At 39.3% G+C, this 116670-nt stretch overlaps 2 protein-coding genes across 4 annotated transcripts; one reads left to right on the forward strand and one right to left on the reverse strand.

Moving 5' to 3' along the window:
* Positions 1–33032: 33032 nt before the first annotated feature.
* Positions 33033–54892, forward strand: fam49al (family with sequence similarity 49 member A, like). 3 transcript variants are annotated; one of them, XM_076302383.1, is made up of 12 exons: positions 33036–33250; positions 36503–36583; positions 37599–37678; positions 40554–40675; positions 42663–42768; positions 46886–47022; positions 47385–47462; positions 47708–47824; positions 51326–51405; positions 51710–51836; positions 52482–52552; positions 54468–54892. In XM_076302383.1, the coding sequence occupies exons 3-12, from the start codon at positions 37606–37608 to the stop codon at positions 54529–54531; spliced, it is 975 nt and encodes a 324-aa protein (XP_076158498.1). In that variant the 5' UTR covers positions 33036–33250; positions 36503–36583; positions 37599–37605; the 3' UTR covers positions 54532–54892. The 3 variants fall into 3 exon arrangements, with proteins under 3 accessions (XP_076158499.1, XP_076158498.1, XP_076158497.1); XM_076302384.1 differs by lacking the exon at positions 37599–37678 and having other exon boundaries at positions 33033–33250; XM_076302382.1 differs by lacking the exon at positions 36503–36583.
* Positions 54893–58664: 3772 nt separating this feature from the next.
* Positions 58665–115441, reverse strand: trit1 (tRNA isopentenyltransferase 1). The gene is made up of 11 exons (XM_076302385.1): positions 114725–115441; positions 107278–107418; positions 103268–103366; positions 98331–98482; positions 91427–91569; positions 79398–79509; positions 73938–74050; positions 69440–69517; positions 66961–67070; positions 60749–60866; positions 58665–60568 (listed from the first exon to the last, which is right to left on the reverse strand). Exons 1-11 carry the CDS (start codon positions 114881–114883, stop codon positions 60396–60398), a joined length of 1398 nt encoding a protein of 465 aa, XP_076158500.1. The 5' UTR covers positions 114884–115441; the 3' UTR covers positions 58665–60395.
* Between the last annotated feature and the right edge of the window lie 1229 nt (positions 115442–116670).

A 116670-nucleotide genomic window follows, 5' to 3' on the forward strand; every position in this document is an offset into this window, starting at 1 on the left:
ATGAACTTGGAGTAGGTAAAACAGATGTCAACGGGGTGGTAAAATGATTGCTTAAGAGGCTTCTGAGATTACACTAATATACATTATATACTGTATATCTGCCATGTATCACTGTGGGACAGCTCAGTTGTAAGACAAAAATGAATGCACAATGTAAGAAAATGTGCTGAATGAATGTGCAGAAGGTGCGTTCCCCATGAAATTGTATTTTTGGTTGAGATTGCATGACTCATGGTATCAATTCAGGGCATAACTGTGATTCATGATGTCCCTTTGGTCTGTGAAGCATGCACTGACCCATAAACAGGTTGAATAATCAATACACTATTCCAGAGAGGGCGCAGACCGCTACAGTTCTTTTCAGTGAAATGATCACATGTGTGATGAGTGATGACATCATGGCTGACCTGTTCTGTAGGATGCATGTATCTTCCTCTTTCAAATGCTTTCCAGTTTGAAGCAACTCAGAGTGGACACAGCTGCAGTTCCCTTGCTTGAGCCCTCACTATTGTCAAGTCAGTAAGTTTTTTTATCAAAACATGAGGTCAGTGAGAGTTTGGATACAAACATTATTTTCTGTCCCCTGAAACATTGAAACATATATTGTATATATATCATATATTGCCACCCATGTTATGCCCTTTCATCATATTGGTGATCACTGGTAGTAATGCCATTATGCCACAGCCCGAGTAGTGCCAGGTAGTGACACAGAGACCATGCAGAATCATGGTGACAGACACCTGCAACGTGGCATTCTGGTGGCAATGGCTGTCTCCTGAGCCTTCTGACTGCCAACTTGCAATCAATCCGAATACTAAAACAGATCACAAGTGCATTCCAACACAACATATCTGAAGAACATAAATGCTCCCAAAAACAAATGTGGTGGATATCCCAATCACAGAAAACTGAAATCAAGTTTAAGAAAATACTAATGTCTACTGTTTGCCCTTTCCCCCACTTTCATCCATTTTCTTCCATGAAAATACAATATAGGCCTAACCTATGCTCTCTCACATGTCCTGCACACGTTAACAACATGAACTGAGGACCTATTTGGCTAAAGCTCAAACTTAGACATGGACCTAAGAACCATCATTACTTATCCCTCAATGATGCAAAGACTGGAACACGCCACAACTACCACTCACATGTCAATTTCATGGAGAGGCAATGAAACCAATGGAACAAAATCTTTCCACTGTGTACATGAACAGAGCTCCAAAAGGAGGTTACACATGTGCCCTTTCTCCTCTAGTAAACCACATCGTGATTTCCCGTTACTCATTCCAATATTTTCGTCCATTACCTAATTCAGTCCAAACTGGATTGTATAAAGAATTATTAATACTGTGCGCTGAAGCCTGATGCATACCTATGCAAATCAAATGAGTCTGCTACACCTGCTGTTATGTCAGAAACGGTGAGGTATTCATCAATGCGTAAATAGCAGACCTATGCATGCTATCGGGAAAAAACGAAATTCATCATAGCATTGATCATAGCATTTGATCTTATTTCCAGTAGCCCATTTACTCTGACAACTATTTTTCAGATTTCTGCTGCGCACTCAAATGCGCTAGCGTTATTGCTTTTTGACTTCATTTTACAATAACAAAATCACTTGCAGTCGTAAACAAGTTGTATTTCTTACCAATAGATTGAATTGAACAGTGTTCTTTCCGTAGTCTGCAGAGTCTTTATCCGTTTTCTACTGTCTTGTAATTCTAAAACTAAACGCGCAAGGCACTTCAATGCGAGATACCAATTTATCCTGTACACCGAAAATGAATGGACCGCCGCTTACGTCTCCGTTGCCAACACATTTGCGTAGGAACCGCCTACTTCTTTCACTGATTGGATAATACTTAAGATGACCTCAAATATATTATATATTAAATACGGTGCGCTTAGAATTGGACAGCAAAGGCCATAAGCAACGTCATTCAAAAACGACTCAGTGCTGTAAGTATGCCAATAGGTGCTGTTAAAATACATGTTTGTATAGGCCATAATATGTGTGCTGCCATTGCAATCTTTTTTTTTAATGCTTCTTAATGGTTGTTGACACTGATATACAAGCTCTGACTAAACTGGAATATTTAGAGATAAATTACCTAATAACCTTCTTTGTTCTTATTCCTGTTGTTGATCTTGACTTAACTGCAAGTCTGAGTGTTATGTTGCACAGCATGTTTTCATATCTGTGTTTGGGACACATTAGGCATCTTCATGTTGTCTGAGGTAGTCTACTTAAAAGGGACAGATACTCATACCTTTCTGTTTCTTGTTCAGTTCAGTTTTTGTACTTAACAGGCTAGCATTCTGCTAATGAATGCTGATTGGTCAGTGAAACTCCATCCAGCTTCATTCCATTCAGCATGTCAATAACAACTTGGAGTGAAGAGAGTAGGACATACAGAGAGAAAATCCTGCCCTAGTTGATGCTATATTCTAATAATGTGACCTCAATGCTCAATTAACTCACCATGTCTATCTCCCCTTTCTGTCTAAAATGCCAATGGATCCTTTCCTCACAACTAAGTGAGCCAACAAAAAAAAAAAAAACTAATTAATTACCTAATTATTTATTGTGGCCTGCATATTCACAATGAAGTGACAAAGGGAATGCAGGTTAAAACAAGGTGATTTCCTAGGCAGGAATGGACTTGGGACTACATTATGGCGAAGCACAGTCAAAGCATTGCTACTTGGGCGCAGAGATTGTCCATGCTGTGGCGAGTGACACACACTGTAAAAAAGTCAGGACTGTCCAATTTATCAAACCATATTACATTACAATTACATAAAACAGTCTAGTTTTGAATAAACACAACCTTATTGTGTTCACATGTTCATTCCAATTGAGCAATCCATGTTTCTAATTGAATAACGTAAGGTAAGAAAAAGGAAAAGAGGGTTTGTCACAGATACTAAACCACAAAACATGAAATTAAACACACTCATGTTTGTTTTTCAAGCATCAAAATACCAATGTGCTGTTTGAAGTTGCGCTGCTTGCTGTTAAAGGTAATGCCAGATATAATTTTCATTGGTTTAAATGCTGTTACGCCCAGAACACATCCATGACTGATAAAGAAACATAAGAACAACCCTTTTGCGCCCAGCATTTGATCACAAAATCACGCCATTAAATTAGCAGATGTGGACTGGACACGCATTAAATGTCTTTAAACTTTGCACTTCTGACCAGAAGTTTCAGATCGCCAAGATGGGGCCCTAAAGGTTTATGGGTCTTTGTCATTTATGCTGTTCAGGTGTGTTGTTGTTAAGCATTGCTACTCTACACAAAAGGTGCCATACAAATAAAGGTTGATTGATTGACAGACTGATATACTCTTCAATGTGTTTAATGTAATATGACTAAATGCTATATTTTGGATAATACACACATTGGTGGAGAAATTAGATTCAAATGGCAAACCATTTTAAAATTCCGACCGATACCTTTTTTATCTAGATCGGCTGTCTGGAATTCTTTCATTCTGTGGTTACTGATTGATTACTTCAAGTACAGTACTTCAATCCCTTTGACTATCAGAACATACTGCTCACTAGTAACGTCTGTGATCTATTAAATATGAATTATAATAATTAATGTCAGGAACATGCAAAACATTTGCAAGAATAATAGTGAATAATAGTGATGTTTTTTTCCAAAGTGACTTACAAAATAAACAATACAATTGTTAAAATTGAACAGTAAACAGTTTTACAAAGTTGGTAAAGTCTACATTATTAGGAAAATAGCAATAATAACAATACTGTTAATGCAATATCAACTGTAGTGTAGAGCTGGATCATAGAATTGAAATAGCAGGGAGCAGATTGCAATTGAGACTACTGTACATGCTCAGAGAAGTTAAGTTGGTCATCAATTATGACGCCCAAGTTACATGCCGTTCTAGTCAGTGAAAGTTAGTCAAGCCGGATGTTAATCTGTTGGGGAATAGCTGTTTTAGCTGGAAACACCAAAAGCTCAGAGCCAAAAAGGATTAATCATAGTTATGACCTTTAAATCTGCAGACATCTTATTTCCTTCTTTTTCAGTGAAACAATGTTTAATCTTGTTATAGGAAATGTCTGTCTGTGACCTTCCCTAGAGGGAGCATCATTTGCCATTTGCTTTACAGCAGAAAGGGTTACAATACGGAAGAGCCGGGTCTTAGAACAGGGATTGTAGCAGGCCAAATGATTACTCTTCAATAACAGTTACTGTATGAATATAGGTCTGTAAACACCACAAAATCCAAAAGAACAGAATATTCAATTACCACCACCACCATCCACCCCTCTTAAGAGATTTTCAGTGCACTTCTACATCTGAAATTTGCCGTGGCCCCACTCAGCTGATAAGGCTGATATAAAGGTCTCTGAGAGAAAAAATATCACCTTAAAGAAATACGATGTTTAAAGGAACCGTATGTAAGAAATGTATTTCAATTCATCAAAAAATAGCCCTGATATGTCACTAGACATTAAGAAATCATGTTCATTTCAAATATTTATATCACTGACAACAGTAGTCCGGCCAGGATATTGTCATTTAAAAAGTGAAGTTGCAGCCCTCAACTGATGTTGATGTTGTGTTTTGTCATGTCATGTCGTGTTTTGGCCTGATGCGCCACCCTCCACCTAACTGCTAATCACAAAGTCCGTAGTGTTTCGGCATCCTGGGTTGGCAACCTTGAGTCAGGGGGGAGGGCGAGGGGATACACCGCTCTACAGTCATTTGAAAGTGATTGCAATACCGGTTTTGGCCACAATCTTACATATGGTTACTTTAAGCCTAAACACACCTACCACACAATTATTTGCACATCTAAAGCTAATGAACAAAATGTAAATAATATTTTTTTTTCATTCAGTTCATTCATTCATTCATTCATTCATTCATTCAATTTCTTTAAGGTAATCAGCGTACAGTAGTAATGAACTTTTCAGCAGTAATTCATGAATTCCTGTTTCATTCATGTGAAAGACAACAGAATACACAATTCAAATAAGGGGCAAGTGTATTGACCTTGGTAAGTCAGGAAATTTATATAAAAACAAGTTCCTGCCTGAAAATGCCCATATTTAAAATGTTCACAAACTTGCCTGTTCAGACACAAGATGGCAACCAGAATAAGAGCAAGGTAATGAATGCACTGACTGCACAAACACTCCTTTTTTATACCCTTTTCATACTATTACACAGGTAAAAGTACTTCAGTTCGTCTCTCCTAGCATAGATGTGTAATGTTTGTTGAGCCTAGAAAAAGTTGCTGTGAAGTTACACACAAAAGCTATGCTATATGCTATTAAGGTTGTAATTGCATATTCCCCTCTTACTCAAAACTGCACGTCTTTTGAGTCCCTAATGAAAATGTAGACTGGGTTGTATTATGACAGGGGTAAGTCATGCAGCCTTGTCTGTCAAAAGGTCCCTGCAACCTTAGCACTCGCACATAGGGCCCTTCAGGTTAAAAACCTATTTTGGAGATCAGAAACGGATGGTAAGTTTATAGACATTAAAGGCGTGGCCAGTCCACATTCGCTAATTTAATGCCGTGATTAGTGAACCAAGTTTACAGCTGACATATTTTTGCCTCTATCATTAAGGGAAAGCTAATTTAACAGTCTAAACTACTCCCTCTAGATGTGACATTAAAGGAGAATTCCTGTGTGATATTGACCTAAGGTGTGTTGAAACATGATACCGAGTGTGAACGTAAAGTATGTCTCATAGCCAGGGTAGGAATTTCACGGCGGCCACGACGGCCATGGCCGTCGTAGCCCCTTGCATTGGCCGTGACGCCCCTTTGAAAATCAGAGGTTTACAGGCCACGGTGGCCTTGGTGCCCCCTTCTTTCAATATTCTGCTTTGCGTCCTACTAATAGCGATATATATTTAGCCTATGGCCTGTCAAAACAATCTTAGCATTCACAGCGCAAATTACGTAAGAAAGTGCGTCCAAATTCACCCATTCTTCTCAATTGAACCACTTGCGAAGTAGCCTACTCATCACACAGACATCACAAGTATCACACGAAAGAGCTTTTTCTCAGCTTTTAAACTATGTCAGCCGCTAATTGCTGTGATGAACGGTTCGCGAGAAAAGTAAATAATATCATTCAATTAATCATAAATTCTACTGAAGGTTTTGCGTCCATCTCCCTACCCATTCATCTCGGCGGAATACTTCACGAACCCCTCGTTTAACACATGACAAACCATATATCAGAATAAACAGCAGACCTTACCGAACACAAAGGTGTAAAGCAGTCCCCTGTACAGTTAGCCGTTCCAGAGTAATCCCGTTTTGAATTTGCAGTAAATTTCAACATACATGGATGTCTCCAAATTTGGGCTTTTAGTTTTACACTGTGTTTAAATTGTTCCACATTATTTCATAACGGGCCAAATACAAAATAAATATTACAAATGTCGCCTAGATATCGGTAAATCAGAGGACAGCTGACTAAGAGTTTGTGAAAGTAGCCTTAATGATCACAAAATGCTAAGCATGCATCTAGGCTATTTGACTTTCTTAAAGCTGAGCTGTGCTTAAATTGTTCAATACATGATTTCATAACAGGCCAAATATCAAATAAATGTTAAATATAGCCTATCTGTAAATATTAGATGATCAGATGATTTACAGTTATATGTAATGTGTCATGTTTCATGTTTTTGTAATGTTTCATACAGTGATGCAGGTCTACTGCAGTGAATAGGCTAAATACAACTTTGATCATTTTTATAGCCTACTAACTATTGTATAGTTATTGTTGGCCTTAGTGCCCTGACATGTGGCCTTTGTGCCCTCCACCAAATATGCCCAACTGAAGGCCAAGTGGCCTTGCCCCCAGAATGTTGAAATTCCAAGCCTGCTCATAGCTCATCTCGGCTTGTCCCCTGCACTCAGAAATCTGGCGCTAGTTAGCCGATGCTACCAACAGTTTTTCGATGGGGGTGCCTCGGGCATCGGCCTAGCCATGCAAATAAATCACTGTTTTACACCATTTACAAGGCTCAAAGTAGCTCCATACTTCATTGGTAGACTTCCGAGGGCCTTGACATTTAAAACGAGACATTGAGAACTTTGAAAAAGCACTGGTCGTTTATTTACAAGACGATTTATTAGACAGCACCTTCAGGAAGTTTACCGTTCGCCGCCATCTTGAATTTAGTCACGATAAGTCGAGCGACGAGTACGAATTAACAGGTATGATAAGGGATGAGATTCCAAGTGTAACAGTGTAACATCCACATTCGGGTAAGTGTGTACTGCTCTCATGTTGTTTCTGACATTGCCTGTGACTGTGGCAACAGCTGAGCGATCTTTTTCCAAACTCAAACTTATTAAGGAGCAGCATGGGGCAGGAGAGGCTCAGTGGGTTAGCTATCCTGTCCATTGAAAATACGAGAGCAAGAGCATTAAATATTGGGAACATCGTTAACGATTCAACGAAAGGCTCGTAAGATGGCCTTCTTCTAATGGCCTAATTCACGCATATTGGGGATTGTATGCATATAAATGATTTTATTTGGTTTCTGCACGGTTAAATAAGTTAGGCTACATTAAGTTTTGTTTCTGCGCAGTGCCAGTTTTTAAGCAAGCAACGCTTGCAGTTTCAGAGGAGGGTTGAAGAAGCGCATTGAGTGTTCCCATAATTCCATGCGAGTTGATGTTAATGCAGTAATATTAGATTACCATGGCCTGCAGGCTGTTAATAAAATTGTTTTTAATGTTTTCACATGTAATGCATCCTATGTAGTCGTGTGTTTTTATTTGAAATTGTAATATGTAACTACTAAACTACTTCGGTGCCTCAGGCCTTTTGTATAAACAATTGAAGTCACCCTTAATGTGTATTGCATGTATCAGAGCTAATTCATCCTGGGCCAAAATATGTCGATATGGCCCCGCATAGTGCTCTCGCACCTGGGCCCACCATTGGTTTGTTATGCCACTGACTGGAAGCACAGATCTTTAAATGTTAAAAGTTGCAAATTGGTAAATAAACTTGATAGGTGGATAAACTCTATTTCTGAAATTTCAGAGGTGGGTAAACTGCGTTTACTCGCGTTTAGCCTCCACTACATCCCTGAGCGGCACATTTGAAGGAATCTGATTGCATGTGAGACCGAATGGAACACGGATTCCACTAAACCTTGCTTTACTAAAACCTGTTTGTGACTAGCAGAGTATAGCCTACATGCATCTGCACTCGCCTATTATTTGAGCTCATAGGCAAAAACTAACTTCACCGTGGTCTCATAGTCAATGACAAAACAGTTCTACACAGTTAATTACTTTCACTATTGACTGACAATGGGTTACCATTGAAAACATAGTCTGAAAAAAGAAACACTTACCCCAATAATGTTTGAATGACTGAATAAAAATCCTAAGGATATTTATTCTGCAGAAGAGTTGCTGCTTACTGTACATCTCGATAGCGATTTTTGGATCATGCGCCAGACCACTCCTTTTGTCGCTAATTGCCATACACTTGGGTTTTAATAAAAGTGGAGCGCATGGCGAAAAACTCTTTATCGAGTGTAAGATAAGAATAAGCCTTGCACCACCTTGCGTCAGGGGCACGATAGGGCCCAAGAAGTGGTAGGGTTGTGAATATGGAAATTCAATGTCCTGCCCATAAGGGTTTAACTAGTGGGCACAACAGAGTATAACTAGCTACCCTCCGTAATTCGGGTCCTTTGGGACCTAGAAGACAGTAAAAAGAGAACAATGAACACAAGGAAAAGCAGTTTCCATTTGCAACAGTCTTCCTTGAGAGATAAGTAAATAAAATTAATTAAACATGACTATTGTGTGTGTATGTGTGGTGTCATTCCTTATAAGCAGCTGTAAGTGAAAAAAGGATCACTAACATGAAATGTTTGCAATATAAAATATGAATATTACTAAAATGAAATGTTACATGCAATATTCGGAACTTGCGTGTACACCTGCAAAGTTAGTTAGGAGCTAGGGGAACAAAATTGTCAGGGGTGAATAAATGAGTATGACATTCAATCAGTGTAGTGTGGTACACTCTTGCCGCCACTTGCTAGAGAGAGAACTTTGTACCACAGCCACAATATGACCGCCACATGGTGATGCCATGGATATACTATCCAAAGAAAATAAAGCACGCTTCTCAATTTTTCTCCATCCCCAACTCCTGCAACTCCTTAACCAAAAGTCTGAAATGCTCCCCAGAGCCAGTCTGTGGCATAGGTAGCATAGAGGCAAATGCTAAGGGCTCTTTCCATCCACAGGGGCACCCAAAATGATGGGTTTTTATTGGCTATTTTTTCACACAAAACCAATTAACTATTTTAAAATCTTACAAAAAAGCACAGTAACATGACTATATTATTAGCTGATCGTGAATAAAGATTGTCGCCCCCTCTACTCAAATGTGGAGCTATAGCCAGGGAAGTTAAAGGGGTGGTTCAGGATTTTGGACATAAGACCTCATTTCCAAGTAAGCAAGTGTGATATTTATCAGTGGAGACCGTTTTCAACACATTTCATCCAGTCCTTCTAATTGCCGAGTTCGCAGGTGCTAGGCTAGCGCAAGTCAACGGTATGTGCCACTAAAAACAGTCTTACCCACTCCACAGTACACCCGAGGCAAATAAATTATAACGCCAGACTATCGATGTAAATGTCTGTATTGATACTGTTATTTCTAACGTTATTCTATCCTTGCATTTCAACGATCGCATTACATTTTGAGGGACTAGTTTCTTACCACGACGGAATTATACTTGCTCCGGTTAGTAGTACTGCGCCGAAAAGTAAACAGTAAAGCGCACTCCAATGGGGATACTTAGTAGTAGCCTTGGTAATATCAGTCCGCTGCTGAGATGCAAAATGACTACTACCAACTTCAGGGACCAAAGTATAACTATTGCAACGCGATGCGAGGGTAGTTGTATTTCTTACACTATTCTATCAACACAGACATTTACATCGATTGTCTGGAATTTGCCTCGGGTGTACTTTGGAGTGGGTAAGACTGTCTTTAGTGGCAGGCTAGCACTAGGGTGACCAGATGAGATTGGCTTTTTTTTTTCTCGCGGGGGGGGGGGGGGGGGGGGAGGTGGGGGGTAGGCTTACAGCGAATTTTCAAACCTGTACCAAAACACATTTTTATTCAAACATCAAGTCTGCCTCAAAATACAACAGAGAAATCATTAACTCAAAATGTCATTGTGGGAAAAAAAAAAAACAATGACTGCGTAACAGTGCAAATCAGACCTTTCAGAATAAGGATAATAGCCTAACGCTAATAACAAGCCTTGCCAAAATTATGAGTCATTAAGTAAGAATACAAAATAATTGTTAGATTAAGTAGATTATGTTAAAACGACATGGACATAAGGCTGAACTTCCGACGTATTTTTTTGCACACACGCTGGCTCTGCCTGCTGCGCTGCCTGCACAATGTCCTCGGCTTCGCGAAATCAGTGCATATTCGCGCCTAATTATAGAACGTCAAAAAGAAACAAAGTAGCCGGGCTGCATCCAGACACTTAGCTGCCGTCGGGGGCTGCATGCAGTCGACTCAGACTATACGGACAGTTTTTAATGTTTATCAGAAAATAACTACTCAGTATTCTGATTGAGTATAATTTTCAGGACAATTAGGGCAGGATTCGGGATTCGGGACAACTGCTTGGATATCGGGACTGTCCCGAATTTTTCGGGACGTCTGGTCACCCTAGCTAGCACATACCGTTGACTTGCGCTAGCCTAGCACCTGCGAACTCTGCAATTAGAAGGACTGGATGAAATGTGTTGAAAACGGTCTCCACTGATGAATATCACACTTGCTTACTTGGAAATGAGGTCTTATGTCCAAAATCCTGAACCACCCCTTTAATGTACATGTACCTTCCCACAAACAAAATAATAATTATTATGGAAATTAGTTATTATGTTGCTGTTAATTAGTGAAACACACTCAGCACACAGTGAACACACAGTGAGGTGAAACACACACTAATCGCGGTGCAGTGAGCTGCCTGCTACAACAGCGGCATTCGGGGAGCAGTGAGGGGTTAGGTACTTTGCTCAAGGGCACTTCAGCCGTTCCTACTGGTCGGGGTTCGAAGTCCGAAGCGCTAACCAGTAGGCCACGGCTGCCCCCGTATTATTAAGTTTGCAGGATTGGTGGGATTATGTTTAAAAAGTGCAGCTTGTTATTACGTTGGTGTGAAGTTATTATGTTGGTGGGTGTTGCAGGTGCCCACGGGGACCTGGGTTCTGACCTGGGTCATTTCCCGATCCCACCCATCTCAATCTCTCACTAGCTTCTTGTCACTATCTTCACTGTCCTGAAGCCTGAAGACTGTCCTTTAAAGGACAATAAGCGACTATACAAAGGAATTATTAGAGAACCGTTCCAGCTCCACAGCTCCTTGTTGTGTTTGAAAACAACCCATGGAACAATATGAGGATGTGCAAGACACTATGCTTTAACAATTGAGAGGTAGCCTTACAGCGGCTAGTTGTGTCAATATGAGAATGCTCATTTGTGTATGGCTGTGTCCTGCGTGGACAAGCTGGCTCATCCTCTGTCACTACTTCACATCACCTTTGTGAAACAGACAGAAAACACACATTCTCTTTTCGCCATCTTTTTTATGTCTCTGTTAAGTTTCCACACCTCCTTCTCATGCACCTGTGACACATTCACTCATTACACCCTGTGCCGACTGCCGCAGCACTGACCCAGTTTCCATGGCAACAACATGGGCCCACCAGGGCAGAGGATGGTTCTGTGACGGCCACCCCACAGGCCTGCCTAACTGCCTCACTCATCTCTCTCCCACTGATGTACAGTTCCTCATACAGTTTCTCTTTCAAGCATCATTACTCTTCTTTGGAGAGCTTATCAATACGTTCATATCAATACGGCATGATGTAGCTCTCCTCCGCAGGTGCATGTTTACATATCTGCTTCTTACTAAGATATACGGAAATATGTTCAGAAAACAGACTTGTTCAACTCTGTCAGAAAATATGTTAATGTACACAATGTATCATATTCTGCTATTATAATGGTATGTAGTTTCTGAACACTCTGAAGAGACTCAGTAAACAGCATACATGGGTAGGGTTTCATTTTCATTCATCCATTCATGTGCCAATAACAGGAGGTGTACTTGCTTATCTCTGTGTTTCTGTCTCTCTGTCTATGTGTGTGTGTGCGTGTGCGCATGTGTGGTGTAGGTGGTTTCATGGCCACAGCAGCTGGCTGAGATCAGAAATGATAGAAAGGAGCATGTGTGTGTATATACAAGAGAAAAAGGGGTACCACCAGATTTACATTTCAAAGGTTGGTGAGTCCTGTGCACAGATTACAGAAGCATGGCTTGTTTCAAGGACACTCTGGTGTCCAGCAATACACCGAGTCTCGGTAAGCCTGAGTGTATGTTTGTGGCGTGTGTAGAGATATACTTAATGCTAAACATGGGAACATTGTGTGTCACATTAAAGAATCCACTGGAAATGTGAAGATTGATATATTTATAAGTTGATCATGACTTTGAAGTTCTGTGTGAATTAAAAAAAAACCTCCACACACACCCCCTGCAAAGTATCTCTGCCTGAAGCAAAGAGGCACAAAGCATTGTAGGGCTGGTTGCCGGGGTGATGCTAGGTTACATGCCCACTTCACAGAGTTGACTGGCAGCAGGGACCATCAACATGAGAGGAGCTCACCCACAGTCTCAGCCTCCAAGAGCTCGATAATCCCAAACATTGATTTGCTCACCACAGGAAAGAGAGGAGGGAGTGTGAAAAAAGAACTGAAAAGGGTAAAAAAATACAGATAAAGGAAAGAGGTAGATGAACCGGAGCTGTACTTTCACATTTCAAAACATTGACTCTAATGTATCATGATGTTCATGGAAAAAGTGGGTGAGTTTAGAAAATAGTAGAGCTGACAGAGAAAGGTTGGACAGAAAATGGAAACTAGGGTGACATAAGAGAGGACAGATCCAAGGATAGAAGAGGTGTAATATAGTTTTACTGATAAGGAGCCCATATCGCCATGTCATGACTGATTCCTTCAGTTACACAGTACAGTAGTGTGACAAAATTAGCAGTTTTCCCTGAAGTTGTGTGTGCACATTTGTGTTGATATGCAACACAAACTGTTCCTTTGCTCAATGAAGCCTGTTGAATAAGTACACTGTGCAAAACTCCCATTAATACTATCTACAGATTGGCAGGCATTCCTCCAGACATTCAGACATCACAACAAAAATAGAGAAAAGCAAAGATAATTCTGTGGCACCCACTAACCCTCGTGCCAGTCCCCAGTGCCTAAGATCAATGAAAAGGTTTACAGCAGTAGAGGAACTACCACATGGAACCTCTCTCCAAATGCACAGAATGGCTAGTGGAAACAGTCACAAGCAAGCAAGCAAATGACATAATGCATGACCCCATATAAAGGTCAGCAGATGAAGCACTGTCTAGGAATAGGCTACTAGGCAGGTGGTGCACTCTCAACAGAACAAGATCAGGAGTTTGTAGGATGGGTAACAATGCATCTTATTTACCAAGGGTGTTTATCTCTTACACTGTCCTAACTGCATGGCATGCGAGAGAGTGTCAGCAACAACATCTTAATCACATTGTGTTCAATTGGACTGTCCTAACTGGACATGACGCAAAAGTGCTGTGCAGCCAGTTTGAGCAGAAATTTTGTGGGATGTCCCATTATATTTTCTGTCTGTCACTCGCATTGTTTTGCTTTTTTTAAACAAGAAATATAACACAATATACCAGCATATTTTTTTTTTTTTTTTATAATTCTTTTTATTTATTTATTTTTTAAAACACAACACATCACACAACACAACATACACACCACCCACCCCCCATACCAGCATATTTAATGGATTCAGTATGGACAGAGAGCATTCAATGCTACATGACAGTTGGTCACTCGCATGTTAGGATGGTTAATAGAGCCACAGCATTAAAAATATGTATCTGTACAGTGCAATACAATATATCTGGGTTCAGCCCTGACAAAACTTCAGTAGCAAAACATTTGCATCAACATTTTCCCAAGCCTATTGAAGGCAATGTCAATAATGTTTCATTTTCTTTTCAAGTGTTCATTCTTGTTTCATCTCTAAATCAATTTAGATGGATACACTGCATTTTTAATATGACAGGTTTTGTGTACACATCATTGCTGATAGCCTAGGATATAGCCAATCACCTCTGACACACCAAACGATAGAAAACATACCTGAAAGCATGTTGTGTACCAGTGCACACACCATTTCGACCATTTTGTTGTCCAACCCGGAAAGTTCAGCAAAATGGTGCAAAATGTTTTGAGGTTGAATGTACCCATGGAAGAATGCTAAAGATGTTGGCCAATCAAAGTGAAGCCAATTATGTATATACATTTTAATATTTATAAAACCACAGCCGTCAAATCAGCATGTGTTTTCCCCCCTAAAGGATTCACTTTGTGGACCATGCAATTAACCTGAGGCCTCATGTATAAACATGACGTGTACAAAAATGTTAATGTTGCATTTACCATATATCCCACTCATGGCTGATTGACTCTAGGGTGAAATGAAATGAGTCTAGAGTGGCATAAGTGGCTTTTGTCAGTTGGCGACACTCATAGGCTACGTAGTGTAAGTATTATGGGGCCTTGGTAGAGAAGAATAACACATCAAAGTATGTACAATTGAATAAATAGGCATAGAAAGCATTTTCATTTCATACATGTGAAAATGATCTGTAATACAGAAATGTGACTGAGTGACTTACTATGAGGGGTAAGAAGATTTCTTCTTATACTTGTCGCTTTGGACAAAAGCGTATCCATAACCATAACCATTTAACATTTCCCTATGATATTCCAAATACGCCCACTGTGTTCACGCAAATATAACATAGCTGCTTATGTACATTAGAAGATCCACAGTTTCAACTAGTGAAATTATAGGACGATGGTGGTTCAATCTACCTGTATTGCCTGCAATAAGTTGGTTTAGACATGGAAACCCAACTGAAAACCTATGGTCAGTAATGACCGCAACTGGTGAAAGGTACAAGGTAGTTGTCAGGTATGTGCATATTAATAACACAATATAAATATAATTTACACAATACATTGTCCAAACAGAGCAAATCTCTATTGATGTTAATGGGTTCTATTATAACTATTTGCAGTGGGCCCTATATTACCATAGCAACACAGCAGAAGCCATCGAGTACCACATACTCTTTCTCCTCAGTTCATTTTATTTGGTGTTCTAGACAGTTTCGGTGGCACAGGCAGAGGCATCAGATGGGTAAATGTCTCGACACCTGCCACCTCTCGCGCTCACAGACAATTAAGCACATTAACCCAAGGCACTGATCTACCACAGATGAAGTGATATAATTCTCATAATCTGATATGGGATGCTGCACATCACACTTCATTCACAAATGCAAGCTTTTTTATCTCAAGCAGCTGCGTGGAAGGCTTAAGCCTTCATTTGAGGCAGACACGTTCATTATTAACTGAACAGCAGTCTCTTTTTGCTAGTGTTTCAGTTGATCAAAGATTAACAAGAACATTATAAAATGTAACATTATAAACAACAGCTTGTAACCACAAATAACTTTAAAAGGCTTCCTATCAACAAAGTGGCAGTGAATTGGTACTCTTGTTACAATTCTGTGTCAATAGTCCATTAATAGATTGGTCTTCATTGTAACATTCATTGTACAATAGATGCTGACTTGGTGACTCGGATTTACTTCCCAGTTCCTATTGCAGACTAATTTGATCTAATTGATAATGGTCAGTCATGTTAAGGTTTGGTGACCCGGGGGTGCCTGTGCATAGTAGTGCCCTATTGCCTCTGTGATGACTCAGCACCACACTAGGGTTCACCAGAGCAGGGGAGGCTATCATTCTTTAGACTCTCTCCACTGACCAGCCTCACTAATGCTACAAAGTGGGAATAAACAATACCAAAACAAAATCCACAGAAAACCTGTTTAGTAGAAAAACAATTCTGGACCAATAATACTCAAACAACTAGTACAGAACCCTAACTATAGTTCCAGCTCCATAATTGATCCCTTTCATTAAATCAACAATGTGTGGGATTTTAAATATTTTTTGTAGACAGCCATTTTTCATAACATCCTTAGACACACATCATTCCCACTAGCCACCAAGGCTATTCACAATGTACAACAACTTTTACACCTCAAGAGTAATCGAATAAACCAACACACCAGTTAAATACACCAGTTAGTAAGCTAGTTACATTTGCAGTGCCATCAATGATGTCAGTGTTCGCAGGGCAAATCTGTCCGACATTACTGGCAAAACTCTACTGCCTCTCCACTGTCCTGTCTGAAAAATAGTGACTGCACACACTAGGTGGAGACATACACCATCTCGCTCCAAATGATTCACTAAGAGACCAGAGATGCACAAGTAATACAGAACTGAAACTGGTGTTGGTTTCAGGTGCTGGTGGTGGTGTGAAAAAAGCATGTATTGCATCTGTTGTAACATGATGGGATGATCTTCTGAAAGAGAGTGCTGAAAGTGTGTGTGCCACAAGCATGCCTTGTGAGCTTGTATTGAGTAAATATGGGCATGCACTTACAGTGTGTGTATGTTTGAAGAGATATGTTCAGATGTCCACATGTCTGAATATTCTATGAAAATGCATATGTGTAATATGTCTTCTGTGGGTAAGCAAATTATTTTTTGGCTGTATGTGTGTGTGTGGTGTAGAGCAGACTGGGAGGGTCCCAGCTGGATTGCATCTGTGGGCTTCAGAGCTGTTCTCTTAATTTGCTGAGCTTAGCTTTGTGCATGTAGAGACAGGAACGATTAAATGATGCCTTGGGAGACAGATACAAAGACGCAATGATACAGATAAGAGAAGAAATCTAGTGTTTGTGCCACTTCAGTGCTCTTGCCTTGGTGATAATGACTTCTGTGATTCCGTGACTGATCAGATAGGGAATGACATGAAATTTCTAAATGGTTAATGCAACCCCTCCAATTAAAGCTATTTTGACAAAAAACTGTGGTGGCACCTAGCCCAATAGCCTAGACACAATGGCATTACAGTACAAACTCTGTACAATACAAACAATATAAACAAACAAATACAAATACTTTATACAGACACATATGGATTTTAGTCCATATGTTTCCAGTCATAGCATAGACACACAGGTCACACATTTGGGTAATTACAACATGTAACACTTGGATAAGGTCATGATAAGTAAAAAAAGTATGTGTAACAATCAACTACAAGGTGAGCTTAGCTGGCATGTTTCTGGGCATTTAGCTTGTTCGGCACTTCTCAGGTGGAGTCGTCTACCATTCTAGCTTCACACTCCTGCAACAGTGCTGAGCCACCTGGATTGATACAGATTGTATGAGCCAGTAGTGTTGCAGGAGGAGTTAGTGTTTGGATGTGTGGAATGCAGAGAGAAAGGCAAGGCTGCATCATTTATTCACTTTATTCACATAAATGTCAAGAAGCTTAGCTAAAATGTACTTCCCACTGCTTTTTACCTCATTCACTTTGGTCTTCTGACTCTCTTGTAACCTCTTATTTCATGGTGTTCTCAGGGGACTGCCCCTTCAGAGAGAACCATATTTGTTTCTTTATTTATGTAGAGAATACCTATACTTAGAAGGCCAGGTCTACCTCAATTAACATGTCTTTCATATTATGTATCTCACTCAATCTCTTTTCCTGTATGTCCCCTCTTTCTCTCTTATCTCTCCCTCTGGCTGGTAACCATACACCCTACCTGTCTGTCTGCTCTGGTGCAGCCCCATCTTCTCACCACTCTTGGTGCATTTTGCCCATATAAGGAGAGAGAGAGAGGATGGACTATACCATATTCAATCTAACTGTGGGGGTGACTACAGGAGATAGCAATGATGGTATACAGTAGGAAGGAGGAGAGCGCAATGGTACTGATTCTGAGGGTGAGTAATATCACTGAGTGGTATAAAAAGAATAAAAATAGCATCAGAGTGGGAGAGAGAGAGAGAGAGAGAGAGAGAGAGAGACAGAGAGCAGGCTCCTGAAGAGTCTGAGGAGGGAGAGAAAAAGGAGGGAGAGAAAAGGGGGCACAGAGCAAGACCCAGAGAATCCGTGAGCAAGGGAGACAGGGGAAGCTGACTGCTGCTTGGTGGGCAGCTCTGTGGGATGGCAGTCAAATTTAGCACAGAAGCAGGAATATCACAGCAGGTTATTTTGAGATACTGCCACATAAGACCTGAGATGGTGGAGAGAGAGACCATCAGGAGACCAGGTAAAGGCCATATAGCCTTACATAGCCACATAGCTGCATCCAACTCACTGCAACCATCACAATACAAAGAAAAGTGTGGGGCCATGAAAAAGACCTTGTGTATAGACCAGTCCTTACTGCATAAGACGAGCTAGGAAGCTATATTACAAGTATTATCACCCACCAGCATATTACTGGGAATGCCTTCAGATGCCTGGAAATCATGAACTAAAGTCCCCTTTTTCATTCCAATTGTTAGGCCTTTGTACAATATTTCTTGGCACATATTGGTCAACAGTTACACCTACACTGCTATGATTCAGTCAAATATGATACAGTAGAATTACAGATGTACAAACTCTCAACAGCGATAACATGCACTACGTTACCTGTCCAAACTACAGTCATCCCTGCCAACCCACATAAACACTTAATGTGCTACAAACTCACTCACACAAACACCTTGGGACTTCTCAGCCTCAAGAAGCGCAAGACAGGACAATTGACCCAAAAATACTGTCCCCTTAATGTATAATGCAGTGGCTGAGCCTAAACTGCAGGGAAATAATTTCTGTGTATAAATATTTCAGAGTTCTCTTCCATCAACACTGTGCTTGAGACATATACAGTATCTCTATCTAAGGATCTGCGCAAAGAGTGTGTCACCGTCTTTGCAGACAAATACTCATCCAACATTTACCTCTCTTATAGGTATCACTGCAGGATAGGCAAGCAAACAATTGCCTCCAGGCCGCAATCCAAGAAGTGAGGGTTCACTAATTTTACAAAAGGGACCCCTTCACTGTCGCCACCTTAAACCCATTCCTTATAACTACCTCTATCGTCAATACTCATTCAGTCGCTCTTTGAACTCAAGTCTGTGCTCATAATATTCTGTTTGTCTGTTTGTGTTTTTTACTGTGTATTTATATTTTTCTTTTGTATGGTCTTTTATATTGTGCTAATTATGTGTGCACTTTTACAGAGATGCTCTTTAAATCTCATTGTACTGTGTATAACGACAATAAAGGGTTTATATTATATTATATTATATTATATTATATTATATTATATTATATTATATTATATTCTAATGCAATATATTCTAAGCCTAACCCTACATCTGCTCATGCATGAAAGATAAGGGTAGGCATGCAGGGATCCAGGATTGGGCTTGGGTTTTGCATTCAGCTGAGGGCTCTGTGGCGTGACATATACTTCTCCAACTGTTTTGGATGCCCTCCATCTTTTAGGTCTCTTCTCTGGCTGGAGATATGTATCCAACTGAGATGGGTGTACATAGAACCAAACTAGAAGGCACCAGTGTTAATGTCAATATTGCTTTCCTTGAACCTTTTTTATTGTAAGAACTAGGAGTGGATGTGATATCAGCCAGAACGTTCTCAGTAGTTTCAGTAAAACGAAAAAATAGCATTTATTCATTATCTTTTTCAATGGGTTAGTATGTTTAAGAGGATGATGAAGTGAAGAGTGTCTTAAAAGAGCTGTGTGATCTTGGCCTTGAAATTCTAGCTTTCCAAGTTTTGTTTCTGAATTGTTTGAGGTAGAGGTTCTCAAACTGTTTGGTTCCAAGGGCCCCTTGTGAGGGAGAAAATTTGGTTACAATTTACTTGAAGGTATCTACATAAGAGTGACTCAACATTCATACCAAACCTTTCATGAATGTGGAAGACAGAACGACAACAACTTGTCAAAATAAAAGTCCAACAATCGCAAAGGTAAATTAGCCTACATTCAGCTGACCCGTATTTGTGTAACCTGGATACCATTCATTTAATCTCTCCAGCCTTTGTAAATATTTCATGAATATCTTATATTAAGTCTACATCGAATGTCACTTTACTATTCACACTGCAGGTAAACTAGCCTACATTCAGCTGACCCGTATTTGTGTAACCTAGAACGGTTAGACATTCCCAGTAGTAAAAAATCATAAAACAAGTACATTTTTATAAAACAAAAATTATTTGCTTGACCATGTTCTGTCTATTTGGCACAGGAGTAGCCCATTGATTCAGATGTGATGTGATCAGGTAGGAGGTTTGGAACAAAAACGGCAATGCTGATTGTTGGACTTTTATTTTGACAAGTTGTCGTTCTGTCTTCCACATTCATGAAAGGTTTGGTATGAATGAAAAAGTCATGAATGCTTTATGTGCAGTTTATGACAGCTGCTATGAATGTGTTATGAACTCACCTGTCAAGTAAAGTGTTACCAACATTATAAACAAGTCATAAACATTTATGACATAATGCTTCTGCAGGGTTGGGTCAGATTACTTTGAAATGTAATCCATTACTGACTACAAATTACATGGCAATTTTTGTAATCAGTAAAGTAATCAGTTGGATTACCAAAAATTTTGTACGTAATCTGATTACTTTAGGATTACTTTTAGATTACTTCAATAAATATGCCCATTAAGTAAAAGACACCACCACAGAATTGATGAAAGAATTCTCATTCTATTTTTCTCCGCTCTTCTCCAAACATGCACAACTCAGCTTAACCTTTATAAGGGCACACCTGGACAAAGAATTTAGCTTTCGTTGGATTTTTTTGACCCACTGTCACTCATTTCTGTCAAATGGCATTCTGTTTTTGTCATGACAAGTTAGGGTTAGGGTTAGTGTCATTCCGTTTTTGTCATGACAAGTTAGGGTTAGTGTAAAGGTTGTGACAGTGTCATGTCACTCTTATGTAGATACTTTCTAGTAAAGTGTTACCAAAAAAATTCTGAGGACCCCCTTATAATCGTAACAATTAAGAATATGCCATTTCTATTCTCTGAAATTGTGACCAGGTTCACTATCCGTGTTTTCTGGACGGTGTGTAACTTTTTTGTCAACTTTGGATTTTACATCACTTGACGACGTGGACTGACTCAAACATTTCTCCACATTCATCAGCTAGCTAGCTGGCAAATAAGCCAAACTAAGCAGCAGTAGGAATGATTCTTTGTGACCTGCGTGAAATAATTCAAATAATTATAACTGCTAGATGCTGGGTGTAGATCATGTAAAGCCCAGACTCCAAACCAGGGGCATACAAAAGACGTGATGAAAAAGTCCCCTCTTTCCTGCTCTCATTCTGCAACCACGGGACCTTGAGATGCAGAGTGAACTGGTCTTGTGGATCAGGGTGAGCTATCATCTATCTAGCAACACACAAAGGAAATTCTGTTCCAGTGCTGCAGACCTGTTATGCATGGATCATTTACCCTCACAATAACATGACCACAACCAGCTATAAGCACTGCAAAGTGCTGGGAACCCAGTTTATGTTATGTTGGGAGTCCAGACACCTACTGAAGAGAATGTCACAGTTGTTTATACACACACACACACACACACACACACACACACACACACACACACACACACACACACACACACACACACGCACACACACACACACACACACACACACACACACACACACTCTCACACACACACACACACACACACACACACACAGACACACACTCAAATGACACAGTCACCCACATACTGAAACACTCAAACATGCCCCAGAACACACGCCCACCCCCCACTTTGTGAGCAGACTCTGAAATGTCTGTTGTAACCCAGGGGGAGGGGGCTTTACTGGGTTGCTGGGGGTCTTTGTGTGAGAAGAGAGACAGTGAAAGAGAAAGGGAGGGAGAGGGGGAGAAAAAAAACAGCAAGAGAGAAGGAGAAGGTCTGAAGGAAAGGCAGGGAGAGAGACAGTAAGAGGTTAAAATCAGATTCAGAATAGAGAAGAAAGAACAACCATCCTTTTTCTAATAGATTATTGTTGCTTAGCCGAGACCATCCTGATTACAGAGCAACACTGAATGAGAGAGCAGTGAGAGAAGACGGCCAGTGAGCAAGAGAGGACTCACACTAGCTAGCGGTGTGTGTAGGCAGATCCGTCCACAGGCTGCGAGCTGGAATAAAGGAGGCTGTCAGCAGCGTTTTCTACCCTACAACAGGACTCTTTCCACCAAATCCACCATTTATTCACCCAGTGCTCCATTTACCTGAAGAGAAAAGGGAAGACTGCAGAGATCCTACTGCACAACCAACCGGTAAGAACAACACAGCCTGTGGGTCTGGATGTCATTTATCTGTGTGAATGTGTGTGTCTCTGTCTTACCTCAATCAGTGTTTCCCTATCTGGTCCTTATTTGCACATTCACTGATGATGACTAGACCATCTAAGATTTGATAAATAAAGAGACCAGCATGCTAACACGTTAATGTGTAATAGGAGATTCAGATGCAGATTGTACAGAAATGAGAATGTGTCAAATACTGTGGTTATGGACATAAAGATGATGTAAATGTGCAGTGGTGTCCAATGTCCTCAGTGCAGAAGGTAGAGTATGTAGAGGGTGTGTTTGTGTAGTGCATTGGCTGTGCTAGAGCCGGCAGCTCAGACTGGTATACTACTTAGCTGATAAAGAAGAGCCTGGCTGCATTAAGCTATGATGAGGGAGAGGGGGCATGATGCTGAGGAGGAGAGGAAACATGCAGAGTACAGAAAGGACGGACAGAGGGATGCAGGGGAAGGGGTGTGCTACTTTCGGTCAGCTGGGGCTTGTCCTCTTTCACTGCAGTGGGCGGTAGTGTAGCGATGTAAAATGTAGTCACATAGACACATACATAGATATACATGCTTATGCATGTCTCTGTGTGTGTGTGTGTGTTGCTAGGTAAACCAGAACCCACTGAGACCTATTTACACCTTTTTGCACGAAGATGCTAAATCTACTGCTAAAATGAGTGCCAGAAGGACTGCACAAACACAAAAGATTTCATAACGTCAGTACATCCTGTGAGTGTACTGTGTGTTTATGTGTATGTCTGTCAAAATATTTCACAGGCAGCACCATTTTACTGCTTCAATGACATTTACAGGCACGTCTAGCAAAAAGAAAAATCCATTTAAGGCTAATTAGTGAAAATGACTGTGGTGTATGTGTTTATGTGAGCCTCACTGTACACACGCAGAGCTCAGAACAATAGCCTGGCATTTTTACTCAGAAAGACATTATAGCGGAGGGACTGTAAATGAAAGAGGATAGAGGACAGAATAAGGAAGAGGAGAAGAGCAAAGAGCACATTTGGATAGAGAGAAGAGCAGAGACCAGATGAGAAGACAGGGAGAATAGGAAGGAGAAAGGAGAAGAGCCCTCCTCTCACCTCTAACGTCTGATGGAGAAATTAAAGTGAACAGGATTTGGGTTCTGATAGATAATAATGAGAAAAAATGTGGGCATACCACAAAGCATCCATACTGTATCTCTGTCTGTGAGCACATGTGTGCATGTGCATTTGGAAGAACCAATGATAAAAGGAAAATGCTTTATAGGCATAAAATGGTGTGGTATATCTGGACCAAAAAGTGTGTGTGTGTGTGTGTGTAATCCCAGATTTGTGGTGTAATGGATATATGATAAACATGACAATCATTAAAATATGAGTAGATTACATACAGTACAACTATACCCATATTTTTCAGCGTTTAAAATACACTACCTATCATTTTAATGGAAATTAAATGAATGCATGTTTGCATGAGGATAGATGGGGAGGCTGACCTTTACTGTCCATCTTTATGATCCACTATAGAGATTTGAGATGTTGCATTACAAAGCAAAGCTCTTCATATGTGATGATAATGCACAGCTACATTAGACACAATTATGTTCTAATCCATTTAAAAAGCTTTGAAAACCACAAGAGTATGCTTATAAAAGAAAGAATTTGCAGAAAGGTTTGTATTGGTTTGGCAATCTTTGACATAGGTCTATGAATGTGCTCGCATCTCACCTACACAATCAGATGAGGCAGAAAATGTATTTACTCGTCTGTTGCTAGGACACTCCCTTTGAATATTTTGTAGAAGTCTCCTGATTGGTTGGTGCCGATGATGCAAGTTTCTCACCCCAGATCTTTCCATTTCGTCCATAGAAACATGCTCATCTGTATTCCTCCTTCTCAATGTTTCACTTTTTCCCCATCTCGCTCATACTGTATTCAACCTAAACACAACATACATCAATCTTTCTGTGTCTTTTTTCTGATTCCTTGTCAACATTTTGCCTTGGCAGTGAAATACACGCTCGGTCACACACACATTCATAAAAAGCTGAAGCTGAACTCGCTATTCGCAAAGCTTTGTTGAGCATATCAGCTTGTATGAACGGTCCATAGTCAGTATGTATTTGTCTGGGTCTATGGAGCTGGTCTATGTGCAGTGGTCCATGTGTATTCAGGGTATGCAGCCAAAGTGTGTATGTTGCCAGGGTGTATTATTTATTGTGTGCCTCAAAGCCTCTTTGTTTTGGTCGGTGGGTGTTAAGTGCACTTAGTGTGATAAATATTATGTCTGACTGAGTGGTGGGAACAAATGGGAAGGGTTGATCAAAAGACTACTAGGGTTTATGTAGGGATAGGGGTTGAGGGGAAAGCTGCAGGGCTACCACTGTCCTCCACAGCATGCTATGAAAATTCCTCACCTACTGAAGCACTGTGAAATCTTAAGGATACAAGAGAGTAGCAAACTTGAGTAATATGTCTTCTGGATGTGCTGGAGTGCATGTTTGCATGTGTATTATTCTTTTATATTGTGCTGATAAAAACTAGAAGGCTGAGGATAGATGAATGGAGTTTTTTTGGTTCCACCTCATACTTACGGAATATTAGACTAAACAAAATTGAACAGAATAATAATACTAAGTGCAAACCACAGTTCCACAAACAATGAGGGATCACAGAAGAAAAGAGTCTTGACTGTGACTTCTTAGATGAAAGGCTGACATACAGTAGCAGACGCTCATCAGAGGACAGCAGTGGGTGAGAGAGGACGTAGAGCTGGATCATGGAATTTTCATAGCAAAGTGCAGACCCATTAAGTGTTCTATAGGCTAGAGTGAGAGATCTGATTTTAATTCTGGCTGCTATCCACCTCATTCCTGAAACCTATTCCCATTGCGGTTTTCATCTTCCGTTCATTCTGTTTACAGTTGGGGACAGTCTCACATTGACCTGTTGTATTGTCCCTGTAGGCCTATGTTGCTTTTATGTTGCTTTTATGTCTGTGTTACTCTTGTCTTATTGTACAGTGTCCTTGGGTAACATGAAAGGCACTTTAGATAAAAATGTATTATTATTATTATTATTATTATTATTATTATTTCTTATTAAATGTAATATCATCAGAACCTCCTGACTAACAAAGTTAAATTTTGTCCTAGAGGCCATTTGTAAACTTGACTATCTCCCAGACCATGCATTGGTGCGTTCATGGGCAAGGGAAAAACTTTTTTCCCAGTGAAAACACCATCAGTGGTAATAAGAGGTGGGCAACTGGGGCTAGATTTTGCTAACGGAGTTGCCCAGTTGAGGGCTCGTCATCACTTCTGTCGTCACGTGGTATGTTTGTAGTCCATGTGGCCTTTCATGTTTTATGTGAACTTGGGAATTTGCCATTTTTGTCATTTGAGAGCTGCATATCCTTCTTTCACAAGCGTCTTAGGCCTACACCATATTTTTAAGCAAATACAGTTGTTTATTTAAGTGAGCATATTAGTGAGCGTATATTTTAACCTTTGTTGTGGCATCCATGTTGTTCACACATTCTGACGGCAAAGCACATGAACACAAGCAGTGGGAAAATGAACAGGTGGCATGAACAGACCAATATACTGAGCTAAATCCTTTTGTTCTCTACAGAGGACATTCAGGACTTTTAATTGATAACAAATGTATGGGGGTGGGGTTTTGTGAACTTCCTCTTTCTTTCTTAAAATGTCCTTGTGATGATGGACGCCATTTTCCAAGAAGACAAAGAGGAAGTTCCCAATACCCCACTCCCATACATTTGTTATAAACTAAAAGTCCTCTGTAGAGAACAAAAGCAGTTGGCTCAGTAGTATGCATGGTGTGGGAGATAGTCAAGTTTACAAATGTCCTCTAGAGAGGACAAAATTGAACTGCTGGCAGTCAGGAGGTATTGTTGTGGTAAAATATATGACCTTGATATGGCAAATGATCAAGACTTTTTTAAATAAACCAGAATTTGCCATTACCTTGTTTGATGGATTACCCCTCAGTGATATTTTCCAAAAACTTTCACAAATTCTGCCAGGATATGTAACTTGAGCACAACTATATTTATTATTTTTTAAAGAAAATATGTCCATATTATGGTTAAATACTGACATGATCAGTACAGCCATTCGATTGTGTACAAATGACTTACAGTAATGGTCCTCCTTTGTCACCACATAAAGCCCACCCTAAATCGGATAACTAAAATCATCTGAATGTAGGGCACAGGTTGTAAAATATCAGATTTCTCTTTTAAAGATGCTACAGTATGTAGGTCACATTTGAACATTCAAAAATTATTTTGAAATAGCGTCAGAACATGGAGAAAAAAAGCATTTTGATATTGAAGAATTGAAGAATATTGTCACATCAGTGTGCACTTAGCTTACATGCCCAGCAACATGGTGTACAAGGCAAAGAGAAGGGGCCCCAGCACTGAGCCTTGGGGCACCCATGTGGCAGAGCAGTGAGATGTGGATGTTTTACCTAGCCATGACACATTGGACTAGTTTACATTTGTTTTTAGGATACATCTTGGGTGATCTGATCTGATCGAGACACATAGTGGTTCACACATGTATTGAGTGGACTTCATAAACGTTGCTTACAGTATCACTTGTGTTTTGTTTCTGCTGTTGCTAACGTCACATTCATTAGAACTCCTATTGTCTGGGACACATCATCAAGGAAATAGCATTTACACTACAAAATATATGTGATGAAATGTGTCTCGAACCACCTCGGACACAATGTGTCTTGGCGATTGTTGAAAAACAAATGCAAATAGGGTCATTGAACGATCGCAGGTAGGATAAAAACCAAGAGTGTGCTTGGCTTGTAATGCCCATGTTTGAGAATATGGATTGTACGATGTGTCGGTTGACTGTGTCAAAAGCAGCTCAAGTCATGCAAGATGAGTACCGAGGACCGAGCTGCTGTTCTGGCTGATTTTAAGGCTTCTGTCACAGACAACAGTTTGATTTCTAAGATGGTACGTTTCCACCAGTGAGCTTTTATCTAAAAAGTCACTCTTAAGTCAATCAATATTTTTCCACAATACCTATCCTACAACAATTGAATTACTACATTTTACTTTTTTCTCATGCATTATGAACTGATTAAATGGAAATAAGCTACCTTTCTGGTGTGTTTTGTTCAGTCCTTCATTAAAATATAGTATTGTTCTGGACAAAAGCAACTGCTAAGGAATTTAAGAAATGAACATAAACAATCGCTGACCGCATGAATTTTCATTTGACCATAGAACACAGATCCAGCCAAAGTCCTTACAGCATTTAACAAACTCCACGCAGTTACATTGTGGTTAAATGACATAAAGGGGATTTTACATAATCTGTTGCATCTGATGCTAGCTTTTGGAGACTTGGTGACCACAAGATATACTTCTGTCGCTCTTCAACAGCGATCGATAGAGGATTTTTGCCGTTCTTCTGACCATTTCATCTCATTGATAGCCAATCAATTATAGCTATTCCCTGACTTACAATGATCAATACATTTGCCCCTAATTTCTATTGTGTATTCTATGTTGAAGAATGACTAGGGCAGGGGTGGCAAACCTGTGGCTCTTTGCTTCCTCTTGTGTAGCTCGTGGCTGCTCAACTGATGTTCTCAATTCTCCTTGGACTTGAGTTTTTATCTTTTTAAAATCTATTTCTGATAAATCAAAAATGCATTTCATTATTTGACAATAATTAAAATAATTTTACCGTCATGTGATGGATATGAATCTAGCCCCAAAAGAAACATAAGCAGACACATAGGCTATTTGTCTGCCAGGTTTAATGCTACTGTTGAAATCAGGAAAACGTAACCTGAAGCCAAGCGCAAATAAGGACATTCAAAAGGAGGATTGGTCTTTTTGTAGCATAACCCTATACCAATGTGTCTGTGACCAAAATAACACCGTAAGAAATGTGTTCTACACGTTAGTTTGGTACTTAGTATGCCAGACTTAACTGATGCACAAAGCTAAAAACCTGAACATTTCCCACGAGTTTTCCCAAATACAAGGTACTTTTTTTTAAACGTATGTCAGAGAAGCAGATTCATTTTCTTTTTGATCATTTTCAATTTAGAAAAAATTAAGGAACACTCAAAACAACCCTCAACGGTCACACTAGCATCATATCAGTTATCATATCAGCAATGCTCCAAAGTCATTGAGTGAGGGGAAATTTGTGATGAGTCTCAGATATTTTTGCTATTTTGATATTTTGAATTTTGATATTCCTGAAAATTATCATTTATAGCATTCCCTTTAAATGAATAAGAGAAGAGCTATTTAAACTGTAACCCTATGTCTCATTAAGTGTAGCCTATAAGTCACTGTTGCTGTTGTACTGAGGGCATCTTTTTTTGTTGTGCGGCTTGAGTGGTGGTATGAAATGTTTTTTGGCTCTTCATGATGGACTGGTTAGCCACCCCAGGACTAGGGTATTTGATCTTTATGTAATTTTATTTTTATTCCTCACTGAAACAGGAAGCAATAGATTACTACTTAAAAGTCGATATACAGTCTGATCACCTTAAAGATCTAGTTACATTTTCTTGGGGTGCAAAACATTTCTCGATTAAAGATTTTTCCCCCACAGAATAAATTTAACTCACCTTAGTGTTGGATCTGTTTCAGACTCATCTTAAAATGCATTCAATTTTTTTTTTCTCATCGATCTACATACAATACTCCAACACTCCCCCCAAAAAACAGGTGTTTTGTACATTTATAAAAAATAAAAGACTGATATATCCCATTTACATAAGTATTCAGATCCTTTGTTATTACGCTTGTAATTGAGCTCTGGTGCATTCTACCTCTATCAATGGTCCTTGAGATGCTTCTACAACTTGATTGGAGTCCACCTGTGCCTAAATTAATTCACTGGAAATTATTAGGAGGGGCACACATCTCTTTATATAAAGTCTCACAGTTGGATGGTGTATGTCAGAGTGAAAACCAAGCCACGAGGTCGAGATAATTGTCCATAGACCTGCGAGACATGGTTATATGAAGACACAGATCTGGGGAAGGAAACAATAATATTTCTGCAGCATTGAAAGTCTTCCTAGATCTGGTCACTCAGCCAAACTGAGTCCGGGACAAAGGGCCTTGGTCAGACAGACAGGTAACCAAGGATCCAATTGTCACTATAATGACATCCAGAGTTCCTCTGAGAGGATGAGGGAAGCATAAAGAAGGACAATACTCAGATACATCACAGTGTTGAATATCAAAATTTCACCTTTACCAAATTTCCCCTGCACTCATTAAAACAATGCTTCTGGGACTGCAATTTGGAGTGAGTGTCACATTGACGCCTCAAGGGTAGTCATGTGTAAGCGCCTTTAGGCTACTTTCTGTCAGGTGTATTGGCAGTCTATCTTAATTCATACATAGTCTGTCAATGGTATTAGCCTACACCTAAATGTCTCTCTCTCATCTCTCCCTCTGTCTCTGTCACACACACACATTCTCCTGTGCATGTTATCATGTAAGGTAGACATGGCATAATGACCCATTTTGCCTATTAAAGACCTGCATTAATATGTCACATATTTCACTTCCTAGCAAAATCTTGTCTTAGTATGACAGAATAACTTGTGTTTGGAACTGCTACTTAGGTTGCATACCTTGTTTTTCTGGCTCAGTATGAAACTTCAGTTTCAACCTCGTTTATCAAATCTCTTCACCATTCTCAAAAAAAATCGGAGTATTTTTTCCTCAGTGTCCACAACAAAAACTTTGAGCGTGCAGCATAAAGAGCATGAAGAGGCTGGCAAGACAGGCTTGCTGATTTACCTTTAGTAGCACTAACACGTTAATGTTTTGCTAACCCAACAAAGTTGTGGATTGCTAATCTTAAATAAAATTAATGTTTTTTATCCTTTTAATCATGCATAATGTCAAATTCCTCTGCCCATTTTTTTACCATCTCGCCATTCTGTTTAAAACTTCCCACCCTGGGCACGATGTCAGAGAGCAATGGCCACCGTATGAATAAGGTTAATTGGATACAAACCCATATTAGAGTTTGTATCCAAGACTCCAAAGTAGCCTATTATGGGCCCTTCATTAGTATCAACAACATACTGTACCACAATTTCATATACTGTTCAGGAGAGGTAGAAAGAAATGTTGCCCGGCAGACAACAACACATTTATCTAATGTTATCTTGAAAATTAAAAGTGACCTAGAAACAAAATTCAGTTATGCTGTGAAATCACCTGCAATTTTAAGTAGTCAGAGGAAATGTCATGCACATATGTCAAACTTCATTCATGCCATCCTGCTTTCTCTCATCCCTTTGATAAGGAAAGCAGGTTCCATCATTGGTTCATGCCGAAGTTCTGTGGAGGAAATCCTAGAACAGAGGGTGATGAGGAAGATGTCATAGGATGACGGATGATGAATTATGGCTGGAAATGATTAATGAACAGGTATCTTTCCTCTTGTTTCTTTTCATTCAGGTGGGAGGAGCTGATGCAGTGAGAGGTGAGAGGACACAGGCCCCAGGTTGATGCAGTAAAGTGCACTTAAAAAAAACAAAAAAAAACGTTGAAGAAAAGGTAAGACCTACCTAAAAATAGGTGCACCTCCTATTTCAAGTTATACACTAATTATGGCCCAATCCCATTTCTCCATTCACCTTACCCCTCCGTGTTGCTCATTCATGTTTAGAGGTAGGGGTGTCCAGGTAGAGGGGTATAGTGAAGTGTTAAACAATGTGAATTATGAGGCTTTGCCATTATAGTGGCAAAGAGGCAAAGGAGCAGGGGTAGGGCTAAAAGTGAGAAATGGGAGCAGGCCTAACACTGCATGAGAGAGAGAGAGAGAGAGAGAGAGAGAGAGAGAGAGAGAGAGAGTATGTAGTCCTTTGCTTTGCTACAAAACTGTGTAGTCTCTATGGCCACATGATGCAGGTCAAACATAGTGCATACTGTCAGAGGTGATGCCAGGCTCTAATCTCAGAACAATATCTCTTTGCCGAACTTGAACCACATCACTCTCTCACACACACATAGGCCTACACACAGAAGCTATTCCATGTTCATTCTTACTGTCTGCAAGATTCCCGGTTAGACCAGGGTTTTCTATTGCTTCGCTGTGTTCTTTCTTTGAAAACGAGAATAAATCAATGTCAAGAGGTGAAAATCACTACAGATCGAAACATGTTGAGGCTTTTGTATATTCTTCCGCTGTATTAAAAGGAGAAGTTTCCACTAGCATAAAAGATAAAGTTTATACATTTACGTAACGGTAAATTGGCCTAATCTGTTCTGATTACATAACGTTACTGTCAACCGGGGTATTTCGGAATTTATAAACAAACCTGAAAAAAAGTAGGCTATGAGACTCTGACTGATGATTGCATACAGGAGCAAAGCACTGCACCATGTTGACAGCGGTTTACACAACGTCAGTTTCAGTTTAAAGATTAAAGATGATCTATTCTCAAAAATTGCTTCAATCATCGGAAAAGCAAACTGCTTATTCGTGAAATAAACGTTCCTTTTCTATAAAACTTTGGTCTGGCATATATTTCATGTTGTTCATTTGGTTTGTGTAGAACAGAAAATTGGTTGCTAAGGAAACCTGACGTCACACTTTAGTACCCTATAAGACCAAGCTTTATGGTAAATGACAATTAGCCCATCATTACATGTTTGGCAGTTTGGCCCAAGTGGGTCTGGCAGCAATAAAAATAACTTTGTCCCATTTTATTCAAACACCTTCAGAAATATGATCTCACTTTCTACCATTGATTTCTAAAATCTAAAATCCATCTATGGGGATTGGTTTGATCATTTGTAGTCAATAGTGTGATAACTGGCAAAATCTGTGGAATGTGAAAAAAACTTAACTTAAAATCAGATATAAAATCTTCCATATCAAGGAGTAGATATGACACTTGATGTGTCACTATCATGATAGCATCTCTAGTAGGTGTGCTAAATTTCAGAACTTTTTTACTATGTTGTTTTATAGGCTGTCATAATCTTAATGACAGAAGAATAAAGAAAATGCATAATAATATAAACGTAAGATTAATATATGAAAAGGAAGAAACACAATGGGTTCCTACTCAGCTTGGCTGCTTGGCCCCCAATAAGAAGATGTACAGCCACAATTAGGTTTGGTAAGGTAGGCTCTCTCTATTCGGTCTGTACCCAAGGATGTTAGCAAAAAGATGGAGTACTATGGACACATAAAATATCTTAAATATCATGTTGTCTTGACTAGTCTAAAAACAGAAACTGGTGGGCAAATAGTTCTTAAAATGGAGGATATGGGTATTTTTTAAGGGCATTTTTGAGGAACCAGGAAACAAAAACATGCAATCACATGCATGCATCATCCAAGTACACACACACACACACACACACACACACACACACACACACACACACACACACACACACTCACAACCTTGCTCTCAGATAAAGGAAACTGAACTGAAACTGGTGCCTGTCGAAGCTGGTTTACTGAAAATTAAACCTACACACACACCCATCCCCTATATACACGCAAACACACTCATTCCTAATACACAGCAGCTCCAAACATACCACATCCTTTTTTTTAAAAAAAGCCATGAAAAGAGAAGTGTTAAGTTGTTAAGTACAGAGTCAAAATTAACCTCGGAGTAGTCTAATGCGGCAAAAGATACTAGTTCTTTGGATTCAAACTGTCATAAATGAAAAAGGAATCTGAGAAAATCTGAGACTGAACTAAAGAAAAAGCAGAAAAAAGAAGACAAGGGTAAGAATCAGAGAGAAGGGGAGAGCACCATAGAGATCGGTGTTGGGTACATTTGAGTTTGCTTTTCATTGGGATTGGTCCAGTGAACAGGATAATTAGCTGTGGTGTGTCGAGTTGAGGTGTTTGAAGAAGACAATGATGTTTCAGCAGAACTGATATCAGATGGCTGATATTTGTTGTCAAATCTTAACAAATTTGTTTTGAAAGACATTTTTTGTCATAATGCTTCTGTCATCAAGTGTCATTCGGTTTTTGTCATAACAAGGTTAGGATTAGGATTAGTTTAGGGTTAGGGTTAGGGTTAGGATTTGGGTTAGGGTTAGAGGTTAGTATTGGGGTTAGGGTTCATGTGTCATGACAGTGTCATGTGTTCAAATGTGATTGTGATTAATGAACACAATAGTAATTCTACTTAATGTAGCAGCAGAGACATTTAGCTGTTGTGTATGCAAGAGTTAATGTTAATGTTTTGGTGTCTGTTATATTTAATAGTAGTGTATTGTCTTAAAGATAAACTCCTCTATATGTCTGGATTGTTGGGTTTCACTGCAACTGTGTAGCAGATCTCACTAAGGAGGGAATAACTGCACATACACTACCAGTCAAAAGTTTGGAGACACGTAGACATTTCCTTTCCACTCCATTGTAGACAGAATATCATTTGCATTGTTTTTTTTACTCAGGGCAGCAGTTTCCAATGTTTTCTGTTAGCCTTTTAAATGATTCCCAATACAAATTTCATGTGTTTGCCTGAAATTGCACTGTGCCTACTTACGAGGGCATTGTTCCCACCTCTTTTGGGGCCTACCATCAAATGTTTGACCTCTACAGAAAGCTAAGAACCTGTAGTATTTGTAGGAAACAGTCAGAATAACTGTGTGATGTACTTGCACAGTACCCTGGAAATCCAGAGTTCTCGCGAGAGCACAATGGAATTGTCTCTGCGAGACACTCTGGCAAAGAGCAATGATGCACGTTACTTTTACCCCAACATTCCAGGAAATCAGCTAAACTGATGAAGACAGCGCTGCAACGTTGGAGGACAGTACACATTGGTTGTAGTGTTATCCGATTGCGTCGAAGTCCGAAATAATTCAGAGTAAACATGGTCTAGTGTTATCCAATTGTGTGCAGTGAGATTTTGAAATGCATGCTTGTTGCCGCCCCTTGAGTTGGGCCATTACATTGTTCTTTGCCAGACCCTTAATCTTTCTAGATTATCAGGGTCTGGAGGCTACTGGCACAGAGTTACAGAGGCTAGAATATATTTTTTCTTTCTGCCGGATTACAAGCATATCTGAACTGACCACATTTTAGCCCCCTAGGTCACTTGATATCACTTAGAAACACAACTGAGCCCTAGCACCAGGTCTTGTGAAGCTGTGTGCAAGTCGATCAATATAGAATGAAAATATGAGTGCTTTAGATCATTATTTGCCAAGGTATGCTCATGCATAAAATGCCTGGCAACTCTCCATAGGACTTTTGGTTATCCAAAATGCATACTGACAATCAAATGCTTACTGCACATGAACCCCTTTGTGTAGCAAAGTCCTGGTCTCAAATGAAAGGTAAACTTTGAGGTTTCTTGTGGACTATTTAGATTGTATGTCAGGTGTTCTGATATAAACTACACAAAATATGGAATAATTACCAAAAAGTCTCTCTATTTATGCATTTACTTTGTTGGTTCAATGAGTGTGTATAAGATAGACTATACATCTGCACAACTAATATTGGATAATACAACATGAAGATTCAATTTCTATGGATTTCTGTGAATATTTCAAGACCCAATATACATAGAGGCATTTTGGATCAAATCTAATTGAGACATAGTAAAATTAATCTGAGAATTTAAAGCACTATACAGATTGTACATGAAAAAGTTGTCATTTTTGGATTCCCACTAAAGGTTTCAAATGGTGTATAACATTACTATGCTACACAGCAATATGGTGCATACAATTGATTTAGAATGTTGGGGGGAGGTGGGGGAGGGGGTAATTGTCCCGCCGGTGGGACACTGAGGATTAATGATATCAGATTAGTAAACAGAATGTGCCTTTGCAACATTGGATGACTGGTTGTTGATAATGGGCAATGTTAAGATCAGCCAACAGTCGAGAACCCTTTTGCAATTACTGTATGTAAGCACATAATGTAATCTGAAAACTGCTGCCCTGATTAAAAAAACATTGCAAATGACCTCAGCTGGTATTCTGTCAAAAATGGAGTGGAATGGAAATGTCTAAGTGTCTCCAAACTTTTGACTGGTAGTATATGTGTGAGAAAATCACATTTTGATCCAATGTCTCATTTGAAATTGTGAAGTATTGAGTATATGCTTTCATCTAATGTGGCTCAAATTATTTCTTAAAACAAAGGCCAAAGCTAAAAACAAAGGCTCTAGCTAAGCCAAATTCCAGATATTGCCATGACAGATTTTGCCAGACAGGCACAGGCACTTTAGATGAAAGATGAAAGACAGGCACTAATTCACATACAACCAAGAACTGACAAAACTTCTCTGAGTGACTGACATCTGAAACTGAAATCCAACAGATGAAATGTGGTTGATTTTGCTATAAAGGAACTAGGACCTTGTATCTCCGCTAGTCTTGTGTTTGTTTACCAACCTGACTTCTGCTGCAGTTCTGTAAACTTTATTTCCCTCATTTCCGCTAGGCCTCTGATGGTCTTTTGCAGGGTATAAGCTGCTGCATTGTAGTCCGACATTGTGCTTGGAATAAACCCTGCATTGTAAGCAGTTGTAGGCTACATGCTGTTAAAGCCATTCATACCGCTATGGTTTCTGGTTTGGAAAGATCTTTCTTTTAAGTCAGAATGATAATATCAGATAGTAAGTACGGATGAGTGCATTAGTTAGCATATACTGTACCACTCACTTCACTCACTGAAATCATAAGAGTGAGCCTACTCTCTGATGGTCACCTCTGCAACATGGCTAAATTCAGTTTGCACCCATCACCACATTCAGATGGGCTATCCCTTACAAACGGATAGTTTGTGGCTTTCTCTCTGACCATGCTGTACTGTAGCTTCTTCTGGTTCATTGTATTGTGTGGGTCTTTTCTTCCTGTTAAGATGTATGCTTATAGCCATAGCTTATAGTTTAGCTTCAGACACTCTCTCTCTCTGTCCATCACAAACATACACATACAAACACAGGGACAAAGAGAGAGAGAGAAGTATGCAGTTGTACTGTGTATGTCTTGTCTTCCTGCTCAGGTGTTCTGGCCATGGGGAACCTCATTAAGGTCCTTGGCAAGGATTTAGAGAACTGTCCACATTTTTTCCTGGACTTTGAAAGTAAGTCTTCGCTTGGGGTATGGCATCCTGTACTCTTGTGTGTCTTGTGTGATTGTGGCCGTGATCAGACAGACGGCAGTTTGCGGAGTGTAACACACAAAGTGCACTATGCTGTCTTTTTTTTGTTGACAATGACTGTTGAAAGGCGATAGTATGCATTGACGGAATGAAGATATAATGCAACTTTCTCACTAGATATGTTAGCAAAATTTTACTTTAATTTAATGCCAAAAGTTTTTTTTTAAAAATATTATATTTTCCACTGAGAATGAAAGGAACATCCACCATTTTTAATAAAATCATGAATGGTGTTGGACACTTTTCCACTCAGAAAAGGCACAACAGGCGCAGAAAACACAAGGTGCCCATCGTGCATTAGCAACACGCAAAACTCAATATAAAACAACAGAAAAAAGACGTCTCTCACAGCAAAAACAGTGCGCTGTCTGATCACGGCCCTTAGTGTGTTTGATGCATATTGGGAGAGCTGGTGAGTGGTGAAAAGCTTATGTTAAGGGTGTGTTGTTGGGTGTATTCAGATTGTCTGATAGATGTTGAATGCTTTTGTTTTTTTCTGGGCAATCTCTCCACTTGCCGTGGTTTCTTTACAGTGTCAACCATCTAATTCCCAAATCAAATGAATCATCAAATTGAGATGAGAAAGCATGAGAAGACAGATTTTTTTGTCTGTGGTATGCTATGTAGCAGATTTTGTGAACGTTTTAGAGAGAATCTGGTCTCTGACATGTTCAGTCTGTTTCAGCTGGAGACAAACAGTTGGAGAAGAGACCACTGTTGCTAAACCCATCACCTGAAGGAAACCTGTACTGTTGTTCCCTAACGTTCCTTCACCCAATATACACACACGCACACATATATTCCATCACCAAGTCATGGAGGCTTTTGTATGAAGAAAAGCCTCCACTCTTATCCTTTACACACACATCCTCTTGGTCCCAGATCCAAACCACATTACAATCCCTCACCCAAACCCTCTTCGATCTCTGTGTTCCAGGGGAGTGATGGGAAACCTCATGAAGGTGCTGGCTTGTGCTGAGAATGAGCATGGTCCCATAGTTTACCTTGACTTTGAACGTGAGATATCATCATCTTTGTTTTTGCTGCTTTACTCTCCACATTCTATTATTTGACTCTCATTCCCTCTCACTTCGGCCATGTCTTTATGTGCATCATATTATGTCCTGGTATTCTGCTCTCTAAATATCACATAGTTTAATATAATTGCTCATAGATTAAAATTATATATCTAATCTCAATACTGCTATGACACATAATATGCAAATTCCTCTTAAAAAAATCACCAAGCAGTGAATACATACAATTAGGTGAAAAATCTGACACCTGGGCTACACCAGGTCCGCAATTGAAGCGCTCCGTTCATGTCGCATACAAATAGTTTTAGAAAACTGGTCTAATTTTTTGAATGTACGGGCCGATATCAAGGTCTGGTGTAGCCAGTTCCATTGCAGTGGAAGCTAATGGTTTTAGCAGACGCTCCGTGAACGGAACGCTTCAGTTACGTGCCCATTGTAGCCTCCCTGTAAGAATGCCAGGCCATGTTTTGCTTTTTGCTGTCAAAAGATGAAATGATCAACACATGGGGCTCTAGTTTGAGTGTGAAAACTGCTGGCAGAAACTAAAGACTCATGCATTGCACAGTGTTGCACAAAAAACAAATGTTGAGGACAAATGCAAAGCAATAACTTTAAACTGAATGTAAAACATAAGCTTCAGTAGACTTTTTTATTCATTGCTGGAGTTTAACACAATCTGTCCAGGTGGAATAGGTCATTTAGTTTCAGCCAACAAACAAGGACCCATGGTGTGACATTTTCCATTAATTGTACCATCCTTTTGCGTACCCTCTGTATCAATCCCTGTGTCTATTTTCTATAGTGTGTGCTGTATGTTTTAACCCTTAACTTTAGTTCAACCTTTCTCTTAACAGATTCCTCCTAATGATACTTTTGTCCCACAGCACTTATCTTACCTTACACTTATCCTGTACATACTGTAGACATTTCAGTTTGAATAACTTCAGCAATGCTAAGCAGCCTCAGAGCCTTATAGTTAAGTAGTGAGACCCACGTAAAGCTTTCCAAAATGTTGTTAGTTCTGTAATCCCCCACACACATTGTAGGTCAGTGTGATATCAAAATGATATGGTTTGTTGAAATTCAAGATCAGTCTTTCTAATTGTTCACTGAACATCACATTAAACAAACACAAATCCTAACCCTAACCTCAACCTTAATAGAAATGTTTTAACAGTTTGTTTATAATCTGAGCATCTATAGATAGTCTAGGGATCTAAATGTAACCAAATGTCTTCGATTCATGTCATCTTAATAGCATGTGAGGTTACTAGAAGGAGGCTGGTCACACAGTTAAGGCAGCTTGTGTAAGCACATCAAGTATGTGTGTATCACTGAGAATGTGGCTCACAAATAGCAATTTAATGCACCTCATGATATAGTCTGCTGTATAGGATCAATTGCTTTTCTGAAGTATCTTTAGGTAGGTATGATAGTGAATGAAATCATTGAATGTGTTTTTGGACATATTTGGATTTAAAAACACTAACTATATTCAAACACATATTGTATACTGATGTTTCCTATCCAGTTATTATTTTTATATTTTTTGAATTCTAAACGTCATAAATTGCCATTACAATTAATAATTACTTACAGGACCTACAGGATGGGACCCAAGTTTAATGGATAAAGATCAACAGAACATCCCAAGGGAAAATGTATTGTCTCATTTTTTTTTCTTTCACACGAGAAGTAATTCTCTTATTGAGATCTCACCTGATACTCCTAAGAGACCTTATAGGAGAAATAAGGCGAGAAAAGAAGAAGAACAGAGTATTTTTAGATTTTCAGTTGAACTTGGACTTGGGTGAGATAAGAGGAGGGTTATATCTCAGCTGCGAAATATCCATCTGCTTGTCTCATCCCAAGTTCAATTTAAGTTAGGAGATAATTAGAGGTAATATGTGTATATTGTCAGACCAGAGCATGTTTACACTTCACTTCTAGTGTATGTGAAGTGTACACATACACATACAAATCATTACACACATTCTATTTCATTGACATGTCGCAAAGCTCAATTAAGCAAAAATTGGTTGAGGAAGTAGGCCCAGTAGCGTTTTTGTACATTTAGCAGAACATCAGGGAGGATTAATTTACAGTTTGTCAATGTTTTTTAATATGTTTCATAGAAATCTGTGTGCAGACCCTCCCATGTTCGCATGGAATGTCATTATAGTTTCTTGCGATTGTCCAATCTGTAGTCATACTTTCAAAACTCTAAATACATCTACCGCAACATCCTAGCCTGAAATTTGCTTACAGGCAAACCTGTAAGCAAATTTGAATTTACTCTGCAAATCCATCTGTAAAGGATCCCATTGACGAAATTCCCGTTATACAACATCCAGGGTCATGACCAGCAGTAAAATTAAACTTAAATTGGTGCATTAAACTCGTACCAAACCATGCAGCAAACACATATACAAAATAAAAAACAAAAACACATCTATATCTGTTTAGCACTGTCACTATCAGCGCAGCCATTGGTTGTTTTGAATGCACGTGACTGTGATTGGTTGGATCCTGGCATATGCTGTTCACGTCAAAGATGACAAACGTGATGATGTTCAGCGAACAAAGGCAAGCTACTGATCAGGCATATTAATACAAAAACACACACATTAACCTAAGGAAAATAGGTATGTCCACAAGGGTGATATTTTTGTTTCAGAAGAAAAACTAAATATGTTTGGCGAACTGTCTACTGTGTAGAACATGCTTTGTGTCCAGTTCTGACACGATACTACCGTGTTTGACTGTTCTAACTAACATTGAATGTGACTAAGGTGCCAGTCCTAGTGTACATTTGTTTTTGCCTCTAACCTTAACCTTTGACCCCCCATGCTCAGATGCCCAGCCCACAGAGGCAGAGACAGCAGTGTGGAATCAGGTGAGCGCCATTCTGGAGGAGGCCCATGGCATACTGGCAGAGCTGCAGTCCTACAATGGGGCAGGACAGGAAATACGAGAGGTAAGGGAATTAAGCTTTGATTTTGCTTACTTACAGGTCATAACTGACAGATGTTATCCTATATAATTTATGTCTACAGCTTAACCCTAGATAGGTGACTACATCATCTATTAACCCTAAGTACTGGATGATGTCTGTTCCTCTCACATACAATAAATTAATTCTGCTTTCATTACACCAGGAGAGGTTAGACAGTAAGATTACAGGAGAAGTAAGGTATTATTTAACACATCAAAATTAAGACATATTGAGCCGTTCAACAACTCATCTACTAGAGTCAAATACTAGAGAATTTTGCTGAGTATTTAATTTTGTTAAGTTAATGGAAAGTAGTCTTGAAGCTAGAACAAAAAATGTGTCCCTTCATCAGGATATTGATGATACAGAAATACTGAAATAGTGCAGAAGATATGGGATGTATTAATTGGCATGGCTAATGCAGTATACCTCTGGTGCTCGGGCCCTAATAACACTAGTCCTGACACAGCTTGCAGTTTTTCGCTAGAGGAGGAGGTTGCATGCTAACTTTAGTAGATATCTGGTGTTCCGTATGTAGGCCTTTTTAACATGACATAAACAGTAAATATTTTCACATACCATTGATATTTCTAGTTATATTTCAATCAATCCTCATATGCAAAATAGTTGTATTATTTTATTATTGTATCATTGTACTGTATATCAATATCAATATTAATTAATTTCTTAAAATCTCCTTAATTTCCATAACATCAACAATATATACCGTATATAGACACATGTAGATTTATTCCGGATGCTGCCATCGAGGTCTTTAACTCTCTAGAGGTGATGTGTGGATTGGCTTTTACCCAATTTATTATCTTTCTGGTGCATCTTGGTCATAATACTTTTGATGGGCATCCACTTCTACATAGTATAGACAGATGGGGCAGTAAACAGTATAAGACATACTGTATAGTGTAGTAGTATTAAGAAAGTGGTATGGTTTGCAGTAATGTAAATTAAATAAAAGTATGTGCAATGTATTAACAGTAATATATAAAAAACAGAATAAATATGGATAGAGCCTATTCAGGGCCTACATACATGTACAGTGTAGTAACAGTAACATCAGAGACGGTTCAAGCGGAGCTAGTAATCAAGGATCTTTGGTAACATTATAAGAGTAGTAAAGTGTATGTGCAGTATGAACAGTATAAGAGCAGCAGAATATGCCGATGTATATGTCTATGCTAGCATGCTAGCATTTTGCTAGTAATGTCCAAATATTTAATATTTCAGGATAGATTTAAGCCCTATGCCTAAATGTGGGGCTATTTTTTCCACGGACTACCATGCTCCAAAGTTGCAAACGTGTTCCCATGAAGCGTGATTTAACAGGAATTGAATGCAATATCACAAATGTTTGGTTCAAAATCGTATTGCAACTGACATAGGAACATAGGAAATGAAATCTTACCAATAAATGCACGTTTTGAGAATCCTAGCTGGAAAAGCAGTTATTTTTGGTCACAACAAACCCTGGGAAAATCCTGATGGGACTGTGTTAGTCTGCGTTAGTCTACTCCACATTATAACTGGTTATGTTTGTTTAGACAGTACTTCTTCTACAGATCTCACCAAACTTAGAGTGTGGAAATGACTAAAGGGGGACTAGGACAACTACTGTACACACATATCACAGCTAACAGGTTTTATTTCATGAGGTCTCTTATTTGTGGTTTCCTTTTTCACTGGCCATGTTTCACATGTGTTTATGGTTGGTTATGTGGTTTATTCAGTTATGCATGAGCTGTCTGTATTAGACCAAAGACTGAGAGGGATGGACAGATGAATGTGAGAAGTAAAGAGAAAAGGCTAAAAACTAACTTACGCAGAATCACATCAGCACCACATTTTTATTCCTTTTTTTACCCTCTTTCTACCACTCAGTTCTTTCTTTTGTTCCCCTTTCTTCTCTCTCAAGGATCCTTAACTTTGATCTCTTCATCTCTCTCTGTCTCAGGCCATTCAGAATCCAGGTGACTTACAGCTGCAGGAGAAGGCCTGGAATGCGGTCTGTCCTCTGGTCGCTAAACTGAAACGCTTCTATGAGTTCTCCCTCCGTCTAGGTAAGTAGAAAGCCATATTTCCCCTGCTCTTCAGCGACTTATCAGTGCAGTGTTAATATATCACAAATGACCTTCACAAGAAGTAATGCACACACACATACACACACACACACACACACACACACAGAGAGAGAGAGAGAGAGAGAGAGAGAAGCTGGTATCAGAAGTGATATTTAGTAGCAGATTAGAACAGGTAGTTCTGAGCTAACAAGAGATACCTTGCCTCACTTCCTTACTGCTGATATTTTTGTAGGTGTCACCATGACAACAGTGTCAGCTCTGTAGAAACAGCTATTGAGGCCGTTATCAAGGCCCATCTACAGTGGCCCTGAAGTGCACAACACAACAAATGGGAGACACAACAACAGTAAAACAGTAAAAATGAAACCACAACAATAAAGCAGAAGACACAACAACACTCTAAGTTTTGTTACGCAGCCTGGTCCATGATCACCAACAAGATGCGCATTCATGACAATATGACAATTTCAGTTGCACGGGAGGGTAGGGTTGCCACATCTGATTTGTGAAAATCTGGGACCCCCCCCCCCCCCCCCCCCAAAAAAAAATAAAATAAAATTAAATAAAAATAAAAAAATAAATAAATGTATTAATATATGTATATGCTTCTAATTGTATGCTGTTGAAATTGGCTATATGGTGCATTGTCACTTTAAGGTTGCTCAGTCTAAGCTTTCTCATAAAACCCTTTCACCAGCTCTTGTAAGATACAAGGCTAATCCATAAACTCTAGCCTTGTTTGCTTGTGCCACATTGATAACACAATATGAACAATACTATGCATAATATTAAGTTGTTACAAGCTGTTATAAGTTTCATATATTATCAACAATGACACCTGGAACCTGCCAGTCTATCTCTCTCTCTGGTGCGCACTCAAGATGCGTTTCCCAATTAATTAGAGTAAGTAGCGTTCAAGTTAGATGCTGCTGCATGATCATCCTTGCATGTAACACGAATTTGGTGCATTTTGACATCGTAAACATTCTCAAAGAGAGAAAAGCAGTTTCTGTTGTAGTCAAAGCAGTTGTTCTGTTGCAGTCACCCAACCGTGCTTAGAGAACCTTTAATGAACCTTCTCTGATCAGGCTATGTGAAAGCAGTGTTAAAAAAAATGGATAGTGCATTCATCCAATCAGTGAGAAACTGTGGTAACACTTTCTATGAAGGTTGTATTTATAACGCCCTATGAATGCATTCATAATGTTTTATAAGGTGTCTATAAAGCATTGTAATGCTCATTATTACCATCTATATGTATTCACAAGTTGTCATAACCAACTTCATGAGGCATTATGACAGCTAATTATGAATGATAATAATTTTAATCTAAATAATGAATTATAAATATGTCAAGATCTGCCTACTCACTTGTCAGTTTTATGATGCATCATAACCACTTTGCTTTGCTAAATGTGTATAGTGATGCATAAAGAGTTTTGACTTCTACTGTAGTCCTATATATCTATAGCTATAAGTATATGTAATACATTTATAATAAGTTATACATCTCCCTATAGCACACAATTATAAACAGCTATGGAATATCATAAGTGTTATTTGTCAGTTCTAAGTAAAGTGACAAGAATATGACCCTATTATCCTACAATGAAATGAGAGCCTGGACAGTAAAGACAAAAGGAATGCATTTAGTTCACTTTATATTCATTTAAACCAAAGGTCTATTTTAATCTTTCATAATGTCCCAAGATAGATTTCAGTGGCATTGTGAGTTTTATTCCAATAATAACCACCACCACAAAATATAGGACCATGCAGTGCCACTTTTTTGGCCTGTCTCATTGTGTTTGTGTAATGTGCTCAGAGCATTGATAATCAGTCTGATTATGTGTGTTGGTTTAAATGAAAATAAAGTTAACTAAATGCATTCCTTTTGTCTTTACTGTCCAGGCTCTCATTTCATTGTGACTCATTTTGTTTATAATAACCTTATATCTATTTATAACAACACCTCATTTGCTCTACTTAACATAGTGATTTATAATATTGTGCATATGGGGTTAAGATGCTAGACTCGGTACTTAGTTCATTGCACCACTCAGTGAACTTATATCTGTTAATAATAGGGTCATATTCTTGTCACTTTACTTAGAGCTGACAAATAACACTTATGATATTCCATAGCTGTTTATAATTGTGTGCTGTACGGAGATGTATAAATTATTATAACTTTATTACATATACTTATAGCTATAGATATAAATAGGACTACAGTAGAAATCAAGACTCTTTATGCATCACTATACATTTAGCAAAGCAAAGTAGTTATGATGCATCATAAAACTGACAAGTGAGTAGGCAGATCTTGACATATTTATAATGCATTATTCAGATTAAAATTATAAGCATTCATAATTAGCTGTCATAATGCATCATGAAGTTGGTTATGACGACTTGTGAATACATATAGATGGTAATAATGAGCATTACAATGCTTTATAGACACCTTATAAAACATTATAAATGCATTCATAGGGCGTTATAAATACAACCTTCATAGAAAGTGTTACCGAAACGGTTTCTACAGCAGATAAATTAATGTTGTGTTCTCTATGGTTGGTGTTTCAGTTTTTCATTGTGTTTTTCATTGAGTTTTTCAAATACACTCAACATTAACAGATGGGGTGTCATTCTAAAATGACATCATCAATCTCTAATCACCTGTCTCAGGGGATTTTTTCACAGTAACTTTTCGTCTAAGCTTCCTCCAATGTACGTGACCTTTAAATTAAACATATAACGAGATGCATGCTTTAAGGAAGGCATAAGATGGATTTAAAACATGCTTACAGCTATGTATAGGTTACTTTCTATAAGTGCATCTGACTATGTCTCAGAAACGAAAGTGCAACAGTGTCTTATTTATCAACCAATAATCGAACTATTAAACTAATTATGGAATGCACCACACCGTTTGTTACATTACCTTCTATACGATGAAGGCTATCATCATTTATATGGAGAAATAATAGTGACAGACAGACAGAAACAAAGTAACTTGGAAACGTACAATCAACCCATGCAAAAAAGAAACTAGGCCTAGATTAAAGAAATTAGGGAATGCCTTGTTTAGTTTTTACTAAATGAATGCTATATAGTCTATTAGCAATACATTTTTCATTAACCTGAACATTAGTAATAAAGTGAAAGATCACTGCTCATCTGTCGGTCAGTCGGCAGACCACAGACCAGACAGGCAGAGGGATCTACTGTACTACGTGCAGATTCAAAGTAAAAACCTTTTTTGCACAGACTAGAGTGTGCGGATTTTTCTTATATTTTTTATGAAGATGAATATAAAAATAAGGAAGACATGAGAACTTAGGAGAGGATAGGCAGGGGGCCTTCCAAAGAAGGCAGGGAAAGAAGAGAGAGTGAAAGTGAGCCAAATAACAGGTCCTGGTAAATGTTCTACACATAGGCTAATAATAAAATAATGTGGCCTGTTTAGGTGTGTTGAGAGTTGTTCACCTATACCAAATCTCACTCCAAGCTTAATTAAAAAGTTGGCAGATATACAGAGGAGAGGAGAACAATATGATGCAATAAAGGTTGTGGTAGAAGTAAGGGCAAGAATTTAAAATTAGTTTCACCCCGGATCACAATCACATATCAAATATTTTAGAGTGTTAGGCCATTGCAGTGCTAAAGGTACACTATGTAAGATTTTCACCTTTACGAAGCCAATTTGATGGTAAACGAACTTATAATAGGCAAATTGTTCACCTAGCATAATTACAGTATACAGCAGAGGTGTAGCGACTCGCTACCGAGAAAACCAGCCATGCAACTTCAAGAACGGCCATTGTGAAACATTACCTTGTCAGTAAATATAGCTCTTTGGAGTTTTTGCCTGTTGTTAATCCTTCACCTCCACAACAAAAGCATTGTCATTGTGTACAGGGGGGATAAATCACGAGAAGTTTGCTATTTACAACAGGAGAATAAAATATAAATATATTGCGACTCTAGAGGGAGCTCTACAGTCGCCCAAAATACCTAAACCTGCATAGTGTACCTTTAAAGCAGTGACTTGATAACTGAGGCTGTTTCTTCTGTTTCATGGTTCACACAGAGAATGCGTTACGCAGCCTGTTGGAGGCACTCACAAGTCCACCATATGCCCCTATGCAGCATCTAGAGCGGGAGCAGGCACTGGCAAAGCAGTTCGCCGAGATCCTCCATTTCACTCTCAGCTTTGATGAGCTCAAGGTGAGCAGAAAAAACACACATATAGACTTAGCATGCACACAACAGACAACAGAGCCAGAAGACTACAGGAAAGAGGAGGATAGTATAGAAAATATCAAAATACATACACACACATCCAGTTGAGTGATTTTCAAATTAGTGGATCTTTCTTTCGGCACAAAGAAAGAATCATCTAAAGCTTGAATCAGGTAGTCAAAGATCAGACTGATTAGTAGACAGGACCACTGAATCGCTTTAGCCAAAGTTGGTGAAGATGACATTGTTACGCACATCCTATCAATAAAACTTTCATCTCAAAACTCATAGAGGATAACAGTTTTAGTTGTGAAAAAAAAGTTTACATTTTTAAATGCCTCTTACAGATGACAAATCCTGCCATTCAGAATGACTTCAGCTACTACAGGAGGACCATCAGTAGGAACCGACTAAACAATCAACAGGTGTGCTGAGTAATTGGCATAGAATAACAGAGATCTAATCTGATGGGGACTGCAGAAAACCCTAACCCTGACAGATGTGTCTTTGTGATAAGCATGTTGAGAACAATGATAATATTATGATGACTAGCTCATACAGTTCATACAGCTTTGGTCCTCATTAAGCAGTGCAAGCCTAAGATCTAATGTGTGAATTCTATACTAACATGTGAGTTGATCTTGCAATTATTGTTATAAATGTCTGACAGCTGGAGGCTGAGAATGAGGTGAACAATGAGATGGCCAATCGAATGTCCCTGTTTTATGCTGAAGCTACACCCATGCTGAAGACGCTGAGCAATGCCACAACCAAGTTTGTGTCGGAGGTGAGATTGAGTCTCCTGTTAGACTCAGACATCCTGATACTTGGTGCACTTGGCGCAGAGTCTGCTCCCACGTCTTAATGCTATCATGAAGGATTATGCTCCCCCTCAGTTGCTGTGTTCCTCCAATGAATGTCAGGCAGTACCGTATACACACAGCAATCTAGATTATTCTCATTTACAGTGCACCCGGAAAGTTTTCTACATTTTGTTATGTTTCAGACTCTTACAGCCTACAGAAGGACAACCATCAGTGCAGCACTCCACCAATCAGGCCTTTATGTTAAAGTTGCCAGACGGAAGCCATTTTTTGCCGGGAGTTTGCCAAAAAGCACCTGAACGACTCTCAGACCATGAGAAGCAAACTCCTTGGGTCTGATGAAACGAAGATTGAACTATTTGGCCACAATTCAACGGCATGTGTGGTAGAAACCAGGCACTGAGCTGCATTGATGGTTGTCATTCTGTAAGGGTTCTCCCATGTTATCATTCATAGTGATCATTGGATCCTTGGTTACCTGTCTGACCAAGGCCCTTCGTCCTGGATTACTCAGTTTGGCTGAGAGGCCAGATCTAGGAAGACTGTTGGTTTTTCCAAACTTTTCCATTTGAGAATGTTGGAGGCTACCGTGCTCTGGGCACTTTCAATGCTGCAGAAATTTTTTTGTATCCTTCCCCAGATCTGTGTCTTGACACAATCTTGTCTCGCAGGTCTATGGACAATTCTCTCAACCTCCTGGCTTGGTTTTCACTATGACATAGTGTACACCATCAATTGTGAGACCTTATATAGACAGATGTGTGCCTCTCCTAATAATGTCCAATAAATTCATGTAGGGACAGGCGGACTCCAATCAAGTTCTAGAAGCATCATCTCAAGGACCATTGATATAAGTAGGATGCACCAGAGTGCATTATGCAGTTCACAGCGAGTCTGTTTTCTTAACACCTTGAGTGTCAAAAACGCAATATTGCATTTTTTGGCTTTTTTCTTAAATTACGAAAATAGACACTCTAACACACCTTATGTGTAATTTTGGGAACTCTTATGATGAATAGAACTGAAATAGATGACGATCGAAAACTCATGAAAACGCACAATCTGAACATTTTATCATAACTCAGCTTTTGATGGTTGCCGCTTTGGGTCGAATGTGTGACGCATGCACGTCAGGTCAAAACCAGGCCATTTATTTTTGTGGGTTTATCACTAGGTGGCAGTCTCGCTAGGTATCGCTAGGTCACTTCCCGGAAACTTTACAGGCAACACTTCTCAGGTGCTGAAGGGGAAAATGAAAAAGTTGAAGAAAAAGATATTGCAGCAGGTGCGTTTTCGCCTGACAACGCTGGATGAGTCCACCTTTCTACTGATGATTTATCTTACACAAGTCCTTTGACCCAGAAATGTAAGTGTCAGAAGAGTGACAGGCTCAAACAGCGCATATTTCATAAAAGACTCTATATCTTAGCCTGACGAGCCAGACCCACATCAAGATGTAGGGTCTGGGAACTTTGGCAGTGGTCAATCTGAGGGGCGGGATAAACAGTTGTCTTTCAAATTTCCTCTGCACGCAATAGGATAGCGCTTCAACTCATGAGTCCCATACATTTCCCACCAGTGGAGCTAGTTGGCTAGTTGATCAAACTTTTGCCAATTTTAAAAAAGCTTAACTCGAGTCGCGATTCAATGACCGCTGTTCGCCAGCAGCAGCATCCATCTTCTTTGTTTTCAAGTAGCAGGAAATTCACGTGGAACCGTCGCCGACTCTATACACGATGTGATTGGCCTGATAGAAGTTTCATTTCACAAGCCAACGGAGAGTTGCTAGACTACCCTGGCTGCAAATTACATTTGCTGCTGCTAGGGTGTGTCTAGATTTCTAGGCTAGCTATATCTCCATTTCTAGGAAAAAAACAGGGATTTTGATGAAAACTAGCCACTGTTTAGCTTGGGATTGCTCAGGAACAGAGGCATGTAAAATAAACGGTTTGTACCCACTGAGAGCTTAAAGTCTCACCATTCAAACGAGCCATAGAATGTGTCCATAGCTATAACATAGAATACGCTGTGGCTCTACAAAAATCTTCAACAATGATCTAGATTGCTGGTACTCTGGGCCAAAGCTTCCGAAAACAGCCAGATATCACTGATCCAAAACCGCATATCGACGTCTGTGTACTACACCTTGGCGACATTGCAACTCTTACTACTTTATTACTGCTATATAAATAATGTTGACTTGACTTATACATTCTCGTTCTCAGGATATGAAATACCGGTAATCGTGCAAGTGTAGAACTGATCAGGTAGTGTCGTAAAATGTCGTAAAACACGTAAAGCTTCTGCGCATGCGCAAAATTATGCGCATGCGCAGAACTGATCTGATAGGCGTTACGGATCAGGAACTGATACTGACTCAATTTACTTCTCATACATTCCCGTACTGTCACAATGCATTTCCCTGTTGAATCTTGGTGTCCATGGACTTCAATGGGGCTGCTTTGAACAGTTTTTTTCAGTGCTTCGAAACTAGTCGGTCAATGGGTAAATGCTGCGATTATGTCCCGCCCACGGACACTCAGTGTCTCTGGGGGTGAATGGAGGAGTGGGCTGGCCTGGACTCCGGACTTCTGCGTGATGATTGGAGGGTTTGTCGAAAGACTGCATCTCCTTTTGATTGACAGCGATTTTGTAGTATAAAAAGTCACTGAAGTTATTCAAGCTCAGTGCCAGCGTGGATTTTACACCTGATTCATTTTCTTGAAAAGAAGCGTAAGGCAGAATTTATGTATAAATAAATGGACAATTTGTATGATGTAGGCCAAAAATGAGCTTCCCCTCTTTGAAAGACCAGCAGCCACCACTGGTATAATATGATTATCACTTGGAGGAGACCTGTAGATAACTAACGTTAGCATAGTTAGCTAACAGCCACTAACGTGCTAGCATCGTCACATCAGAAAAGCATGGAGCTGTGAACACAAGTGTAACATTTATTCACCATACATTAATAAAGTCATGGAAACGGAATGTCACTTTGGTACTCTATTGCAAGCATCATAACAAAGGGTATGAATACTTGTGTAAAGGGATATGTCAATCTTTTTTATTTTATTTTTTATAAATTTACAAAACAGTTTAAACACCCTTTTTGTGGATTATTGTAGTATTTTGTGTAGCCAAAATGTGGAAAACTTGAAAGGGTCTGAAAACTTTCCGGGTGCAATGTATTGTTTTCTCAATGATGGAATGAGCTATCAAGTACTACCAGAGCAGGAGTATCCCTGCCTATCTTCAAAAGTAGAAGACCCAAGTCTTCTGAGAGTAACTCCCCTAACACATCTCCTAGACACATCTAACAGACACACCTAACATAGTGGGACGGTGGTAGTGTGTAGTGCCTAATGAGCCGGGCTAGCATACAGCCAGAAAAAAAGTTGTGGGTTAGATTTTAGAGGTTATCAATACAATGGTCACAGTATACTGTGTACTTTTTGTTTCAGAACAAGACACTGCCCATTGAAGACACAACAGATTGCCTGAGCACTATGGCATGTGTGTGTCGTGTCATGTTGGAGACTCCGTGCGTATTTCCACCCACTTTTTCCTTCTCTTTGGTGTATATCCTCGCTATCAAATTGTGGAGCTACAATGCCCCACATGCTGATGAATGTAATCTGTACTGTATATCAGAGCATACAACAACAGGTCTAAAAGCTCATTTTAAAAGAATCCAGCATCCATTCATTGTCTATCACTAATGTACTCCCCCCACCAAGTCTATTCAAAAAGTAATCTGACAGTGTGCTTAGAACAATGCTAGTATCATGTACTAACATGTGTGCTCTACTGTTTGTTATGGATTGTGTATGTGTGTGTGTGTGTAGTGAGTATCGATGCCGCTTTACCAACACAGACACCATGCTCTTCTGCATGCGGGTTATGGTGGGCGTCATCATTCTTTATGACCACGTCCATCCAGTGGGCGCCTTCGCTAAGACCTCCAAGATTGATGTAAGAGATACCTCCTTCTTAAATATATATATATATATATATACATGCAGAGTATCAATGTTGGTTTTCTTGCACATTTGAATATGTGTGTCTTCAAATCAAAACTACAGTATGAAGTACACAAGTAAAGAGTGCAAATGAATCTCCTGTTTTTAGACTCCTTGCTAAAACATTTGCATAATACGGCCTTAAACCCCTGGGTGCTTGTGTTAGTCATTAATATGATCTTGAGACATCTGGGCGGGTTTCCCAAAAACTGTCCTTATGGTACGAGCTTTCTGTACAAGTGATTCTATGAATGTTAAATTTAATTTATTAATTTCTACACACTTGTCCCACTTAAGCATGTAGTGTCAACATGTGCTCCTTGCTTTAATCTAGTACTCACCTGGCTGTGTAGTGTGTATACACTGCTGAAACTAGGTGATAGGATTTTTGTGAAACATTCTAAAACTGTAAGATGATTAAAATAGCTTCTATAAAAACAACATTGGCTTACTATACTTCTGAAGGATATACAACTCTGTTCCCACTGACTTTTGTTACAGGGTTACGTTGTGATGAAGTGTTTAACTTAAGAACAGCAAAAGACATGGCTATCAAAACTGAAATCTCTTTGCAAATGTAAATGAACTTTCTCTGCAGATGAAGGGCTGCATCAAGGTGTTGAAAGAGCAGCCTTCAAATAGTGTAGAGGGCCTGCTTAACGCACTGAGGTAACTTCATGTTTTTATGTATGTGGATAAACTATACTGTATATGGTTTAAATTGTGAAACTGCATTGTATAAGGATTCAAATGCATAAAAAGTGACCCTTTAAGACTGTCTTTGTTATGTAAAGTTGGTCAAGCAACTTTTAGGAAAAGTATGTCAATTTGGATTTGTGCACACTTTTTGCTTTTTCCAAAAGTCATCATTCTCATCCAAGTGGAAGCCAAAATCCTGTCTGCTTAAAGGATTTGTAGTAGTAGCCTATGAATACCAATTTATCTCGACTTCTAAATTTGCGGGCAGAAAATTTGATCTGGAGTCGTTCCATTGAGAAGTTTGTATAAATATGAATAAGTTGCGTTTGGGCCACTCTAATGGTTCGGCTGGACTTTATACAATGATGGACAGATGAGCAACAGCATAGCAGTCATCTATGTCACCTGAGCGCACTTGAGATGATTATGTTCACAACAAAACTGCTACCGTTTGAGAAGTGAGATGATTAGATTCCGCTATCACGTAATTATCACGATTAAGGCATGACATCCTCAAATGTTGTATAGGCAGGGCAAATTCAGGCTGGCTTTCAGGCTAAGCTGAAACACACATTCAGCAAATAGTTATTGTGTGCACATCCCACCTTCTGGCAGGTGCAGGACAAAAGAAAACTTACTCAATTGAAAAAAATATAATGTCTGCAACACTGCTTTTGACTCCCATATATTTAATGCACAACAGGCAACGTTTCGACCCTGCTGCAGGGATGGATTACTGCAAGGGCCTACCGGGCCCAGGCCCAGGGGCCCAAGGGGTCAGGGGGCCCTGAAGCCCAAGCCTTTGCATGGAATCATTGCCTCAATATCAACAAATCAGGATGTAGGATGTGAATCTGATTGAATTTAGTATTGGCCATCCCCAAAATGCACCAGAATACAGGAAATCACATCAAACAAATTAAACATTTTCTGGGGGAGGACCCCCAACCCCCCCCCCCCCCTCCCACATATACGACAATAAGTGGGGGGCCCTTAATACATCTGGGCCCAGGGGCCCGAAAGTTCATAATCCGCCCCTGCTGGGTCATCATCAGGCAAAAGAAAATTGCCAGGCTTGCCATACAGCCTACAGTCAATAGACCTCTGAAGTTCACCTACAGAAAGGACCCAAAGCTGCCATCTTTGCCCTTATAAAGAGATCCAGATATACCTGTATGGGCAAAGATGGTACCCTGATCTCCTTAAATAAGCAAAGAAGGGGGCTTTAGGTTCGTTTTTGTAGGCAGACATCAGAGGTCTATTCAATTGTGAATAATTGGAACATCCATAGGAACTTCCCGTCTTTGCCAAACAGCCCTACTCAGACATAAACAAGAATTAAAGAATTAACTTAATTATGGAAGTCAAAAACTGATAAGCTATAGTTAAGCCAAGAGGTGTGTAATATGCACAAGACAACAATATAGTAACAACAGGTAGGCTTAGAGATTGTGTTATAGCCTACCATCCACAATTTGGCTAGCCTATACTAAAACATGCTGTCATTGTTGAGGTCGTATACCCCTAACTTATCTAATGTGCAGGCTGCTGGTGACAGGGCTAGCTTTCTCCTTCTCTCTCCCTCCCACTCATACCCTAGGCAGTCTCACACACTCAATAAAGACAAACTGTGTTACAGTGAAATTTCTCGATGTAATGTTCTAAAATACAATTAAATAAAAGGGGAGTCTTGTTACATAGGCTATGGTTATTTGACACACTAATGTAGAAAATAGTGGCCCACCCTACTTCACACAACTCAACACAAATAGTGTGGCCTCGCCACTGATGCTGTAAGTGTAATATAATAGAAAAACTTTGGGTATTGACCACAGGTTAAAGGTTTGTGCAGTACAGTTGCTTAACCATGTGATTCTCCCAACAGGTATACAACACGACATTTAAATGATGACAGCACCTCAAAACAAATCCGAGCTCTGCTCCAATGAGAGAGGATGAAGACAGCTGGGTGTTAGGAAGAGAGAAAAATTGAGACGACATATGAAGGAAGAAGAAAAAGATAGAAATGCTGGAATATGCTACTTGTGGGTGACCCAACCTCTGAAAACTGTTTGTTTACAAGCGTGAAAACATAAAACCCATCTCAATATCAATAACCTGGAAAAAAGTAAAAAGTATATATATTGTCAAGCGTTCATCATCATGCCTCTCATTTTGTATAACAAACAAGGAGAAAAAAGAATGTAAAAAATACTAATGTCCAAAAGCAGACACAAAGTGATCCAGAAGAAAATAAATAGAATTATCTAACTATATGCCTCTGGTTAGGAGTAAAGGTTTTGAAATCAATTTCCATCTCACTGCAAGAATTCTTGAAAGTAAGACATGATGAGTTGAGTTCAGATCATCTTGCCCTTTAGATTTCATCTCCTGATACAAACACTTCCTCCATGTTACGGATGACCTTGTGACCTCTGGGATCTGCAGAGTTCGGTTATGGTTTTCTAAAGCATACCAGCTTGTCATGCTAGATCTTAGACAAAGAAAAGCATAATCATCTTTAATGAAGTTAAATTTGTGTTGCTGTTTTATTGCTGTAACCTTCTCAAAAGAGCACATTACAGAATTAGTGAAGACTTTGTATTAGAGATTCTCATAAGTCCTGAACGGCAGTCTATCCCCTACAAAAATAATAAATAAAACAAAAATGGTAAATCTAGCAGCAGCTAGGTGTATTTTAAATCAAAAGGTTAAACTAGTCTGACACATTATATAATTTAAAGTCATTACTATGTGAACACCTGCCTATGGCTGATGCATATCCTGAGTCTCATGGCTGAGTCTGCAGCACCTCCACCTGGCTTCATCACTGTGTGCTGCTGAGGTTGAGTCAACTTTCTTTCCGTCAACCTATGCAGTTGCACACATAAACACAAATGTCTGTGAAAACCATGAACTATATGGGGGGAAAAACACTTCACCAACATCTACATCTGTCAGCTTTAGCCATAGAACTGTGAATGGAAAGAATGGAAGGAGTCATCTACTGAAGAGGATATGCTCATCACTCTCTCTCTTTCACACACACACACACACACACACACACACACACACACACACACACACACACACACACACACACACACACATATACAGTGGGGAGAATAAGTATTTGAACCCATGCTAAAGTTGACTAAAAAGAGGAATATAAAATAATCTGTTAGAAATTGATCTTAATGCCTTAATTAATTAAAAAAAAAGATTAAAAATCCAACCCGAACACCAATTTTAGTGAATGAAGAATGTATCGTAAATAAATAAATGTTCTTCCTTAAAATACAGGGGTAATAAGTATTCAACCCCTAAATTCCCATAGAGGCAGGCAGATTTTTCATTTTTAAAGGCCACTTATTTAGTCTATTAGCTGGTTTGTGCTTATAGTGCTGCAGAGATATCAACCTGAATTAGCATGCTAAATTACTAGCCACAGCCCGCCAGGTGTTATAATACGAGTTTCGGCCATGGGAGGCGGTATGCGGGCAACATAACTGCCAGCCAAACTGCAATACACGAATAACTCGCACGGCTTGTGGATGTACTTGAACCAGAGTATACACCTGTCGGGCTGTGGCTAGTAATTTAGCATGCTAATTCAGGTTGATATCTCTGCAGCACTATACCTTGTCATTTTTTTAATGACATCATCGCCCTTATTTCTTCTCATTCTTTTGATGCGTGTAGCTCAATTTTCTTTGGATATTTTTACCTTAATTCTTACACATGGCACCTTTAAAAATAAAAAATCTGCCTGCCTCTATGGGAATTTAACATAGGGGTCAAATACTTATTACCCCTGTATTTTAAGGAAGAACATGTATTTATTTATTTACGATACATTCTTCATTCACTAAAATTGGTGTTCTTAAAGGTTGGATTTGTACTCATTTTTTTAATTTAGGCATTAAGATCAATTTCTAACAGATTATTTTATATTCCTCTTTTTAGTCAACTTTAGCATGGGTTCAAATACTTATTCTCCCCACTGTATATATATATACGCACCCATACACATGCAGAAGGTTGTGTAACATTTTGGTGTAAATAAGGGAGAGCTCTGAGAAATCAGGCAACTAAGGAATTTCCATCAGGCAAATAAGAGGTCTGCTAAAGAAAAAAACAAATGTGCTTATGATTAACTAGAGATATGTCCTTTAGTATGAAGCAATTTTTACATGACATTTGACATGTGAGTATTTGAAATAAGAGATTATGTGATTTTCAAAATGAGAGTTTGAGAGTTTGACACAGTACTGTACTTTGGATGGCTGTAGTCCTTAGTCCCACTTCATTTGATCATATATTTTCTATACAGGGATATGTTAAGAGGCATATTCTGTATACATCTCTAGATGGCATGCTGCAAAAGGTCTGATAAGATGTGTAAATTAATTTGTTAATTAAAGTGTTTTTAATTCATTTTTTATTTGTTCTGTGAAATTAATTGGGTATGTGTTGGGTATGTGACTCTCAGAACCATGTATCTGGATTGCGCCAGCAGACATGCCATAGTCCTGGGTTCCAGATTCAGATTTTCAACTCGTGTTCTGTCAAACACAGATGAGGTGTGTGTGAGTGTGTGTGTGTGTGTGTGTGTGTGTGTGTGGGGTTGGGGGGGTGCTGCTGCTGCCCATTTGCTTGTTATTTTGTACATTTTGTGCAACAATAAACTTATTGTCATTTATTACATTCAATTTGGAGTTATTACATTGAAAATAAATTGCTGTTTTGTAATTGTAATTGTGAGGATTGCATGGATAATATCAGAACAGTAGCCAATTGTAAGTGGAACTTTCAGTTCACTGATAACCTCTAGCATCACCATCACTACAGTCATCAGCAATAAGTGTTTTGGTCCCAAACAAAAATTGTTATCATTTAAAAACAGACCCCATGTTGTTTCCCTACAGGTACAGTCATGAACTTCTACTCTTTTTCCACTGAATTACATGAGGCCAGTGAAGGTGACATATTGTGGTTCTTTAGAAAATCAACATCCCATTCATAGCTAAAATGTCTCTTTCTTCTCTAGCGTGGCGGTCAACATTACACAATATCAAGGGCAGTTTAGTCAGAGTTAGTCATATAGATTTAGTCAGAGTTTTTTTCTTCCAGATTATTTTTCTTTCTTCAGTAATTTTGTGTCAACAATTCCCGGGACACTGAAAGAGGCTGCAGGAAACTTGTTGGGTATGTAACGCCACAAGGATGACACGGCACCGTTGATTTTCATTTTGATCCGTCGCCCACCCGCCACACCAGAGCTCCCAAAAGAAGGGTAGGGCAGACACAGTTTTCTGTGAATACCTCTAGAACCGTAGGGCCTAGGATGACCAAAGTTTTTTTATATGTTGGTCTAAAGGGGCCATCTCAACCCATTCCATAACCACTCATTTGGGGTATAGCGCCACCTAGTTAAAAATGAAAAAGCAAAAATGAGGCATTGTAATCGCAGGTACCTTTGGCTGACATGTTCAAAACGGCACGAAATTTGAAGTGTATGATCATTATGACACCATCTGAACGCATGCCAAGTTTTGTGGAATACCGTTTGCAGGGGTCCATACAATAAATCCATTTGTGTACATTTAGTGACTGTACACCAATCGGTCTGTAGCCGGTAGAGGATGATTAAAATGCACTTACTACATTTCTACAAGCACCCACACACGCACGCACGCACTAACGCACACACATGCACACACTAGGGATGTAACGGTTAACGGTAAACCACAATAAAATTCTCGACGATAACAATTACTGTTTAGATTTGTAATTATCTTAATTACCGCGGTGGATTACCACAGTGTGAAAAACATGTGTGGAATACTTTTCAGTATCATCCGAGTCCTCCAAAGTAGTCGCAAAGGCGCAGCATGCAATGTGGGATTGTTATGTGTTTGAAGGTGCAATTGTTTTTCAGGTGCAATTGCTACGCATATTTCATATTTCATCCTAGCTTGATTTGTGGATCTGCAGTGGATTTCCACAGGCCTACTCTCACAGGAATGGTTCTCTGTTGAATCTACCAAATGTGTAAGATAAGTGGCATAAAACCTTTGTCAAGTCAAGTCAAGTTTATTTATATAGCACATTTCATACACAACAGAGGTCATTCAATGTGCTTTACATAAACAAAAGCAAACAGTAATAACAACTAAAAGCATAAAAGGACAATAGTGAAAGAATAATTTTAAAAGGTAAAGATCATAGGTGCCAATAATTGTGAGCAATGTGTTTTTGTTCAAAATATTTATTTCTTCCTTTTCCTTTTTCTCAAAATAAATCCCTTCAAGGTTGGATTTTTTTCATTGTGAGATGACAATAAATCACCAACAGATTTATTTGTATACCGGTTTTTAGTCAACTTTAGCAGAGGTGCCAATAATTCTGGAGGGTACTGTATCTATGTATGTGTGTGTATGTATGTGTGTGTGTGTGTGTGTGTGTGTGTGTGTGTGTGTGTGTGTATGTATGTATGTATGTATAAGAAAGAAAGGAAGAAAGATAGATAGATACATACATACATGCATACATACATACATACACCCCCCCATAACTTTGTAGCAGAAAACACAAGTGCATTTGCAGGTGTCCTCGCTTTTATCCCTTTGTCCTCATATCACTTTTAGACAAAAGTGTAGTCGTCTTTTATTTTTATGGAGAGAAAGAGTATCAATGAGAACCTGATAAGCAGTATTGGTCTCGCTAACATCCTAACAATACCCATCCCTACACACAGGTACACCCACACACACCCACACGTACATCCCCCGTCCCCCCACACAGACCTCATTTACTTTATTGGCTGGGAGGGCTTACCAGTGCCGCATTTGGGATGAGCCATTTTGGTCGTGTCTGTTTTGTGGCCGTCATACTACACATAATGACTTCACAAGAAGTGCATAGAGCATAACCAACACTGCTGTCATGTTCTTTAACTACCTCTCCAAATACTTCCTATACTCTGCTTTTATTAAAGTTGTCTTTTTATTGTATCCCATCTTCAGCTTTTCTACCGTCTCAATCTCCATTCTCCTATCACACAGGTCACCTATGTGGCAATCTCATGCTGCTTATTTAGCCAATGATTTTTTTTTGATATTTGAGTTAAATATTAATGTTAGCCTTCTCATGATATTTTATACATTTTTAGATATATTTCATTTATTTTAACTGACCTGCTCGCAAATGACCCGAATATCATTACAAATATTTTTTCTCTGAATCGTAACTGCGGGTGACTGCAGGCACCCTGCTTAACTCGGATCAACTTGTACATCACTGACTAGCACTGTGGTACTGTGCAAGAGTAAAACATGTGCCACCTTGGGGAATACCACTAGCTATACATCGATGTCGATATATCCTGCGTCATGTTGTGTAATGTTAAATAGGCTTGGCTGTTGATTGGCCTCTGTGGAATACCCTTCTTCTACAAAACAAGGATTTTAACACCCCTTCTGTGCATATATGAAATTACCAAAAGAAATTGAGTATAATTGTGTAAACACATTATATTATTAATCCTTTATTACTTTTAAAATAATAACAATAATAATTTGAGGTAGTAGTTGACAAGAGCAAGGTCTGCACAAAGAGCTAGATCTTTATTGGCTACAGAATTTACAACCTCATTTAAGAGATGCTGATAGTTCTATTCTTCAATTCTCTCGTCTCAAAAATGTCATGACACAAACGTGTATTGCAACACTCTGCACACCACAGCCACACAGACAATGTAGATTATCATCATCTGTGGTCCACATTGTAGCTGCTCGCTTCCACTTGCCTGCTATGGTGTGTCTTCCTCGGACGTGGCTCTTTCAGGGCCAGGGATTGGCCTTGCTTGAGTAAAAACCTCTGTTGATGACTGGTGAGCATGCTGGTGCAACTGCTGATCTGAGGTGGCTTCTGATCTCCGTTTCTTCCTGACATGATGCTGGTGGGTTTTAGACTTCAAATGAGCTAGAGAGGTAAAAAAAAAGAATATTCTGAATGGACAACCACATATTCCTCAGTATTCCCTGGAAAGGAGCACTCAAGACTAATCTGTAAAACATCATGCCATATAACTCTATACATCAATCTGATAGTTTCTGTTTCTGATAATATTCATGTGTGTGTGTGTGTGTGTAATAGGCCTACCACTCCACTCCAGGTCTCCAATGATGATCTTTTTACACAGCTCACACGTGTGGTGGCTCCTCTTGTTCTTCTGTCCTGACCCCTCAAGCCTCAGTGGTTCAATCAAAGGCTTCTCACCCTGTAACAAAGAACAAATGCCAGAAAGAATATTGAAGTCATTAAAGTAATTTTAAAAACAGCTAAATTAACTCCTCTAGCTCTGGCTCCCTGTTACAAAAGTGTGAGAAATGGCAGTATAATTATTTAATTTGAATGACAAAAAAATGAGCTTTGGACAGATAAGTATTGATATTAGATGGTCTTACAACTGATTGAGGGAAATTGGGCCCAAGGCCGTAATCATAATATACATTTTGGCAGACATAACCCCCCCACACACACCCCCCATCCCCCAAAATAAAGACATAAATCGTCAGGCTACAATAGTATAACTCACTGTTGTGCAAAACAGTGACTTGTTACAAACTGGAAAATGGTACTGTATGCTAAGTGGTTAAATATAAAAAGGAGTGCTGAGGTGAGATGATCTCAGTTAAGTAAAGGAACTTGATTACAGATGGTTCTTGGTCTAAGATGCCATGACACGTTCACAACTTTTTCTATCACTGTAAGCCCAGAGACTGACAGGAAGTGAGTGGGAGAGAAAGATAGGGTGGGACCATAGACAGTAAAAGAAATGGACGAACAGACTCCGTTGTTTTCAATGGAAGGACACTGACACAAATTGAACATTTTTTCAGTTGGCTTCCCATCGTACTGCGCAGACTCACACTTGAGAGTATTGGATTCAGAACTTATTATTATTTTTCATGACTTATGAAGAAATCAGTTAAATCATATATCTAATCATGTACCTGCTTATTTGGATCTGACTAACTTTAATGAAACAAGTGTATAATCATTTATATTTTATATAGTGACATTATTACAGTGCATGAAAATGCACTGTACTGTTCTTCCTAGGCAACTTATTGTTATTATTCCGCTTACCACTTTTTCCGTACGCTATTTCTCTTGAACAGTTTAACTTAGAAACTTCATTCAAACTTTGTAACGTAGGTATTCAAACGGACAAAGCTGCTATGTCTTTTCAACTTTGAAACTTTTATACTTTTTAAACTATTAAAGAAAAACTTTTTAAAAATCCCCATAGACTTTGCCGATTGTGACATCATAATACGGCCGTTAAGCAATTAGAATCCTATGGCAGGTGTTCAGGCCACCTGCAGCCTCAGGCTTTAAGCATACAATCTGGGTCAATTGACCGATCCCAAGCCCCGCCCTCTTTTACTATGTCACAATGAGACTTCGGAGGACCTCGGTCAACCTCGGTCAATTTTGAATTTTCTAGTGTCCGTTCTGTATGACAATACGCCAGTTATGCGAATGCTATAATGCTTCTTTTGCGAGTAGCCTAAGTAACTAAATAACTAAAGAGCTCAAAAAGGTTCAAAGATAAGCCTGGGATACTTGTAGAAGTGACATCCGATATCCTGACCGTGTGAAACGTTAACACACATAGGCCTAACTTTGCATAACATTGGATAGGCTGCTACTTTTCAGTAAAGAAATCTGAGTGTGTACGAAAATGTTCCCTTTATTTGTGTTCATAACTACACACAAAAACACACTGATGAAACGACAACATAAGCCTACGCAAAAAAATATACCTACCTTGCAGGAACTGAACTCGCACGATTGGAAGACGCGCAAAAGGCTACACCTTCAATCACGTATCGCCTTACACACATCAAGAACATACTTTCAGCTTTGCTACATTGCCATGTTTAACTTGGGATAGAAGACTGTTGACAGAAATAGGCTAATGATCATTTTTTCAACAAACGCAATAATAGTCGCCTACTGCGATGCATTATTGATTGCTGAACGAGAGATAGACAATGTCTTCTAAAGATCGAATCATGTGCTGATTCAAAACTATGCCTTGCTATAGGCTATGCAGTCTCGAAATCGCCAATATTAGACCTAGCCTACTACATTGCCCACGTTTAAATTAATTATAGCATAATGATGAAGTCTAGTGCAAGACAAACCACGTCTGCAAACTGCAGATAGCCTAGGTAGGACATAGATGTCATGCGTGGTATGGGTTTGAACTCGGAGTGGGTTCTTTTTTTAAATACACTTGTATCATGTTTATTTGAACTCTTCCTTCTAAAGCAGCCATTCAAAATAATAAGTAGACTCTCGGCCTACCGAAGAGAAGCTATCTCTCCACCTCCCCAACATGAGCTGCTTAACAGGCTAGTCACTCTCCCAAGTTGCGTGAACTTGGATCTGCAACACTTGGTCCCGTCTTACTAATCCTCGAAATATGGTTAGATTTTGTTATGGACACGTCAACACCATATGTTCGCAAAGACCTGTTTATTGAATCAGAGTCACATCTGCAGCAAATAAGATATACCTGCTCCGAATAACGTGCTAATTGTTTATCCAGTTAACATGCACCCCATTAAGATCCACGACACCGGATTTTTTTTGTCCTCAATTTGTGGTGTTCCACCTCGTTGATGACAGCGGACATTGTGAATGTGTCCTTCTGCATACTGAAGGCCTTTCTGACCTCTGTTTTTTGAATATATCAATATTACTTGACGCCCAGAAATCCAGCATACACTGTTGCACTAGGCTAAATGGGGGTGCTGCGTCCCCATGTTGAACACGCGTTCTCGCACACTTTTTCTGCAAACTTGTCCGACTTAGCAACAGTAACTATGGGACTGACAATGGGAGGAGGGGCTTGGGATCGGTCAATTAAGACTACACATCCTATTCAACTGTTTCCTCTGCCCAAAACTGTTTCAAAATAAAAGTCCTCACTACAATAATCCACTGTAAAACAATGTAACCCATTAAACTACTGAACTTTTTACATTCAACTTTTAAACAGTCTACTTTTAAACTATCATTAAACTATCTATTTATTAAACTAGCTGTCTATCAACAACTTTTAAACTATCTACATTCAACTTTTAAACTTTTAACTATACATTCACTAGCTGTCTATCAACAACTTTTAACTTGTCATCAACTATGTCAACACTTTATCAACTATGACTCCTACCCACTGTAGCTAGTTAGCATGTTAGCATTGTTAGCATTTTTAACAAAACTGCTAAAAATGATTAGCTAGGTTAGCTAAGTAACATGGTTAACATAGTTAGCATGCTAGTTAGCATTTTTAGCAAAACTGCAAAAATTATTAGCTAAGTTAGCTAAGTAACATGGTTAGCATAGTTAGCATGCTAACATGCTAGTTAACATTTTTAGCAAAACTGCTAAAAATGATTAGCTAGGTTAGCTAAATAACATGGTTAGCATGCTAGTTAACATTTTTAACAAAACTACTAAAAATGATTAGCTAAGTTAGCTAAGTAACATGGTTAATGGCTGTGTATAGGTAGATATTTGACGATAACTGAAAGTTGGAATGGCTCTAATGTTTGCTGGCAGTTATGCTAAGATTTTTAATTCTGCTAACCATGTTACTTAGCTGATGTTTTATAGCAGTGCTAGCAATGCTAACATGCTAACCATGCTACTTAGTTAACTTAACTAACATTTTCTAGCAGTTTTACTAAACATGTTAACTATGTTAGCAATGCTAACTATGTTAACCATGTGACTTAGCTAACCAAGCTTATCATTTTAGTAGTTATGCTAACTATGCTAATTAGCATGCTAACAATGTTAGCATGCTAACTATGTTAACCATGTTACTTAGCTAACTTAGCTAATTATGTTTAGCAGTTATGTTAACTATGCTAACTAGCATGCTAGCTTGCTAACTATGTTAAACTATTTGAATATCAACATTCATTCAACTTTCTGTCTGTCAACAACTTTTAAACTATTTACCTTCAACTTTTAAACGGTCTACTTTTAAACTATCATTAAACTATCTATTAAACTAGCTGTCTATCAACAACTTTTAAACTATCTACTGTCTATCAACAACTTTTAAACTATCTACATTCAGCTTTTAAACAGTCTACTTTTAAACTATCAACTTTTATTAAGCTATGCAACCACCATGTCTATCCTAGCATCACCGTAGTAACCATCTCTGTATTATCTGTTTTAACTATACATGATATTTTACATCACAACTTTAGCATTTTCATGCACTGGTAATTCCTTGGAATTGCATTTCTAGTTTGATTAAATGTTCCAGCCATAAAGGCTGAAAAAGGGGGACTGAGAGAAAGTGGAATAGAACATTATGTCCAATAATCCAATATATGGTTTAATGTTCTGCATTATGTCCAATATTCCAATATGTGGTTTAATGTTCTGCATTTCTCATTAGTGGGTCACTTTGATACTAAAAGTATGATTCTATGTAATGACTGTATGATATCTGTACTGTCCCTGTGTATATCTCTGTGTGACTGTGTTTAGAGATAAGCAGGAATATTATGACTTTGTAGTGTTTCACTGTTCTGCATGGCTGCGTCAGTAGCTATTTGCTCCGGATTGCCAGGCTGCCACTAATCAGAGTCTGATTCAGTGTAGTCCACGTGAGATGGGATGTCCCATCTCCCGTCAGCCTGGAAGGATACTTAAACTCTAACTATTTCCTTGTCTAGTTAGAGCAGCTGATGGATCTTTAGGTGAAGTCATGCTGTCTCTCCCTTGATGCGCATCATTGTAAATAAACTCTGTTCCTGATTTTTCATACTATTGGTCTGACTGGGTCTCTATTAAATCTATGGTATCAAAATCACCATCACACTTAACTTTGTGGCGTTAGCCATCAAACTGAATCTTGTAACTCGTCTGATAGATGGTTCATACAGAAATTCTTATAATGCTTCCTTCGCCTTCACTCATCAAAATTAAACATTTATTTATGTATTATTATTATTATTATTATTATTATTAATAATATCTTTCTCACAAGTTATATCAAGTCGAATTCATGTTGAAACGACCAGACATGATCATCGTCAAACACAGTCAATGGTAAAACAAAACAAAAAAGTTATAGCCAATCTTCTTTTTACTTTTCCAACCTACTGTCAATCCATCAAAAACCTCTGAAATGATTAATGTTAGTGCCGTTTTTCATTAGGTTTACTTGCTTCTATGTAATGCTTCAACTTAACATACAATGGTCTTGTAGGCTACAAAGCTTTGTTCAACAGTTTTCTGTGCTGGCCGGACTTTCTTATCCAAACAATACGGTTATCTCCCTACGGTGCGACGGGCATAACTACGTCAAAGTTAGCTTCCCTACAACCGGACATGCTAAATGTTCTTCTCACGGGAACCCAATGTTACGTACGAGGTAGTTGAGCCTGTTTTGTCTTCTATTGTTTATGTAGATAATACAGAAGCTACAATGTCGGCATAGGATATATGTTATGAAGTTATGGATTGTTTCAAAAACAATCCTAAATGAATGGGCTTCTATGGGGGGTTAGCGAAGAGATTTGCCCTCTAGCCTCCATTGGCATTTCTACTTCCGGGAATTCGCCTGCCCCCTTGGGTGGGACTGGGAAATGACCCGGGTCAGACTCGAGCCCAGGTCCACGTGGGCACTTGGACCCAAATGTGGTATGGGCGATGTAGCCAGTTGTGCTACAGTGGCGCAACATCAATACATCTGGAGACACATACCACAGCACCTCTAGGAGCACTACAGCGGAATCCCCACATGGTTGGTGGTGAATTAGGTGTGAGAGGCCGAGAGCACACTCAAAGCCACATCAGAACCCGTCACATCGCATAGAACCTGGCAAGGGTATTATCAGATGCTCATTGTCGCCAGGCAAACTTAAAGAGTGGAGGCGGAGCATCCCTGCTCAAATAGGTGGTGTAGAAACGTAAGCACTAATTTAGTTACAATTGCCAATGTGAATGAAATCTATAAACTGCCTTGCTTTTTTAATGATAGATACAAAGACCAAAACGATTTTTTGTCAGCATTTTCCTTCTGTTGGGTTTGACAGAGATCAAGAGACTATTTGTAATATTCCTCCATGTCCTGTGCTGATCCATGCTGTCTTTTACAGTGTGCGGGGACACTTTAGAAAAGTTACCATAGTCTCAATTTTACATTTTGGATGGCTATTGGATTTGTATGTTTTTGGAACTGAATGATGCTAAACACTAGATATAAAAAAAAACAAAAAAAAAAAACGTTTATCCTGGAGTTGAAACATTTACTGTACACACAGACATACCTTCTGAAGGTTCTCTAGGATACACAGAGCAGGGTTGAGGACTGTGTCCTCCCATTGTGACAAATTAGTCACATCGAGACCATAAACTGGAGGCACATTAGAACCAGGCCCTGTAGAGCAGAAGATCAATAACATGGTCAATAACAGCTGTGGACACAGAGCATGTTTTAATTATTTCCAGTTGAAAAATTTCAAGAGTAACAAAAAGCACAATAAGAGGCAAAGAGGCAATATTGCGCATCCTACCATGCACCCATGTTGAGTATGTCCAGCAAAACTGGACAACTTTTTTAAAAGTTCTGTTTCCTTAAAAAAGGGTCAATGTCAATCTTAAAAAAAAAAAAAATCATTTGCTGAATCATAGGAATTAGGAGAGACCGTGAAATAGCATTTACTGAATTTAACATGCTTTATTTGTTATGATTGATCCTCAACAGTTCAACTACCCGTTAAAAACAGCAATGGTATCGTATGGTTCACCTCCGATTTCCAAGGGGTTTACCTTTGTAAGTGCAAAGAACATGTATAGAAAATGACTGTTTGTGCAGTCAGTGCATTAACTTGATTACCAAACTCTTCTGTGTAACTCATAAGAAATCATAATAGTCCTCAATGGTACAGCAGTCAACAAAATAGCTGTAGCCTAGGCCTATGCGTGGCTCCTTTAAGTGAACCTGACATCAGTGAATTGGAAGTGAGTGGCCAGCAACAGTGTATGAATCGTTTCATATCTTTGGAGTAAAGCAGAGAATGTCTAATAAGGGGAGAACTTCCACTCTCGGAAAACTTCCGGTTTCTGAACTGGTTGCAGTACCTTCTGTGGTTCCATATGAGGGCACTCACAGGCGAGTCCAGAATGAATAGAGGTCTATGGAGCTGTACCCCTCAAAATCCACTTTTCTCAGGATATAATTTTTTTTCAAGTAATTTGAATATTGTATTCGAAAGGGGAGGCAAAGAAAATACACTTGGTTGAGTATTATATTTTTTAAAGTCACTTAATTGTTCTAAAAAGCCTTTCAAATGTGTCAATGACGTCATTCATTAGCACAATGCTAGCGTGTTCTGGGCAACAACGACCCAACCTGTAAGAAAACATAAGGACTTGACTCCTGGATTATTTCACTTTTAATTGATAATTCATGTCCATTTTGCGAAAAATAAAATAAAATCTGAGGGTTTCAGTCGTTAAATAGGTGAAAACAATACATTTAGCCATGTAGCTCCATAGGACCCCATGTATTTTGGACTCGCCCGCGATCGGCATCTAGGTAAACTCAGGTGAACTGCAGTTAAATTCGGTATGTATGGGATTAATAGAGAGTGAGGAGGCTCTCCGTAGACGGACTCTGAGTAAAGGCTCAACGCAGATAAACGGCTAAACTAGGCTGGGAAAAAGCTATTGCGACCAAATCAGAGTTCGTGAGGGAAACTTATGTTTATTTTCAACTGCGCGTAACTTAATAAAGCTGCAACTCCTCGGACTGTATCGTCTGTTCGTCTACTCTGCACAACCTGCGGCAGCAGAAATGAAAGGGGTTAGCCCCGAAGGTTTTAATAACCTAACTTATAATGATGACCCGTCTGGAACTGAAGCAGGCTGGTTAGCATTTCTCGGTAATAATACAAAACCCAAGCAAACGAAATGCAAATATAATACTAAAATACAACTTAGAACTACTCGTCCCACCGAAGAGTGTTTATTTGTTTCCCCAACTAGCGCGGTAAAGTGCAAACACACCCGAATACATCTCCGAGTACACACCAGCACAAGACGGCTCTAGGTAGGCTGAGGTCTGCTATGCTCTGCTTAGGATAAACAGAGGATCATTCACGAGAGGATTTTGGGCTGCACAGGTTCAACGCAGATACACAGATCTTTTTAGAATGGTGAAATACAACCAATCTCGAGTACTAGGTCAGTGTAGCCAGACGGGCCTTACATACGCCTACTTGGAAAATTAGGGCTTTAAAAAAATATCGGGCCAAATTATCTGCCGGAATTCTGTCATCGGAACGATAATAATATTTTGCATTTTTTCACTTATCGGCCAATAATATATCGGCCGCCGATATATCGTGCATCCCTAGTTTCTGAATTTCAGTCATAATTTTCCTGGTGGATTTTAGTGCCCCACTCCGCCCCTGATATACAGTACAACACTCCTGGAGCACCAACAGACACTTCTTGCCAAATGGACAAATACACATTTCATCTATCCATCAAAGATATCTAGACACACCATATTTTCTGCACTTCACCCCACTCTTTACAGTACAACCCCTTGATCATCTGCCATGACCAGAGAAGAGGACAAAATTACCAGTACATGAAATTCACCAGGAAATAGTAAGACACAAGGAAATATTGAATTTAGTACTTTTCTACAGTACACTAGAATCATGGTTGGGGAATGAGAAAGATCAGTGATCAACTGTGAGGGGTTAGGATAAAAAATAAAAAACTGTGGTCACTCACTCTTGAGGAAGCGGTTTCGAACCCATTTATTCTGTTTCCGAACATAACGCCGAGTCACCATCTTCAAAGCCTCAACACCTATGGATCATAAAAAAAGGGTAAATAGTGTCCATCTGTGAGTGAATGACAAAAATCAAAGAGAAATCTTCAGATACATGAAAAAAATACCAAGAGCAGATAGTGAAGAACAAAGGAGAAAGATGCATACTAAGAGGCCAGTTCAGTTAGTTGTACAAAACGCCTGAAGCTAAGATTTTCCTAAAAGTCTGAGGTAACATACTGTAACGATTTGATGGCAACACACACAGTTGTCCAATCAAAAGGTTTATTAGCTGAGAACGAGAGCAGGGACACAGACCCAGAACACAATACACACGGAGCAGGTCAAGTACACACACACGCTACACATACGGGGTGGACGCAGCCCCCCACAGAAAGAGAATCACACACGAGGGAGAACTAAAGGGGAAACATGTTACAATAAAGACGCTAACATTACACTCAAAACTAAGGAGAAATACAGACATAAACCCCAAATGTTCGCTCCCGCATCCCAGCATGCCCTGCGTGGGAGAACGCTACGCAAAGTCTTGTGCGCCGATGTTACAATACGTTTGCAACGTTACCATTGAATGAGGACATGTGCATCAAAATTAACCATAGAAAGTTGCTAGGTCAGTATTCGCCTATAGAGGGCCACTCTACTGTACTCTATTCTACTGTCATAAATGATCAATGGAGAAATAAATAAAATATAAAAAAGTAAAAACAGTCTAAGCAGTGCAACCAGAAAGTCATCCGAACTCAACGGCGCCATGGACACTTATTCGTTTCCTTATGCTATGCTTGAAATGCCGATCCTGTTTGAGTTACTGAGGTTTCATACTGGGTTCAATTGTTAAACCTCACACCATGTTGCATCAAGACGAATCGAGTCTACCTGCGACGAGTCCACCGAGCAAGGACACAAGCAAGGCACCTCTCAGATAAGTTTCACTCTTGTCTCACCTTGTCTTGTTAGCTGACAATCCTTCTAATAATGTGCCTTCAACATATCCCTGTACCTGGTCAGGTTAATAAGCGAACTGGTGTTGAAAGGCAACAATCAGTTCAGCAGGCTTGTCCTACTTTTTCTGTAGGGTTGTGGAATTGCCAATCTGCAGTGAATAAAGCGGACTTCATTCCTGCTCTGGCCTCACAGTTATCGCTTCAATTGCTTGCGCTTACAGAGACGTGGATTAGGCCAGAGAATACTGCCACACCTGCAGCGTTGTCGACCAATTATGCTTTTTCGCATACCAGTCGTTCGTCTGGTAGGAGGCGGGACAGGCTTTCTCGTCTCTGATGATTGGAGGTTTACACAGTTGCTGCCTGCTCAGGGCCACAACTCGTTTGAATATCATGCCATCATGATAACTGAGCCATACAAATTATACTTGGTGGTTATTTATCGCCCTCCAGGACAACTTGGGAACTTTGTGAATGAGTTGGACATTCTACTGTCTGCTATTCCAATGGATGCATGCCCATTATTAATCCTTGGCAATTTTAATATTCATTTGGATAACTTGTCTTCAATTGACTTCCTGTCCTTACTCTCCTCATTTAATATCACACGTGTCCACAGTCCTCCTACTCACAAGGCTGGTAAAGATCTTGATTCAATTCTGGTACGTAACTGTAATACAGACAACGTTTTGGTTAATCCATTACATGTATCGGATCATCACTTTATCAGATTCTCTGTGTGTCTCTTGGATAACCCAGCAGCTCCTCCTCCGACAATTTCGTTCCGGCGTAATCTCAGAAGCCTCTCAAGCGACCATTTTGCAACATTAGTAACATCTGCTTTACCTACTCCTAGCTCATTCTTGGCACTTGAGGTTAATGACGCTACAGAGACTCTCTGCTCTACACTGGCATCTTGTCTGAATGCAGCATGTCCTCTTTCCTCAAGACCTACTCGTTCTAAACCTCGTCATCCATGGCTGACGAACAGTATAGTCTCAGTACAAAAGGAACTTAGAGCTGCTGAGAGGAAATGGCGTAAATCCAGAGATGGAAATGATCTTAGTAACTACCAGTCTTTGCTGTCATCCTTTTCATCCACTGTTACACTTGCAAAAAAGGCATTCTATCAAAGCAAGATTGAGAGCGCCACTGACAGTAGAAAACTTTTTTCTACTTTCAAATCTCTTCTCAATCCTCCACCACCCCCATCAACTACTTCACTGTCAGCAGATGACTTTGCAACATTTTTCACTGAAAAAGTTGCTAAAATAAGTGCTCAGTTTGATGCTCCTATAAGGAGGGCTTTGCCTTGTGTTAGTATGACCGCATCATTGGACTCTTTCTCTCCTCTTGATGAGGAAGCAGTCTCTCAATTGCTTCAGCGAAGTCGTCCAACAACATGCCCATTAGATCCTGTCCCATCCACTCTTCTACAGTCTATCTCACCCGCTGTTCTACCAGCAATCACACATGTATTTAATGCTTCACTCAGTTCTGGAATAGTTCCTTATTCTTTTAAACAGGCTAGGGTTACACCTCTGCTAAAGAAAAGTACACTTAATCCAACTGAGGTGAAGAACTACAGGCCTGTCTCCCTTCTTCCTTTCTTGTCAAAGGTTTTGGAGAAAGTGGTCTTCAAGCAAGTTTGTGACTTTATTCATCAGAATAATCTACTAGACCCTATGCAGTCTGGTTTCAAGAGTGGTCATTCTACTGAAACTGCTCTTCTGTCTGTGACTGAAGCATTGAGAGTAGCTAAGTCCTCTGCTCAGTCATCAGTATTAATTCTACTAGATTTATCTGCAGCCTTTGATACTGTTAACCATGACATTCTCCTATCTATACTATCTGAACTGGGAATTTCTGGAAAAGCTCTTGATTGGTTTGAATCTTACCTTAAAGGGCGTTCTTATAACGTGTCTTGGCAGGGACAGGTATCTAAGTCCCATGACCTCACCACAGGTGTGCCTCAGGGATCAGTATTAGGACCCTTGCTTTTCTCTATTTACACCACTTCCTTAGGTGATACCATTCGCTCCCATGGATTTGACTATCACTGTTATGCAGACGACACTCAACTTTACCTGTCTTTCCCACCTGATGACTCTAGTGTTTCCCACCTGATTTCTGCATGCCTTTAGGATATTTCACCCTGGATGAAAGATCGGCACCTTCAGCTTAATCTCTCAAAAACAGAGTTTTTGGTGTTTCCAGCTAAAACAGCTATTCCCCAACAGATTAACATCCAGCGTGACTCAATTTCACTGACCCCAACTAGATCGGCACGAAACTTGGGCGTTGTAATTGATGACCGACTTAACTTTTCTGAGCATATAGCTTCTATTGCAAAATCATGTCGGTTTATGCTTTACAACATTAGGAAGATCAGACCTTATCTGACACAAGATTCCACACAACTTCTTGTTCAGACCATGGTCATCTCTAAGCTGGACTATTGTAATTCACTATTAGCTGGCTTACCCGCTTGTGTAACAAGATCATTACAGCTGATTCAGAATGCTGGAGCACGCCTGGTCTTCAATCAGCCAAAGAGGACACATGTAACTCCTCTCCTAGTTACTCTCCATTGGCTCCCTATAGTAGCCAGAATTAAATTGAAATCTCTCACTTTGGCCTATAGGACACTAACTGGATCTGCTCCTAGTTATTTTAATTCAATAATCAAGCCTTACATCCCCAACTGCCCACTGCGGTCTTCTGGTGAGCGTCTGTTGTGTCGACCAGTCATGAAAACTGGGTCTAATTCCAGACTCTTTTCTTCAGTGGTTCCATGTTGGTGGAATGAATTGCCCAGTGCTCTCCGTTCCTGTGGTAGTTTTGGGTCGTTTAAGAGGGGTCTAAAGACATTCCTATTCAACATATACTTAGTTGTTTAAGCGCTTATGTGTTATGGTTTGTATAATGTTGTTTTATTTCAATTGGGCTGTTAATTAATTTGACATTATTGTTTATTATTGATATTCTCCTTAATGTAGTCTTAGCATGTCATTGTTTTTATATTATTGATTGAATGGACATTATTGTTTTATTATTCCCTTCCTCTTTTTTTTCCATTGCTTTTTATTAGGCTATTGATTGAATTGATATTATTGTGTATTGTAACTATTCTCCTCATTATATTTGACCTACATTCTAATCTATTCCCTGTTTAATTTGAAATATTATTATGTTGTTTGTATTTATGTGTCGCTTTGGACAAAGGCGTCTGCTAAATCCATAACCATAACCATAACCATAACCATCTTGCATCATAACGTTATGTCTTTGTTAATGTGTGCTCTAAAGCCCTGTGGCATTTAGTTTCATCTGATTGTATATATTTTGTTTTGTTTTTTTATCATACAAATCCTGTTGGGAGTGAGGAAACAATTTACCTTTGTGGTACCTTTTGCTGCTTCATGACGCATAATACAAATGTAAAAAAGTGTAAAGGAAAAGTAGCATCCATCTGATCAAAGTAACACACCTTTCGTCTTCAGTCTATTGAGCTCCTCCTGGCTGGTCTCCCTGTCTGCTGTGAGATATTCATGGAACTCCTTAAAACCAATGGACTGGAAGATACCATGCTGGTAGTCCTGACTGACATATTAATAATGTATTTAAATGCAAAGGAAACATGTTAGGACAGAAAGTAGATGTGCACTTCTTAGGAAAAAAATAAAACATTAAAAATATACAAAGCAAAATATTTGAAAATATGTCAATTACTTTCCATTGTGGAGCATCGTGTGTCTGCATCATGTCAGAAACACAACAAAATGTAAACTTGAAAGGGTCTGAAAACATTCCATATGTACTGAATTTGTATGTGTTAGGCTGGCAATCATCAACAAGTAGCCTTCAATCGTTTGCCCATTATTGTGATTTTTGACCATTGGGTTGTATTTAGTATTGTGGTTCAAAACACATCTCTACCAAAATCATAAATATGCATTTCAAAAATAATATTCGGCAAGAACATTGGTGTGTCAGATGACATGAATGACACTAAAAAGTATGTGAACTGTTTGCACCTGAAAAATCAGGCATGAGTCTGATGCAGTTATAAAGGTCAATTCAAAGTCCAGGCGACAAGTGCCCCTTGACAAAATATGACGTCAAAGTGACACAATGTCACAGAGCTTGTCACATACACATACATTGTACTCTTTTTGGATATAATCTCAAAGTTCTACTGGGGTTTCAGTTCTATTTTGTGCTGTCGAGGTCATGGTGTGGGTGTCCCTTTAATTTTGTGGTGACATTAATATTCCACTTGTAATAGAAACTATGTTCTACAATGTGTTGCTGCCGCTGGACTATGATTATTCCTGGACTATAAACTGGCCTTCAAGTTGCCAAAATGGCTTAGAACCACTTGTCTGAAATTTGGGCAGGTGTACTGTACAGTAAAAGTCTCATAAAATTAATTCCTTTGAGGTGAAGGCACACTATATGAGTGAATAAAGGAAATGTGTGGGGATCAAGTGGAAGACACTGGTTGATTTCTCATGGAATGACCCTTTTATAGTTTAAAGATACTGAACGTTGGTTACGTATGTAGCCGTGGTTCTACGACCAGATGGCGCAGTTTAGACTGTGTGAAACTCCTTGCGCGTAGCCGAGGACCAGTGTTAGGAAGTAACGAAATACATATATTCTGGATTACGTATTTAAAATACAAAATATGACTAACAGTAAATACAGTTACAATTTAAGTGGGTGGTATTCAGAATACAGTTAAGGAACTCTCATTCCGGCCTAATAATCAAGGAATGTTGCGAACGTACCATGCAGCACAATGACATCACGCAGCACCCGAAAATAGTGCCCGTAGGCTATAATTTCCAGCAACAAGTTTGAGCTGCAGCAGATTATTACGCTGGAATGAGAGTATAGTTCCATGTCAAATCAGCCTAAAAAATCACCACGTTTCATTTTCTGTTAGTCTTATTACAGTTTCTAACTTGAGAAGAGACAAGTTTTAAATAGGAAAATTACCGGAAATCTTAGTCACTTTTATGCGTGATGCTAGCGGGCAAGATGCTAATGGTCTAATCCGATTCACTGATCTATGCTAGGCTGGAGCTAAAAGTGACATCACCAGACTTTTAACTCAAGGGGAGGAGGAAAATGAGCGTAATTCCCCAAATGGTGGAATATCCCTTTAAAGCAAGACACTACAAGTGAATAGGGTAAATTTGTAAAATAATAGATATCACCATTCCTCAGTTGGTTACTTACTGAAAAAAATGTATTGCAAGTTTTTGAAATGTGTATGTTTAAATTATGCAAATTGGGCATTATCTCATTAAATATATGCGTTTTGCATATAATGTGGCAAGAAAAAGTATGTGAACCCATGCTAAAGTTGACTAAAAAGAGGAATAAAAAATTATCCTTTGGAAATTGATCTTAATGCCTTAATTCAAATAAATAGGAAAAATCCAACCTTTAAGGACACCAATTTTCTTTGTGAATGAATAATGTATCGTAAACAAATAAATAAAATAAAAATACAGGAGGCATAAGTATAGGAAACCCTATGTTAAATTCCCAAATAGACAGGCAGATTTTTATTTTTAAAAGCCAGTTATTTCATGGATCCAGGATATTACGCATCCTGATAAAGTTCTCTTGGCCTTTGGAATTAAAATAGGCCCTCATCATCACATACCCTTCACCATATCTAGAGATGCCATGGTTTTATTTCAGTTAGCCTATTAGCTGGTTTGATTTGCATTGAGCTCAAGATCAATTTCCAAAAGATGATTTTTTATTCCTCTTTTTAGTCAACTTTAGCATGGGTTCACATACTTTTTTTTGCCATTCTATTTTCGGTAGATAGATCTGAACATATGATAAAGCCAGGTGCAAAACTCTTTTTCCATTCTGTTTACACACAAGATGAGAAAAAAACAGGGATGGGAGGGATTACAGGATATCTACTTTTTTAAAATATACTGTCCATGATCTTAAAAAAAAATAAACACCATACAGTATTTTACAGGCCAGGAATGATTTATTAACAGTTCCCCCTGTAAATATCTTCAGAATACTGGTAAATGTATAACTGGAAAGTTTGGTGTACATAGGTGCTACATAGGCTAAGATGTTAATACTGGAGAATGGCAGAAACGTTAAAATGCTAACTTTTGGTGAATTTAGGAGAAATATACAGGTGCGAGTAAACAAAATGTAATGAAATAAACACCTAAACTTTGTTGTTGTAGTAGTGCAGGGGTCGGCAAATAGTGGCCCGCGGGCCAATTTTGGCCCGCCATCTATTCTATCTGGCCCGCGAGATGACGTTAATTTGCTGTTGAATGAATTTTTTTTTTAACCCCATGTTTTTAAAAAGAAAAAAAGGCCTACAGCAATCCCATCAATTTCAAAACATTTATTGAGGTATAGATGATAGTCCTACTAAAGTGACAAAACAGGTGGAACATCCTTGCAGTTATCCATGACGCACAGGTCGGAACGGTATTGGCACGCGAGTGCGCGTAATCTTGTGCAAAAAAACAACAACAGTGTCCTGTCTCCCTCTTCCAGTGGGCAAGGTCAAAAATAGCCTATGTTTCGTTAAATTAATAGGCTTGGCATTAAGAAATGCAGGCAGGCTCAACACATACCTCTGCTTCCATTCTTCTTTGTAGGTCCTGCATTCTGAATCAATTTTTCTTTTCAAGGCTTTTGACAACGACATTTTGCATCGATAACTAGCATATAGCAATGTTCAGCTAATCATTTACACGTCATCCAAAAGAATAATATTTGTAGCCTACACATTAGTTACGGCAAGTTGCTAGGCAAGTCGCCTGTTTCATGAGAGACGACAGGAGATGCAGCAGGCGGCATAAAAACAGCGCACATAAGCAAATAAACGTTTTTAATGGAATTAAATTAAATGCATTTTAAAAGTTAGATGATGTTTATTTTAATATAATATAATAATTAATAATTTAAATAGTAGGCCTATAACCCCCCCCCCCCCCCCCCCCCCCCCCATTACAAAAGCTATGGCCCGCGATGCCATTGTCTGAAAAAAAATTGGCCCGGGTCCAAACGTAATTGCCGACCCCTGTAGTAGTGTAAAAGAATACATGCTAAGGTAGCAAACTAGCACCTAATCTCAAAATTGGTCACCTGCTGTCTCACCTTCATAAAAAACCTCTCTGGGAATGTGCTGAGTAATGAGCACACAGCACTGTTGATATAGGAAAATAATCTATGTAATATAATCGCATGTATAATAATGCAATCTCAATCAGCTGTTTAGATCTGTCTATAATAATGCGGGAGCGTCTAACGCTATTGAGTTCTCTGGTGCCGGGGACTCAGCACCTGTCCTGTGAAAACGCACTGGTTCACTATAAACTGCTGGGGGGAGGGCACAGTTATAGCATAGTATGGTGTAGGTGCACTGGGGGCTGGGCGCTAGCAACTTCACCTAGTGGTGGTAGTGCTTGACCGGTGTGGTGGGTCTAAAGCACTCAAGGGAACTTCCCAGATGTAACTCCTTCGGGAAAGCGGCAAAAAAAACGTTATTATGCTGTGCTGCACTGGGGGCTGGGCGCTAGCACGAGCAGTATGTAGTGTAGTGTCAGACAATGTGATGATGCTGGGGTGTGGGCAACACACGTTGTTGAGGAATGCTAGTTCACCTAACGCCAGACCAGTGTGGTGGGTCTGTGCTCGAAGATACTGACCCGTAAACTAGAAATTCCGTAATACAATAGGAATGATTTAGTGTTGAAGCGAGAGTAATCCGTGGAAGCCAGCTGTTAGCAAGTTAGCTGTTCTGCAACCACAGTGGTAGAAGTGATGCGTTCTTAGCAAGGACGAGAAAGCGAAAAGCAAGGATTGACGTGAACACTCCCGTCACAAGGTGACAACTTGGGTATAAGTTCTTGGCAAGAGATGGGGGTACGCACAAGGGATTTCGCACAGGGGCATCTAAACTGTGCCATCTGGCGGTCTGGAGACAAGAAAGTAAAAAGATACTTTCTGTGAGATGTCTACATCAGTGTTTCTCAAAGTTTTTCTTTCTAGGGATCCACTTTTTAAAAATGAACATGCATAGTGACCCAGTTTACCACAGGCATATTGTGAATGAAGACTGAATCTGTGCATAAATTAATGTTGCTAATTATTCTCATGGTTGTGTGGCCGTAGCAAACAATCCATAGGTGTTAGTGGACCTTTCGAAATGTAGGCTAGCCTTTCATAACAACAGCTACAGTCTATGGCCAAGTTGGTGGCATTAACCAACTTGCTATTACTAAGTATAAGTATAAATACTCTTTTGATCCCGTGAGGGAAATTTGGTCTCTGCATTTATCCCAATCCGTGAATTAGTGAAACGCACACAGCACACAGTGTACATACAGTGAGGTGAAGCACTCACTAATCCCGGCGCAGTGAGCTGCCTGCATCAACAGCGGCGCTCGGGGAGCAGTGAGGGGTTAGGTGCCTTGCTCAAGGGCACTTCAGCCGTGCCTACTGGTCGGGGTTCGAACCGGTTACAGGTCCGAAGTGCTAACCAGTAGGCCACGGCTGCCCCAGTTACCTAGAATCACGGCTGCCCCAGTTACCTAGAATCTTCATTACCTAGAATCTTCATTACCTAGAACCTACCTAGAATCTACCCAGTTACTAGAATCTTCATTATTGCTTCTCATGTAATTTTTGATACACCGTAGCCGAAAAAGAAACGTTCATGAAGGTGCACATAGGTCTACAATGACAAAGGACTGTATCTTATTTAAACAGTACAACATAGAAGGCTATTGTGTGGCCGCATTTAAAATGTGAAACAGGAGGTGTGAGAATTTTGTGATTTCAAGGGGGTTGAATACGCCACCCAAGTGCTCTTTGTCTTCAGCTACTACAGTATACTGGGACCTTTGGGGATTTTGAAACCTTTAGGTGTGCATATACACACCAGTTCTCCTGGACCATCTGTTGATTATAGCCTAAGTGGAATTGCTGGAGCTCAGCGATGAGGCCTTGTGAAAGCATCTCCTCCACCCGTTGATCCAAGCGTTCATCCAGAGCTGCGGTTGTAGGGTACAAAAGAAGTGGTGGGGTTTACAGACATTTCTGACTACCAAGATAAGCACTGCACTCCAATGCACCACCTTTGATCACACAAATAATAAAGAGTGCACTGTATAAAGCATACAATACATGGATACAAATAGGAATATGGCGGTAACAAACCAATCACCACTCTTTTTGATCACAAGTTACCTTTTTCCTGTCAATGAATTGTCAAGCTAATTGAACTAGAATTGCCTATTGTTATACTGGAGACGCGAAATTAGGATAGAATACAAATCACGGAAGTAACGTTGACGCACAAGGAGTGGTAGCAGCAGAGAGTAGAAGCTATCAGGCAAGTGTTATTTAAATAAACTCCTGGTGTACGCTACTTACAAACTTTCCAATGCCTCATTTTAAGAGTACAGACCCTATTTGTACTACTGTATAACTTTGGTACCATTCCGGGCATTAATACTGGGGTAATTTACAAGACACACCAAAAAGGGGCGTGTCACTACCTAGGGGCAAATTCTCACTATATTTGTCTGAAAGCTACATATCTCTGGAGTATAAAATGGTATGATAGCAAGTTGGATCTTGTAGCTTTGTGGCTGTACAGGCCTTCAAAGTTGACCTCTGATTTGAAAAAAGGAAATTCCGCCTATTGGCTTTTGTTTTGTTAAACCACTCATAACAGCCCAGAAAATAATCCAAACCTCATTATTACTGTTGCATATGTGGTGTTAGATGCTGGCATACATATTTTGAATCATTATGTGATTTTGCCCTTCATTTTGGTTGATAAAATTCAATATTTATGTGTAATAATGGGCAAATCTACATTTTCAGAGACACAACGTGTTGCAGCACTAATTGAAATGCCCACTACCTCATTAATCAAGACTTGAAATACAAATGATTACATGTACATTGCTATGCTATTTACTATTTGTAAATGTACTATTCGGAAACACTCCCCCAAAATTCAGTAAATTAGTATTTTATTGAAACTACCCATAAGAGATATTCCAAGCGATCAAAACATCATGATAACCAATCACATATTAGAACAAAAGAGGTATTGCACACCAATAAAGTCTTTCCTGAGGTGCTGGCTTCTTGTGCATACAAATGTTAAAGAAAATAAAGAGAATGCCGCACACTCTGCTCCATGTTTTAATGTTGAAGTAACGTTTCGGCCGTCTGGCCTTCTTCAAACTTACACACCAACATCCAAAGTGTCTTTATATTCATCCCAATTAGTGAACACCTGGTCCCCTAGTGCATAGAGCTCATCCATTGGTTGATCACCCTAAATGCCTCTGAGCACAAGGCTCACTCATTGGCAAATCAGTCTTGATTAGGGGTGACCCAGAGTATTTACATCTATTTACACATGTTTACAGATTGAAATTAAAACATCAGTTCAGTTAAAACATCATAAATAATACAATCTGAAAACATAAACAACACATTTTTGCAGGTAACCCTTCAGAGAAAACATTTAAGGTCATATTGTCAAACAATTTCCTCCAGTTGAATTCTGACAAAACAGAAGTCCTCATCATTGGATCCCAGCACATAGTGAAACAAATGATACCATCCTTAGGTCCCTTTTTAATTTTTAGACTGTGTAAAACCTGTTGCAAAGAATCTTGGTGTCTGGTTTGACAGTAATTTAAGCTTTGAACGTCACATCACATAGAAACAAGACTGTATGAGCTATCACCTCAGAAATATTTCCAAGATTAGTTCCATCTTAACTTTTAAAGACACTGAGACCATTATACATGCATTTATTTCTTCACGCCTGGATTACTGCAATAGTCTTTTTTCTTGTCTGAACCAAAAATCTATGAAGAGACTTCAAACTGTTCAGAATTCAGCTGCCCGGCTTCTTACTAAGACAAAGTACTGTAATCACATTACTCCTGTTTTAGCCTCACTGCACTGGCTCCCAGTAAGCTTTAGAATTGATTTTAAGATTCTTCTGATTACTTTTAAAGCTCTACATGGCCTGTCTCCCAACTACATATCTGACCTCCTAGTACCTTATACACCTGTGCGTACTTTAAGATCATCTGGTAGTGGTTTCCTAACTATTCCTAAGGTCAATCTCAAAACTAAAGGCGAGAGAGCATTTAGTGTCTGGGCACCTAGGCTCTGGAATGACCTGCCTGATGAAATCAGGTCAGCCAAGTCAGTATGCTCTTTAAAATCCCTCCTTAAAACTCATCTTTACAAGCAAGCCTTCCTTAGCCTTCCAACATTTATTAAGTTTTATTTCAGTGTCAAGTTTTATTTCAGTAAGTTTTATTTCAGTGTAAGTTTATTTTCCTTTTTCAAATTTATGTTAAGTTCTAATTGAATTAGTATATATTATTTGATTGTTATATTATCATGTCTTATTTGCATTTTCATTTATGTTGATATTAAACTTTGTAACTTTGTTTTGAAAAGTGCTATATAAATAAAGATTATTATTGGGGGCCAAGCAGCGAAGCTGCGAAGGCACCCATTGAGTTACTAGCTTTTCCTATTATTATTATTATTAACATAACAAAACTCGATACCATTAGTCAGGACACTGTCCCAATCACTCACAGCAATTTTTATGCATATACATTGAACACTCTAGCGCCACCACCAGTTCAATGCTGGACATGCGTTTATGCGCGTGATCCTTGACTCTTTTGTCTGATTTTCACAATTGAGGTAGCGTCTGAATCCTTGGACCATCCCGAGTTCATCGACCCCTATCCCGTCACTTTCCGGCATATTGGACCTCCGCCATATTGGATTTAGTCCAAACTCTACGAAAAGTTTCAGCGGTTACAAATTTCATCCGATTTTCACAGAACTTGGCGGAGATGATCTTCAGACCGAGCCGCACAAACGATACTTGTCAGATTTTTTAATTTCAAGTTTATTTGCCCGTGACAGTCAATCACACATGGCTAGTATGCCGCCAAACAGGAAGTGGGCTAACATCTCGGCTAAGCTTTAATGTATGAAGTCCAAACTTGGTATAAGGACCTGTTACCTAATTATGATGACGCACTAGGAAATTGGAATCATTTGGCCTCTATAGGGGGCGCTGCAATACAGGAAGTGAGCTCCTATCTTAGCAGCGCTTTGATGTATGAAGTCCAAACTTGGTACAGGGACTTGGTACCTGATTGTGAGGACACAGTAGGAAATTGGCATCATTTGGCCTCTATAGGGGGCGCTGTAATACAGGAAGTGGGCTCATATCTCAGCAACGCTTCATTGTATGAAGTCCAAACTTGATACATGGACATATTAGCTGATTGTGAGGACATGCAAGGAAAGTGGTCTCATTTGGCCTCTAGGGGTGCTGTAATAAAGAAAGTGAGCTCACATCTCAGCAACACTTTGGTGTATGAAGTCCAAACTTGGTAGAGGGACATGGTAGCTGATTGTGAGAATGCACAAGGACATTGGTGTAATTTGGCTTCTTGCTGTGAGTGCTTGCTCATGCCATGGCAACGTACTGCTTGGCCCCCACATTGCTGCTTGCAGCTATATTTATTATTATTATTACTATCATACTTAAAATTGTCTTTCAGCTGATGTTAAAATCATTTCCATTGAAAAGAAATAATAACTATTTTCCAAGACTTGATCTACAGACATTTACAACAGTTTTAAAAATTCTACACAGTTAGATCTGATGAGACAAAAACTGAAATTGGATCAATCCATTTTCAGAGGAACATGAGTTCATTTGCATATCTACTGCAGGCAAAGCAACACAAGAGGTTAGGGATGATCTGATTCAGGCTCATACTACAGGCAACGATGCAAGTTCAAGACATAGAGGCTGGAGTCAGATACACCTAAGCACAAATTCCATGATACATTGACAAAGCAAACTTTAGACATTTAGGAGCATGAGTCAAAAAAGAAAACACAGGCACATGACAAGACCATCATGTTAAAGACTGGACATGAGAGAAGTCTTTTGTCACCCTTTTGGACTTTAACCATGGTCATTGGCGACACCTGAGGGGACCCCAAGGAAAACCTCTAAAGCAGCACTTGCAAAGCATTTGCAGAAACTTGCATCACTATCAGATAATCTTCCAGATGAATATAATACAGCAACAATCATTGATGGAATGTCTCTGGTCCAGAAGGTCAATAACAACTTTTGCAGACATTGCTGCTGCTATTCATAGCATGATCCGTAAAGAGGCAAAGCAGAGGCAGATATTTTTTTAGATTAAATTAGATTTAACTTTATTGTCATTGTGCAGAGAACAAGCACAGAGACAACGAAATGCAGTTTGCGTCTAACCAGAAGTGCAAAAAAGCAGAAAAGTGCAATGTGATATACACAGTATAGGCAGGTGGTGCATAGACAGGACAAGAAATATAGTGCAGTGTAGACAGTTATATAGTGTTGTAATGTAACGGAGTACAAATACTTCGTTACTGTACTTAAGTAGAAATTTCACGTATCTGTACTTTACTTCGCTATTTCAATTTATGTCAACTTCCACTTTTACTCCACTACTATATTTCCACTAAGCATCTTCGTTACTCGTTACTAAAACATAAAATTAGAAAAAATGTGTGCGACTGCAATAAGGGAGGTTTGGCAAATCACTGCTCCTAGATTGCATTACGCACGCTCCGCACCCTGCGCGCTCTATTTCAGCTCTTGTTTTTTGCTAAAGGAGGAGGACCACCATGGAAGCACGAACACCTACTGGAGGACCTCCCGTTATCATAGATGACCACCCCGAGTGGAGGATAGTGGTGAACTCGGTGAACAGGGTAGTGGTGAATATAACGTCATACACCCGTGGCCGTATTTGCAAGAAATGTTTCTGTACATCGGCTACCTGCCCTAGCGGCCAGTGAAAGGCTATTTATCCATAGCATCGCAGGAGTTGTCTTCAGTCCAAGAAGAGTAAGACTGAATCAGGCCCGGGGTGGGTAATCGGGAGAATTCCCGGTGGGCCACTTCACTTTTGGGCCGGTCGAGGAAACAAATATTGACATTTGTCACGTTAGTCTATCTTTTCTTAAAGTAGGACACGTTCCGCATTCTGTGCATGACACCAATGCAATGCCTCTGCATGGGTTGTAGCATACGTGAGGGAGTTCTCCCCTCCCAAAAAGAGTTGGTTGGGTCCATATAGCCCGTCTTTTCCAAAAAGTTTTCTCAGATACGGATAGCCAAGCCGGCCCTACAGTAGACACAAGTGTCAGGAAGGATGGAGGGTAGAAAGAGGCCAGGAGAGACTGAGCAGCAGATCAACCAGTCGACCACTGAAAATGATGAGCCCGAAATTAGTGATGAGGAGGCCATGACTACAGGGACAAGTAGAGAGGATAAATTAAAGTTATTTAATGTAAGAAAGAGCAATTACCCTACATGATAAACCTATGCCTTGTTTGCTCAGAAGAGGGTGTAGTAAAGGAGTAGGCTAAATCACCAAACAACAATATAGCCTACCCATGCAAAAAACATGTAGCCTAAACATTAGTTCAATATGCCTCTTTGTGGAAGCATGATAGGCTACATTTCAAAGGCTTTCTTTCTTTCTTTCTTTCTGTTTTGGTAACTTGTGGAATAGTGGAATATTTTTTGTTAACTTCTCAGTTGAAGTGAATTATTATATAACCTTTACACATTTGTTGAACCATGGTACTAATAAAAACTACAGGATAGTAAGAGCTGAAATGTTGCTTAATTTATCCAATTTCCACCACTATGGTCGGTCTTGGGCCTGAAACTCCCGGGCACTGAATTCTGGCAACTTTGAAAACCAGCTTCTTTTGAAGATGAACAGACACCTTTTCAGTTTCAACTAATGACTGGCATATTAGTAGCTGCTGTGGCCTGTGTGTGTGTGTGTGTGTGTGTGAGTGACGGTGACCTGGGGAGTAAGCCCTAGAAATGCTCATGCCACATGACCAAAATGTTCTCCCTACAAGCAGGTCATTTTTTTTTTGTGAAAGAAATAAGTTATTTATTTTTCATTTCAGAGAATTGTGCCTAAAAAGTCCTAGAAAAGAATGTGATTTGATTTGATGAGTGAGATTAAGAAGATATGGGAACCCTGAATATGCTTTACTATAAGAAAGCCAAAATAAAGTTTACAATAAAAGTTCAAACCGCTTGCTTTTTACTTTTACTTCAAATACTTAAGTACATTAAATATCAGAAAATTACTTTTGATACTTAAGTACAGTATCAGATACTTTAAGACTTTTACTTAAGTAATATTCTAAAAGGCAACACTTACTTCTACCAAAGTCTTTTTCTAGTACGATACTTGTACTTTTACTCAAGTATTGCTTTCTAGTACTTTATACAACACTGCAGTTGTTTTGCAGAAGGTGGTTTAGAGTAGCATAAATTAAATATAAATATGTGCAGTGTATTAGCAGTTACCTTATATGAGCAGAATAAATATGGCTATGTACTGTAATATGAACAATGTAGAAACAACATCGTATGTGCAATGTAGTGGCGGTACCATTATAGTAATAGCAAGAACAATATAGATATATGCAGTGTATAAACAGAATATATTACAGAAACTGAATAAATATGGATATTTAGTATGAACCATATAGACAGATATGTACAGTGTGGTACCATTGTAGTGCAGAAACAGTAACATTACAACAGTATTAATAATAAGTGTATGTGCAGGATGAAAAGCAGTAGAATATGGGGTAACACTTTATTTGAAGGGGTCTACATAAGGGTGACATGTAACCGTCATAAGAATGACATGACACATGTCATGTACATTAATGACACATTATTGATGTTTATGACTGTTGTCATAATGTGTCATTCGGTTTTTGGAATGTCAAGTTGACATTGTTTGGGTGTCATCATTATGACAACTTGACATTAGCCAAGATGACATTAATTGACGGGTCTTTGTCATGACAACTTGACATTAGCCAAGAAAATGTAACCCATTTACAATATTGTCATGACGACTTGACATAGCCAAGAAAGAAATGCAAGGTGTTTGGCATGATATTGTCATGACAACTTGACATATAACTGTGTTTGGCCTGACTTATCTTCTAGGTTTGTAATGTGAAGGGCCTGAACAATTGACTGTCATGACACCATTATAATTGTGTCATGAATACTTTCCTTGACCTCAACTACAGTGGTACAGTTTTGACTTGTCATTAAGCTGTCACAAAGAACTATTACACACCAAAATAGTTTCCTGACAGTGTCATGAATTGTCATGACAACTTGACATAATTGTTTAATTATTACATTAACAAGTTCATATAACTGTGTTTGGCCTGACTTATCTTCTAGGTTTGTGAAGTGATGGGCCTGAACAATTGGCTGTCATGACGCCATTACAAATTGGTCATGAATACTTTTCTTGACCTCAACTACAATGGTACAGTTTTGACTTGTCATTAAGCTGTCACAAATTACTATTACACACCAAAATAGTTTCCTGACAGTGTCATGAATACTTACCTTTGACCTAAAGTACAGTGAACCATCTGAGATGTTTCCTGAACATGTCATTAAGTCATTACACTATCATGTAGGTCCTATTTCTGTACATTTTACATTTCTGGAACATTGAGTCTAATTTCAACTATAATGACAACAAATACCATACTCAGTCATGACTTAAGAGTTTATTTCAGCAATGCATTTTGCAAAACCATAATACATGGACATGTTACCATGCCAGCTAACCTAACTGTGCATGTGGTACATGCATTCAACTATTCACATACTAGTCTTTCAGCACCATTTCATTGCCATCATTTCTGCAGCTTTTTCAAATCATGCACAAGTCTACCCAACACACCATTACGATGACGGATTCCTAACCAGTAGTACCATTCAATCATTTTAAGGTGTGTTTTGAGGGACTGAGGGGTTCGATTCCCCCTGAGACGCCATATTTGTCTGTGTAAGGGGCACTTATTTTAATGTAGAGTGAAGTGCTGCCTTTCTAAGGAACTTTTCATAAGAGGAGTAGACAAATGAAAGTACCAAAATAGTTTACCCAGAACATATAGCCGGCATTTATTAAACATCAAATATCAAACAGTATGACCTTGTTTCTCTTTTCTGTCCTTTTAGTTGTGAAAATTAGTATTTCTCTTAGTTTTCAACCTTTTAAACACATAAAAACATAAAGTAAAATGACCTCAGAGCTCTGATAAAATAACCCCAAAATAATAATAAGTCCATCTACCTGGGTAGTATGTTTTTTTTTTAAGTGGTGTGATCTCGCGCTTATCTGTAGGCTACGATGAAATGAAGAAATATTGAGTAGAAGCAGTTCAATGGAACACTCTCTCAAATCATGCATCCAAACCAAAAAACAACCTGCATAGCAGGGCAACAATTCAATTCAATTACTCTCTCGATACATTTTAGCAGATCTGGAAATATAACTCATATTCATGAACTGTAGTAGCTTATTCTTATTTTTATCTATACATTCACTACGTAGCCTACATGAAACTTCAGCACTAGCATATCACGTTGTTAACATGGCTTCAACATAGCATGAAATAGCACTTCAAATCATTAAACTTATGTTCAACTCCGATTGGTTTTTAGCTTATGCAGTACCATCAATAGATTTCCACACAATTCATTAAACAACTGAGTTACAGCAAAATAAAACTTTTACATGCTTAACTCATTAAACACATCTATCACACCATGTCTGCTACTAACATAAATGACTAACACATGTAAAACACTCACCGGAGAAAACTCATACAAGTAAGTAAACTCCTTGTCGTAATTTCGACCCTTTGCTGTTATTCCTTCCTTAGAAGTAGGTTTGGTGGGAAAACCCCTTTTAACTAGCTCTTCAATGTTATTTTTAACTTTTCTTCTCAGTGTGGAAAATCTAAATCTCACTATCGTTCTGCTGTCCTTCTGCTGTTTGCGATTTCTGTCTTCTTCTCTAAGAATCAGTGTAGCAGTTTCCCCTCTATGCAGCGCCACCACTGCCACCTACTGGACAAATATGGTGTGCAGGGAAAACATAACCAAAAGTAATCAAGAAATTAGATATTAAACTAGAATAATGTAATCCTATTAGTAGGCTATTTTTGAGTGGGTTACATCTGCAATGCACCTTCAATATGTTGAGTATATCTAATTTATAATGGTGTCATGAAAGCCAATTGTTCAGGCTCATCACTTCATAAACCTAGAAGATAAGTCAGGCCAAACACAGTTATATGTCAAGTTGTCATGACAATATCATGCCAAAGAAAGTATTCATGACACAATTATAATGGTGTCATGTCAATCAATTATTCCGGCCCACCACTTCACAAACCTAGAAGATGAGTCAGGCCAAACACAGTTATATGTCAATTTTGCATTTCTTTCTTGGCTAATGTCAAGTTGTCATGACAACGGTTTACATTTTCTTGGCTAATGTCAAGTTGTTATAATGATGACACCCAAACAATGTCAACTTGACATTCCAAAAACCGAATGACACTTAATGACAACAGTCATAAACATCAATACTATGTCATTAGTGTGCATGACATGTGTCATGACATTCTTATGACGGTTACATGTCACCCTTCTGTAGACCCCTTCAAATAAAGTGTTACCGAATATGGCTATGTACAGTATAAGTGTAATTACAGTATGTACATTTGTAAATAAATAGACACTATGGGTGGGATAGGGTAGTGCAGTTGTAGGGAGCTAGGGGATGTCCCTGTCCCTGTCCCCTGTCCCTGTCAAGGCTGCCATGGTCGTGGACACCTCAACAGGCACAGGCAAGGAGGCATCAGGCGTGGCGGGGGGTGATGGAGGCTTAGTTTGTTGGTTGTCACCGGGTGCAGAGCTAGAGTTCAGTAGGGTGACAGCCGCAGGACAGAAGATTCCTCTGAACCTGCTGGTTCGGATGTGGAGAGACCTGTAACGCCTCCTGAGTCCCGGAGGGGAGTGGGGTGAACAGTCTGTGGTTAGGGTGAGAACAGTCTTTGACCTGGATGGCCTCGATGGAGGGGAGTGAGGAACCAGTGATGCGTTGATCAGTTTTCACCACCCTCTCCAGTGCTTTCCGGTCATGGGCAGAGCAGTTGCCATACCAAACTGTGACACAGTTGGTGAGGATGCTATCAATGTTGCAGCGGTAGACGTTCACCAGGATCTGAGGAGACAGATGGACCTCAGAAAGAAGAGACACTGGTGAGCCTTTTTGATCAGGGTAGAGTTGTTGAGGGTCCAAGAGAGGTCCTCAGAGATGTGGACACCCAGAAACTTGAAGCTGGTGACACACTCCACCTCAGTCCCGTTGATGAGAATGGGTGTGCAGTGTTTCCCAGAGAACTGAATTCCATTTGTGGTGGTTGGTTTGCAGAATTAACTTGAATGCAACAGTTTTTAACAAATTAGCACAGCGTGGTTACGATGCTAGCCAGATTTAAGCACAATTTAGTACAACCTGGAAAATCAATGTTGATATTGTGGTGGGCTACCACAAATAAGTAAATGTATGGGAAACACTGGTGTGTGTGTGCTAGCTTTAGACTTCCTGAAGTCCACACTGAGCTCTTTGGTCTTGGTGTTGAGAGCCAGGTTGTTGTCAGTGCACCACGATGTTAGGAGCTGGACCTCCTCCTAGGCCATCTCATTGCTGTTGCTGATGAGCCCAATCACTGTAGTGTCATCTGCAAACTTGACAATGATGTTAGAGCCATGTACAAGTGTGCAGTCGTAGGTGAAGAGGGAGTAAAAGAGAGGGCTCAGCACACATCCCTGTGGTACACTGGTGTTCAGGGTGATGGTTGAGGAGGTGCGGTTATCTAATCTAACAGACTGAGGTCTGTTGGTTAGGAAGTCCAGAATCCAGTTACAGAGGGAGGTGTTGATGCCCAGTTCACTGAGTTTGATGACCAGTTTGGAGGGGATGATGGTGTTGAACGCTGAGCTGAAGTCAATGAACAGCATTCTTACATAGATGTTGCTATTGTCAAGGTGGGACAGGGCAGAGTGAAGTGCCATAGAGATGACATCCTCTGTGCTCCTGTTCTGACGATGATGAATTCAATGATTTGTACTCCTTTGTACTCGTTTCAGCTACAATTTTAAAAACATTTGTACTGCAGACCTATGTATGTCATCATTTAACATTAATTTCAACTCGCAATTGAAAGTAAGGAAGGTAGAATAGTAATGATCAATCAGGTCTGCATTCAGATAGGCCTACTGACGTAACATGTGGCTCTGAAAACTGAAATTAGCTTTTTTTTGCACATAAATCTTGAATTTTATCAACCAAAATGAAGAGTAAAATCACATAATGAGTCAAAATATGTATGCCAACATCAAACACCACATATGAATCAGTAATAATAAGGTTTGGATTATTTTCTGGGCTCTTATGAGTGTTTTAACAAAAAAAGCCAATAGGCGGAATTTCCTTTTTTTCAAATCAGAGGTCAACTTTGAAGTCCTGTACAGCCACAAAGCTACAACATCCAACTTGCTATCATACCATTTTATACTCAAGTGAGATATGTAGCTTTCAGAAAAATATAGTGAGAATTTGCCCCCCCAAGTGGTAGTGACGACCCCCTGTGGCTCATGGACTATAGGGTGAAATTACTCTGAACCATCCCTTTAACGATAGTTTAACATGCTTCCTCTTGATGACCAACTTCCTACTGTGCATAGTGCTTTCCTGTGAAATCGCAAATAAAACCTATTTTTCTTAAAACAAGGTTGATATCATATTAACATAGCTAGTTTTAAGTCTACCTTGGACAGTTATGATATTATGGCTTATAATCAAAGTCTCAATCTAGAAAAATAATGGGATTTTTACTTCTGTAGTGGTCACTGTTGAGCTCTGTTTGGGTGAGAGAAGAGGAACGCGTATATCTGTGTACACTCACTCTGCATATCAGCGTGCAGCCAGAAGATGCAGGGCTCTGGGAATCTTAGAGGCCCCCCAAGGATGTCACCCCCCTCCTGTTGTCTTTGCTGCTCCAGCAGTCTGCTGTGAGCCACACCTGTTTCCTCAAACACTTGCAGGCTCCTGACAAACACACACACACACACAACCAATCGTTTTCCAAACTTTTTGCACACAGGCCACAGAGAAGGGTGACCAGATGTCCCTAAAAATTCGGGATATTCCCGAAATCCAAGCAGTTGTCCTGAATCCTGCCCTAATTGTCCCGAAAATTATACTAGAGCAGAGTTTTGAGTAGTTATTGTCTGATTGAACATTAAAAACAGTTCATGGTGGTTTAGTCAATTTTTAGAATGATAACTTCACTATTTAGGGTTAAGAACTGTTACTGGCAGCATAATACTTTCTGACCATGCCACAGTATCTTTAGTATAAGTGTCCATAAAGAGTACTACAGACCCCCTAGATGGAGATTTGATATCAAATGGCTACATGATCCAAAATTCATTCACTTTATCAACACAAATATAGATATGTTCTTCCAAGTCAATAAATCGGAAACGTCATCCTTAATCAGAAGGGATGCCTTTAAAGGAGAATTCCGGTGTGATTTTGACCTAAAGTGTTTTGAAACATGATTCCGAGTGTGAACGTATGTCTCATAGCCCATCTCGGCTTGTCCCCTGCACTCCGAAATCTGGCGCTAGTTAGCCGATGCTACCAACAAGGCGGTCAATGGTGGTGCCTCGGCATCGGCATAGCCATGCAAATAAATCACTGTTTTACACCATTTACGAGGCTCAATGTATCTCCACACTTCATTGGTAGACTTCAGAGAACTTTGAAAAAGCACTGGTAGTTTACTTACAAGACGATTTATACAGACAGTATCTTCACGAAGTTTAGCGTTTGCAGCCATCTTGAATTTAGTCACGATAAGTCGAGCGACGAGTAAGAATGAACAGGTATGATAAGGGATCAGATTCCAAAAATAATTCTGTGGAAATGCATGGATTACAGTTTCTTCCAGTTCATTCTTACTCGTCGCTCGACTTATCGTGACTAAATTCAAGATGGCTGCAAACGCTAAACTTCGAGAAGATACTGTCTGTATAAATCGTCTTGTAAGTAAACTACCAGTGCTTTTTCAAAGTTCTCAATGTCTCGTTTTAAATGTCAGGGCCCTCGGAAGTCTACCAATGAAGTGTGGAGATACATTGAGCCTCGTAAATGGTGTAAAACAGTGATTTATTTGCATGGCTATGCCGATGCCGAGGCACCACCATTGACCGCCTTGTTGGTAGCATCGGCTAACTAGCGCCAGATTTCGGAGTGCATGGGACAAGCCGAGATGGGCTATGAGACATACGTTCACACTCGGTATCATGTTTCAAAACACTTTAGGTCAAAATCACACCGGAATTCTCCTTTAAGGCTCATATCATAGGGCAGATAATTAACTATACTAAAGTTTAAATAACTTAAAAACAAACTGTTGGAAATAGAAAAAGAATGTAAAGCATTATAAAACGAGATTATAGTTAATAGAACTCCAGTTTTGGAACATAAATGAAATATACTCAGAGCTCATTTTAATAAAATATCAGTAAATAAGGTAGTGTTAATTTCGTCAGACGAGACGAGAGGAAAATGCGCAGCAGCTTTCCTGTAGGCTAGTCTACGTGCTGTTGCTGCAACCCTGTGGCTGCAGCAGGAAACTACATGGAACAAGAACACCGGAGATTTCTGCCAGAGTTAGGCTTTATGCCACAATGCTACATACCCAGAAGTTGAAGCTTCTCTCATACATATACAAATTAACATCCCCCAGAATGTCCATACGAAAATTTTCAGCAAGTAATGTCAACTATTTAACTAGTTACACTGATGATGCAAAGTTTGCTAGCAAGTAAGCTAATATGGAAAGTTCGCTAGCAAGTTAGCTAAGATTGAGAGTTTGTGTTGCGTTTGGGCGCATATCGCCATCTAGCGTGGCTGAGTAAAACATTCATACTTGGGTCCAAGACAGTGTTCCTCAAACTTTTTCAGATGAAGGACCACTTAACTAATCAATAAAAAAGAAATGCACGGACCACCTAGCTAAAAAAAAAAAATAGACCTAGCAGTATATTAGCTTACACAATACTCACTGAACAACCTTGCTTATTGTCTTTGCACTTTGTTTAATTGTGTCAGAGGATTCATATGATTTAAACTGGCATATCTGACATAGACAGTGTTGTAGAACAGTTTGAATTTACATACAAGTTGGTTCAATATTGCAAACAACTCATCTATATTATATTTTACCACGTCTGCTCGTGGACCACTTGGGATAGCTTGCGGACCACCAGTGGTCCCCGGACCACACTTTGTGAAACACTAGTCTATGAAGATCATGACAGTGGTCCAGTCAAATCTTTTACTGTCTATGGCCAAATCCCAGCCGAGCTATAACTGTAGCTCGACTTACCTGTGCATGTACTGACTGACAAAAGAATCTGTAATTATAAGTAGCCCTGTGGACACACAATATTGTTAGAAAATTGAGATGTGTGAAACACTATTTGACTGAAATGGTAATCAGAAATAATTTGTTATAAAAAAAAGACTAAAATGTTTTGACTAAAACTGACTAAGACTAAGATAGCTTTAGTTTTCTTTTGACTAAAACTAGACTAAAATGATGAGACTTTTAGTTGACTAAAACTTGACTAACAAAAATGATATTTGAATGACTAAATATGACAAAGACTAAAAAGGACATTTCGTCACAAGACTAAGACTAAGACTAAATAAAAAATAGGTGACAAAATTAACACTAAAATAAGGCCTTCAGTAATTAAAATTTTTGGCAACGCCGGCTGTGACAATAAAATCATGCCTGCGTTCTGTTCCCAGAGCCTTCTCCACCTCCTCAACGAGTAGATTGCTGGTGAACGGAGCCAAGAATTTAAATTAGCCTACACCCAGCTTCTGTCTGTTAATTTGCGGCATAATTGAATGATATTATGGAATAGCGGACTGAAAAAAACTAAAACTAAAAGTTTCCCTAATCAGGAAATTTCAAATATAGAGGCATAACATTAGGTGTAGTGGTATGAGTGCATACAGTAAGTGACCTCTGGAGATAACGTGGGTATGTTAGGAGTGATATATAAAAAAAAAAAAGTGGTTTCCTGTAACTGTCCATGAAAACAGTAACATTGCAGCAACTGCACGAAATCGCGACTTCTTGTAGGCCTAACAGAGGTAGCTGGAGCGAATGCAGTGGGCTGTTGCACAAAGAAATTATTGAAGGAGATGATATGCATCTCCGTTAACCAAAAGCTATAGTTTTCCAAACATCTCCATTATTAACGTAAAATATGTCTGCATGCAGGGCAGTATCAAGCAGTGAAGTGATAACCATATGCACGCTACCTGAGCGTGAACATTGACAAAAGACAAGCCCTGCTTGCTCTGTTAAGGTGCTGTCCCTTCCAAACTGTGTTAAAATGGTGTTTAACAGCCAGAATTTCAAAATTATTCCTGGGGAGGAACCCCCAGACCACCCTTAGGCCTATAATATGATCTACAATATTAAGCCAAACAGTAATGATAACAATATCAATCAAATATCAATAATAAACAAATAACCAAAAATCATAAATATATAAATCATAACTCTAAGAATTAATGAATTATTTAAGTGTAAGCTGAACATCTTGAAAGATCCAAAACTATCACAGGAATGCAGAATACTATGGAACTCATGGCATTAAATGCATGCATATTTTAGGTGAACTGTCTGCAGGGAATGTGTCTGATCAATCATGGTGAGTGTGGGCCGCCTGGGGCAAAAATAGCAGGACCAATTTTTTGTCCCAGTCCAGCCCTGTATGTAACCTTCTGATAAAAAAAAATCTAGAGGAAACACTGGGAGTTGTCTTAGCTGTAAGACAAAATACTTTGGGGGGGAATTCTCCCATGTGTGTAAGGGTGTGTGTGAGGGTGCATAAGTCAAAAAAAGTGCGTGACTACGCGCATTTCACTCTGCACAAATTCTCCCCTTCGCTTAAGTCTGTCATTTACGCACGATAGAGGGAGTTATGCATTTTGGGAGGAGCAACCCCAAAATCTGGGCGTTTGTTATGTACACAACTCTTGGGCAAATTCTGCCATGGCTTAAGCACCTTTCCAACTGCGCGCTTCAGAGGGCTGTATTAAAGTCGAGTGGCACTATAAGGTGAAACAGCATATTGCTTAAAGAGGCCCTATGCAACAATTTTAGCAAAAATTACCTTAATTATGCAGGTTGAGAGTCGTTCTGATGGTTCTACAACACTTTTTGGGTCGTTTGGGTGGGTGCTTCGTCTCCCCCTAGTGCTTCTCCGCGGAAAAACCGAATATGCAACTTTCTGGTCACGGTCGGAACACATCCGGATGTAACTCGGCGGAAATACTCGAAAATGTAGTCAGATTTAGTCAGATTGTAGTTTCTAAGAAGACTGCAAAACGGACTCCGACTTGGCTTTGTTGCTGTTGAAATTGTAAGTAGCCTACCTTTGGGTGAACTTCGTTTTTGTAATGTGATTTTTGCTCGACCGTTTTATTGTGAGCCCTATGTGTTTAGCTTGGTTTATTGATGCTAGCTCGCTAGCTATTGGGGGTTTAGCGTAGCAGTCACTTGCTACCGAAGCTGCAGGGGGAGCTATGTCGTGAATAATGCGAGCCCAAATCAGGCGAAAACCCAGAAACAGCGAAGGAATAACCAGACCTGCATAGGGCTTCTTTAATGTCGGCAGTAGGCCTAGTTCTAAATACATGTAGGTTACACAGAACGTTACAAATTAACATTACAGTATCACATTTGGTGCTTAAAGAAAAATTCCGGTTTTTAGCACTTTAAGGCCCTTTTCTGGTTTGTTTTGGATGAACTAGAGTGGTGGACACCGAAATTTTGACAGTTGGTCCTGTCTCAACTTTTCTGACTCGTTTTGAATCGCCTTTGACTTCTCAGGGTGGCTGGCAATGGGCATACTGTAGTAGGCTACTCAAACATGTCCTAAAACAACCCTTAACGTTCGTTTTCAAAACTGTGCAACTCACCGAGTGGTTAGTGGAGTTCGTTGACTATTAAAAGCAAATATATTGGCGCAATGTATAATTTCCAGCCGTCTTATTTGCTAGGCCTATTGTGGAACTATTTATTCAGACACCTCACAACCATGTATAAACTTCCGCTCAATATTTGAACCTGAAGCATAGACGGTGGCGCAGTAATATCAACATGCAATGAGTCTTCCAACAGAAATCAATGGGATTTTACAAAATGTCAAATAAAAGACGACAGAAACTGTATTTCGCTACGCTACTTGTTTTGGAACATCAATGAACACCACTAACCACTCGGTGAGTTGTACAGTTTTGAAAACGAACGTTAAGGGTTGTTTTAGGACATGTTTGAGTAGCCTACTACAGTATGCCCATTGCCAGCCACCCTGAGAAGTCAAAGGCGATTTAAAACGAGTCAGAAAAGTCGAGACAGGACCAATCGTCAAAATTTCGGTGTCCACCACTCTAGTTCATCCAAAACAAACCAGAAAAGGGCCTTAAAGTGCTAAAAACCGGAATTTTCCTTTAAGCACCAAATGTGATACTGTAATGTTAATTTGTAACGTTCTGTGTAACCTACATGTATTTAGAACTAGGCCTACTGCCGACATTAAGCAATATGCTGTTTCACCTTATAGTGCCACTCGACTTTAATACAGCCCTCTGAAGCACGTAGTTGGAAAGGTGCTTAAGCCATGGCAGAATGTGCCCAAGAACCACTCGGTGAGTTGCACAGTTTTGAAAACGAACGTTAAGGGTTGTTTTAGGACATGTTTGAGTAGCCTACTACAGAAAAGGGCCTTAAAGTGCTAAAAACCGGAATTTTCCTTTAATATGCTGATACAGCTTCATGTTTTCCCCCATTACAGTGTCACACGGTGCCATATTTCCCAACATTACCTTATCCATTAGGATACATTGTTAAATAGTGAAAATCCTGTTACAATCACCCACTTTTGATATTGGAGCTTATCGACTGTGCATCTTCAGTTTTAACTTGACGTGAAGTCATAATCCCATAGCCTACTACATTCGAATCTGTCCATTTCTTTCCAATTTGACCGAAGTCATCTATACATTTGCACAGATGTCTGCACTAATGTCAAGCAGCATTTATATTCGCCTGTCTATTGATTCATTTGTAATAGAGAATGGTATTGTTATGCCTGTCTCTCTACTGTATTCAAAACTGCAGGTGTCAGTCTACAGCTTCATTAGCATCGATAAATCGATATCAGAAGCAGCTGCCATTGAAACGTTCTTTCTTAACAGTGAGTTTTTAAATTATGGATCTCCACACCTAAACCAAGTCTTGACTCTTTATAAACAAACCTCAAAGCAACAGTGAAATTTCGTGAAGTCAATTTTTTGTTAGGCTATGTGATGACACCATTTTACTGTAGGCCTTCGCTATTCAGTTCACCATGCTTACGTTTTCAAAATCAAAGACTGGTTTGTGTTCTTTCTGTATTTAAATGGCCTTCAGAAGGTCAATGAGAAAGTCCACGTTCCATGCTTTCATATCAACCTAAATTAACAAGATGGTGGATCAGTCTGGTTGTATTTGAAATAAAATCACACCTCTTTCATAATGCCGCCTTGATTTCGAACTTGCGCACTGCGGGTGTGACAGAAGCGGGAATGGGAGAATATGCGTTACACAGAAGTGCGTAACTGAAGAAAAACTGAAAAAAAGTTTATGCACAATTTACGCACGAATGGGAGAATTCCTCCGTTTGTGAATATGGGCCCTGATACTGAAGTATCTAATAAGCTTAGGTTAGAACCTTGCAATCTTGCGGGTATCATGAGGATGCAAAATGGCTGCCATATCAGGGTCCACCTCAGTCAGCCGTCGATGCAACTCAGGAGCCCCCAGTTTCTGTAAGGCCATCTTTGGATCCGGACAACACAAACGGCGTTCCTGATCTTCATTGCCCTGCTATCAAAGAAAAGAAAGAGGGAATGGGGGAGTGGGGGTATGATGGGTGAGATATGAAAATAATTTAGAGTGAAATGACATACTGTACAAGGGTATATATCAAATACAAAAGTTAAACATTTTCTGTACACAACAGACTATGCCACATTGTGGCATTTATTAGCAAACAATCCGATTTCAGCGATGTAACTCAAACACTGATACAGTACATGCATGTTTTTTCACACCTGTTCCCATATTTTATCAGTATTATTTCTCTTGCACTCCTACACTGTAGGCAGCAGCATGTAGGCTTACTGTAGTTCACCTTGTGTGCTTGTGTCCACACATACAGTTACGGCTCCTACACACAGTTGCGTTCCGTCAAGGCATGCCAGTGGGTGTTCCCGACGGTAGCCATGCAAATGACTTGAAGTATAACCGTAATTTGATTGGTTGGTGCCGTCCGTCGATTGGCTTGATTGGCCGGTGTCGTCTGTCGGTGCAGCAACAGCTGAACTTCTCAACGCGAGCGACGGGAGAAACGCAACGCAACGGACCCACAATTCAGTTCGGCAACGGATGACGTGAGCCCATGTAAAGTGAATGGGATGCGTCTCCAGCACTGCAACGCACGCAGCTGTGTGTAGGAGCCGTAAAGAACAAAATGATTCATACCCCTGGCAAATATTGATGTAATGTTGATTTTCTCTTGACCAAAATGTTTGTTCTAACTGAAAATGACACTGCCACATGCCAAAAGGTTGTAAGACAATGTGGTAGAAACATGGAATCAAAAAAATAATCGTTTTTATCTTTAACATTTTTATGAAAAATGGCATGTCCAAAATGATTCATACCCTTTTCAAATAAATCAATGGAAACATCTTTATTTGCATTAACAACTCTCAAAAAGCTGTGCAGATGGTGGTTGATTCATTATTGTTTCAAGTGGATTTAAAGATAGCATTGCAAAAACATTAAGGTACCAACCTATTTCTTACATGAACATAAAGCAATGACATGGACAGTCACAACTTAGGCTACTGAGGTTTATTGACAGATTGCAATGCAAGTCTAAAGGTAGGCAAGCCTACCATACAGCGGGGAAAATGAGTATTGAACACGTCAACATTTTTTTCAGTAAGTATACTTCCAGTGAGGCTATTCGCATGAAAATTTCACCAGACATTAGTATTAACTTAGGTAATTCACACATATATAAACATCCAAACATTAATGTCTAAAAGTAGTGTTATGAGTAAAAAAGTGGAATGGCACAGGGAAAAAGTATTGAACCCGCTAAGAAAAAGCAGTACACAAACGCAAGGAATGGCAAGGAACAAACTGGAATCTTGAAAGTAGTTAGAGAAATTATCCCTCCTATCTGTGCAAATTGATATAAGCTGGGTTAGTACATACTGGTGGGCTATAAAACGTTTTTTTGTTAGCAAGGTGTCACACAAGAAACATTTCATGATGGGTAAAAGCAAAGAGCTCTCCCAAGATCTTTGCAACCTTATTGTTGCCAAACATATTAATGGAACTGGTTACAGATGCACTTCAAAACTTCAGAATCATCCAGCAAGCAGTATTGGAGCCATTATTTGCAAGTGGAAGGAACATCACTACATCATCAACTAGCCATGCACAGGATCTCCTTGCAAGATTTCTGACCAGGAAGTCAGAAGGATAGTCAGAAGAGTAGCCCAAGAGCCAAGGACCACTCTGAGAAACCTCCAGAAAGATTTGGAGGCAGCAAGTACAATTGTTACAGAGAAAATCATAGGTAATGCACTCCACCGCCATGGCCTCTATGCATGACTCTATTGCTGAAGAAAAACATGCCAAAGCTTGTTGAAAGTTTGCTACACAACATTTGAACAATCCTATGAAATACTGAGAGAATGTATTCTGGTTAAAAATGTAACTTTTCGGATGTCATACTACACACCATATTTGGAGGAGAAATGGCACTGTGCATCACCCTAAAAATACCCTACCAACAGTACGGTTTGGAGGTGGTGGCATCATGGTGTGGGCTGTTTTTAATCTCATGGTACTAGCAGACTTCATACAGTTGAAGGAATGATGAATGAAGTCATTTTCTTCTGGGAGAATCTTTAGATCCACCAGGATGATGAGGATGAGACATGGCTCAGTGTTTCCCAGAGAATTGAATTCAATTTGTGGTGGTTGGTTTGCAGAATTAACTTGAATGCAACAGCTTTTAACAAATTAGCACAGCTTGGTTATGATGCTAACCAGATTTAAACACAATTTAGTACAACCTGGAAAATCATTGTGTGGTGGTCAATGTTGACACGGCCGTTTCAATGAATTTGGGGGCCCCAAGCAAAATGGACATGGAGCCCCCCCCAACAAAATTTTGACAGTGCAATACTGCAGTTGCATATATATATACTGTGCATTAGTTTTGAACATTTGAACATTTGCAAAAACACCACCGTACCATAAAACCCAATATAAATGCAAAAAAGTGCACAATAACTAAATCCAACATACTTAAACACACACACACACACACACTCACATTACAATTTTTCAGTTCTCACAAAGTGAGAAAATAAAACACTGCCATCTTATGCAGAAAAAGGATGCATTGTTCAAACTATAAAGAGTGCAGGTTGTATAGCAATTTAAAAATCCAACATAAATACAAGTACACACACACACACACACACACACACACACACACAAGATTAACCTTTCAGGCCATCTTCATCAGTGGAGGTATCCTTAAGAGCCTGAGGGCTGAGAAATTTAAGCAAAGCACCTTGAGGGAGAAAGAAAAGATATGTTAGCATTTCCATATTTTGATATTTAGAAGGGATGCAGCTGCTTTCACAACTACCAATGCTTACTGTAAAAACATCCCAAGCTAATGTTATACATTGACCTAGGCCTACTTGTAGCTTAACATAGCATTTAAGCATTCTGCTGTTTGAGAATTAGACAGACGCACATGGCCGTCAGGCAGGTAGTTAACATAAACATTTTTTGCTAGGCTAGCCTTCCTGCTGCGACATTACACTATTTGTACAAGACAAGTATAGAGCTATTTTATCCAGTGTAATTTATCACTTACCACTATCTTGTTTTTTCTTGTCATCCTCTTCCTTTCATAAACATTTTTTGCTAGGCTAGCCTTCCTGCTGCGACATTACTCTATTTGTACAAGACAAGTATAGAACTATTTTATCCAGTGTAATTTATCACTTACCACTATCTTGTTTTTTCTTGTCATCCTCTTCCTTTCTCTTCTGGCTTCTGGACGCATAACTCCGCTTCATTATGACTGCCGAGGTTTTATATTTTCGCGGCAGCAGCAGAGACCACAAACCTGGCTGGCTGGCTGCTGTCAGCGACTACTGAGAGGGGCCCCCTTGAGGGGGATCCCGGTATTGCCGGTAACAGTGTCGTTGCACTTTACTGCATTGACTATCAAAGGGACGCTCACAGTTTGTCGTTGCATTTTATTTTTAACCAGTCGTTGTCTTGGGGCCCCTGGCCAGCTCGGGGCCCCAAGCAATTGCTTGGTTTGCTTGCCTTCTAGCGACGGGCCTGAATGTTGATATTGGGTGGGCCGCCACAAATAAGTCAATGTATGGGAAACACTGTGGCTAGACCTTCCAGCAGGACAATGATCCAAACCATTCAGCAAAGGAAACTCTCAATTGGTTTCAAAGAAAGGAAATCAAGGCCCTGACTTCAATTTAATTGAACAGTTTTGGAAGTTAACTAAAGATCAGGATTCACAAGAGGGACCCCTGAAATCTTCAATATTATTAATATTATAAGACTATCTGTTTAAAAGAATGGGCCAAACTCACACCAGAATACTGTGACTGATTAGTTTCATCATACAGGAAATGTTACCATTAATTTGACATTAGGGTAGCACCTATTGAACATGAACTAAAAAAATGGACATCATAGTTATTTAAAGGTATACTATGCAGTTTCATAGTGGACTACTCTTGTTTACCATCAAATTGGCTTTGTAAAGGTTATATTAAGATAGTACATTTATTACTTCATGTTCAATAGCTGCTACCCTAATGTCAAATTGATGGCAACATAATCTGACCATTAACATGGTTGAATCATTCGTTGCGGTCACAAACTACACACATGAATAGTCGGCTTCATTTTCCACTGTACGGTGGCTATGTATGGTAGGCTTGCCTACCTTTAGACTTGTCCAATTGTGCTTTATGTTCATGTAAGAAATAGGCTGGTACCTTAATGTTTTTGCAATGCTATCTTTAAATCCACTTGAAACAATAATGAATCAACCACCATCTGCACAGCTTCATCTCCGAGAGGGTCGTGAATATGAAAATGAGACCAGTAGTTTGTTTGGAGTCCGTAAGCAGGTTTACTAAATATTTAGCAGACTTAACAATGTTGTAACATTAGTAGACTACATGAAGGGCATGTGCGTCTTAGTAACTTTTTTGTTGTCATTTTTAAAAGAGGGGAGAGTCTAACAAGTAACAAGCAATGTTTGGCCCAATGTCGCTAGTGCTCCATTAACATGTATTACGTCATCTGTTTCCATTCACACTGGTAGTATGAACACTCAGTAGGGTAGCCAAGTAGCCTCTCCAGTTTGTAGTTAAGTCTGAGTTTGTAGTTAAGTCTGCCTAAGGATCACTGGACTTTTAAAAAACATTCCATGAAATGATGCTGATGGGACAGTTTTCAGGTTGTTTTTTAAATGTCAATTTTCTTCAGAATACAACACAAAAGTTGAACACACAGAGACATAGTGCTTACTCTAGTGTCCACCAGCACCTTCCACAGAAGGGACTCGATGTAGTAGTTGGTTCCTCCCACGACTATGGGCAGCTTCTGACGCTGGTGCAGGTCTTCTATGTGCAGCATTAAGGAACTAACAAAGTACAGGAATCCATTTACATTTACTGCAAAAACTATTTATCTAATAAAATCTTACCAAGTCTTATTATGACCGCAGCTCAGCAAAGCAGCAGTCATATAGGTTTTATTTAGTCAGTTTTTTTTTGTCAACGATTCCTGGGATACTGAAAGACTGGGGTGCACGAAACTTGGTGGGCATGTAGCCCCACAAGGATGACACGGAACCATTGTTTTTCATTTTGATCCGTCGCCCACCCACCGCACCGGGGCCCCCAAAATGAGGGTAGGCCCTATAGGCCGGACACAGTTTTCTGTGAAGATCTCGAGAACTGTAGGGCCTGGTGAAGGGACAGCTCCTATAAACCTTACAAGAGCCGTCCTTACCACACCCGGAAATCCACACGCCACTATCCAACCTAAGTACAGTACTTGTCTAGGGGTAAATAAGCTAAGCTGAGAGCGAGCAAGCCCCCATGCATCCGGTTATCTCCTCTCACAGAAAACACAGGTGCACGCCAACACACTGGCCCCTGGTACATGGGATGTAGAAGTGTATCGTGTAGGGTCTACACTAAAGCACTAGACTATTTCCTAACACTAGGATCACCAATTTCATATGTTGGTCTCAGTTGCTAATGGCAATTATTCATTCCCTTTGACACATGACAAACATTAGAGTGGACAGTGTTGCAGTGGCTTTAATTTTTTTCTACAAATTCTGACTTGCACTACATACTTGGTTTTCCTCTTACTTTGTAACTTTTACCACCAAATGTATGTAATAAATTACTTTTTGTTCAAATTCACTTTTGGTGTGGTCTCCCCATTGCTCCACCATAAGCCATGTGCACCATGACAAATGTCTTATGATTTAAGTTACATGCACACTGTCTGGGAATTAGTAAACTATATGCATGTGGGCCTACTAATGGATTTAAAAACATTACATGTATATTAGTTGATGTTGAGAAGCTTACATACCATGCACCCTGAATGCAATAGTCTACCCAGGTTAATATTTCTTGCACTTTATCACAATACTAGAGCGTCTGATATCTTAGTGATTGAGTTTATGTACGACACTATATGAACACAGATTTCTTCCTAAGATAGTTTTGCAGTAGTCCAACTTCTCCAGTGTGAAATAACTAGACCAGCACCTTTGCAAAATCAATGCTTCCCCAACTTTTTTGCGCAAATGTAATCAACTGAACACCACATTTGCCATTACTAGTATACTGCTAAGATGAGACGCTTAGTCTGTGTTTTAAGATAAAATGCAGAACTTGGTTAACGAGAGATAGGACAACATTGTTACGGTCTTCCTTCCCATAAGTGACATAAAAGAGTAGCCACCTGTTAATGTAGCTTACGTTATGACGGGTGTTTAGAGTTTGACTAATATGTGGACGAGGAACATGCCTACGAACAGGTTGGCATATTTAGCGAACCGATTTGTAGTCTATCTTTAAGATACATACAACTTTTAGAACAAAACTCAATATCCAACATGACAGTACCCAAGGCTATTTCAGTGTTTTCAAGTAGGCCTAGCTTCAGATAGTTAGTTTCAGACAATCCCAAGTAGGCTACTGTATATTGTCCACAGACACGGTAAAATAGGCTACGAGTTTGATGTGCTGTGTGGCACTCAATAAAACCTTAAAACTAAAGAGTCAGGGCTAATTGTATTTCACCAGATACATATTCCATCTTCTCCCCTATTTAAAGTGTAAAATATAGGCTATCCATTTCGCACTGACGACTTAAATTCTCCCTTTTACGTGTTTAGACAGTGTTACCCGAATATTCTAAGAGACATTCACCTAGAAATTAACAGCTGATCGGAATGTCATTATTACGTTCATGACAGGGCCATGTCAACCCATCCCATATCCACTCATTTGAGGTATAGCGCCACCAAGTTAAAAATGAAAAAGCAAAAATGAGGCGATGAAATCGCAGGTATCTTTGGTTGACATGTTCAAAACTGCACGGAATTTGATGAGTAGGATCACTATGACACCCTCTGAATGCATGCCAAGTACAATACAATAGATGAATATATGTGTACATTTAGTGACTGTACAGCAATCGCAGGTATCTTTGGTAAGCGCAGGTATCTTTGGCTGAGAGGTTCAAAACTGCACAGAATTTGAAGTGTACAGTAGGATCATTGACACCCTCTGAATGCATGCAAGTTTCATGGGATTCCGTTCATGGGGGGGCCATATCTAAAAATGGGCGAGAAGTGCAAAACAAATTTACATTTGCGGATGCAAATTTCCAAAGTGCAAAAAAAAATGTACATTTATGGGTGCATTTTTACAATGTCCGAGCACAAAACTGCAATCTAAACAAATTTACAACTCTGAACATTTTTACCACGGCCTAACACTTTTACAAACTTCAATACAAATTTACAAGCAGCAGAATTTGACGGAAACAATACACATGAAGTAGCCTACTTCTTCCATTTTTCGTGCTTTTATGGCTTTTCCAGGGGTGTTCCCTAATGATGACGTAAGGTGATTTGTTTGTGTCAGTGTCAAACGATACGTGTGCAGTTCAGCAGATAGCCATTGATGGTGTGTGTGTGTGTGTTTTTCCAAAATTGTTTAACGGTCAGCTGGTACTTTTGCTTAAGAACTTGCCACAATGTCCCGAACACTTTCCCTGGCCCAGGAAGTTTGAGTCTGATGGCATTTCGTAGGCTATAGCATTCCATGGGGAGTAGCCTAGCTAGCCTATCGTTTTCTCCGGGACAGTAGCCTACGGCCTCTTTCAAAACGAAAACTTATTTTCACACTATGCAATAACTTCATGAGTGTCCTTTTACGAAACTAGTAAAAGTGGTAAAAACCCATGGTAAAAGTGTTCACAGGGTTGTAAATTTGTTTTAGATTGTAATTTTGTTTTATGACATGTCATTTTGTGCTCGGACATTGTAAAAATGTACCTGCAAATGTAGATTTGTTTTGCACTTCTCGGCCAGTGTACACATCAGCTACATGCACACACACACACACACACACACACACACACAGCAAACATGTACACTCACTCACGCACGCACGCACGCACGCACATACACAGGCACGCACACACACACATACTTACGCACATATACACACACAGGCACGCACACGCACGCACACACACACACACGCACACACATACAGTACATGTAAAAACACACACACACACATAAACAAACACACACACACACCCCATTACCCCCCCCCACACACACACACACACACACACACAAACAAGCACACATATACACAAAAACAAACATACACTATGCACACACTCATTTGCATACACAAAAGTAGGGGATGGAGTAGGAGATGGAGACAAATTGACAAGCATGATTTATTTTTGCGGAGAGAATGTGCAGGACTGGGCGGCGGTGATATTTTGTATAGTTTTAGCAACTTTTTTAGTGAAGTTAGAGGAGATTATGTTGACATGCCGTATTTTAACACACGAGTCTGTGTGTGCGTGTGTGTGTGTGTGTCCCATCTTGGCATGCATGCTAGACGTGACATTGGGCGTGTGGCTACAACTTCGATTCTACATTTGATTTCGAAGTTTGAGACTGTGAAGTCATTTCAATCTATATTCGACCGTGACACCACTAGTGTTTGATAATTGACTATTGATAAGTGCCATGTCATCAACTTGGTTGTGAAAAAACAAAGGTTGTTGATTAACATATTTAGTCATTGTTTTCAAGCGAAATTATCCCGATACATACCTATAAGCAATACCTTCAGAATGGGTAATTCAAATCTATGTTTATGCTGGGAGTGTGGTTTTCTGACCTGTACCCACCGACAGTTTATCTCTCAATCCTCTCAGTCCCTTATCAACTTACACCGCTGCCAGTGCTTGAAGGATATGAGTTGAAGAGCATGGTTTCTGAAATCCACCACTGTATAGCTGTTAACCAGTGGGTCCAAGAAGCTAATCATGTGATGTGGACACTGAGCCCGCTCCTCAGCAGTGACTTTATTGGTTATAATGTCCAGTCCTTTATAGACCTAGAGTGTAGAAAAGAGTAAGAGAAAATCAGGGATGAGTTCTTGCTGAGAGGAAGCATTGGCTCAAATATGGTCAGTCAATCACACTATTATTTATGTTTACTAGTGCAATGCTCCTTCAGACATGCTAAGACAGAAAACCTGTAGCCCAATTACATGCCCGCAGGTAGGCCTGCTTTAAAAATAGGTCAAATATGATCAAATCAAATATCAATAATGAATACTGAATATCATACATTATATTAAATGTGCAGTGAGCAGAATTTAACCATGGATGCATGTGACATTTTTTGTACAGATCAAAATGACATAAGCCTAGTTAAGGCTATATATTTATCTTATAACTTGATAGAGAAGAAATGTGGGCCAATTCCATGGAAAATTAAGTTTTTTGTAACATCCATAACGCCAATAAAATGTGATGGTATGGTATGATGTGATGTGAATGATTACATGAATTTTGAGCATTTGCTATTTTTGGCTGAAGAATGTACATTAGAATTGGATTGGATTATTAGGCTACTTATTCTATCCAATTTTAGTCATATGTTCCCTCACACTAGTTAAAATAGTAGCCTACATTACTGTTGTGTACACGGTTGCCCTAATTGTCTAGACAGGGATACACATTTAAACTGAGTGTGCCTATCAGAGAAATTTGTGGCTTTTAACGTCAATTGAAGCAAAATGTGTCCAGATTAGTTCGGCTAATTTTGTGTCAGGTAAGTGTATCTCATGTTCTCAACTGGTAGCCTATGCCTAGGCTATGTTAACTAGCATCCTGTGTTAGGCAGTGGCCACAGTGTGTCACACTTCAAATTTGTTAACTTGTCATCAACAGATGGTAACTTACAAGCTTTTCTAATGATAAACTATGCCTCTGGCATACAGTTGGCTATAAAGCCCATCTCCAGGCTACCTGTGATGTTGATTAAATCCTTCTCCAGTAAGAATAGTGACCATTTTAAATGATTGAGTCTAGTGAGTCTGATTTAGGTTAACAGTTTCTTTATGAGAGATTAGGACAGATTTATTTAGCATGGATTGTAGCCTGCTGTCCACCAAACAAAGATGGCAACAAGCAGCATAAGCGAAATAAACAATCAGAATCAGAAGCTTTATTGGCCAGGTTTGCGTAAACAAACAAGGAATTTGACTCCAGTTCATTTTTACTCTTAAAGTACAACGCTCACTTAACATATAAAGAACAAAAACAGAGGAGTAAGAATAGTATGAGCAGTAGGATATAGCAGTCTATAAATATATTTACAGTATGTACATTTGTAAATAAATAAATAGCACATTATGGGTGGGATAGAGTAGTGCAATTGGGTCAGTAGGGCTGTAACAGCAATAGACCAAACTCACGACTCAACTTACTTTTATTTTTATCTTTTATTTTATGAGATGACTATAATTTTAAGAACCTTTTTGTTTGTTTGTGAAGTGACCTTGGGTGTCATGAAATGCACTTTAAATAAAATGTATTAATTTTATTATTATTACATTATTATATCCTGATATAAAGAGAGAATATATTGAATTTCTGCAAACTTTATGCAGATTATAGCCTACTATTACTATTACAACTCTACCTCTTTAATTCAGCTGTCTGGTTGGAAATATTGTAAACAAAGTAGCATAGTTGGCTAGCTTACCATAGTCTACTGGTTGTACTGTTCAGTTTCCCCACGTGTGTTTAAGTTTCAAGGTAGCCTAATACTTTTTCTCCTTGGGACAGGCCCTTTCGGAAAACATTGGTATTGAGATGATCAGTCAACTTGAATCCAAGAGTTTTAAATATAAATATAGTGCAAGGCAGTTCAGTGCACTGATAATGTAACAATGTTGTAGTTGTAAGATTGAAGTATACATGAGGTAGATGAGCAGAACAGTGTTGACCGACTTTGTTCAGTGTAAGGGTGGGGGCTATTTCTGAGCGTTCAACACTGTGACATCTTGGGCTCTGTACCTCGCACTAGTTGGGGTTAAGTAGCCTAGCATACAAAACAAACTCCATAGGGTTTCTGTTTCAGTAGATACATGTGATTTGTTTGCATAGTGTTTTATCACACATTTTGGTCATTTATACTAATGTTATCTTCCCTGTATTTTTTTAGTCCAGATCGTCCCGTTAGTTATCATTATATGCTCCAAGACCAAAGTCAGCGCCCAATTCACTTCTATTGTAGATGAAAGTCATGAGCAACAGGCAGATGCAAGACATAGTGTACGAAAAGGAGTAAAATGCTATGTTGTGTTTCATCTGAGGGGGCGCTAAAATCTATTTTTTTATTGTAAATGTTTATTTTGGTGTTCCCAAAACACCTGTAACTACATGCATTTATTCTGTTAATGAGACTTGGGACAATATTTTTTCATGTTTTTTCTGAAAGACTTCTATAAAACCAATGAGACTGTGTTACAAACTTTTAATGATTGAATCATACTGAGAACATGTTTGTCTTCCATTCTACAAAGTTTAGTGAGGCTAGGGATTAGGGATCCTATATCATTGAAATGTATAGTCTGGAATCGAACCATTCACCTCGCTTAATCCAAGGGGCAGGCAGAGAATTGTCTTTCAAACTGCCTAGGCATGCAATAGGCCAGCGCTACGACCATATCCGTATCCGGTCGGCAAAACGGCAAATACATCCTTCTTCGAAAGGAATGAGTTAAGTGCATTGTGTTGCTCAACTTTCAAAGAAAAGCACAAGTCCAACTCCTCCAAAGTTGACGCCAACGCCGATTCAAACAACCGATCTTCGTTCGCCATAGCCACCTTCCTTGTTGTTCACCGTCGCAGGACTGTCGTTATCCTGTTAAGCCCGCCTTAAGACTCTCTAAACAAAATAGAGGGCTGTGATTGGATGACGTCCACGGCGTCAGCCAATAGAAATCCCTATGGTCTGATACTAGACGTACAGGCTGAGCAAATTAATTTGCCGCCGCTAGGGTGCGTGTAGATTTCTAGGCTAGCTAGGGATAATACTTTTTAAGATATAAATGTCCAAACATGGCCTCCAAGATAAGGCCTTTTAGGGAGTGTAAACAATCAAGGGCAAAATGTCTATGAAACCAAAAGAATTGAACAAAAATATTTTACAGGTTTTAGTTATGGAACCTAAACATTGTGTAGACAAACTTGGTCAAATTGGTCGGAGTTGGTGCTGCAACCATTTTCCTGGATTTTTTCTGATTTGACACAGAATGACCCAAATATACTGGGCAAATTTATTTAAATTATCTTCATCTAAATAATGCTGCCCTGTGTATTAGCCTACCATACACTATGGAGTACAGCCAGCAATAATATTCAATACTTCCATGATGGCGCACATTTGGAAATTCACGTTTATGAGGTCAAGTTTGTGACATCAAATTTATTACGTTGGTGGCGACACCTAATATGCAATATGCTAATTATTATACAGTAACGATCACGGCCACCCAGTATGCCCACATCAAGTGGAGTGACCCTAGAAAGGCCACCAAGGACTTATTGATGGCAGTGTTTGGGAGGCAGGTCCTGGCCACACATTCTTATACGGGGAAGCTGTCTAATGCCTTTCTGGGAAGACAGCCCAAGCCCCAGCTCAATTCTGCAAAGACGTCGGACATACTAAGTGAGTATCTTGTTTGTGTTCCCATAGTTTCCAGTACAATGCAGTGCTCACACTAACCATTTCACTCCTTATAAGGCCTATTTTAGACTGCTATCAGTGCATAGCAGTTAATGTGTATTCACAGTGCGTGTGTGTGGTGTTCACACCAGAAACTGTGACCTGCATGAACCAGCTGCCAGCAGCATTATATTAGCAACAACATGTCAGATTTCATATCGTTTGTGTTATTGAATCGCAATCTTACACTCAATGGCGTTCTTGAATGTCATTATTGGTACTTAAAGTACAGCACTACGGAACTCTGTGCAAGTTCCTTGTTCCTGTGGCTGTACTTTGCGTACCAATAATCAGGGATGGATTACTGCACAGGCCTACCGGGCCCAGGCCCAGGGGCCCAAGGGGTCAGGGGGCCCTGAAGCCCAAGCCATTGCATGGAATAATTGATCATCAATATCAACACATCGGGATGTAGACTATGAATCTGATTGAATTAAAGTATTGGCCATCCCCAAAATGCACCAGAATACAGGAAATCACATCAAACAAATAAAAAAAAAAACACACACATATGCGAGAATTAGTGGGGGGCTCTTAATACATCTGGGCCCAGGGGCCCGAAAGTTCATAATCCGTCCATGCCAATAATGACATTCAAGAACGGCATCTCATGTAAGATTGCTTAATTGAAGAGCTCAATTTCAAAGAAATAACTGGGCTAAACGACAAATCACAAGGGGAAACAAGCTATAGTATCCATGTTTGCCTTGTGTCTGCTCCAGCCAGTGTATCACTGTATCTTCTAAAGATTTACAGTGTATTAATCTGTTCATGTGTTGCTCTTCTCTCCTATATGTTTTTCAGACTATATCACCAACAAATTTGGGGTGGACCCTGCCCTGGTCAAGCAAGCCATTTCACAGAAATGCGCTGATGAAGCAAAGTTGGCCAGAAGGCGCTCCAAGTGAACGCGTACACACACACACACACACACATGCTCACTCACACACACTCACATCTGATTTTTTTAAAAATGTATTGATATAATAAATGTTATTTACTTATGACCATCCATTTCATTTGTACTGTGCTTCGTTTCTTTTGCATAATGTCTATGGAGACCATGTGCATAAATCCATTAGGGAACTAGAAGTAAAAATCCAATAGGAATAAGCCCTATAGGAATAGAAATCCTATAGGAATAAAAAGTAATAGGGAAAACCTTGGAAATTTGAGAGATGCCAGTTTCAGGATGGACCCATTTAATGCCGTTTGCATTGGTGTCTTATGTCCTGGACAAACTGGTGCAAAAAGGTGGCCATATCAGGTTTGCCCTGTCCAAACCAGACTCCTGCCAGCAAAACATTCTTATAACGCACCTCAGGGGGCAGTTCATTGATAATACACCGAATGGGCCAGAGAGAATTGGATGAGGAGTTAAAAAGTGGAACACCGTCACAGTTCCACAATAAGGACACATCTCCTGGTTTGTAATCAGTTTTGCCCAGTATAGCATTTGTACAGTCACTAAGACCTTCTCTCTGTATGATGTCACGAATCTGATTGGCTAGTGAAAGACTTATAAAAAAGTTACCCTCTTTGAGATTGCCATTATTTGTTTCCTCACCACAGGTCAAGCAATTTGTGTTCTGTGTTGATAAATGTGCCCCACAACCTTGGCAAAAGAAATGTAATTTGATGGTGTCAGATGGGTCTTTAAGGAGCTGTTTGAATACATGCAGAGAATGTGGCAATATGTTATTTGCTGGTAAAAGGATGCTTAATAATTTCAGATGATCTTCAATTGCTGTTGCAGATAAACTGTGTCTTAGGGAAAAGGCTAGGATTAAGACAATAAATTGTGCCAATGTCACATCCGACCCTGGGTATAAAGGGGAATCCATAGACTTGTCTGTGTTGGAAAATCTGGGCAAATCACTTGCTAATTGATGATTTTCAAAAGTAGGAATGTCCAAAAGTATCTCTGAATTGTCTCTCTCTCCATTGTCCTCCGAATTGTCTATTTCTCCATTGTCCTCATCTGCATGCTCTGAACCCTCAACACACTCCTGGTTACAATGTCTCCATTTGGATGTCCTTGGAACCTCATCAAGCAAATCAGGGTCTAAAAATCTAAATATATGAATGGCACATGATACCATTTGATAACTGTAACTTTTATTTTGGAATGAGGAAACGTAAACAACAATGCCACCAGCTTTTCATAATTACCTTTTATATCTGCCTTTTTTTCGTGTAGGCATATTCATTTCTGTCTCCATTGGAAAACTACCAGGAGAAGAAATATTGTTGATTGTTTTTATGGTACAATATTTAGCTTGGTTACTGTCATTGCTCAGTGAGTCTATAGGCTAACATATAACTCCATACAGAACATAAGAGTAGGCCTAAATGTCATCTATAAAATGGTTGTTTATTTAAGGGCCTCTATAGGCTACAAAGTATAACTTTCTTTACGTTTGCAATGTTAATATTTGTAATAATACAAACTACTACTTGCTTTTAAAAACAATTTTAGTAGTAGGTCTATGCTCAGCTATAGCCACTTGGCACACCATTCATGGAATCCACTGAGCTACATAAAAAAGGGCTCACCCGCGTGAGGGCTGAGTGGAACACAGCGCAGGTATCGAGCTGGACTACGTCAAAAAGTAGCAGTTGGATTCCGCTTATCCGTCAAGAAGGGAGACAGGATAACAGTTGACAGTGAGTAACGTTAATGTCATCTATTTTAGATCATGTATCCTTATAGTGAAATTGGGACAGAAATACAGTCCTATAAAGGCTATTAAAAGTGATTCTCTGTTCATTTTTTTTTTATTATGTTGTCGATGACGACGACGTTATTACTAGCTAGCACAGTTAGCCATCGCTAGCTAGTTACCAGTTACTGTCCCTATGTAAACAGTTGTACAGCTATCGTAAAAAAAAATACCATCAGCATCACTGTTGGTTAACAATCTAAACATTGTAAGTAGTTTAAGCCTAATACTGTCATATCTACCTGCGTGATGTGTTTGTTTCTTGTAGTTATTTGCAACAGTAACAATTGGCCTACTATGAAGCCATATCTATAAGTGTAACGTAAAAATCCTATTGGAATAGAAATCCTATAGGAATAAAAATCCAATAGGATATATCAAGTTCTGTGCTTTTAAAAAATCCAATAGGATTCCTGTAGGATTTGTTTGTTCCAAAATATGATAGAAATCCTTTAGGATTAGTCCTATCAGAATCCTATAGGATTTTTTGGTAAGGGATTGGAATGCAGATCATCCTTGTTTCAGTTGTAAGTTAAGGTTAAAGGTCTGATCAAGACTTTTTGCCCTTTCTATTCAAGGAAATTAAATGGGTTATTCTGCCTAAATAGCCTGTCATACATTTTCCAAGTCCCACAAACCAGAAGAGCGCTCATCTGGGAAAGTGTTGTCAAATTATGGCAGGCCACATTAATACCACCACTTACCACTGGTGGATATTTCCAGATAATAGTTGAAAAAGTAGGTATGTAGAAAAGGTAGATTAATATTGGCTGCCACACAGATGTCAATCATAGCCAGTAAAAGGATGTCAATGCAGTCATGTAGTGTGTCAAAAAAGGACCTGGCACCGTCGAGTGCTGACATCTTTTCACGTAGTCGCCCTCTGCCACTTCTTACCTGCATAGAATCAGCACTTATTATCTCGCCTTGCAGTCGTTTACCGATTTCAATTGCCAGTTTAGATTTGCCAGTGCCCGTTGCTCCAAGAATCACAACCAAGGGTGGGACGACGGTTTTCTTGAAAGCATTCTGCATGCCGAGTATGGAAGCCGCCATGACAGTTTAGCGCATGCGTATGGGGAGACAGCGTGGGCTTCTTCTGTAAGGTTTTGTAAACGTAGTGCACTACCGCCATCTTCCGATCTGAGGTGTGAACTGGTTGCAGTTCCCTTTCTGTAGGGATGGGCAAAGCGAGGCTTTATGAAACACTGAAACGTTCGAAGCAATTGTGCCGAATTGTTCCGAAGCTTTGAAACAATTCCGACACCTCAGAGCTGTTTAGGGTGAAACAAATCTGTCAAATGCTTCGTATTGGAGATGTAGTTTTTAAAGTTCGTGGCTTGCTGTGTTACCTGTGTTCAGTCTTTGTCAAAAGCTAAGCAGCATGTCCTTGGTCAATTACTGGATGGGAGACCACATGAAGTCACAATAAAGTGAATCTTATTGCTGCCACTATGTGTTCTCTAAATCACTTTCTTCTTATAAAAACTCTCGATTTTTGACCATTCTGAGAGTTTAGTTGAAACTGTGTGGTTAATGGTGAAGTAAGAAAACATAAACAGATACGATCTGAAACAATACCTTACAAATCAAACGGGGATCGAACCACTAGTGATGTTACCCGTGAACCCCCTGCTTCGAAGCGTGTATCGAACCAATTTGGAGTGAAGCGTATCGGAGCTTGATTCGTTTTGTGATAATCACGTGATCAGTGACGTCCGAAGCTTCGTTTCACACACACCCACGTGACTGCTTCGAAATTTAATTCAAAGCATTAAAGTTGCGCGACACGGGGGGCGCCGTTGTGGGTTGTTGAAGAAGGAGAGCCAACAGACTCAATAGTGCTGCTGACAGGAAAGCTTATAGCCCCGGCTTTTAGCTCAATTATCAGCACGCTCGACGCGGGGGCCAGCCGTGAATAGGTGTAACGGAGAAACAGCCAATCAAATCGAAGCCTTAATCTGACGTGCGCATATCATTATCGTGTCAATTTTCCACCGAAATCGCGGGTTCGAATCGCGACAGAAGCATTCAAAATATATGACGAATATGTAAAAACGAGTATGTAGAAATGTAGAAATGAGTGTAAATGTTGTAAAAACTCTTGAAATACCTTTTGAAATGTGAACAATTCTAAAAGACCTGATTGCTGAGTGTTTGTATTGAGACTGTCTTCTCTCTACCCCTCCCTTTCTCTCCATTTGTCTTACAGATGCAGGGTAAACAAATTGGTCCCCTCTCCATACTGGAAGAGCTTTCCTCCAATATTTTAATGTCCTGTGTTTTTTATTTCCCTTAACATGAACTTTGTATTATATTATAAAATAAAGTCTTATAATGTAAAATAAAGTCTTATAATGTATAGTCATATAATGTATATTATAATATGTATATTATAATGTCATCCTTCCTTTATCCATGATTGAGACAGTGTTTTATAGTATATTTTATCTTGTTGATAGGTACTGATGGTGAGATCATTTCAATGTAAAAGTCACAGGCAGAATTTTCATGAAATAAACTTTATTTATGAATAATCATGTACATTAGTTATGGGGTGCTGGTAGCACTCCACCACAGATGGTAACAAGTACAAACAATTCAAGTGAGAATAAAGCAATACTGCTATGAAACTATTTTGGCCCACCACCACCCCCCCTCTACGGAGGACAACTTTATTAGTTTAAACTTACAATTTCACATAAGTGCTTGAAAGATTAATGTGGATCATAACAGTAGGCCATTCAAACATTGTATTGCAAGAAAAATCCTGTTATCACTGAAAATGTGTACATAACATTCTAAATAAAAGTGTTTTAAAGTCAATATAAGGTGTTAGAAAA

This window comes from Alosa pseudoharengus, unplaced genomic scaffold (genome assembly GCF_046254945.1).
Source record: "Alosa pseudoharengus isolate Yale_2024_CS ecotype anadromous, Long Island Sound unplaced genomic scaffold, YU_APseudo_1.1 YU_APseudo_1.1_scf_23, whole genome shotgun sequence".
NCBI lineage: Eukaryota > Metazoa > Chordata > Actinopteri > Clupeiformes > Clupeidae > Alosa > Alosa pseudoharengus.

Excerpts from the sequence above, each read along its gene's own strand:
- fam49al (XM_076302383.1), top strand. The coding sequence starts at position 37,606 with ATGGGAAACCTCATGAAGGTGCTGGCTTGTGCTGAGAATGAGCATGGT. Across the intron at positions 47,825-51,325 it reads CAACCAAGTTTGTGTCGGAG|AACAAGACACTGCCCATTGA; the intron begins GTGAGATTGAGT and ends TTTTTGTTTCAG. Across the intron at positions 51,406-51,709 it reads CGTGTCATGTTGGAGACTCC|TGAGTATCGATGCCGCTTTA; the intron begins GTGCGTATTTCC and ends GTGTGTGTGTAG.
- trit1 (XM_076302385.1), bottom strand. The coding sequence starts at position 114,883 with ATGGCGGCTTCCATACTCGGCATGCAGAATGCTTTCAAGAAAACCGTC. Across the intron at positions 79,510-91,426 it reads GCTGCACGCTGATATGCAGA|CTCTGGATGAACGCTTGGAT; the intron begins GTGAGTGTACAC and ends CTACAACCGCAG. Across the intron at positions 74,051-79,397 it reads CAGATGGTCCAGGAGAACTG|TCAGGACTACCAGCATGGTA; the intron begins GTGTGTATATGC and ends TTAATATGTCAG.